Source organism: Gopherus flavomarginatus, chromosome 6 (assembly GCF_025201925.1).
Source record: "Gopherus flavomarginatus isolate rGopFla2 chromosome 6, rGopFla2.mat.asm, whole genome shotgun sequence".
In the NCBI taxonomy this organism is placed as follows: domain Eukaryota; kingdom Metazoa; phylum Chordata; order Testudines; family Testudinidae; genus Gopherus; species Gopherus flavomarginatus.
This window is the reverse complement of record NC_066622.1, coordinates 129,849,361-129,993,539: the sequence shown is the minus strand read 5'-3', so window position 1 is coordinate 129,993,539 and position 144,179 is coordinate 129,849,361. Positions and strand designations below refer to the sequence as shown.

General features: G+C 42.1%; 1 protein-coding gene across 4 annotated transcripts; it reads right to left on the bottom strand.

Moving 5' to 3' along the window:
- Positions 1 to 48,851: 48,851 nt before the first annotated feature.
- On the bottom strand, positions 48,852 to 99,623 carry GPAM (glycerol-3-phosphate acyltransferase, mitochondrial). Of its 4 annotated transcripts, none has more exons than XM_050958006.1 (21): positions 99,565 to 99,623; positions 96,754 to 96,882; positions 94,708 to 94,839; positions 93,196 to 93,269; positions 87,694 to 87,807; positions 82,436 to 82,579; positions 81,714 to 81,810; positions 72,520 to 72,656; positions 71,465 to 71,564; positions 68,263 to 68,475; positions 67,751 to 67,864; positions 66,186 to 66,271; positions 64,964 to 65,079; positions 63,678 to 63,748; positions 61,747 to 62,011; positions 60,896 to 61,038; positions 59,386 to 59,463; positions 54,130 to 54,270; positions 52,966 to 53,155; positions 52,764 to 52,822; positions 48,852 to 50,880 (listed from the first exon to the last, which is right to left on the bottom strand). In XM_050958006.1, the coding sequence occupies exons 2-21, from the start codon at positions 96,877 to 96,879 to the stop codon at positions 50,764 to 50,766; spliced, it is 2,517 nt and encodes an 838-aa protein (XP_050813963.1). In that variant the 5' UTR covers positions 96,880 to 96,882; positions 99,565 to 99,623; the 3' UTR covers positions 48,852 to 50,763. The 4 variants fall into 4 exon arrangements, with proteins under 4 accessions (XP_050813963.1, XP_050813962.1, XP_050813964.1 ...); XM_050958005.1 differs by having other exon boundaries at positions 99,480 to 99,573; XM_050958007.1 differs by having other exon boundaries at positions 54,130 to 54,267; positions 99,480 to 99,573.
- Positions 99,624 to 144,179: the final 44,556 nt, after the last annotated feature.

The window sequence follows — 144,179 nt, the reverse complement described above, 5'->3', positions numbered from 1 at the left end:
ACTTTCATCTTTATCTAAGGTGCTCTTCTTATTCTAGTTTTCATTCTTTTTGCTTTCCACAAAGTCCTAGAATACTCCTGAAACAGATGAACCACGTGTTCTGTGGTCAGACCATTTGACTAAATGCTCAAAATGTCCTAGTTAAAATCTCCTTTCATTTTGCTAGCTGCTCAAGCAGTTAGTTAGAAAATGGGGCATTTGACATTGACTGTTTAGAACTCTTAGTTCTCTTATCCACCTGAACATAAAGGATGGAAAGAAAGACAAAACAGACAGATAGATCCTAAAAAGGACTTGAATGAATAAGATTTTCCTTGGCATATCCCTATAGTTATCACTCATGCAAACAAATAAAACAAAATTAATTAAAAAAAAAAAAAGAAGACACCTTCCCAACCCATACCCTCCTCCAAGGGAAATAGTGCGGGGTTGTCAGCCCAATGGACTGAAAACTTCTAGAATAGATCTTCTCACCAGGATTAAACTGTGAAATATGTTGGAAAATTAAGTTTCTAATTAGAGTTATATTACAGAGTCTCTCGCCGGGGGATTATGAAGAGGATATAAACAGCACAGTCACGGTAAATAAGGAATTAGATCCTTTAGCTCAAATTATATGGGGCCACAATTCTTAAGGTGAAGGCTGAAGGTATAAATCTGACTAGTTATCTACCCATTTTTAACTAAAATTGAGAGAGAAAAGTCTCAGCTTCCTATAAAACTCCCCCTTGCATTCCTGGGGCTTGGTACTGCCATTTTTATACAGTGAGGGTTTGATCCTGCACCCATTGCAATGCATGGCAAAGCTCCCATGAGAGTGCCTTGATGGCACAGACTGTTCTAGAGCTCCACAGCTGGCAGTGAGGGCATACTGCTGACTCATATCCAGCCAGGGCTGCCCAGAGGATTCAGGGGGCCCATGGCAAAGCAATTTCAGGGGCCCCTTCCATTAAAAAAATGTTGCAATACTATAGAATACTATATTCTCATGGGGGCCTCTGCAGGGTCTGGGGCCTGGGGCAAATTGCCCCACTTGCCCCCCCCCGGGCAGGCCTGTATCCAGCTTCTCATCCATTGTAACCCCCAGGTCCTTTTCTGCAGAACTGCTGCTTAGCCAGTCGGTCCCCAGCCTGTAACAGTAACTGGGGCCACGTCCACACTACAGAGTAAAATCGAAATTAATAAAATCGATTTTATAAAACAGATTTTATAAAATTGATTTTATGCGTCCACACTAGGGCACATTACTTCGGTGGTGTGCGTCCATGGTCCCAGGCTACCATCGATTTCCGGAGCGGTGCACTCTGGGTAGCTCAGTAAAAGAATGGGACCAATAACTTCGATTTCCGTCCACACTAGCCCTAAATCGATTTAGTAATATCGATTTTAGGGTTACTCCTTTCATTGAGCTGGAGTACAGAAATCGATTTTTAAGACCTCTTAAAATCGATTTTAAGTGCCTTGTAGTGTGGACGGGTACAGCGTTAAATCGATTTAACGCTGTTTAAATCGATTTAACGCTGTAGTGTGGACCTGGCCTGGGATTCTTCCATCTTAAGTGCAGGACTCTGCACTTGTTCTTGTTGAACCTCATCCTCCAATTTGTCTGGGTCACTCTGGACTCTGTCCCTACCCTCCAGCCTATCCCCGTCTCCTCCCAATTAATGTCATCCGCGAACTTGCTGAGGGTGCAATTTATCCCATCATCCAGGTCATTAATGAAGATGTTGAACAAAACCAGCCTCAGGACTGAACCCTGGGGCACTTCGCTTGATACTGGCTGCCAACTAGACATCGAGCCGTTGCTCACTACTACTGCTAGTTCAGGGTATGAAGCACAATGGATGCTATAAGCCAAGAATTAAGAGGGAGAAATAGACACATAGGTTCTTGAGGGAGGCACCATTGGCATAAGAGCTGGAGTTTAAGGGGGCATTTTTAGCAGCCAAGAGGGACGGCATAGAAAAGAAACAATACCACGGGATCAATCACAATTAAGCACCAGATAGCATTTGGAGGGGTTAATTTCAAATAGCAAGCCACAGAGTAAACAAAATTCACTTTAAAAACACATTGAAAAGCTAATGCACTTGACAATTACTTTTTGTGTCTGCCCAATGAAAAGGAAAGTAGCAACAATCACTGGTAATGGTTTTATGAATTAAATACTCAGATCTAATAATTAGAGAAGCACCAGGGTTGTAGTTTACTTTTCTGTGACACTTAACTGTTAGCACCTCTATTTCTCAATTCCCCTTGCTTCTAATCTCCCAACAAATCATCAGGGAAGGTTCAAATAACACAATACTTAAGAAGGATCAGCTTTCTCTAAGGTGCCTGAGAAGCAACACAACAGCAGCTAGATATTTCCTTTGCTTTGGTCCTTTATGAAAGAATTTCCAAGCCCTGTGGATTTTGCTGGTTTTGCAGAAGTGCTTCACTTAAACTTTACTGAGCCTCTAATTCCAACAGCAGAGCAGGATTAAAGTTATTTTTTCCCCACGTGTGCGTGAAGGCGTTCCATAATGCATAAGTACAAATATAATTTGGGCTCAACTCACAAGAGGGACATAGGTGCTTACCTGCCACTTTAGATACCTAAATCCAACATTTAAGTGCCAAAAACTCAAAACTTTCTGCCAAATGTTTTCTGACCTACTCCAGTGAGTTTTTTGAACCCTTGGGAGTGGGCAGAAAGAGACTCTGTGCTGGAGATGTGGCAGTGGCAAGGCAAAGTGAGTTACGCCAACACAAAGGTTTTTTCCCCGACACCAAACAAAAACCTATCAGGTTTCTTCTGCCTCAAAATCGAATGCCCTTGAGTCAAATGTGCTACTGCTCATCTTGTTTCTCAATACACCACATTCCAAACAGTTCTCCATGGGAAAAGGTGGGAGAAAGGGATACAGGGCCAGACTTCATGCTGTTTACACAAAGGGAGGGCATCAGGGAGCTCATTATAGCTCTCATTATCTGCCTCAGCCCTGGCTTGGGTGCAAGTTGGCGTAGCCTGGGGGCTGCTCTAGTTTGCAGCAGCTGGCAACAATCCACCAAAGACTGTGGAACTCCATGCCAGGGATATTCCCAGCTAGGATTAGTTTGTCTACTTTATAGTGCAGAAGGAGAATCTTGTCCATAGCGTTAGAAAGTCTACAGCACAGTAAATCATGGCATTTCTTTTCACTGCTTCTACCAGTCTCAACACACATCCCTCCTCTGGTTTCTAATGCTGCTCCCATCCCTTTTTTAAAATTACTTTTCCTATTAACAGGAATAAGTTCTCCCGACACTTGCTGCAGGGTTTACCCTGGTAGCCCAATCTTAGCTCCACATGCTTCTTCCTTGTGAATCACTGACACTAAGAGAAGCGTTAAATGTTTCCGCTGCCTTTTCCAGCCAGAATTCATAGTTTATGTTCTGCACAGTTCTTTCTTTGCCTAATTAAAGAAACAGAAGCTCTACTGTACATTTTTATTGCTGTTTTCAGCTAAATAGCTTTCTGTATTCTGTCTATTACCTGGCGAAGGTGTGCTTCACTTAATAATTGTAAAACCAATTTGAAAATTAAAGTGAACTGACTAAAGCACTAACAAAACTCATTAACAGCAGTACAGTGACTTATAAATAAAAGCTTTTACATCTTATGTACTGAACTGGGATTTTTGCATTTCCTGTTTCTTCTTTATTTTTTTATATATATTTTTTATTTCTTATTGTTTAAGTTTTAAATAAAACTGAATGTTTCAAAATACATAAATGCATCTGATTGCCCTCCAATTTTAGGGGTTGAGGTAGGAGAGGCAACACTGGAATAACAAACTCACAGACACCCCCAGAATGTTGCATTTGGTCCCTGTTTGTATAATGGGTCATACTGTAAACAATGGATCCAAATACACTTGGATTTCGGGGCATTTGGTATCCAGATGAAGATTTGAATTTTGCAGCTTGAGCCCATTTCTCATAATGACGTCTCAAACCATAGTACATAATCAATCACAGAACAGTGGGGAGTTACTATGGTTCCATTTGTTGCACAGTTTTCACAAACAAATGCCTAGCATCATCTTTGGTTGCCTTTTTCCTGTCAGAGGCAGATTGGCTGCAGTGATCCATCCATTTGTCACCTGTAAACTTGACTACTGCAATAGCCTGTCTGCTGGGATACATTAAATCACAGCTCCAAATGACACAGCACACAGTGGTCCTTTTAAACAAGCAAAGGCAACGGGAATGTATCTCTGTGCTCTGTTAACTGCACCAGCTCCCAGGCCAGCGCTCGAGGCCAGCTTCTCACCTGGTTTAAATATCCCTAGTGCCACTGATTTTAATGGAATGATACTGATTTACACCAGTGGATAACCTGGCCCCAGTGTAGTCTTGATATCACATAACATCTCAGGCTACCTTTTGGGGATCACTATCTGCCACAACAGCTGTGTACATCATGGACACTGGAACTGACTGTGCATATCCATATGTTGAAACTCACAGATACTCGTATGTTAAACTAATCAATTTGTACAGTGAAATCAGGCTAACAAACCTGCAACTCAGCCCAGTTTTGCTGGAAGGTTTATGAACCTCTCAGTCATTCAGAACTGCAGATATGCCACTGAAATGGAAGGGGAGAGTCCACTGATGGGTCAGGTTTTGAAATCCCAAAACCAGGCTTAGTTTGATTCAGGGACACAGTTGTCTACATGCTTTCATGTTCAGCGGTGTGGGACATCTTGGATAAATCCAAACAGTGCAGACATCACTGGATTTAGAGATGTATCCCAAGTCACCTTTCTGACTCTGACCACTAGACTTATCTGGAGAATGGAATTTCCAGCTAATGGGAAAAATCTGTTTTGACATTTGCTTTCATCTCAAAATGGGACAAATTGAGATCCAGAAACATTTCCAGAATAAAAAGTTCAAAGACATTCAAGCTGGTAATGTCATAAACAAAACATTTCATCTTTCCTTTACAAAATTCCCATTTAAAAAAAAATCAAAAAGTTTAATTGTTTTTCCACACATACAAAAAAAATCTCGTTAGACTAAACTCAATATTTCAGCAGGGAAAGTATCTTGGTCAACAAAAATTTCTACCAGCTCTACATGTGACTGGGTTTATAATGAAACTTATATTTCCTTGAACCTGACACAAGAATTAACTAGCCTACTATGTCTTGTTCTAAAAAATATACTCGGATTATTAAAAATCACATTTAAGTTCACAGGAGACAGTGTGGTCTAGAGGAGACCTTAGTTTTACTTCTGGATTTGCCACTGATCTGCTATGTGACCTTGGGCAACTCTCTTTCCCTTTTTTGCCCCCCTTCTCATGTCTCATTTAGTTACACTGTAAGCTCCTCGGAGCAGGGCATCCAATGAGTTCATAAAGTGTCTAGCACAAAGGGACCTCAGTCTTGGTAAGGTTTCAGCATTGTTTTAATGCAAATTAATAACTATAGGTCTATCACATCTTACATGCATTTAACATGTGTGATTTCAGCTTTACACAGTCAGCAAAAACAAAAACAAAAAAAGAGAAAAATAATTTTAATATTGTACCTATAGTGCAGGCGCTTACGCTCACCATTCAACTCAACGTAATTTTGACTATACGTGGTTTTCACTCTAACCGTGGAACAGAACCCCCACGTAAGATGAGACTCGCCTGTATGTGCTCTAATAATGTGCTCTAATTAGGAAGATGTGCTATAGTTAAAGCTGTCCAAAGGTTCTAAATGAAGGGTTTGGACCAGATTAGTCCCTGGTGCAAGAATCACAGAAGTTAAGAAGCTGGTCTCCATCTTTAGGTTACCTAATTCAGCTTCCTAATGCCAATGGAATCAATTTCCATTGATGTCACTGAAACAACACCAGGGATGAATTTGGCTCATTTGTATCTACTAGCCAACTGCTCATTTCTCTTCTCCTTTCCCTGCCCAATATGTGCATTTAAAGCAAATCTAAAACCAATTCTTTGTGTCTCTTTCAATAGAATGTGAAATTGTTTTCAGAGGTAATTATCACATTGTGTATAAAGTAGGGATTAGCTGGTATCTGTATTATAGCAATTTGTACCACATACACAGCTCTCTCCCAGAAAACAAGCCTTAACAATTAGCAACAGGATTTGTTTTAGAAACTACCTGCATAAGACATTAAAATGGATTGTGCCAAAATGGATGATGAAGCCTAGAGCAGAGTACACCAATTAAATGAGTGGTGAGTCAAGTAATTAATCATATATATGAACAGACTGTCATTACGTTTAAGGCAGAGATTATCTTTCTTGGTTATGAAACAATATTTGGCCTATGGTTATAAAGATACACAGCACAATTCAGACCATACCCATGGCTTTCCCCTAGATGAAAAATAAATGGGAAGACAACTCAGAATTATAATAGCTTTTTATAGTTGCATAGAGGCGCCAAGATACTGTTTGTTTCTCCCCGCAAGCCCGACTCATGATCAAAAGCCACAAGATGGGCTAGAAACAGAGCAGAAGTTCTTTAAAGTCTAAGAAAGCTGCTCAAAGGACTGTATCTGATGCACGTATAACCTGGCCTGAAGGAACAATAAAATGTCGTGTCTGGAACTATTATTTTCTAACTCTGTCGGTGATAGTCCCAAGGTTCCCAAGGTGTTGCCAGTCATAACAATACAGTGTGACTCTACCCTTTGCTTGACAAAGGAAATGTTAAGGATGATAACGTAGCTGAAAAGCTGAAGACAAATGACCTTAAACTTTAGAAACACAGCAACTCTGAGACCTCGCTAATATAAATAAATGCTTGATGTGCTGGAATTTCATCATATGCTGTTTTTCAAACTATATCAATAGAGAAAGATAATTAACAGCAAATTAACCCGGCTAATAGTTCACAAAAGGAGGGAGTCTTCATTTTTCATTGTCTACACTCAATTAGTTCACCAGTTAACTGAATTATTGTTCATGAGGGTATTTGGACTGATTAGCTCTTGCAGTATATTCTGATCTGCTGGAATTAATGTGCATTAATTACAAGATCTTTAACATATGACATCATAGAATATTATATACACAATAGGTAGATTCTTGGAGATCCTCTTTGTAATATATTGTAGGTTGATTCTAATATTTTTCTGGGTATTTCAAGAAACACCCATCTGGGTACTTAAGCATCTCCCAAGTTTTTGTGGATTTATCCACCTAAGACCTGTTAAGTATTATCCAATCGTACAGATGAGGAGTTGAGACACAGATGTTGTCACCCAGGAAGTTTGTCCCAGAGCTATCAACTGAACCCAAGACCTGTTGTAGTGACTTAAACACAATCCCATCCTTCTTCTCTTATGCTGTAGACTTCGGTAACCTTTAAACCAAGTGTTTTCTTCAGAAAGGTTTGCGAAGTGCAACACCACCTGAGCCAAGCACAACAAAGTGCCTACTAGCTTAATTAGTGTTACCCAGGGTTCTTTCAACCCAAAGCTCTTGATAACTTTTACTCTACGTGAGGTGGTGTCAGGAAATAAATCAGGGGAGACATAGCCACCCAACCGATAGATGGCTGGCACAAACAATACAACATGAGAGTGCTTTCACTTAAAGCTAAACGTTACTTAGTCTCAAGCATTTACATATGTCCGCAACAAGTTAGTAAAACACCCCCAACCCTTGATAATTACCGAAGCTGAGTGTGGTTCTCGAGTGGCACAGCAGCAGCCCATGTGCTGGTGGGGAACACAAGATGCATCCAGAGGGAGAGTTCAGTCCCGAAGAGTCCCCCTACATCAAACTTTTTCCCCTTATTCATACATTAGTAATAGAATGCCATATCTCTTAAAGAAAACTTGTTAAGCAAGTAGTTTCAATGGTCAAGCAAGAGGTTCCTTCTGATTATTGATTAACCAGGTGTGGGGTTTTCCCAGAGTTTGCAGCCTTGAGGTGCCAGTAGATATTCCTGCTCTTCTAAAATGCATGTATCAGCAACTCAACACAATTCTTATCAGGAAGGGCGCGGGGTCAAGCTGCCCTTTCTGTGGCATCCAGAACTCCCTCCCCTCCTACCTTAGTCAAGCTGAGTTTGCTACATGGCCACTTTATGGCCTGCTGACTTGGCTGCTTTTCCAATAAGCCACAGTGGTTTCAGGCACTTTACTGGTTTGCCAAAATCTCCCCTACATTAGGAGGATGCCGAAGGACTGCAAAGTCTTGGCTATTTTAAGACAACACATCCAGTTTCCAGCTGGAAGATATTGCCAATTGGTTTTGTCAATTCTAATGTGTAGCCATCACTTGTCAGGTACAAAAACATTATCAGAGCTGGTAGACCTCTAGCTAGTGAGGATATACAGCCAGGGGACTAGAAGTTAGAATGCCTGGGTTAGTCCTTTCTCTGTCACTGTCTTAATGTGCAGCTGCAGGCAAGACACTTGACTTCTCTGTGTCTCCGTGTCCCAAATAACAACACAGGGATAGAAACACTTGAAGTCACGTTGTGAGGCCCAACTAAGGTTTACAAAGCACTTTGCTATCCTGAAATGAATGGTGCAAATGAAGTGCAGGGGTGGCTCCAGACCCCAGCAGGCCAAGCGCATGCTTGGGGTGGCATGCAGCGGGGGGCACTCTGCCAGTCGCCGGGAGGGCGGCAGGCGGCTCTGGTGGAGCATCTGCAGGTGTGCCTGTGGAGGGTCTGCCTGCAGGAGGTCCACCGGAGCTGTAGGACCGGCGACCAGCAGAGCGCTTCCCGCGGCATGCCGTCCTGCTTGGGGCGGCAAAATGTCTAGAGCCGCCCCTGATGAAGTGTCAAGTATTATTATGCTATTCATTCTTCTCTACTCTGAAATACACAAGAAAGTCACTGTTCTGAGATCTACAGAGGAAAAGTGCTATCTGGAGCTGGGTATTTTTATTAGAGAGGAATTGTTGTACAGTCCCTTGAAATGTGATTAGTCATCTCACATAATGTTTTGAAGGAGGAAAATCTAGCATTCTAGGATTGTTGTTATAAAGTTCTACAAAGGAATACTGTAGTCTGAACATTGAGTATGTTCCAATTGTAGGATAGGGGATATGTAGACTTTTCAGGATCAAGAGGTAAGTGTGCCTAAAAGTGTGCTGGTTTTTAAAGACAAGGTGACCATATTTAGGGCCTGTCAGTCATGGCACACTCTTATTTAAGTAATGGCTTATTCTTCTGTTTTTACTAACAGCACGTCAGATTTGTCAAATACAATAATGGAAACAATTTCACTTTTTAAACTTTATCTGAGAGAAGATCAGTCTGAAATCTGCAGAAACAATCTTTCATAAGAGATATAAAAGTCTTTCAAGAACAAATGCAAAATATACCTTTAGAGGTACCTATTAAATTGTGTTTCAGACTAGAGGGGAAAATCCACAATTTCTATAGGAAGTTTCTCAAGATTTGTTCTCCTCTTTTATCTCTGTGTTAGGCTGAGTGTTTTTGAACATGTCTATTTTTCCTGCTTTCTCCAGCAATAGGAAGTCAGATTAGAGACTATCTATTCAATTATTCCAGTAAAGCAATCATTTTAAATTAACAAGCATGGCCATTACTACATTAGAGGGCTTGGAGTATTTAATATTAATTGCTAGAGTCTTTTAGTCGATTATGCAACAGCAACAAGAAAATTGTAATAGGATGTCCAGATATTCCATATTGCAGCTGTCATTCAAAGTTTGGCATTAAATTATAGCCACTGCTTAGTACACTTTTTAATTGTCTCATTGTTGCTTCTGCTCCCTCATCTGTGTTATAGTCACCAATTATCTCTCATCTCATACTTATCTTATAATCTGTTTGGGGCAAGGACAGTCTTTTTTGATGTGAGTGAACTAGCATAACAGTGTCCCACATGCGACTGGGGCCTCCAGCTATGACCACAACACTATTAATGGACTTTACTCATGACACAAGTTCACCAAAGGAAACGTAGCCAGAGGGAGGAAAGTAGTTAGAACACCCCACCACCATCCCCCAAAATTAATGTATTGAGGTAGAAAGGGGAGTTTTACAAAGGAAAAGAAAAATATTTGTTAAACTTTTCTAATGTATTAATCAAAGATGTTAGTAACACGTGAAAGGACACTTTGGGTCAGATTCTCAGAGGTCTTGCATTCCCATAATTCGACCTGAAACTCCTCTTGATTTCAGTGGCTCAACAGGTCTGAAAATTCAGCCCTCCTCCCCCGCCCCCACACACACACACACTTAAAAAAAAAAGTGAAACACCTCCATCTATCATCTTCCTTCTTGCCACCTGACTTAGAGATCTTGAAACCCAATAGCTCCTGCCAGCACTTAACCAAGCCATGCCAGACCTCGGCCTTTGTGACAAATTTTGAGCAGTTTAGACAATTAGGATGGGATTTTCAAAACTATCTGAGGGATAATTAATTGGCAATTGAATGTCCAAATACCTTAGGTTACTTGAATGCTTTAGCCTTTGTTTCTGTTCTTAAAGTGTCTTTTTTAAAGGCTAGCTATTGGTAAGAGTAGCTGGCTGAACACTGCTGTCATCTCTCCAGAGAGCTGACACATCACAGGCAGCAGCTGTGCAAGATACCCAGTTAATGTGCCTCAGTTTGGACTCAGTGGGTCTATCAGCAGAAGTAAGAGTGCGAGTGTAGGCCCTCTGTTGAAGGTGATGATTGTAATGGACACATACTAATCAGGAACTGTACAGACACCACAAGTTGTGCTTATATAGGCTATTGGGAGGTGAAAGGCTCCGTATCCTATCACCAATTGCCAGGAGCTATCTGGCACAGGGCTCCTCAAACTTTTCCAAAGAGTACTCCACATTCAATAGAGTCTAATGAGCACCTCCACCCCACCACCACTCAGGATCTCCTAGACCTCTTCCCCTTGCGTTCTCTATCTCTTAATAGCCCCATTGCATCTATCACACTCACGAAAATGGACATGTAGAATAGAAAGTACTTTGTGTGTATTTAACTCCCTTTAAATGATATTGGTAGCTGCAAACAGCAAGGGGAAGGAACAAACACTATGCGAGCAACCAGCTGTCTTTGAACATCGCGTAGTATTTCCATTCTTGTCATTATGGATGATGTGTTAGATATGTGGCATCTTTATCTTTCCAAACCCCTCATCAGTATGGGGTTTCAGCAACAATACAAGTCTCCTGATAGCACAAGGATCTCTTCAAGCTAGTTCAGCCTGACAAGTAAAGAAAACAAAAAAAGAGCCAGATGACACACACACAGAGAATAGCCTTTGGAGTTCATGATAAGCCTCTAGGACATGATTAAAGATGTTCTGATGGGACTGGCTGTACTGACACAGAAAACTCCAGGATGCTTTGTTTATTTTCCCTGAAATTCACATGCTGCCAGCTCATTGAAGACATGGCAAAGCTGGAGCAAAGAAAGGGAGCAGGAGGCAACAGAAGTTGTTGGGTTTTTGACAAGTTCTCTTAAGTGTGATGTGCAAAATTCGCATTCCAGTCACTCTAAAATGGAGAACCTGCCTGCTGTGGAGTATGGCCGACCATAGCACTGCTACTGCTCCAGCATGGCATTGCCAGTAGTGATGCTTGCCTGAATGTCCTTCCCCTTGGCACCTCTCCTCAGCTCTCCACATGCCAGTGTGTGTTGGAGGTATGGCTCCGCCCTACAGCCAAGTCACACAAATTTAATCCCTTCCAGGGTAGCAAAAACATCCAAACTAAAAAGTCCCAACAAACAAAGAGGCCCTTCTGCCCTTCACGGGCTTCTCTCCAGCCCACTTTCTGGGCCCTGGGCCCGTCCCATTTCCAGGCCATCTGCGTAAGTCCTTCTGCCTCAAGGATAGGGTGCTAGGTCCCAGGTTGCCCCTGGAATACCATTCTCAGCCCCTTCTAGGCTCTATTCCCTGTTCTGTTACAAAGCACTGAGCCCCCAAGGCTGGTTCCTCTGAAGTACCCAGCATCCTTCAGATCCTAGCTCAGAGAACATACCTGCTGCCTGCTGATTTTACTCTCAGTCCTTTTATAAGGCCCAGGTATCCATGAATTTGTCACTGGCCTTAACTCCACCACCTCAAGTAAATGCAGGAGCCAGGTGTGTATGATAGGGAGAGCGAGAGAGATGGACACGTCTCAGGGATGGACCAGGACAGGAAGGCTCAGAACAAGGACACATTCATACTGTTGCTCCTTTGCAAAGCAGCAGCAGTTCATGCTCCCTGACATCTTCCTCTCTCAAATATCATGTGTCCTGGATGCCAGCAAGTGTGCTGTGACAGGCCACACTACCCATCCAGCAGAATAGAGCTGGTCCAAAAAGCAAAATAAAAAATTATTTGATGGAACAATTTTCCATTGGAAAATGCAGTCTTGTCAAAATCAAAATATTGTATTCTGTGTCTGGATGAGAAAAGGTCAAAAATAATTGTTTGGGGTTTCTCATTTAGTTTTAACTTGTTTTATTTAGACTTCTGGGGTATTAACATGTCAGTGTTGTTATAGCTAATTTTCAGAATCTCCATACTATAGGATATTTCAAAGTTTAAAAGTTTCCCTCTGATCCAGAATGGAAATACATGCATCACAATTTGCCGTAGAAAATAGACATTCCGTGCCGACCAACTCGAGAGTACTCCATGCTCCTTTGTGTCCATGATGCTCCAGCCTACATGATAGCAAGTGAGCCTGCCGTCTTTCTAGCCCTCTAAATTAGAACGCTGCCCTACTGCTTGTGCAGGAGTGAATGGGAAAGCGCCCTGGCCCCACTGCCCACATTAATGCACTCGTGTAGCACAAGGCAGGACCTGGCCTTAAGTCTGAGCAATTATACAATCTGACTTCCTAGAAGTCACATTATTTCACTAAGAGCACTGGAATGGGTTGCCTAGGGAGATGGTGGAATCTCCTTCCTTAGAGGGTTTTAAGGCCTGGCTTGACAAAGCCCTGGCTGGGATGATTTAGCTGGGGATTGGTCCTGCTTTGAGCAGGGGATTGGACTAGATGACCTCCTGAGGTCTCTTCCAACCCTAATCTTCTATGATTCTAAGTCAGCTGAATGCATCTGTTTGCATTATGCAAGGGACAGCAGCAGTTTTGCCTGGGAAGGTAAGGCATGCAGCACAAAGACCAAGGATTGCAGAGGAGGGTAAATCAATGGAGTTTATGGCACAGTACTATTTGCTGTTGAAGAGAGTGTATTTATGATTAAGGGAGGTGATTATATTCTAATTTAAAATCTCATCTAGCTAGCTTTTCTATTAGGTTTCTTCACTATACACTTGAGGGCTAAGAAGGACCTACTGTTAAGCCTGATTACTACACCATCTCTCCTGCTTTAATTTTGCACCTTCTGGGGAGGCGGGGGGAGGGGTAATTTAAAGGAAACACATGTCCCTGCACTCTCCCCGTGTCACTAATTCCCAAGTTCTCATTCAATAAGTCTGGAATTTTCCAAGCAGAGAACAGCCTGAGGACTTGGTGTTGCACATCCTGGGTAGTTTTATTTAAATATAAATTTCTCCTCAATCTACTGTCTTTAATAAAGCGGGTGCAGAAACTGCACAGCCACAAGAGTAATAAAACCCAAACATTCATCAGGACTGTTCCCTTCCCTTTGTGCCGTTCGTCATAATGTGATTTGAGCAACTGCCACCAGTGAGGAGAAAAAAAATACAGGGACAGATCCTCAGCTGGTGTATGTGGGCCCGGCCCTATTGAGTCCACTGGACCTGCACCTATTTACACCCGTGGAGGATCTGGTCCCCGGACTCTCTCAAGCAGTGCTACCCAGAAAGTATATAAAATGAGTTTTAATAATGAAACTGCAGTAAAGAGTGCCTTGAAGCCACGGATTTATTGGGTAGTGTTTAGAGCAAAGGCTTAGAATACAGAGAAACTATTTTGTGATGCTACTGGCTTTCAGGCTGTGCGCGAGGCTGGGGAGAGATGCTGGAAACAAACACAGGAGAATACGCTCGTGCACATTTAGAACCTGATTCAAAGTCCACTAAAGTCAACAAGGTTGATGTCCATAGGCTTTGGATCGGGCCCTTAATTTGATTTGATTTTTTAAGAAAATGGTTTTTCCACTGGAAAATGCTGATTTGTCAGAACAAAAAGTTTCCATAGAAGCATCTCACTTTGATGACACTTTTGTCAGGAAGGTTTCTCAGGTCCAGGATGGAGTTTTTGCCCAATTTTCAGACGGGACTTCAATCTCTATCTCCCACATCCCAGGTGAGGGCACTAACCAATTGGCTATTCTAACGAGGGTGAAGAAATAAGCCCTCTAACAATCATGAGAGGAGGGATTCAAAGACTGCAGGAGTGAGACAAACTCTACAAGGCTAAGCAGTTTAAGAACAGTGAGTCTGTGACAAATAGGAGGGCTTCGTTTGTTGCTGAGGTTCACTAAATCCTGAACAAAGCAATTTATGTCCCTGAATCTTCATTTCCCTCTGTTTCGTTTTGCCAGATAAAATGTCTCTAGAAATGAATCAACTGGTTGGCACAAACATAGATCAGAAATGTGCTTGTCAGAGATGGGCCCAAGCTGCTGCCTTCAGATGTTAATCCAAATGATTCAAAGAGTGCGGGGCTTGGGTGTGAGATTTCATTTTGGCCTACTGTAGGGGCAGGGATTAACCACAACGTTTGCATCAAGATCCAGAACTTCAGGAATGCTTGTTTGGGGAAAGGAGAGAAGGGCTGGATCCAGGGCCGGCTCTAGCCATTTTGCCGCCCCAAGCACGGCAGCATGCCGCGGGAGGCACTCTGCTGGTCGCCGGTCCCGCGACTCCAGTGGACCTCCCACAGGCAGACCCTCCACAGGCACGCCTGCAGATGCTCCACCGGAGCCGCAGGACCAGCAGACCCTCTGCAGGCACGCCTGCAGGAGGTCCACCGGAGCCGCCTGCCGCCCTCCCGGCAACCGGCAGAGCGCCCCCCGCGGCATGCCGCCCCAAGCACGCGCTTGGCGTGCTGAGGCCTGGAGCCGGCCCTTGCTGGATCACCAATACTCAGAGATGTGGTGGGAGCTCATGAGAATGGTGATATGTCTAGGGATCCCATTAAAGAGACAGAGAATTCATTTTTCTTCTGTTAATGTAGAACTTTCCAAAGAGCACTGTATTTAAGGAATGGTATTAACACAGGAGTAGACTCATACCCCATTCTCTGTCTCATGCATCTATAGAAAAAGATCTGTCTTGACTCCTATCCTGTTCCTGGATTTATGTCCAGGTTTGGAGATTCTCTAATACAGTATTTAAGCAATATTGCAAGAAAAGAAATCCCAACCCTTAAAAAATGCTTAACTACAGACTTATTCTGGAAACAGACCAGAATGATATCACTGTCCACTTATATAGCAGCTCAGAAGTGCTTGACTAGCCTCATACATCTCGTAGGGGTAGGCATTGACAGAGCAAAACTCAGGGAGGTTAAGGGATTTATGCAAAGACACATCAATCCAGCAGCTCAGGTCAGGTATAAAACCCATATGCTTGACTCCCTGTCCTGTGCAATGGATCACAGGGCCCTCTCTGCATAGGAAGTCAACTCCTAACTTTGATGTAGCATGAGACAGTGAAATAAGATAAGCTCTTCTAAGCCATTTTATTTTAGATCAGTATTAAAGTCAATGGGCCAAATTCATCCCTGGTATACCATCATAGGCTGCAATAGTCTTACACTATGGATAAATTTGGCCCAGTGAGTTTCTCCTCAAAGGCTATTACTATTAATATGAAGTGGTATGTGTGTTTATGCATAATTTTAAAATAATGAAACAGCTCTGGCAGTTCTGGGGGCAGAGAAGAAATGAAGCGAAACAGCAATTAAGGGGTACAAGAACAGCATATTTCTGAGGTTTTAAAAGAAGACAAATCTTTCCTAAAGCCAACAGCGGGTGATCATGCCACTTTACAAAAGCTACAGTACGACAGTGCTACATCGACAGGTCCCAAGGGGGCACTGTACAATGTGCCAAAAGGGGACTATGTGGGATTGTCTGCCCTTTGTATACATAAAGGCACCATGTTTCTCTGATCTGAATGCAGGGCACAACCATACTGTGGAATATTGTCACTCAGCATGAGATTTGCATGTTGATTTCTAACGTGCTTTTACGTAAAGGATTTGCACCGAGAACCACTTCTTAGCCTGGAACAAAACCCTTCCGTTTCCAAGAATCAAGTACAAGCATGGGACTCATCAGCTTGTACTAGCTTTAAAATTATTCCTGAAACATATTAGACACTATAGATTGTATATTACCCTATGGTCACCCTTTGTACTTTCCATACAGGGTGAATTCCCCTGTGCTACTAACCTCATATGGTTGGGCCTGTAATGCAGATGTGGTGCGCCAAGATTCAGCCATTATCTGATCACCAGGGGCCAGATTTTCAAATGGCCATAAACTGGCAAAAAAATTACAGCACCTGAACAATTCATTTTAATTTTCTGAGCTGCAGCCTCTGAACCACTTGTTTTCAGAACCAGGCAGGGAGTCCTGCAAGGACATCATGTATGTGTGTCTGCATCTGTCTCACACGTGTCAGTACTTCTGCTTCCAGGACCAGACAAAGGCTGGGTCAGAGGGTGCCTGAAAAGGAAAAATAATTCTTAAATTAATTTGACTATTTTCAAACTGACAGGTTGGGGCTAAAGTTGCATTTTGGACATTTTTGGGTCAGTTCTTATTTAACCCTTGGTTCTCTTTCATATCTGAAGATCATTAGATGCTCCAAGAAACCAGACTTGTGCCTGGCAGTCTGGGAAAGAATCCACAGACATTAAAAATGAACACACATAGGGCCAGATTGTGGGCCAGTTTACAGGCCAGTTTACATGGCTGCACAATCGAAATGTAAGCCAACCCTTTCCTTCCTGGAGTTGGCTGCCTGATGATCTGTAGAAACACTGGGGAAAGAGTCTGTAAGTGACTAGTCAGAGGTGGAGAATGGGAGAAGTTTTGTACCCTAACTTGCTGACTAACATAGCTATGCTGGTGTGAGGCCCAGACCCTCATCAGCTGCTAAGTTGCAATCAGGGGATGAGTAGAAGGGTCAGGAGTGAGCTGGGTTAGGATACCAGGAAGTCATGGTTAGGCCCAAGGTTACAGAGAACAGTCAAATTAAGTCAAAGACAAACCAGGCTCAGAAGCCAGAATCTAGGGTCTATCACAAGTAGGGTCTGGAGCAGAAGCAGGCTGTCTGTCTGTGTTGTTACTCAAACAGCTTCCCATCATGGCTTCCTGGTTTATATATGGATACCGACCAATCAGTTGGCTAATGAGGGCCCACCACTCAGGCCCTCCTGGGTGGTTCTTCCTGCCAAGCCTGGCTTCACAGCGTCCTCCCAGGGATGCCTAAGTCAGAAGTGTCAGAAGCCTAGCACCCCCATTGTCCCGGGTTCTTACAGCTGGGGGAGGAAGACAGTATGCCATGCCAGTTATAGGCCTGGTGCAGGATATTTCTCCTGTGCAGCCATAGAAAACCAAGAGTTAGATTTTTGACTCTCAGAGCAAAGCTGCTCCAAGGGCTGTGCATTGACTCACAGCCCATTGCTCAAGGACCACGAGAGAGCCCATAACAGTTAAAAAAACATGAAATATACCAATTGGTGTGGCCCACCTGTGGCAGGGAGAACAAAGCCTATGATCTTACCCTCCATAAATAAAGCTTGGAGAGTTGGAGGAAATATTCCACTGCAATCCACTTGGGAGCTATTGTGAGAGTTGGCTAGGAAGCCAAGGAATTATGCGAGACAGATGCATTCATCTGCAGTTCCTGACGCCCTTCAGTTACTATCTACAGTCTGAATTATAGGTATTTCTAATGTGCCTTTCACCACAGTGTTTTTTCTTTCCAAGTACTGTCAAAGCAAAAGTGCACATAATCAGGAGTGTTGATGCCATTACCGAGAAGCACTCGTTATAAAAATCTGTTTTCCACACTTACATAACTGATGCAGTTTGTTTCAAGTATAGTACACAGGCCTTTTAAATTACTTTGAAAATGTGCCATTCACTTTACAACATCTCCCCACTTGGAAATAAAAAGGATGAATCCATGCTTTTGTTTAGAGGGTACATTAGAATTTTTTCTTGATAACAGAAGAATTTTTATAGCATTTAAGGTGCCAGGATCTATGGAGTCCATCTGAAAGAGGTGGTGAAAATGCTACAAACCATACATACAAGCAGCTTGAGTTTCAGCACTGACTTCAGCTGAAGCTGGGGGATGTCAGCACTGCTGAAAATAGGTCAGACCAAAGTAATATTGTCATGTTTATTTTGCAAACAGAAAAATTAAGGGTTAAGTATTCAGAAGTGCCCACTAATTTATGTCCTCCATTTTTGAGAGCCAAACATGGGTCAACTTAGGGGCCCGATACTCAAAGGTGTTTAGCATCTATAGCGCATGTTGACTTCAGCTGGAGTTGTGGATAGTGAGCACTTCTGAAAATAAAGTCTAAATGTCTAAAGGTGGGCAACTTCAAAATTTAGAGGCCACTTTTGAAAATATGGATTTGCCCAAAGTCCTTCTCACTGCACCTTGCAGTTTTAGCAGCACTAGGAGCCAGAAAGCTAAGGGCTTGTTTACACAACATTTAAGCTATGGCCATGCAACTTTTAGCGACATGGCTGTACTGTTACGTGGCGCTAAAAGCCATTCAGCTAAAAGCTGCTGTTTGTTGGCAGGGGAGAGTTCTCCGGAGAGTTCTCCTGCTGACAAAAAACTTCCACCCCACAAGAGTGACAGCTGCTTTGTCGGCAGGAGAGCACTCCTGCCAACAAAGCACTGTTCACACTAGCGCTTTTCATTGGTAAAACTTTTGTCCTTTGGGGATGTGTTTTTAACACCCCTGAATTACAAAAGTTTTGCCGATGAAGTGCCAGTGTAGACATACCCTTAGTTCACAGCTAGTGCCAGTGTGAATCTATCCTGCATCAGCCTGCTACACTGTAGCTGTCCTTTCAGAGTGGTAGCCATGTTAGTTTGTATCAGCAAACACAAGGAGGAGTCCCTGTGGCACCTTAGAGACTAAGGGCTTGTCTACATCAGAAAGTTGCAGCGCTGGTGAGGGAGTTACAGCGCTGCAACTTCGGAGGTGTACACATCTGCAGGGCACCACCAGCGCTGCAACTCCCTGTTTGCAGCGCTGGCCGTACTCCCGTTTTGTCTCGGGTGTAGAGGATCCAGCGCTGGTGATCCAGCGCTGGTAATCAAGTATAGACGCTTACCAGCGCTTTTCTTGACCTCCGTGGAATAAGCAGGTATCCCAGCATACCTGAGGAAGCCTCTGGTAATCAAGCTGGTCTCCTTCCCCGGCTTGCTCTCGCGTTCCCCAAACCCCGAGCAAGCAGGTCTCCTTCCCTGAGGTTTGCTGGGTGGTTCCGGGAACGCGAGAGCAAACCGGGAAAGGAGACCAGCTTCGCCGCGGTTTGCTCTCGCGTTCCCCGAACCCCGAGCAAGCAGGTCTCCTTCCCTGAGGTTTGCTGGGTGGTTCCGGGAACGCGAGAGCAAACCGGGGAAGGAGACCAGCTTCGCCGCGGTTTGCTCTCGCGTTCCCGGAACCACCCAGCAAACCGCAGGGAAGGAGACCTGCTTGTTCGGGGGTTCGGGGAACGAGAGAGCAAACCGGGAAAGGAGACCAGCTTCACCGCGGTTTGCTCTCGCGTTCCCCGAACCACCCAGCAAACCCCAGGGAAGGAGACCTGCTTGTTCGGGGGTTCGGGGAACGAGAGAGCAAACCGGGAAAGGAGACCAGCTTCGCCGCGGTTTGCTCTCGCGTTCCCCGAACCCCCCTTGAAGCTGCCCAACAGCGCTGCAGTGTGGCCACATCTCACACCACTTGCAGCGCTGGTTGCTGTAAGTGTGGCCACTCTGCAGCGCTGGCCCTATACAGCTGTACTAATACAGCTGTAACAACCAGCGCTGCAAAATTTTAGATGTAGACATGGCCTAAGAAATTTATTTGGGCACAAGCTTTCATGGGCTAGAGCCCACTTCATCAGAAGCATGAAGTGAAAAATACAGGAGCAGATATAAATACATGAAAGAATGGGGGTTGCTTTACCAAGTGTGAGGTTAGTCTAACGAGATAAATCAATTAACAGCAGGATATCAAGGGAGGAAAAATAAGGTTTGAAGTGGTAAGAGAGTGGCCCATTACAGACAGTTGACAAGAAGGTCTGAGTAACAGTAGGGAGAAATTAGTAATGGGGAAATTAAGTTTGGTTTTGTATTGACCAAACCACTCCCAGTCTTTATTCAGGCCTAACCTGATGGTATCTAGTTTGCAAAATAATTCTAGTTCTGCAGTTTCATGTTGGAGTCTGCTTTTGAAGTTTTTTTGTTGGAGTATTGCGACTTTGAGGTCAGTAATTGAATGATCAGGGAGGGTGAAGTGTTCTCCAACTGGTTTTTGAATGCTATAACTCTAGACATCTGATTTATGTCCACTTATTCTTTTGCATAGAGACTGTCTGGTTTGGCCAATGTACATGTCAGAGGGGCATTGCTGGCACATGATGGCATATATCATATTGGTAGATGTGCAGGTGAATGAGCTTCTGATGATGTGGTTGATGTGATTAGGTCCTATGATGGTGTCCTCTGAATAGATATGTGGACAGAGTTGGCAACGGGATAGGTTTCTGGGTTAGTGTTTTTGTTGGGTGGTGTGTGGTTGCTGGGAAGTATTTGCTTCAGGTTGGGGGGTTGTCTGTAAGCAAGGACTGGCCTGTCTTCCAAGATCCATGAGAGTGAGGAATTGTCCTTCAGGATAGGTTGTAGATCCTTGATGATGCTCTGGAGAGGTTTTAATTGGGAGCTGAAGGTGATGGCTAGTGGCGTTCTGTTATTTTCTTTGTTGGGCCTGTCCTGTAGTAGGTGACTTCTGGGTACTCCTCTGGCTCTGTTAATCTGTTTCTTCATTTCACCAGGAGGGTATTCTATTTTGAAGAACACTTGATAGAGATTCTGTAGGTATTTGTCTCTGAGGGATCGGAGCAAATAGGGTTGTATCTTAGAGCTTGGCTATAGACAATGGATCATGTGATGTGATCTGAATGAAAGCTGGAGGCACGTAGGTAAGTATAGCAGTCAGTAGGTTTCCGGTATAGGGTGATGTTTTTGTGACTATTGCTTATTAGCATTGTAGTGTCTAGGAAGTAGACCTCTTATGTGGACTAGTCCAGGCTGCAGTTGATGGTGGGATGGAAATAATTGAAATCCTAGTGGAATTCCTCAAGGGCCTCCTTCCCCTGGGTCCAGATGATGAAGATATCATCAAGATAGCACAAGCAGAGTAGGGGTGTAAGGGGATGAGAGCTGAGGAAGCATTTTTCTAAGTCAGCCATAAAAATGGTGGCATACTGAGGGGCCATGTGGGTACCCATAGCAGTTCCACTGACTTGAAGGTATAAATTGTCCTGCTGAGGCACATTAATAGTTCATTAATGCACTTTTAGCTTGGCCTATTTGAAACAGTACGAGCTCAAAGCACATTAATGAACTGTTAATGTGCATCAAAAAAGTCCACAAGGACAGTTACACCATGGGAGACTAGAGTGGGGTAGAGTCATATCTCGACTTACCATGAACTAAATGTTTGTGTAGACAAGCTTCATAGCTCCATCCCCTTTCCACAGTGGGTGGCAATAGGAGCCAGCATTTCACAGAGCCCACTTGACATCTTCTAAAAGGGTGCAGAAAATTCTGCTCCTTCATGCATTCCCACGGCACACCTAGTAGCACTCTACCTTCACAATGCCTGTAACTCTGCCATTGACCTATCAGCTATAATAGCAATAAAACCAACAGGGTTCCATAGAAATTTCTATGGAAGTTACTCTAAAACCCCATAGAAGTTAACAGATGAATTTATGTCCTTTTTTTAAAAAACTATTCCACAGAATTTTAGAAAGGATGGAAGTTCTCTCAGATTGCATAGGATATTTAAAAAAACTATAGATATCAATTCTATATGACTTCTTTTTTTAAAATATTCCTCCACCTCTCTCCTCAACAACAGTGCTCAAATATTTTTCTTCTGCCTGGCAGTATTAGTGTTACGTAGACATCCCAGCTGTACGTCAAGAGACTCAGATTCATAGATTCCAAGGCCAGAAGGGACCACTGTGATCTTCTAGTCTGAGCTCCTGTGTAGCACAGGCCAAAATTCAATCCTAGAGCAGCTATTTCAGAAAAGCTGCATCTTTAAGCAAATCTTTTAAAGAACTAGCTCGCTGTTTCCCTACTTTATGTTTCATGCACATTCCTTAGCAATAAGAAATGCACCTGAAGTTACAATGGCATAAGATGGCAGAGACTCTATTCCAACAAATAGAAATGCATGCGTGGTGCTCTGAAAGGACCGACCGGCCTTTGTGCACCAGTATCTGCTCATAGTATTCTCCACAGGACTCGGTGTTCAGCTCTTGAAAGGCCTCTGCTTGAGGAAGAGCAGGCTCTTTAAGATATATGTTGCCATTTTCTCCTATGTTTTATTACCTGCCTAGAGCAAATGAAGGTGTCTGACCAAGCACACTTTACATGGTCTACAGCAACGCACCTCATCCATCTCATTTGTGGGATTATGCAGTAGGTACCATACCAGGAGAGGAAATAAATCAGAGTTGAGAAACAGAAGTGAAGTCATCTCAGGCTTAGGCACTCCCTTTGTTTTACTTTCAGCTTTATGGTGAATTTGACCATTTTCTACTTATCCCCAGGACAGGCAGCATGCGCTCTCCTCCATGCTGCCCAGCCATTGATCCTCAGCCTGTTTCACTGGGAGACCATTAATGGGTAAGACTAGTTCACACTGTCTTCTCTTTCCGTTTTTGATATCCTCATTGGCAGTCTTCGATGGAAGGTCAAATAGCGGCAGTTTTGCAATATGATCACCCATCTGCAAGGAACTGGACTGAGATTGTTTACTTATCCCACATATACCACCAAACAGTTATCTGATGGTAATGACTTGCAGCCGTTGACCTGTGACGTGACCTTGGGGTGAAAGCTCCATTTCCCTTCAAGCCCTAATCCCCTCAATTACTGTGTTATATGATTGATCAAACACACCTGCGCTGGCTTATGGCTTAAAGAACATAGAATCATAGGACTGGAAAGGACCTTGAGAGGTCATCTAGTCCAGGCCTCTGCATTCATGGCAGGATTAAGTATTATCTAGACCATTCCTGACAGGTGTCTGTCTAACCTGCTCTTAAAAATCTCCAATGATGGAGATTTCACAACCACTCTAGGCAATTTATTCCAGTGCTTAACCACCCTGACAGTTAAGAAGTTTTTCCTAATGTCCAACATAAACCTCCCTTGGTGCAATTTAAGCCCATTGCTTCTTGTCCTATCTTCAGAGGTTAAGAAAAACAATTTTTCCTCCCTCCTCCTTGCAACAACCTTTTACGTACTTGAAAACTGTTACCATGTTCCCCCTCAGTCTTTTCTTCTCCAGACTAAACAAACCCAATTTTTTCAATCTTCCTCATAGGTCATGTTTTCTAGACCTTTAATCATTTTTGTTGCTCTTCTCTGGATTCTCTCCAATTTATCCTCATCTTTCCTGAAATGGGGTGTCCAGAACTGGACACAGTACTCCAGCTGAGGCCTAATCAGTGCGGAGTAGAGTGGAAGAATTATTTCTCCTGTCTTGCTTACAACACTCCTGCTAATACATCCCAGAATGATGTTTGCTTTTTTTGCAGCAGCGTTACTGTTGACTTATATTTAGCTTGTGGTCCACTATGACCCCCAGATCCCTTTCTGCAGTTCTCCTTCCTAGGCAGTCATTTCCCATTTTGTATGTGTGCAACTGATTGTTCATTCCTAAGTGGAGTACTTTGCATTTGGCCTTACTGAATTTCATCCTATTTATTTCAGATTATTTCTCCAGTTTGTCCAGATCATTTTGAATTCTGATCCTATCCTTCAAAGCACTTGCAACCCCTTCCAGCTTGGTATCATCCACAAAGTTTATAAGCATACTCTGTATGCCATTATCTAAAGCACTGATGAAGATATTGAACAGAACTGGACCCAGAACTGATCCCTGTGGGACCCGACTTCTTGTGCCCTTCCAGCATGACTGTGAACCACTGATGACTACTCTCTTGGAAGGTTTTCCAACCAGTTTAGCACCCACCTTATAGTAGCTCCAGCTAAGTTGCATTTCCCGAGTTAGTTTATAACATTGGTGCAACTGGCTGCTTTCAGGAACATCAGAGCGTTACTCTGAAAACAGGCACCATCACGAAACATAAGGCATCTAGTTATGTTATAGTACGTACCCAGTGAAATACACAGGCTACCTTTCTGGGCTCCATTCCAATGCCTATATACCACTCTGCTCTGTAAATTAGTTGTGAATGTTTGGAGACACTATTTTAGGTGGCCACTAGGGGGAATATAGCAAGGAATAAGGGTCTGGGTAAATAGGATGGGGGCATGGCTCAGAGTGACACTCTGACCCTGAGGGGCCCCTAGTTACTGGCCCCGAGAGAACATCCAAGTCAGATGGTGGTCTCAGAATTTTGCCACTACCCCATTGGAAAACCCAGTCCTCTCTACACTGTTGTCCAATAAGATCTTTTGCCTGAGTTTACAATTGAAGTTCCAGCCCCTCTCCCTACTTGCACCCAGCTCCAATCACCATTGGGCTCATTGATTCACCTTAGTTCTACTGGTTTCTTTACAGGGAATTTATCTTCTTCCTGTGGAAGCACAGGCCTTTCATTCCAGGCCCTCTATCCCACCAGCTCCCTGGCTCAGAAAGTGTTGCCTAGCTCTTCTTCAAGACTCCATGGGAGCAGGCTAGAAGTATAGGATTTTGCAGCATTTCTCCTTCACCTTGGGAGGCAATCCACTGCCCCTAGTGAAATATACACACAGCAAGAGAGCAATACACGCACACACAAGATATAGGGAGAAAGAGCCCTGTACAACGTATGGTTCTTAAAGGTCCCATTCCACTTTTTGTAAGGCTAAGGGAGTAAATCCTGGTGCCACTCCAACCCAAGTATTGTCTGACCACTTAAATGCCTCCCCTTAGGTTTCAATTAGATGCTGTACTCTCATTCGCTGAACTAGAGTAGCTTAGTCCCGCTGTGCACCGTTAAACAGCTTCTGGTTCCACACCAGTGATGGAACTGATGTGAAGTGAAGTGCTAAACAGTGTCTGGTTCCACACCAGTGAAGTGATTCTATATTGGCCTAATTCACCGGAACCTCATGAGATTTTAATTAATATTTATACAGCATTTTAAGATGCTCCGTTAAAATGGATTCTGTTATAAAGCCTCCTCAACACAAGTGCAAAATCTTAAGGGTCAATGATGTTTCAAGTGAGTCCAAGACCCATGTCCTTCCCTTATTTTTTCCACAGTAATTCTGCCACCTGTGGGGTATCGGACAGTAACCAATGGCTTCATACTACTAGCACCATACACATTAGTACTGAGTGGGGAAATTCCAGCCAAGGACAACAGGGGACACCTCCTACTCTTACAAAAAGTGGATTTTTTTAAAAGGAATCTGAATGACACATGGAACTGAATTGCATGGAATTGAATTGCACCCCTCCATCCCTTTTAACAACACTGGATGCTAGCAAGGCAGTCAAACACTGCTCAGCTGATGTGGATGAGGCCTGTGCTTCTGAAGCCAGGAGAATTGGTCCTGGGAAGTTCCAAATGACCATGTTATGCATCACAGCGACAATAATGAAGACCTTTAGTAGTCACAGATTTGTTACAATTGGGAAATAAAGGCAATATATAAAAACAGCATTTTACACAGTGGGGAAACATGGGCACTAGCATGTATATATTTTTCAAGTCTCAGCTAGATTACAGAAAGAAAATACACACACAAAAAAGAGTGTGTGTGGTGGGGCGGGGGGAAAGGTGTCTGTTCATCTGTGCTAGGAAAAAGAAGAAATCCTCCAGAGCACAGATCTGATTAATGTGCAATGATTTAGCGGTATATGATATAATTCAGCAAACAGCCTGAGGCAGAAGGTGAGCACAGAAGCATGACACTGCTTTATTATCCTACCTCCCTCATATTCCGTAAAGACAAGGTTTTTCAAGTGTGATGCCAAGTTTCCCACAGCAGCCAGCTCCCTGTTGCACGGCTGTAATGAACCTTCTACCCACCATGTGGAGTAGAAAAAACTTCTACATTGCTGTTTTTTACAAGTGCATTTGGGAGATAAGAAAGCTGATCCCATTCGATAGTAAGTGCCACATCAAGTATTCCTACAGTCTCCATGTTCCTGAGTCAGTCCCAAACAAGTCTCAGAGTGGCAGCTGGGTTAGTCTGTATCGGCAAAGACAACGGGTTTTAGCCCACGAAAGCTTATACCCAAATAAATGTGTTAGTCTCTAAAGTCCCAGCACAGACTGCTCCACACTGAGCTGTCAGTGTGCCTCAGAGGATTGCTGGGAGAGGGCTCATAATTCTCAAGGCTCATTCAATACTGGGTTGCTCTCCTGGGATGACCAACAATGGTGCCATTAGGACTAATGCTTTCAAGAACTTCTATTTTCTTCGACAAGCTTTGGATCAAGCCCTTGGTGATGTGGACATCTGTCCAAACAAGAACAGGCTGCTAAGCTTTCAAGGAGCCAGTGACCTAGCCCGCACTCCTGCGAACACTGATATACATGCTTAGCTTTACTCCTGTAAGCAGCCCCACTGAAATTGAGACCCTAGAAGTTAAAGGCTCGTTAATTCATTGTCAGCACCCTGAGCCATCCAGTCCCTCATAGCTGAGAAATCTGGGCTATTATGTTGCAGCACGTAGCCCAATAGGACTTAAAAAGAAAATCTGTTCGCAAAACAGACTTTTCTCCCTCCTGCTGTCTGTGGAGAGCTAAAGTCATGTAGAGAGGTCACACTGACTTGTTTTTAGTCTTTAACCATTCTCACTCGGATTGATTTGAAAATCACCATCCTCAGCTCAATATTGAAATCAGCAAGAGACAGGCTCAAAGGAAGAAGCGTCCATGTGGCAGCTTGTGCATCCAGGTGACTGATCAGAACCCAGGCAGGTAAAGGAAACAAAAGGGCATTTGTGCTGCTCTAATGTTAACTGGGTCAGTGCTGCCTTGCTAAAGGCTACACCTTAAGTCATTTGGGATCTGAAATTAGTACAGCATCTGGCTGCCCACTGACTAGATGGCATCCCTCATAGGGAGCACATTGAACCTGTAGCTGCCAACCGATAACCTTAAAATCTGCCTCTTCCCCTGTGCAATGCTTCTGCAGATGTGATCAGCTCAGCTTCGCAAAACGCCAGCTCCCTCATTGAATGGGAGGGGTCTGGTGGCAGGACGTGGCTTTGGGAGTTCATTTGGATGAAGTTTGTTTTCCGTGCATTTACGGATGACTGTAGAGGAGCCAGTGCTCCAGTAGACACTTATTAAACATTTAAATAAACAAATTGGCTACTTGCACTAGGGAAAACACACACACCTGATGCTTCCCCTGACATCCCTACTGAAATGCCAATGTTTCAACTGAATGCTGGGGCCAAAAAGATAATCCAGCATCTACAGAGAATGACTGCAAGGTTAAGTTTTTCATTCTTCCACTTTCCCGTTCCTGTGGTACCTCCCCTTTCTTAAATATTTTACTTGGAGTTTGGAGGTTCACTAACATAATTCCTTAGGAAGTGGCCTAATACCCCTGCAATTTCCAGAACAAGGGGAAAAGATTAGGAGCCTTATCCAAAGCCCACTGAAGTCACCTGCCACCACATGGAATCCACAGCCCTGAGCTGGGCACCCAGCTTCCAGCTACAATGCATGGGGAGAGTTAGACATCTAAGGAAGAGATCCTCAGAAGTCAGCCAGCGGAGCGGGAAGCAGCCCAAGCTAATCAGCAGTGAAATGCCAAGAAGGGCAGCGAGCGCGGTGGGGAGAAAAAAGGGGTTTAGGCTCCTAGGTGGCTGAGCGGCCAGAGACAGGCACTTCCCTTCATTCAGGATCCTCAACCACAAAGCCTTCCTGGAGATCGGCACCGAAGAGCTGACCTGGCTTAGGCAGCCCGCACCCTAGGAGACAAAAGCATCTCTGCCTCCTGCTCATGCCTGGTAGCTCTCTTACACTTGCCTTTGTTTCCCTGTGCCTCCAGCTGTCTTTTGTACAGGTGCTGTGCTACTCCTTTCCCCCACCATTATCTAGGCGCAGGGTTGTGCTGGCCGCTGCTTTCTGCGGTTCCTATTGGCCAGGACCGGCGAACTGCAGCCACTGGGAGCTGAAGGGGGCGATGCCTGTGGGTGATCAACATAAACAAAATGTCTCGCAGCCCGCCAGCAGACTACCCTGATGGGCCATGTGCTGAAGGTTGACAACCTCTGACTGAAACTCTATTCTGAGAACTTAAGTGGTACATAGGCCATAGCTACCTATCGGAGCATTTTATTCTGCCACCCATCATGGTAGTAGCTGAATTCCTTCCTTGTACAATCAATAGCAACTGCAAAGTCTCCAGAGTTCTTGAGTCTCTCGGACTTCTCCCTTTCTGGGAACAAAATTCTTTGGGGGGCAAGGTTTGCGTTGGTCAGGAGTCAGGTGTAGAAAGGGTTGTCAGTGGCGCAAATATCTTTCTTACGGTGGAAAGACTTTGCCTGCCATCTGCACAGGAGTGAATTTAACTATGGGTGCCTAATTATAGGTATCCACATTTGGAAGCGTTAGCCTTACTCAGTCTTCAACTTGGCTAGCCACTCTTTAAGCTGCGTCTGACAATACCTATCAGTCTTATAGGAAACAGAAGTGCTGGGAAACTTACCTGCTGTTTGAAAGGGGATCCAAGTTCCTTAAATGAAAGGAATTATGGATGTTTAAAGTATCATTCTACTGGGAATAGCCTTTTTTCCCCCCTGGAGATTCAACAGAAGAAACAGGCTGTGACTGTTTAGAAAACCAGGAAGTAAAGCGTAAAGCGGTCACACATTATCGCAGCAAAGAGATACTGCTACTTGCAAAATTATTATTAGGATGCTGTTTAATGAAATAGCAGAATCTGGCCACATAGTCCAGCCATCTGCTCCTCCAGCACTTCATTAGAAAAACTCCTGTTACCTCCCAAAACTCTACTAGTCAGAGCAGGAACCTTTCTGCAGAGTTGCCTCATCCGCTCATTCATGCCTTTCTTGCTTCCGGGATGGATTACATTAAGCATTTACTATCAGCCATGCCTGGTTGCCTGCTAAACTGGATGCAGGTGGCATTCAGCATTGCCATCAGCCTTGTTAACAGGACTTGATTTACAGCTCATAATTTCCAAGTCTTGTTTACAGCCTCTGCCTTGGCTGCTTCTCACAGGGAGGGGAGAGAGAGAGAGAGAGAGAGAGAGAGAGAAGTGGTTTCCAGTGTTCTCACCGACTGGCGCAGAGCTAGCTGGCCTTGGTTTCGTTTACAGCACTGACCTTTGAACACCACAGGCCAAGCTTCTCAATCACCTATGCGTAGCTACTGCCTAGCAGCTGGCACTAATGCTTCTGCTAGTTATTCTCCCAAGCTCTGAAATACCATAGCATGCCAGGGCCCACAAGAGCAACAGAATCAGCAGCTGTGGAGTTATGCACTGCCCATACAGTAGCTGAAAGCAACCATTTCAGTTAGACATGAGCCCATGGAATTTGAATCCATGTCATTCAGGTTCTGACCTGATTTTTCTTTTAGCCTTAAGGCTGATGCAAATGTAACCTGTCCCCTTCCAGTGGCTAGCGCATGTCGAGAGCTTTACAAGTCTACTGCTGACCGGGGGCCTTTAACTCAAGCTCTAGAGGCTCATGCTCATTAAATACAAACATGCTGGGGTTGCCAGCCTCACCTTAAGTGACTTACTCAAGGGTCACGGTGGAAGGCTGTGGCGCAGCTGGGAATTGAACACATATTTCCTATGCCTTAACCACAAGAGCATTCTCATATATCCTGGCACCTCTGCATAATACTACAGAGCAAGAAAAATCCACAAGGTCCCTGACAGTGGAGATTTATTAGCCATGTTCTTCTGAGCTATGAGAAAGCTTTTTCAAGTTTCTTGGGTTTAATAGCTACTTGCAGAAGACTGGAATAAAGCTTGGCAGAGGGCATAAAAACTGAATTCCCTCCCTCCCCCCGTTTCTTCATCCAGCTCTCTGTTTTTAGAGTAGCAGCAGTGTTAGTCTGTATCCGCAAAAGGAACAGGAGTACGTGTGGCACCTTAAAGACTAACATTTGAGTGTAAGCTTTCATAGGCTACAGCCCACTTCATCAGATACATAGAATAGAACATACAGTAAGAACTGTATATACATACAGAGAACATGAAAGGGTAGAAGTTGCCATACCAACTCTAAGAAGCTAATTAATTAAGATGAGCTATCATCAGCAGGAGAAAAAAAAAACTTTTGTATTGATAATCAAGATGGCCCATTTCAGACAGTTGACAAGAAGGTGTGAGGATACTTAACATGGGGAAATAGATTCAATTTGCATTTTTGTGAGACTCGTGTCAAGAGACCATGAAGGCAGCTTTGGAAATCAAATGGTCTTTGTTTTATAATTTGATCTAATGCAAATAAAAATGATGTTTGTATCCTGCTGCTGTTTATTCTCTGGAGCTCTTTCAAACTGCTCCCCTAGCAACTTTACAAACAAGACACATGTTTTCTCCTTCCCAGCAAAATGCTGACTATTTCTTATGGTGGTAACTCCCACAGTGCACTAGATGCTTTTCAAATGAGGATGAAGACAGAGTCCTTGCCCCAAATGTGTACAGTTTAAAGCCCTGACCCTCCAATGAACCCCCCCGGGCAGCCTCCTGCCCACGCACAGAGCCCCACTGAAGTCGGTGCCACGGAATCCATGGCATAAAATAGATTTTAAGTCAGACAATTTCACTGTGGTTGTGAGCGTGCACCAGGGCCTGCCCATGCAGAGATCATTGCAGGACCAGGCTTGAACTCTTGCAGCGTGATACATCTCCAATCATCTTGAAATTTTCAATGCCACAAAAGGTTCCAGGCAATTCCCTTTCAGTAATTTTTGACCCTTGTCCGCAACCAGTGCATAGACATATTAGCTAAGGCTGTTGTGCCTTCTATAAGCAGGCAGTCCATTCAGCCACCGTTGGATATATCGCTGTCCAAGTGCCATTCTCTTTCTCCCTCCACTCCCTTGCATCTCGTCAGTAAGTGGCAGTGGGTAGTCACTGAAGCACCTGTCATGCTGAGCCATTCAGTTCTACTTGCCTTTGGTTCATCATTTCATTGGTTTCACAGGAAGAATCTTTTCTTTCCCCCTCACTCTGGGTTGGGATTTGAAGCACCTTTGCTGTGAATACACAATTGCCGGTTGGGTTTAATGCCACAGTTTGGTTTGCAGCATGCAGAGCTCTGTCTGTATTGCTGGAGAAAAGCACAGCAAGCCAGGCATTCGGTGGACCTATGCACTGAAAGCTGGAGCAGCACGTTCACAAGAAGTGGGGTCAGTTGCACGACGGCAGGGCTGAATAGAGCTGAGAAGGCTCTGATTCCAGACACGTAAAGAGCTGTTGACATTGAGAATAGAAAGAAGAGGGATAAAATCTGAGATATCAAAAGGGAATGTTTGTTGTAACAGGATTAGGGCTGCAGGAATAATTCTAGGAGGAATTAGCTGTTAAAAAGTTAATTTGAATGCATTATTATTGTAGCCACCCTGTCCCAGGGTATTAGAGAGACAAAGTGGGTGAGGTAATGTCTTTTTTATGGGACCAAATTCTGTTAGTGAGAGAGACAAGCTTTGAGCTTACACAGAGCTCTTCTCAATTTAAAAAGGTGCCCTCTAGTGGCTAACGTAATAGCCCTAAATTTCCCCCTGAGGAAAATCAGCTTAGTGCAAAGTGGCTTTATATTTCAGATGCAGAGGAAATTCAAATCCTTTTACAGTCATACTTGTATTAAAACTACTATTTCTCCTCCACAATCAATGGAATTGTCAAATCACTGATTGCCCATTATTTATTGAAAAAGAACAAAAATTCTGATCCCACACAATTTACAGTGCGGAAAAGTAGCCCTATTTGGTCATAAACATGCATGTGGTCAGGTTAGACAAGACAACCACCAACAGGGCTAATGTAGTCCCTTCCCAGTTCAGTAATCATATCTGGGTCTACGGACCCTGGAAGCAGAAGCCAAAGTTTCATGCGCTCTCTGACAAGGTTTTTCTAATACGAGTTGTATAATCATGGGTAAATAGAGAGTTTACTCATTTCTCATTTGGGGAATATGGAGATTAGTTTAACAGCTTTCTTTTATCTTTACCACTACATCACTGTCTATAATATACAGGGAACGGCCCTGAAAGATTCTGGCCTAGATCACTTCTATATCCCACCTCCCGATTCTGGGGCCAGCTTGAGACCGGTTGAGGCCTCAGTGATATTTAAAGCTGCTCTAAGTTATGCCTAGCTGCCTCAAGTGGGCATTTCAGCCTCTTTCTATTACCAGAACATAGCAGCACTCTGGTCTTTCCTCCTTCCCACACCTACTTACTGCAAAGAGAGACAAGATAGAGCCCTTGATGCTGACTTTACTCCACTGGAAGATTCCGCACCTCAAGGGGATCTCATGGCTCATCTTAGTCTGCTATGCACACTTGCATCAATAGGTGTGAGAAGAAACAACACAGTGGGATGCTCCAGGTTGCCTGAAGAACATAATTCACATTTGGAAAGTTCCTTCACAATGAGAGGGCCAGCACAAGGAAGCCCTTGTCTGTAATCGGTGCCCCTAGGCACTACACCAATATAAATAATGAGTTGTTTTTTCCCCCCAATGAAGTCTTGTAATTTACAGAAAACTTTGGAGATCCCAAAACTCCAAGAAGTCCCTGAATCCATGTGTGTCCAGAGCTTCTGCCATCTCCAACAATATGGTAATGTTTGGGTGAGGAGGTTTCATCTGAAAAGAATAAGACTGGGGATGTTGTCCTGAGTTGACAGCCCCTGTAAGGCAGCGTGTCCACCACAGAGCAAAACAGCAATGCTACGAGGCTTTCACCGATGCTGCAAAAGAACGTGCAAGGATTTAACCGATGTAACTCTGTGTGTGGTTTCGGTGGCATGGCTTTCACATGATCCAAAGGAAAAGCAAAGGACCAAAATGAGTCTAAGCTACAAAATTGAGATATTGGGTCTCAAACGCCTCACAGTTTGAGGGTGCTAAGATCCAGGCTTTGAGTGTGCGATTAATCCCTGAAACATTTATGTATATGGGGGCATGGAAAGAGAAAGAAGAAATGTCCCTAAGACAGCCAGCCTCTGTTTATATTACTTATTTCTTACCTCATGGAGCAGTCAGAATTCAAATCCATATTTGCAGGAGCTGAAGTTATGGTCTCTTCCTTTCCTGGAAGTTGGTATTTCAAGGTGTCATTGCTCAACCAGTTTGCATAAGGCAGCCTTTCGTGTTTCTAAAAATCGATAATGGCTACAGATAAAAATCAGCCCCAAACCATACGCTTTCCATGTTAAGCAAACGTTGTAGCTGGTTGTCGAGAACATAATAAATTGAGGGGGGGGTTATTTTTTTAAATGAGTGGCCTTCAGCTTAACACGTACTGCTACTATCCTTCCAGCTGATAGGACTGCAACTGTAGATGAAACTGCAGCGCCACCTAGTGGATGGAGCAAAATTAAGCGGCATTATTTGGAATTAATTTAATCATGAAAAAGAAAAAAATTTTCCTTTTGAGAAAGAGTTAGAGATGAAAGCCATTTAAAAAGTACACGGGCTGAATCTTCATCCCATTTCAGTCAATATGAATTTTTCCAGTGACTAAAATGGCATCAAGATTTGGCTCTTGCCTGTGTTTTAGATAGTGTAGGGAGGGGCTGTGTACAGCGCAGAGAAGAATTGGAGCTGCCAGCTGATAGAACCTGAGTGTGCGACCTGTACAAGTGCTGCCATGCGCTCTTCAATTATTACTTGTACTATAGGAGCACCTATGGGCCGCAACGGAGATTGGTGTCCCCGTATAATAGCGAGGGAGAGTCCCTGCCCTGAAGAGCTCATAGTCAAATAGACAAAACAGACAAAATGTGGGAGGAAGCAAGTGTTACTGAGTAAAAATTTAAAACCTGAGTGACATAAGAACCTAAGGGCCAGGCTATCAAAAGTATTCTGGTGCCTAAAGATACACACATTCTCCAGCTCTAGAGAGGATGTAAGGGGACAGACACATGATATGTGTTAGTCATGTTGCTTAATGCACTACTACAAGATGCTCAGAGACTATGGTGCTGAGGGCAGTATGATAACCTATACAGAACAGTAGCATTTTCAAAAGTGCCTAAGCAGGGTAGTTGTCTCACTTGCTTAGAAGCATTTGAAAATCCCTATCTACGTCTGTAGGTGCCTAAATACATTTGAAAATCTGGCCCTTAAGTACCTTTTGAAAATGATACTAAGGCACTTAAGAACTAAATCCCACCGGCTTATGAGGAGTCAAAGGCTCCTAACTGCCTGCCACTTTTGAAAATGGGCCTTAGGTGCTTTAGAGACTTGCACCCATGATCACCATTTTATAGATGGGGAATCAAGGCAATGAGATCAGGTGACTTGCCATAGTTCACACAAGGAGTCTGTGGTAGAACCAGGAATTGAACCTCATATCCTCTGAGTCCCAGCTGAGTGCCTCAGCCACAGGACCAGCCTTTCAGCCCCTTCTTACACTACACCTCTTCCAACAAGCCTACGAACTCTAGTTCTCCCCTCAGGGAGGCACATTCAACAGCCATTTAATAACAGCAGCAAAAATCACGGCACTAACAAGACATGTGCTGTGTATCTGTCATAAACAGATAGTTAAGGGTTAATAGAACAGAAGTACTTCATGTCTCTTTTGCCTGTAAAGGGTTAACAAGTTCAGTGAGCCTGGCTGTCACCTGACCAGAGGACCAATCAGGGGACAGGATACTTTCAAATCTTGAGGGAGGGAAGTTTTTGTGTGTGCTGTTAGTGTTTGGTTGTTCTCTCTGGGTTCTGAGAGTGACCAGATGTGCAACCAGGTTTCTCTCCAATCTCCCTGATATAGGTTCTTATAGATTCGAAATAGTAAGTACTAGGTGATAAGGCGAGTTAGGCTTATGTTTGTTTTCTTTATTTGCAAATGTGTATTTGGCTGGAAGGAGTTCAAATTTGTATTTTGCTGGAAGGATTTTAATTTGTACTTGTATACTTAGGCTGGGAGGGTATTCCCAGTGTCTATAGCTAAAAGACCCTGTACCTATTCCATTTTAAATGTACAAAGATTATTTTTACTGTTTTTCCTTCTTTAATTAAAAGCTTTTCTTGTTTAAGAACCTGATTGTTTGTTTTTTTTTTAATTCTGGTGAGACCTCAGGGGACTGGGTCTGGATTCACCAGGGAATTGGTGGGGAGAAAGGAGAGAAGGGGGAGAGAAAAATTAATTTTCTCTCTGTGTTAGGATTACTTTCTCTCTCAGGGAGAGTCTGGGAGGGGCAGAAAGAAGGAGGGGGGAAGGTGAATTTTCCTCTCTGTTTTAAGATTCAAGGAGTCTGAATCACAGTAATCTTCCAGGGTAACCAAGGGAGGGGAAGCCTGGGAGAGGCAGCAGTGAGGGAAAGGGTTTACTTTCCTTGTGTTAAGATCCAGAGGATCTGGGTCTTGGGGGTCCCCGGGCAAGGTTTTGGGGGGACTAGAGTGTACTAGGCACTGGAATTCCTGGTTGGTGGCAGCGCTACAAGTACTAAGCTGGTAATTAAGCTTAGGGGAATTCATGCTGGTACCCCATCTTTTGGACGCTAAGGTTCAGAGTGGGGGTTTATACCATGACAGTATCACTGCCCATGCATATTGCTTTTTGTTGCATCCCTGTATTTGTGTGTGGCCTGAATAGGTAATAAACCCCCAGAGGTAGGGACTATCTTTTTGCACGTCCAGGAAGCGCCAGCATTCTTGGCACCACGCCCTATAATAATATTGATAACTACTCTGGCAGTTATCCACTTGAGCTAGATTTCAACCATGTACCTAAACTGCAAAAGCCTCTGTATTCTGATGCGTGATGCCCATGCTGTACCTCAGCCTTTCAGCTCATTCCAAATGTATAGCATTGATTCGCTTTCTAGTTTATCCTGAGTTTTCAGTAGTGCAGAATGCACGAGGCTATTGGAACAGCAATGTCCAAACCCTGTTGCAGAGTTTTGATCAAATTCCTTAATAAAATAAAGAAGCAAGGCATTAATAAAAAATAAGGGAACCACAGAGTGCATTGCTCAGACTAATCTTTTAATGACTGGAATGGATGTACAAATTGCTCCAATTTCTAGCTAGCATTTATCTTTTGCTCTTAAATATTAATAGCCAATTTGTACTTAATTTACTTAGTACAGGACATGAACTACATGTGTCATTAGATGAAGAGTTCAACGTTGTTCAATTATATTGCCTCCTGAACCAGCAAAGGGAACATTTTATATAATCAATGCAAAATAAACTCAGCATTAACTCTTCAAATACTGAGTAGATGGGTGTATCCAGAAACAGTAGTTTATCCTCTAATCTAGCTATACATCTTTGTTTCAGATTTATTTACCTAATATTTTGGGGGGGGATTTTTATACCTAAATGAGGGCAAAATTAAAAAAAATAAAAATAAAAATGCCAAAGTGATTTAGGACTAGAACTGGTCAGAAACAAGCATTTCTGATCTGTGAAAAATTACAACATTCCAAAATTTGTTTTTGTTTGGAACAAAAAGCCAAAATTTTTGAAATTTTCCATGAAACCACAATTCTGAAAAATTTCAATTAGGAATGATCAAAATGTTGTTTCAAGAATGTCAAAATGTAATATAAAATATTAGCTATACTATCATGTAATATTAGACTATATATAGATTTTAACATTTATTTTATCATGTTCAAATATTTTAACTATAAAGTAAAAATTAAACATTTACCTCACTAAAACAAAAAGTTTCAACGTTATCAAAACAGGAAACTTGCAATGATTCATTTAGACTTTTTCCTGTAGAAAATGTTGTCAAAACTGACAAATTCCCATGAAATGTTTTAATTCCCATGATACTGCATTTTCCCAGGAAAAACTATCCTATCAATTTTTTTACTACCAGCTCTGCTGAAGAGCTTAAGTCTCATTTCCAAAAAGGATTTACATGCTTCTAAAAATGTTACTCTTAATATCCTAAGTACCTATGGTCACTTTTGAAAATGGGACTTAGGTTCCTCAGTCGCTTAGCTGCTTTTAAAAATTTTACCCCATGTCTCATCTAAGCAGGGACATATCTGATGGTTAAAGAATAGGACTGTGAATCAAGGTTGAAAGTCTGTACCCTTTGAAGTGAATGGCAAATCTCCCACTGACATCAGTGGGGCCACGACTTCACCTCAGGACTCTGGGATGTCTTAGATTTTAAGGCCAGACAGATCATGATAATTTAGCCCAACCTCCTACATGACACAGGCCACAGAACTTCATCCAGTGAGTCTTGCGGTGGTGGAAATTTGTCACCCTACTACAGGTCTGCTTGGTCCTAGTTTCTAAAGCTGGACCCGAACCCAACCATGGCACAGCTGAGTCAAACCTGACCCATGAGTGTTGAATCCTTTTCAGACCCAACCCAGACCTGACATTTCCCCCCCAAACAGGTATCAGCACTGCTGCAACTGCCTAGTCCTTCAGCCTTAGCCTCATAGGGGTTTCCCACAACCCATCTCTGGTCGCCTCCTGCCCATGGGGTAGATGGGGGAAGCAGCTATGTGCCCTATACTTGCTGGCTGCACTGTGTGTGGAATGAAGTGAAAGGCGTTGCAACTTGTCAGCACACTCACTGTACAGCACACAGTGCGCACAATGTGGCAGTGGGCAGGGGGCACTCAGTGGCTGCTGCACCTGACCCCGTGGGCATGAAGATGTGATCAGAGACAACTTTAACCAAGCTTGAGAGGGTTGGGCTGATTTCAGACTGACCCAAATCCTACACTTGTAGTCTGGTCCTGTTGCATTGCAAGGCTCTATTCCCCACTACATGAGTGAATACAGTCAAGTGCAGCTGAACTGTGAGATGTGGACTAGAAAAAACATTCTGTACCCTGGCATTCTGAATCCATTCCTTAGAAGTATTATTTAGTATTTCTATTGCATTAGCCACCTGAGGACTCCAGAGATTAGGAACCCATTGTACGAGACACTGCATGAATAGCACAGACAATCCCTGCTCCAGAAAGCTCTCAATGTAAGCTTTAGACAGTACATAACAGGTCAATAAACTAACAAGGAGGAGGCTGAATGAGGAGGGAAAAGGTAACAGAGATTGCAAAGATCAGCTGCCACAGCGCTCTCAATAGTCAAGAGCCACGATGCTATAGTCGCAACAAGAGAACTGCATTTTGAAACATTAGTGAACGTGCCAGATCATCTACCAATGACTATAAAGTTTAGGCAAGTCACTTCACTGCCCTGTGCCTCAACTTCCCCCTCCGTAGAATATTTATTTCAATATGTGCTTTAACAGCCATCAGTTTTTTGAGATACTCCAAAGGTGTCATGCAAGTATATATCATGCAATGTATCATATATCAGCATTACTTACTGTTATCTTTCTGATAACAAACACCTATGTAATTTTCAGACTCCTTTCCTCTATCCATTTGTTATATTTTAAAACTTAACATTTTATTCAGGAAAAAAAAACTACTACTAGATTGGTCTGGATCTTTCCACAAAAGAAAAGCATATACATAGAGTATGAATGCCATTTCAGTTAGAATCGGTCAAAAAATTTCAATTTTATTTTTGGAAATAATTTTGAATGAAATTATTTTGTTTAAATTTTTCATAGAACATACTGATATTTTAAAATGAAAAATTCAAAATGAAAAACATTTGCTTCATAGTGAAATTTTTGTTTTGGTTTAGTTTTTAAAAATTACCATTAATTTAGTTTCTTTAGATCTGACTAAACCCTCGATTGTGAAATTTGGAGTTTTAAAACCTGAAACAAAAATTTTCTTTTCCTTTCAAAAATATTTGCCAGAAATTAAATAAAAACGTTATTTCACCGGCTTTTCTAAAACTGCATTTTTGACAGAAAAATATTTAGATTTAAAAAAGTAATCGACCAGCCTTGATTTCAATGAAGTGAGTTTAGGTCCCCAAATTGCAATGCTAAATTGTTGGGTAACTAAAGCAAAGAGCTGCAACAGAGAGACAAGTATGTAACTACAACGAGGAGCAGTTGGATAAATTATCATGACGATGCTAAGAGACTAACCCTATGGCAAGAAGGAAGAGAGGATTTAGCTGTGGGAACTGGAGGCTATAAATGGCAGGACAGAATGAAAACAGCAGAGTTCCTGATGATTAACTGTAATTAAGAGGGAATCAACATTGAAAAGGGCTTTTAAAGACTTCTGACTGGTAGTCCCCATCCTGCAAAGTAACATAGGAAGCCTGATTCCAGAAAGTGCCTAAGTACATTGCTACAATAATGAGGCATCAGCTAAACTTAGGGAAACACATACTAATATATCCAGAAGGTGAGGCTGCAAAAACTTTCCACAGACAACCAGAAGCAAACTGCTTAGCTGAAAGAAAAAAACTCTCACCCAATGGCTTAGCAGCCCTTTTTCATTCCCATATGAATCCTGCACACACAAAGGCAGGAGAGTTAGCTCGGATGTGGCTAGCATTACTCTTCTTTTTTATTTATTTATTTTTAAATAATTGGAGATATACCTATCTCCTAGAACTGGAAAGGACCTTGAAAGGTCATTGAGTCCAGCCCCTTGCCTTCACTAGCAGGACCAAGTACTGATTTTTGCCCCAGATCCCTAAGTAGTCCCCTGAACTCACAACCCTGGGTTTAGCAGGCCAATGCTCAAACCACTGAGCTATCCCTCCCCCTATTTTTCTGTTTGGGTGACTAGAAAAGGGATGAGAGGTGAATGTGCGGGGAATAAGGGTGAGTCCTGTTACTTAGAAAAACTAATTTGAACCTGACAAGCATGACAGAGATGGGTCAATCACCAATAAAATCGATGCAGTTGAGGCTCAACTGCTGCTTAACGATTTTTTGCCGAATACTATTTTATTGTAGCAGCACCAGTCACGGATCAGGGGCCAGATTTTCAAAGGTAATTAGATGCCTAAAGATGCAGGCAGATGCAAGGTGGGACTTTTAAATATACCTAACTCCAAATGGAACTTTGAAAATCCCACTAGGCACCTATCTGCATCTTTAACCACCTAAATACCTTTAGAAATCTGGCCCCAGGACCCTATTGTTCTAAGCACACTATGAACACAAAGGCAGTCCCTGCCTCCAAAGACCTGACTGTTAGATACTAGTGCAATATACACCCTCACTCCTCTGTGTAAGACTAAGGATACACCTATACCTTAAATGCTACAGCAGCACAGGGACAGGAGAGATTCTCCCGTCAGAGTAGATAATCCATCTCCCCACGAAGCAGTAGTTGGGTCAACGGAAGAATTCTGCATCCACCTGGCACTATCTACACCAGCGGGTAGCTCAGCATAGATACAGCTCTCAGAGATGTGGATTTTTCACACCCCTGAAGATCTAGCTATACCAGTGTAAACTCCTAGTGTAGACCAGGCCTCAAATCCAAAAATAGGAGGAAGAACATTTCAAAGCACTCACACCCACTACATCTGGCATATACTGCATTAACAAGCCAGCTGAAAAAAGGTTTATTTCTAAATTAGGAAGCAATGATCATTAAAAAATATCTTTAAACTTCACACATGCATCAGAGAAAGCATGTGCGCCTTTAAATGTCATGTCCCGATCTCCAGCTATGCCTTGAAATGGATTCTCTCCTTATTCTTGCACTTTATAAATACAGCTATTTTTGTTTCATTTTCATCCTTCCCTGTTTTCTGAACAATTAAGAGAGATTCAACCCCTTCCACCTCAAAGGATGAATTTAATAATTCACTTACAAATGTCTATTGGCTGTCTATTCTTCAAAGCAGGGACAAACCTGGCTACAGAATTTAGCCATACAGCTCCCACTAATTTTGATGAGATTTGCATAGCTAAATCCACTCTTTCACCAGGTTTGAAAATCTTACCCATTGTCTTTTTATGATCTATAAATTACCTAGAAGACTTTTGGGTACTGTTAATAAATCAAATGGCATAGCTGGTATTTCCCCCACCTCTTAAAAGCATTCTGCTCTTTATAGGTGGAAAGCACTAAACGTGATTACATACCTGGGAGTATAAAAAGTCTAAGGTGGTGTGGAAGAGGATGATATTTTTTTCAGTTCCTGAAACTGGGATTTATCCCTATATTTATGGCTTGGATTGAGAGATGTTACTCACCTTCCATCAGCGAGAATTCTTATCGATGGAAAGGAGCCCTGGAGCTTCACTTTAAACAGGTGGCATGAGGTCATTCCTTTTCTTTCATTCTTTATGCTTGCTACAGAATAGCTGAATGCCTGACTCAAAGAATTTATGCTAATAGGTAAATAAATGGTATTAGATGGGAAAATACTGATCCCTGTATGCAGATGACCCAAGTAACTAATACATCAGCTTTTGGGACTCTCTGTGGCTTCATTCTAAAAGAGGGACTGCCTAAAGGTTTTTCTAAAGAGGACATGCCTGACCATTCAACTTCTAGCAAATATTTTGGAATGCACATCCAGCCAACCCTCAAACCTTCATAAACCACCCTTCTCTGGCGAAACATCTACAAAAAGTTTATTGAACAATCTCAGCTTATCCTGATATTCTAGACTTGGTATCATTTAAAATGAATGTTCTCCCCTGTTTAAATGATCTTGATCAGGGCCTTCCAAGAATGGCTTTTGAGCAATCTTAAGAGACTGCAAAATAACTTATCGCAATTGGCTTGAGAAGAGAAGAGAAGGGAGAGAAAAATACCAGTGGAACTGTTACATTTAAAAAAAAAAAAAAAAAAAAAAAAAAAAAAAAAAAAGAAGCAGCTAGTGAGAGTTTTAACTTTCCTGACTTGTTTGTTTGGCTGCATATTGTTTTGGTACAAGAATTAAAAAACACTGGATCATTATGGAGCAGGTCTACACTATTAGACTATATTCCTATTTAGCATAGTCAAATTACATTAGATCTAAATTTACAAATCCATGGGAATTACACTATCCGGCTGAAAGCAACTAAAATTCTCAAATATGCTCCTACTTTCTCCCTTCTGCCACACTTCTTTATTTCCTGCAGGTGGATATATTTCCTAGTTTGAGAATTGGGATACCTTTGGTCTCCATGCGGTTCATATGAATTCCTGACTAAGTGGGGATGGATCCAGCTCGAACATAGGAAACAAAATGTAGGATGCTGAAGTAGCACAATTCCAACTTCGTGATTTTCTTATAAATAATGACACCTGGGTGCACAGACAAAGAGGCTGAAGTCTTGAGACAAAACAATCATGAAAGCAATGACAGACTTGCAAAAAAGTTCATCTTGTGTTAAAAAAAACCAAAAAACAAAACACAAAAAAACCCACTCTCCTTGGCATTTTGAAAACACTGCAGATTGACAAATATTTTATGTATAGGGACAGACAGATTGCAAGGTCTTTGGGTAAGGGACTGTCTCTTTGTCATGGTTTTGTACAGTGCCTAGAATAAGGGGGCCCTGGCCTCTAGGTGCTACCTCCATACAAATAATAAACTACTTTATCAAGCATCTTAATATGGAATAGCAAAGAACTTGTCTTATCAAAACTATATAAAATGGAAATCAATGCTGCAGATTTTATGATCCAGTTGGCACCTTTCAATATATGATAGGGCTGTTCAGTTCAGATCAGATCTCATTGGAACAAACAGCCATAGCAGCCTGACCCTCCTAGACTCTCTCATACAAATCCATCTGTATATTGCTTTACTGCATGTAGCCAATGAGCATCCTTGTAGACAGGTGAACCCTTTCATGTACTTTATACTGCTCACCAGCAGGCTTATCATTGCAGCCCAATTGTATAACCTTCTTATTCCCACTCTGGGTACCACATGATGGAGAACACATGAAGAAAGTGATCAAATATCTGGACACTCAGCTACTTTTCTTACAGAATCTGACACCCAAGCAGCAAAATCATCTCAGTTATTGCTCTTCGCTCCTATGTCACATAGGAGACTAACGGGGTGACGACTCACCCTGTGGCACCTCCTGCTGGTCATCCAGGGAATTAGCTCTCCAGCCTTTGGAGCGCCTTCTGCAGGCCCAAGTCTCACCTGTCGCTGGCCCCGTGTCCCTCTCGGACCCTGGTGCCCTTTCCCTTGGGTGCTCCCCCTGGCAGTACCCCTTCAGCTCTTTGGGTCTCCCCTCCCAGGGGAGCCCCCAACCCTCACCTCAGTCTTGTGCTACTGCCAGTCACCATCCAGCCCCTATTCACCGGGGTGGACTGCAGTATAAAAAGCCACTCATCACAGGCAAGGGAGGGATTGGACCTGCTGCCTGTGCCTACCCTTGGGCTGCCCCTTTGCAACCCCAGTACCTTTCCAGCCTTTATCAAGGCCTGCAGCCTGGGGAGTTTCCAGGCTGGAGCTCCCCGGCTCCTCTGGCCTTCCCCCAGCCCTGCTCCTCTCAGGTACCCTGCTCAGCTCCCAGCAGCCAGGCCCGCCTCTCTCAGCAAGCTAGAGAGAGACTCTCTCTGAGCCCCTGGCCAACAGCCCTTATAAGGGCCAGCTGAGCCCCAGCTGTGGCTGTTTCCCCATTCAGCCAAGGCTTGCCGCTTACCCCAGCAGCAGCCCTCTCGCAGCCTCAGCCCCTTCCCTGGGTGGTATAACCCCTTCAGGGCCAGAGCAGGTGACCACCTCACTACAGAGACCATATGAAAAAGGGTAAGGCACTGAGCTAGCTATCACTAACCTTGGCAGGTATCTGCATCTGCAAAATGCTACCGCTTTTTAATGCATTTGATAAAAATATGCTATCAGTATAAGTGCTATAATTATTTATGCAAATTACTTGTAGCAATTATACCATTAGCATTTGCTTGAAATCACGCATTGTATGATTATCTACACTCTGCTTTTCTTTCTGTAACTTTCAGGAAAAAGGGACTTAGCTGACCATCTAGTTCAACCGCCTGCATAATGGAGGCCACAGAATGTCACTACTAATTCGTGCAAGGGAGAGGATTATTCTTCTCAAGACAGAAATTTCTCTCTTCTTGGGGAAGTTACATGTCTTTTCTGGTGAGCTGCCCCATCCCTGAAATAGGAATAGTACTTTGCCTAGTAAGCGAGAGGCCTAATTAATGTTTGTAAAGCAATTTGAAGAAAAGTCCTCTCCAAGTATCATTCAGGTCAATGAGTGAGATAGGGATCTTTAACCTATTAAAAGCCAAGGGCTACTGAAACAAGGTTTTGTATACCAGAGAACACCACAGGACTCAAATCAAAAAATCCTTTTAAATCAGCATGACAAGATTTTATTACAAGCAAAACTGAATTTATGCTTAATTCAGAGATAAATGGTTTAATCCAACATCTTGGGCTTTAAAAGATTGGGAAGATGCAAGACATTTAAACAGAGAATAACCTTTATATAAGGTTATTACCAATAAACATTGTGTTTTATACAATGCCATTAACAATAATTGCATTTTAGTTTCCCACCTAAGCCTATCATTCCCAATTAATTTCTTCTGCACCTCGCCTGCATGTGAGTGTGTACCTAGAGGCCTCTTACAAAATCAGGTGTGGATAAAAGTTCAATGTTTTGCACTCAGAGTGAAACAAACACCCTTTGAGTAAAAATCTGCTTGGTAAGTATATTACATTAAAGTTCTATTCAGGCTTATTCGTGTATTAGCAGGGTGCTGGCAGTATTACCATAAAACACAACATAAAATATTAGTTTGTAAAACAATTTGCAATTATCCCTATATAAAAGGCTGATCAGTAGGATCAGAACTGTGAGTCTAAACACAAAAGTGATGTCTACCTTGGCTAGCTTACCCAAGCTAGGTTGAATCCAGCTAACGTGGGTAACAATAGCAATAAAAACAGGGCCATGAGCGCTTCAGGGCAGACTAGCAAGTTGAGTACATATCCAGGGTCCACACCAAGCTTATTCTATCTGTGCTGCTGTGTCTTCACTGCTATTGGTATCTGCATTAGCTAGATTCATGCCAGTTTAAGTAAACTAGCCCATGCAGAATTTTTACTATGTAGACATACTCTCAGACCAGTTTGGAGTGTGGCAGGAGAAAGCAACAGACTCAACCTGTGTAGAAGTGCAGTGGCCAGTTTTGGTCAAGCAAGCAGAACTTACAGCCTCCAAAAGGGAGCAACAGAAGTGTGAAACAGACTTTGTGCACAGGGGAGAAAGAGACAAAATGAAAGCACTCTGCTCTGGGACACAATATGCAGCAGCAACTCAAGAGGATGCATAGCCCACCCTGCAGCCTCTGAGACCATTCAGCTCCTGTACACACCCCCACTATAGAAGAAAGAGGCCCCCTCATCTATGATCCAACTCAGCAACCATCAACCCTTCTCCCACTGCTCCAACATGAGTCCCAACCCCAACCTGACATGTCCTGTTCTAACCCACATTCCACAATCCTTGGTAGAAAATGGTGGGTCATGGGATGATTGATTTTTAAAGGTCATGGACAAAAAAAAAAAAAAAAAAAAAAAAGGTTGAACTAACTTTAGGTAAAAGTTTTATTCTTATTTTAAGACACTTCATCCATCCTTACAGAGCAACTGGCTACCTTCAACATAATATGATGTAAGTACATTTACAGCAAAAAGCCAAGGTGAGCGCATGTATATTAGAAAAGACCTCAGATGGCTCCGATGTTTAAACATAGATTATTTATGGGTAAGGCTACATTTAGGTCCCGGAGGTTATGGAATCTATGACTTTCAGAGACCTCCCCATGACATTTTCAGCTTCCGCCCCTGGGGTCTCGGGACTTGAGCAGGCAGCCAATGGGGCCCTGGCAAGGTTCCCCCTGCATGGTTCCAGTGACAGGGGACAGCCTCCTCAGGGGGCCCCTCCCTCAGGGTTCCAGCAATGGGTGACAGCCTCATGAGGGGGACGGACCCCACAGCTCCCAGCCATCATGGTGGCAGAAGAAACCATGGAGCTGCAGGAGCAAAAGTCATGGACAGGTCACAGCTTCCGTGAATTTTTGTTTATTGCCTGTGACTTTTACTAAAAATAACCATGACAAAATCATAGTCGTATGTCTGGGTATGACAAAATATGCAGGCATATGCCCACCACTCAGATGAAAACAGGCTGACCATAAAACTCCTCAGTCCACAAGGCCCATGCAAGAGTAACAGAATGGCTTTTGGGTCTATTGCGCAGTGCCTCAACATTTGATAATACAAATTATTCATGGAATTTGTGTAAAGGGTCATTTAGTCTGTCTCTCTGCCAACATGGGGTTGCTCCCAACAGAACACAGTGCTTTGGTCCAGCCTAGTTTTACATATCTTATTGGTTTCTCATTATTCCTTGTACCATCCTACATTATTCTCCTCATCATACAAATATAGGAATGGTTACACTAGAACAGACATTGGTCTATCTAGCCTAATACCTCATTTTGATGATTGCTAGTGCCTGCTGTTTCAGAGGAAGAAATCCTGCAGTAGGCAGTTAGGGAATAATCAGTGCCCAGGATGAGGATTAGTAATTTATATTAGGAATCTCCCTAGTCCCCCATCCAAACAAAGTGCTAAATTCATTCATTTCCATTAACTCACAATATTTATAAAAGCAGACTTCTATATATTTAACTTAAGAAAATATTTGGTGGGGAAAGAAGTTAGAGAGAATTGTTTATTTTACCACTTTTTTAAATCTACAAAAAAGTTGTTCAGTGTCAAGAAGCACTTTAATTTGTTTATTAAAATAAAACTACAGCATGTCTCTGTGCTTCTTACGACAGATAGTGTTACATGTAACAGGCAAAGAAATGTGTTCGTTTCAAAGTAGTATAGGCAGGACTCACAAATACAGACACACAGTAGCTATATTTTACAGCACCTTGCAAGAGAAACAAGGTGGGTAAATAAAATAATAATTGGAGATATACTAATCTCCTAGAACTGGAAGGGACCCAAAAGGTCATTGAGTCCAGCCCCCTGCCTTCCTTAGCAGGACCAAGTATTGATTTTTGCCCCAGATCCCTAAGTGGCCCCCTCAAGGACTGAACTCACAACCCTGGGTTTAGCAGGCCAAAATGCTCAAACCCCTGAGCTATCCCTGCCTCCCTCCTGAATTGGGTGAGGTAATCTCTTTTACTGGACCAACTTCTGTTGGTGAGAGAGACAAGTTTTGAGTTACACAGAGTTCTTCTTCAGTCTGGGAAATGTACTCAATGTCACAGCTAAATACAAGATTGAACAGATACAATATGTGCTAACTACTTGTGCTAATCTAAGAGATCATTCAAGGTGAAGTGGCCAGTTAACACCTCTAGTCATAAGACAAAAGGGGGGAGGGAATTATTGGGTTACGGATCGTTGTAATAAACCATAAATCTAGTGTATTTATTAAGACAATGATTTGTAGCATCTACAACACTACACCAACAGAATTTGGTCCAGTCAAAGATATTACTTCACCCAATTTACCTCTCTAATATCCCGGGACTGACACTGCATAGCATCTTGCAAGATCATTTTTGTTTTAAATAGTACGATTCTGATACTCCCTTACAGAGCGAACAATTAGTTAATACTCAAATGCACTTTGGAGCTAAAGTTATTAGAATAATGCCCATACTATCAAAGACAAAAGATGTATGCTTAATATGCAGTCATTGGTAGGGATTAAACACGCTAATAAACATACAGACCCTGGAAAAAAAAGGGGGGGGGAGAGGAGGGAGGAGCTCTACACTTCAATCAACAAATAAAGTTCACAGAACATTATGTGGAAAGATTTATCATCATGTTTATACTTCATTGATCGACCCTAATCCTGCAAAGACTTAAGCACCTGAGTAACTATGCTCATCTGAGTAAAGTGATATGTGTGAGTAAGTCTTTAAAGTATTGTAGCATTTAACGTCCAAATGCTTATTTATATTGATAAAAAAATATGAACTCGGAATCCTTTCTATATATCAGCCAAGGAGGCTGGAAAGCTTAAAGACTCCAGAGGCCCATATCCAGTGTAAAAATTCTGTAGTGTTACGGACAGTCAAGTTTTTAATCTATGAATTATCTTCAGGGAAAAGCATAACCATTGCATCCCCTAACTACACATGCCTATAGACAAACATACACACATCCACTGCAGAAAGCAAAAACTTCCTGTGTCAGCACATTCATAATACATCATTTCCCCTTATGCTGAGGTTTTCAAATTGCAGTTTTTTAAGAGCATATTCCCCCTCTGTTTACTGTAGGTATTACTGTTATCTCACAGGCATGTTATCTCACCCACTCACCATTTTAATAATCGAATCCAGAAATCATCTTTAATTGTGACACTTAACAGTTACATCTTGGTGACCACACTGGTCCCTACATCCCATATTTATCTAAATTAGGCAGAACATTTTCATTAAAATTAGCCAAGTTTCAACTGCTTCATATTACTCTCCCCCACCCCCATTTAGTGAGCACACAGTCTTCAGTATAGTATACACTTCAGATTTACTGAAGTGCAGTAAACTGTGAGAAGTTATTTATTTACAAGCACCTCGTCTGTTTGACTTTAAATGGAAGCCAACAGCAATCTTAACAACTGCTAAGCAGAGACTATATCTAGTTAACAAATAGTGCATATTAACTAGGGTGAGATGAACCAGTACTATAAGCAGCTTTCCTAGGAAGGCGTATATTTCAGCCACTATCCTGACGAACAAAGTAGACATACATAAAAACAAAAGCAATTTTATGGTCAGCTTTTCTCTCTAAATCAATGTAACTTTGGTTCAGAATTTCTTCTTGTAAAATGTGTTACAGAACCTGTTTTGTGACAGAAAACATGCATAACAGTACCTTTCACAAAAGAGAAGTGATAATACTAACAAACCATACTCTGAAATTTTCAATATTAGTAGCATTTAATCAGTAGATTTATATAACTTTTTAATTAATGAATGTGCAGTAAAAACAAAGTTACTCCTAAAGTGGATTCAAACTGCATGCAGCACTTCTATGTTGGAGTGACTGTGCAATGCCTTTGTCATTCAAGTGAGCTTTTCCCATTATTACAGATAATTAAATTAAACCACAAATTTTGTAACCATAGTGCTTGTTTTACCTGCAAGGGCAGGACGGAGGAGTTAAATGAAACACTACACTGATTGAAATGTTTGATTTCTCTTGTGAAAAAAACAAAAAAAAAAAGGAATCCAAAAGACAACACACATTTCACCAACAAACCAGCTCCACATGCCATAGATTTATTGCTTCAGCTAGTATCAGCTGAGAGAGACTGCACTGCAGAATTATGGCTTGCAGTCCGATCTGCACTCAAGGGGAGTCAAAGTGAAGTCCACGAGGCCCCACGTGGGCACCGAGGACCAATCCTAAGGATAATAGTGAAAGATCAGGGCCCTATTATTTATTTATTTATTTATTTATTTTTAAGATAGAACCCCCAATATTAATTTAAAATTCCCAATTGGAACAAAACCAAAGATGAAACATTACCACATTTTTCTGTTTCCAGAGGTCAAAGCAATTTAAAACTGCTCACTTTGTAACTCAGCAACAGAAAACAGAACGGGAACATACTTTTCTTCAGTTTAAAAGGGATCAGAGAGTTCAGTTCCACAAGATTGCCGTGTTATTGCTGAAAATTTTAGAGCCAAAATTAAAGTAACTTCACAAAATAAAATGCCTACCAACAGGTAACAGCACTAGGGGAAAAAAACCTTCTGGTTTGCTAGCTACCCTTAAATTCTCTGTTTAAAACAAAAGACTGTCACTGTATTAACTAAACAACTTTTTTTATTATATACAAAATTTAAGTGGTTAGAATACATTCATGTTTCAGACAAACTAATTCCCTATTTCTAGTAAAGGTAAGGGACAGCAAGCCCTAATAAAATTGTGCTATCACATTCTACCGTGACAATAGTGTTTAGTGCAATTTATCATTCCATTATCCAGTCCCAATAGTCAATTGATTGTTATTCTCATTAAGATTTTGGCATTTATTCTAGGTGCTAACAATTATGAAAAACTATGACTTTTCCCATAAAGTATGCACTGTCCATGCATATCTTTATAAACCATTTATTTTAAACAATAAACCAGAAAATTTGTCATCCCCTTCCTGTCTGAAGTAACAGCTTTCACGTGTTCCTTTTTTTTTTTTTGTCATAAGCAGTATTTCCACTAAATTCAAGATCTCAGGACTAGCTATAAATCACTATCTGCATTTGTGCCTCTGTCACAGTCATTAGTCTTTAAAAGTAATTATGTAAAATATAACAGATAAAATGTCAGTTTTCATTTTAAATCTAGATTTAATTAATTTTTTTTTAACTGCAAACATGACTGATCGCTTGCATCCACAGTGTCACCTGCTGTATTACTGTATCATCACAGGATTGAGACCATCAGAAATCCATAAATGCATACATAAGAAGGCACTGTCTTCCAGTGGTTCAAGTGAGATAAGGCCTTATACTCTGAAGGACTAGCAAATGCCCTCAGGCATTGACACAAATCTCAGAACCTGTCTTCGTCTCCCTGGCAAAAGGTACTAAACGTGATCTACAGTACAATGAAGCTCAGGATGAATTCCAGTAGTTTTTGCCGGTTGCGCTGAGGTAGGAAAGTACTGCTCAGTTCCAAAAAAGTCTCTCTCTTTTGTTTTGTCTCCTTGAAAACCTAAAGGGAAGGATGAAGACATGCTCTTCATTAACATCTTCAAGCAGAGTCATTTATTTGTAATGAATGATGTACAGCAGTTTACGATCTAGTCTAAGACCTTGGGCCTAAAACAAACATTCGAGCATTGAAATCATGCGGTTGTTGAAAGTTTTAACAGGTGGAAGTCAAAAGGCTAGAGTTAGTAATCTCTAGAATCCCTTCTTCACTCTAGTACATTACACCATAAGGATATTATTCCATGCAAACCCTTAAGAGAATTCTGTTTGCTGTGAATTCATGCATGCGATAAAGAACAAATGACTGCTTACTAGAACCAACTGTAAAGATTTTTTTTTCTTTCTAGCACCATCATGGATGACACTCCTTTTAGATATCTTAAGAATCCAGGTATTGTTGGGATTTTAAGTAGCATGGAGGAGGAAAGAGTGATTATTCCAGAGATATAAGCTATAATTTGGAAGAGAGGTCTGAAAAGACCAATCTTTTGTGGGGAGATTCTTTACAGGCTTATTCTTAAGCGCAGAAACATTAACATTTGTTAATGGAAACAGAAGTGCTCAAAATGATGAGATGATTCAACAGCAAATGACAAATGGTCAGCTTTTAGTTAACACAACAGAATTACTTGTATCCATCTGCATACATCATATGTATTAAAAAGTATGCCGTGTATGATAATCAGACAAATAACAGGAAACAATGTGATTAAAGAAGAAAAAATCCCTCAAACTGTGCAGTGTTTAGTTTCAAAAACAAAAATCAGAATTAAATATTATGAGCAGATGCAAGTAACAGATGTCAGCTAGCTCCAGTACCCTAGCAGCACGGTATATTAGAATAAATATGCTGCATTTGATAAATGCATTCATAAGGCAGCATCCCAAAGGGCATTTAACAAACTGTGGAAATTTTCCTTCATTCTAATAGCCAGCTTAGTACTTAGAAAGTCATGGCCAAAGAACTGAAGGGCATTCAGTAACCCCTATCCAGAAATATTCTTTGCTTTGTACCTTTCAACATAAAAAAGGCAATATTCAATATGATCTTAATGTCATACAGCTTTAAAAAAATTGAGAGGTACAATTAAAAAAAAACAAAACTATGAAGGTGCTAGTGATAGTATGGAAACTCCAACTTCATCCAGTTACATCAGGGAGCATTTCTATCTTCATGGTATCTCCTGACATTTCAGGTTCACTGGGATGCTGCTGCAACTGCTGTCTGGAATAGAGTTATTTAGGAATGGCAGAAGAACTCGCTCAGTCACTGTGACAGTCCTGGAGAGTCTGCATCTGGAAGTGTCTTTCTGTGCATTCAGGATTTGGATGGAATGTTAATTTTATGGCTGTTAGTGCAGGCAAAATCTGCTGGAGGGCTTGGAAAGTGATGGAAAATAATGAGCCAAAATCTGAGGACTAATATTTCTGTAAGTTTTTAATACTATGGGGAAGTGCTTAATTATTATTGTGCTATGTATGTCAGTAAATAGACATACAAATAGACAGATTGCCTTCCATCCTTCCCCCTGAGCACACAGAGGAGTGGTATCATCACAGTCCAATACAGAAGTACTGGACCTATAAAGACAGAAAGGGCTGGCATCCTGCCATACTTGTCAATTTCTCTTAGCAGTAGAAAGTACAAAAGCAGAAGTGTAAAGTTACACTTCCTCTGCAGCTCTAAACTTCAAAAGACAGGTAAACACTTACAAAGCACAAGAGGAAGACATATGCAGAAGCATTTTCTTGAAAAACATTAGCAAAGGCTGATATTGCACAGCACTCATGCACTACCCAAAGTTTTCCTTTGAGTCACTCACATTAAAAGGGCCCCAACGGTTTCATCTGAAGAGGAGAAACCTTTCATTACAAAACACTTACCCCAATATCCTTAAAGACCTTCACCGCATTTTTCACAAGACAATAGGTGGCACTCTCAGCTGTGGGGGGCAGGGGGAGGGAAATAAAACAAACAAGCATTTCAGGTCAAATATAAGACACTGGTACTTGGAAAAATGAGAGTTATGCATCAGTAATTGAAATATTGGCTCTGTTTTATCCAGAGTCACACTGCTTGACGTACCATACACTGCAACACTCTTCTCTGTCCTGGTTATTAGATACTTGTGTAACTTATGAAGGTATTCAGTTTCTGACACAGGACCACTGAAATTGTGCATAAAGATGGCAGCTGAGCTGTAGGCCTCGAGTAAAGGCCCCAGTAACCTTTGCAGGAAGGTGATGTACTGCTGGTGTTCTTGGGATTGGTTCACCTAAGTTAGGATAGCAGAAATGAGTGTAAATGAAGCTTGCATAAGGGAAAGACAGCCAACTACACAGTAAAAGCCAAAACACTGGATACAGACAATCACTCAGGAGAACAGGAGGAGGGGAACGAATTACAACAGTGCATTATTATAGCAAAGCAAAAAGTGGTCTGATGTATGAAAAACTGCTCTACAAAAATCACACTTTCACTAGCTTTTTCCCCAGGATATTAACAGCATAGCATGTTTTCACCACTTTAAAAGGTCATGTTTCTTTGCAATAAATAGCACAATAGCAGTTCATTCTTTCACAGAGATGAGCATCAGTTTCCAAATGAGTATTTAACAAACCCAAAACAAGTGTCATCACAAAAACAAGCAAACAAAGAAACCAAACAAACCAACGACAAAACTGGCAATTTGCTTTCCAAGAAGAAACAATATAATTGAACTTCTAGCAAGGAAACTATAGGCTGACCACAGAAGGGGACTATGTAGTAGCTTTTTGCATCAAGAAATCGTATCTTCTGGCATGTCTTGGGTCACAAATTAAAAATGTACACACATGCACAAATATAAAACACTGTACACAAAGAACAATACACCACATTTGACTCAGAAAAATATGCACTAGCAGTATATGCCCACCTTTGGTACATTGTGTTATTAATAATACAGTACAAATTTTAGGACCCTGTAGGATACTAAAGCGTGTAGTAGTTTTCACCATAGTGGCCATTCCACCCCAGTTATGTAGACTTTGCCAGCAGACTATCTGAAGTTTCCTCACAGAGCTGGTCTTTTTCAGGGGGGGAAAAAAAGGATGATTTACTGATTGAAGCAGACTATTGCAGACTTTAATGCTGGGAATGATCAGAAAAAGAAATCTTATTATTTTCCCCAACTGAACTTGTAAACTAAGATTTACTTAACTTTAACATAATAGGCCTGACTATTACTGTTAGCCTTGTATACAGTACCTTCAGGTAGCAATCCCTCTGTTCTTCTCCGAAGTCACTGTCTTCATCCTCCTCATCACTTCTCCAAGACAAGGGTTCAGGAAGCTTTTTACTCCACTGTTGCTCTGTAAGGCTAGGGCTAACATCCTCCTGATCATCCTGCTTAAATCAGAAAGGGAGGTGGGGGGAGAGAGAAAAAGGTAACTATTCAGAGAAACAAATCCAGGTGACAACTGCACTATATTTTAATCTCAGGTGACCTGATATCACAGTTTAGTGATTTACCAGTACTTAACACACTGGGGCTCACAATGAGAATGAGCTAGCCAAGACCCAATCCACACAAGACTGAAGTAAGTGGACAGAAACAAAATCAGAAGAATTGGTAAAAGTTGTTTCTTCTCCCTTGACTGGGGAAGTTTTCCCATCACATGAAAGAGAGGGGCTGAAGTTGGGGAGTCTTGTTGGATCCTCACTCAAGACCGAAACTTCAGGAGGCAGCAGAGGTCAACAGAACATTTTCTTCACCTGTGTTTCACTAGGAGGTAGGACTTTATATTTTGGATGTGGATTTCACTGCAGTGATCTATAATTTTACCAACTCAAGGATGGATTACTCAATTCGCTTTACATGCTGCTATACTTGAAGACCAATTGAAAATTTCAAGGTAGTACAGAATTCAGCAGCAGCTTTGTTAAGTGCTACTTACCTCTTGTAATCACGTACTTGTTGTATTTGTCTCCATACTCTCTGCGTTGGTTGAAAATTCAAAGAGTTGGTTTTAATCTAAAAAGTTCTAAATGATTTGTTCTGAATCCCTGAGATACCACTTCTCTCCTAGTGTAGTATCAGATCAGCTGAGCTACCTTATTTAACAGCGCTCAGTTTAACTTGGGAGGGGACTACTGGCAATGCATTTACAGAGAAGTGTCACTCACTCAAACTCACTTCCCCACTTGCGGTAAGAAGCTCTGAGTCTGACCATCAGAACATGATGCAAAATATATGTTTCCTCAGGCTTTTGAGAGGGGCATATGTTAGCGAGAGTGTCAACGAGGTAGCGTTTATTCTGCCATCATGAAGGGCTTAGGAGAGTTCATTTGTCTCTGGTTTATTTTCTTGTAAAATTTGTTAATGTTTGCAATATGCATGTGTCCATGGGGAAAGGATAGAGGCATGTTTAGAAATCTAAACATGACGAAGAAAGCACACATAAAAGTTGTATATATGCTAAATCAGCTACCATAAGAAGGACACTGAAGTTTACAGTTAGATAATTTCTGACAACATAGGTTTCATCTGGAAGTGCTGCAGCATAATTCCATGTTCTACTTCCTCTTGTTTCCAGGCCTGTATCACTCTGAATATCTTACATTTTCAGTAAGAGGAATGTACCATTCTCCAATGAGTATTTTATCCGCTCTGGGGAGGTCATCCTGGTTGAATAAGGGGGTTTATTTTTATATTCCTGTTATTTTTTTTCAAGTTCTCTTTTTAGCTGAAATGAACTGCAGTGGCTGAGGTTTCAACATATTGAACCCTTAACTGAGTTGGCTACATGTGTGGAAACATTAATTTACTTAGTTGGGGTTAGGTAGCATTTGGCTAGAGGTTGACTCTTGTTTGTCACAGACAGGGAAATACCTACCTACAACAGGAAAGGTATTCAGTTTCTTTTCAGACTAGAAAGAGAGAAGGAAGCAACAAAACCTGGCCATGACACTTAGAGTCTATTATTGCCACTGGGCTTGGCACTTTACAAAGACCTGTGCAAATACCTAGGGGCTTGTGTGAGATCAATATAATGAAGACGGAGACTATGGTCTTACGAAATGAATTAAAAGCATGAGAGTGCGCTAAGATCAGACCAAGTTAACTAGTACGGAAAGAGTTTCAAGGCAAGCCTGGGGGTGGTCAGGATCAGATAGCGTAGAAGTATTTGTAGGAGGAATTCATCTAGTATACCGAGAAACCCATCTCACCAAAAAGGAATTCTACCAAGCTGACACTCCCTATGCAGGTGCGTAAAGAACTACCCTGCAACAGAGAAGCAACAAGGCTCTATACATTATATTATACCTTCTTAGACAGTGATTTACTATTATCCCATGGAGACTGAGATGTGCCAGAAATGCTCTAACAGATCAATGTATTCAGGTAGGAGCCATTTTGGAGAAATGTTCCAAAAGGGACAAACTGTTGGTAAAAATATATCTTCAGAAGGATTATAATCAGCCAGAGAGAGGGTTTATATTACAAAAACTTCCTCAAATCTTGGTGAAAATAATCAAGGATGTGACAGCTTAGGATTCTGAAAAATTACTGTGTTAAAATTCAAAGAAGGGGCTTACAAAGAAGTCAAGTGGCAATTCTGTTCAGTAATCAGGCAGGTAGCAGGGTAGCATGGCTGAGGAGTTGAAGTAAAATATGACTCACTCAGACAAACCCATCCTTAACTAGGAAAGATTATTTAAAAAGGGGACAGACACAAATTGACATCTGACATCAGCTTTACTAGTCCGATGAACAAAATCACTGTAGCAGTAATAGAGTAAATTAGAAATTATTACATGTCCTCAGAAGCATGAAGCCCTAGAAATTTCAAATAGATGCTCAAAAGTAAAAGGGGGCTTGAGTCTCACTGACTCACAATCACACATGGGTAAGAAACACAGCAGAGAATTGCTTCAAGATCTCATGAATGCGAAGCAGCTGGACTAACACTCTACAAGAATTCTTATGCTGAGAGATGTGATTAAAATAAGATTAATCCTATTCCGGCCTGGCAGGATTCAAACACTAGTGTTCACCTTCATGCCATCCATGACAGAGACAGACGGGTCTTTGTAGAAAATGAAGTAATATCTGTCCAATCTTACTGTAATTGAGGATTTTATTTTAAATCAAGGAACAAAGTAAATGATAAAGGAAAAACGGACTAAAGAGATACAACGTGTTAGGAGAGTTTCAGCTCATAATGTTCAATAGGAGAGGACAGTGGAGTCAAAGGGAAAAATAGAAACCATGAAAAGCTAAGGACGGCAAATTAAAGTTCAACTAACATGGCAGTCAGATAGACCTAAATGTACAGGCATCAGCAGTAAGAAATAAACTGGAAAAAATAAAAATAAAAACAAGTTGACGCAGAAGCCAGAGACAACTGACAGGCGTCTGCTGATCACAGATATATGTTTCTCATAGGCTAAATTGGAAAAGTACCAAGACAATATACCCCAACTGTCCTAAACAGGGAAATGGTGATTATTCCCCACAGTTTGCCACTAATAATGTATACTTCTTAACTGTATTAAACATGAAGTCACTAGTTGTTCTTTCGCCTGGTATATAGAAGATCTCCACACTGTATAATGGACTTGCTGTGTCTCTCAGGGAAAAAACAGATTAGATAGTCCTCTGGATTACACAGAGAAACGAGTTAGAAGGATGCAAAGTGCAGCAAATGGGATTGATAGGATAGACAGCATCCAAAAAAAAGAGAAAACATTAATATATATACACAACTGACATGAGCAGTGGTACAGCCTGGAGACAATACTTGAAATAAATCTTGCAGAAAGTGATGGTGAGATTGTACTGGGAAAACTGTAGACTATCTAAGAGATTAGGAAATAATCCTGTTAGTCTGAACTGAATGGGCAAACGGACTAAAGTAGAACAACCCAACCTAATAGGTCTGGTCATGGAAAGTACCTGAAAATGAGCAAGGTATCTAAAATTTCAGCTAAGGCAGTAACCGAATTGTGCAAGCCTGTGCAGAAGAAATAGGAAATAACAGTATCATTTGATTTCTTAGTATCAGAGGACAGGATGGTGTTCTGTTTGTCTGGCATTCAGATACCACAATGGAGTGGCCTAATATAAGAACAAAGACAGATCATGTCTTGGTACTTATGAGTGTCATAACTGTAAGAAAGTTTTACACAGAAAATAGATATGGAAAAAAAAAACACTCTGAGAAATTAGTTACAAGACAATCAAGTCAAGAGAAGACAGACAAGCATTATATATGACCTGTAAGCCACTTCTACCCCAGTTATTGATGGTAATGACAGGGTGGGAGACAGACGATATAGGTTTATAACAAAGCTCCTAAAACAAGACACATGCTTTGAGAGGCAAAGACATAACAGACATTTATGCCATTATACACACCTATTTTTTTTCCTGGAGCCTGGAACATTAAGTAAATAAGAATAGGATTCAGAGCACAAGAAATGCTGCATGTAGAGACTGCATTGTAATACATGATTATATGCCAACATTTTATGTATAAATGTAGGTAACAGATCCAGAAAACAAGAGAGTTTTAGAGCCAGGAAAATCTGTCTCCAGAAAACAGGTGAAGTGAATTCTATCTACGAAACTACACATCAAAAGGGGAACTTGGGATATCACAAGTGGTGCAATGGAGTGGAGCTGAACAAGGGTCATCAAAGCACGGATGTGGATCTAGTTTCACTTCAAACAGGAGAACTAAAAGAAGGAAGCAGCCAAGTATATTTAACCGTCATATTTTTTCTGCTACTTTATAATTGATAATTGTCATGGAGCTGTGACATGATTCTGACATGGAAAAAATGCAACATGATACATTAATCTTTTTACTCACCTACCAAAAAAATATTGTGTTAGGAGATTCCCTGATGGACACAAATCTGGAAGACAGAAATTATTGCCTCCATTCTTAGTCCAGCCCTGCTGCATTTGCTCCAGCACCATAGAACATGGGAAGTAAAGATACCTTGACACTGCAATTCCCCAATCCCTGAGACCACCACGAGATCCTGGTGCAAACTACAGCTGCCTTATGGTTGTATCACCTGCGGATTCCCACATATCACAGGAATCTCCAGTTACCTCTGGTCCCTTTGAGCTGCTGTACCAGAGCAAAGGGACCATACGGGAGCTAAAGATGAGCTGTAAACTGAAATTTACAAGGACTTCAATATTAAACTATATCACCACAGCCCACTTTAAGAGTTGGTGTAATCATCATAAGCAGCACTAGCTTTATTAAGATCCTGGTATCATATATGTTGCCATCCATAACATCAGAAAGTGATTCTGCCAAAATACCTTGCGCTTTAAAATAAAAGAATAAAGACATTTCAGTTTAGGATTTCCTTAGTCATTTTGCACTTCAAGTGAGAAAGTGCCAGTTTAGATACTTGGAATAAGGCATATAGCTAGAGAGAAGCAAAGGATTCTATGACTGCAGGAAAAGTGGAGAACAAAAAAAAATTTAATCATCTTACCTCTGCCACCAAAAGAATGCCATATTGTATAAACCTTTCGACTGCCTCATGGCAAACTTGGTATAACATCTGACAAGGCTTAATAAAAATAAAAAGGAGTTAAAAAGTTAATCCTTTATAAATTCTTTTTCCCTAGTCAACCAGAATATTCTTTTAGACACAACACTGTCCTTTTTAAGCAAGTTCCTCAATTCTTATCAACACTCCCACTCCATTAGTGCCTGCTTTATTCTTTTCTCGCACTCACGTACACTTAAAAAAAAAAAATCCATGAACGAGATGTTTAAAATTAGACTGGACAAAGCATTTGAGATGTGGAAAATCTTTCACTGGCAAGGAGCTGGACCATGTGACCTAACAGGACTTGTATATCTTATTACTATTATTTTGTTAACATGACTAAATGCTGGTCACTGAGCAGTTTGGAACAAAAACTTCATTAATATAAAAGCTGCAAGACTTATTCCATAAGTTCTCCTAAAATTTAAAGAAACTCCTTGAAGAAGCTTAGAATCAAAACTGCCCTACTTCTCAGAGGTTATAATCTGGTGGGGAATGTCCACCAGACTAAGAAAAAACAAAATCATTAACCTCAAAGGCAGAATAAGGAGCATAAATGCATCATTCAAATAACAAGAAAGGAAGAGGGGGCTGGGAAACTGCAGCAAAGTTTCCCAATATCAGAACTGAATCGATAAGAGGACATGTATTTCTAAGATTCTAATTGGACAACAAAAACAATCAGTGTATTTATAAAGTTAAAACCGCAGTATTTGCCACCGTTCCTTTATTGGTTTATGTTTGAATAAGGCACGTCAAGTCATGGGTAAGATGTCTGATAAATGTGCAGTATGACGACTGAGGTATTCTATAACTTGGGAAAATGCCTTTAAAATCTGGAGAGCTGATTTCGATTTGATTCCAGTCACATGTGCGAAGAGTCTGGTAGTCTCGATTTCACAGTTTAAGTTTGTTTAGAACAAAGTCACTGTATAATCTGGCAGGCAGTCTCTTCGCAGGAGAGGCCTAGTACTAGAATAGCAGAAGTATTCCAAGCTCATTGCCAGTACTATCAGTTTCTCACTTGCATGAGCAACAGGTATTCATTACACACGTAGCAAACATCTAAATCATATCATGAGCACCATGTTGATTGATGTCGTCTCCCCTGGCTCAGAAAATCTCAGCTAATGAATTGACTTTTCAAGCTCACATCATTCATGTTATTTGTCTAGAAATGGTTTCAAGGGAGCTAGACTAATTCAACTACGTAATTGAGAAGTAGAGACATTTTGTTGAAGCAAATTAAAACTATGGTATTTCCCTCTTTACATGGGAGTCCCACTCTCAGCCATGCTATGGATGGAATAAGTAAATATATTAAGACCGAAGAACTACATTAGAAATAGAGTGCAGTTAAACAAAAAATCCATTCTATTTAGAACAATGAACAGACACTAACAGAACGGAGTTGGAGCTATGGACACGCACTATGATAAACTTCACTTACCAAGGATATAGCACCTTCATTGGAAAGCAGGTGGCACAAGCTGGCGGCTTTGCGGACCAGTTGTTCTTGGCTAATCAGGTTGGGAGAAACGCCATTGATGCCATTTCTATACCTTTTACTCTGCACTGCATGAAGACTGCAGGCTAGCGCAGAAATGTGAATACAAGGGTGGTTAGTTTTCCTACAGAGCTTTTTAATAGGAGAATTATACAAGCTTAAAAACTGACAGCTATTACACATATAACTGAAACCTATCAATTAACAAAAGCAAAATCATTTCATATACATGAACTACAATGGTGCATAACTGAAGGAAACGGATTTTAAAAGATAACAAAGCTACTAAAAAATAAAAGATTATACCACCGTGTGTAAAAGTTACATAATGAAACTCTGAACTGTGTTTCATTAACAAGAATTAAAAATAGTCAACATATACCCTACCCCGGAACAAAAGACAGAAGAGGAAGTCACTACCGCATTAGTGATCAGTTAACATAAAACTAAAGCAAAACCTTATTAAAATTTTCAAGATAGGAACATCTGCCATGCTGGATCAGATCACTTGTCCATAAAGCTAGGTCTCTCTTTCTGGCAGTGGCCAATACATGGAGATTGTCAAGAAGAATGAAAAAAACCACACTGCATTCATTCAACTATTTGTTTAATGGTGAATACGGGGTAAAGGCAAGATGGCATAATTTTCTGACCCCAGATAACTTAATTGTTTGGAAATTGATTCTTTCTGTGTAGATGGTTGTATTTCATATATTACTTTTGGGGGAGAAAGGATTTAAAAAAAAAATAAAACCTCCATACAAACAAATCTCCTGCTAAAAACTAGTACATACCAATAATGGCCTCTTTGATGAAGACATGCAGCACACCATTGCTGTAGAAGTTGAGTTCAAAGACAGCAGGAATAGTTGTGCTGGGAGTGATGAAGAACTCATTGTTTTGGCTGGTGTTTGTGATATTTACACAGTTCCCCAACAGGTGGATGGCATGCATGACAACATCTTCAGAATTTCCTGAAAATCCCAAGTCAAAGTCACGGGCCAAGACCTCCTCCTTCATAGAGAAGAAGTCTTCCACCAGCTTGGAAAGGTCAATTCCCTGAAGAAGCAGAGTCACAAGATTAAATAATGTAACCCTAACTCAAGACAAAATTTTAAGAGGACAAGTTAAACTTATTTGCAATCTCCAAACACAGTAAGTCAGTCAAATGCATAATTAATTTGTAATAAACCAAAGCACCACTTATCACACGAACAAATCTTTTCTTCCAAAATAGACTTGGGCAAAGTAATCCATGACTGTGCCACCTCCAGCTGGACTGCTGCAAATGCTTTACATGGGGCTATACCTCAAAACCACCCAGAAACTACAGCTAGTGCAAGATGTGACTGCTTTGTTTGCTAAGTAGTGCATCTCACAACCTATAAAGCCCTAGCAGGGTCAGAACTTGTGTACTTTGGAAATCTCATCTCCCCCACCTGCCATTGTATCATATGATCATCTGAGATATTTTTGCTAACAGACCTATTGTTTAATTGATAGGAGGTTTGAGGAAGAACATTTTCTCAACTCTGGAACTTGCCTCCCTTCTCAGTTTACCATAAGTCATATTTGCTGAGCTTCAGATCCTGTTGCAAAGCACATCTGTTCTCCCAGATTCTCTCTATAGGAAAGGAGAATGACGGGATTGAACTGGAAAGTGATAGTACCCTAGTTTGGGGAGAGTTTATATTTTGACCATTTCTTCTAATTTGTATGTTTTATTTTAATTTCTGAACAAGTACCTAGAGCTCTGGATTGGTGCGGTGGTGAGGGATTTTAAATAAAATGGAAAAAAGAGAGTGTAGCAATGAATAATTGTATCTTTCTTTAGGAGCCACACATTAAAATTCAGTTACACATTAGTATCATTCCATCACAAATTATGACTGAAAATTTTATTTGAAAATAAACATAATAATTCAGCAATTTGTCCAGCTACAACTGATTTGAAATAACTGAGATAAAAAACAAAAACAAAAAAGCCACCCAGTAGCAATAAAAAAGAACAAATTTTTTGCTTTTAAAAATCACCAGTTAGTCCTGAAATTAACATGAGATGATGGTTTTTATTTTATTTTTTTTAACTTTAGGAAAAGGTTCCTTTTCCTTCAATGATAACTAGGATTGGAAAGATTTGATTTCTATTGGGAAATGTCAGTAAACAGATTTCATCGTACATATGCAAGCTGGCAAAAATATTTCCACTGATAATCAAAATTTACGGATAGGCAAGGAAAGAAAAATGCTGCTTGAGAACTTCTTGGAGTTTGATTTAAGAATATTTACTTTGTATATTTTGACATGTAATGTTGACAATTTGTGTTTTAATAGTTATAACATTTTACCTTTTTGAATCTCAGCATTTGTCATTAAATAATTAGTCTTATCCCGCCCTCCATTAACACACATTATAATTTTCCACAACTGTGAAAATTTTGATAAAAACCTAAAAAATGCTTTTAAAGGCCATCAATATTATCTGTCAAAATTATAAAAAAATAAAAATTGAATTCTACCAAGCTTAATGATAACTGAAATCAAAATAGCACAATATCTTTAAGTACCCACCATTAACTGGAACACCTATTATAATAAGCTAGCTGAAATCTCTTTCAAATATTATTTCAATGTAATATTGAAGTGCACACTTTTCTCATCACTGGAATTTTGCAATTCTGCATGAAGGTACCATATGGCTATTTCAGCTACAACATAGACTTACCTTCCTGTGTCGGTAGAGCAGCAAACAGGCAACTATGTGTGTTGACATCACAGCACATGACTTGTTAGCAGCTAGAAACAAACAAATCAAAGCTATGCTGACCTATTAAGCATCTGAAATGCTTAACAAGTCATTAATATGGCATAAAATGACAATAGCATGAATCAACTAAATTATAATTACACATTTCTATAGGGCTTTACATTTTCAACAAGCTGTAGTGTACCTTAAGGGACTAATCAAAGAGCAAGAAGCCAGGAACTCTAGAGTTCCTACCTACCCTGTCACTAACTTGACATGTGGCCTTTGGCAATTCACTCCAACTCTCAATACCTCATTTTCTTCATGTGTAACATGGGGTGATTACACATACCTAGCTAGCGAAAGTGCTGAGATGATTACTCAATGTCTTGTAGTACTTCAGAAATGTAAGACCATTAACTGACCAAAGTGGTTTTAATTAATAAGCATGAGTGAAGAGGTCAGTCTCAAACATTTGCTAAAATATATAACTACGTACCATTATTTATAGCTATATTTTTGTTCACGTATCAGATCTGGTGCCTAAACTGCATATTATAGAACCTACAAAACCAGACAATGGCTCTAAAAGCAGATAAACAGACTCAAGTAATTCTTTAAACACACAGGCCACGTCCACACTACGGGGGTGAAATCGATCTTAGATACGCAGCTTCAGCTACGTGAATAACGTAGCTGAAGTCGAATATCTAAGATCGGATTACTCACCCGTCCACACCGCGCAGGATCGATGTTCGCGGCTCTCCCTGTCGATTCCGGAACTCCGTTGGGGTTGATGGAGTTCCGGAATCGATATAAGCGCGCTCGGGGATAGATATATCTCGTCTAGATTAGACGCGATATATCGATCCCCGAGCAATCGATTTTAACCCGCCGATACGGCGGGTAGTCTGGACATGGCCTCAGTGATTTCAATAGCTCTACCACTGGGGGCAATTTCCTACTTATTGCCAAAAGGAATGTAAATGCACACCAGTTGACTCAAACACTTACAGCAAGTCAGCAGCATCCCAGGATACAGACCTAAAGAACTACATGTATCAAAGCAAATGAAATAAGAATGTCACAGAGAGACAATTTCATTTAAAAAGGGATGAGATTTTAAGTGTTTAAGCAAACAAAATTCTTACCTGAAAAGAAATCACCCTCAGCTTAGTAAAAATGCTATCAAATGGTAAATTAGTTAATGCAGTCAGAGGACCAAGACATACAGTTAATACACATCTGATTGATTCTATACTTACTGAACAATATATGCTCAGCCAAGTTGGCTATCAACTGTCTTCTAAAGGGCTCATTGGATAAATCCCTGGAATTGCCCAGTGCAGCCTCTGTACCTTCATCTACAACATCATTAGGCCTGAAGATAGCATAAAAATAATGTATGGTGTGTAAACATTCAAGTCTTGTCAAACTCTAACCTACATTATCATCATTTACATATATTAAATGAACTATAATGCACAAATAAAATCAGACATTCTAACAAGGATACAAAAACGTCTTTAAGCAGTACAAGTCCCACGAAGTTCTCATTAACTACTTTTCTCAACATATTCCAGACTCTTTCTTCATGTTATAACACATATTCCTATACCTTCTAAGAAAAGCAACACAGAGTATTCACTTTGTTCTTTGGCTATTCAGACTTCTCCATTACATCAGACATATCCCACAACCCTTTCCTTTAATGATAAGAGCAACAAAAAACATACTCTGCAAACCTTTTTAGAATAGAGTTTTCAGTCCAGCTCTTTTGCATATCAAAGCAAGGGTATGGCATGGCATGACAATGCTTTAAAGACAAATGACTTACTCAACTCCTCTTTACAGGAATCAATTAGTACCATACAGGCTTAGACAAGCCATGCACATTACTCAAATTAAATACAAAATAGTCTAAAATTCAGGAATATCTCCACAACACAGTTTCACATTTTGAGCAAAAGTAATTAACAGATGGGAGCTCACTGACAATAGCCCTGTCAATCACTGTATAGTGCTGAATCATTAGTGAGTGAATGAATATGTGCCTTTCATCTTAGAGTAATTAGAAAGAATATCTGGATTATGAGAGAGAGTTAAAAAAGGATCTGTTTTAAAATGTGTCATTTTCTTTCCTTGTACAACACTCTTATAGAATTTAAAATTTATTTAAACTAATAAATTTCACTTGAAATATTTTAAAACTATAGAGAATTTAAGAGAGAATAATAATATTCCTATAGTTTATTTGAACAGGTGTTCTACAGCAGGGATATATTCTTCAATGTCTTAGAATTGTATAGGATAGTTTAAAAATCCTAGAGTAAAATTTTTGTGTTTGTGTTCTATTTTATAGGATTTTTCCATAAAGGTTACATGGGAAACAATTTAATTATTTGTAAGGACATAACTATCAGACACTACTGTAAATATACATTAATCTAAAAATACTACCAAAAAGGTTCCAGAAAAACATCCTACCGTGAAGAAAGTATAGCTGGTAACAGAGCTTGCTCCAAAGATAGCATGGCAGGCATAGGTTTTTGACTTTGGCTGTCTAGGTATTCCTGTAAATATAAAAAACTTATTTGTACATTTTCCCATTAATTGTAGCATCCAACAGCTAATTTTGCTATCTTATTTGTACCAATAAATAAATAAATAAAAGCAACCATGAAAAAGTAAGTACAAAAAAATAAAGGTGAGACAGTGGGAAGATGACTACAGTTTCTTCACTGGTACGTTGGTGGTTCTGTCTGGAGTTGGCATCAGGTAGAGGAGAAGCTTTCCCTCTGAACAGAATTCTTAGTTTGGGGAAAATACTGCAATTAAAAACAAAAACAAAAACACAAGGGAAAGATTCCCTTGCACCACTTTGGCAGAAACTGCCTTGGGGATAGCTCCTGCACCATTAAAGTGAATGGGAGTTTTTCCATTGATTTGAATGGGAGCAATATCAAGTCCCCAATGGAGGAGCAGTATATGGATGACATTAACAGTCTTATACTGCCCTCCTCACAGACTCTAGCATACAGGGCATCTCCACAGATGAACACCACTACAGAAATTCTGGCAGTGACAAACTACAGGCAACAATGGGGAGACTACTGCAAATTAGACTTTCCAGAATCCAGGCAGCAGGAAGGTATCTTAAAAACCACCTTTGCCCTCATCCTCTTGGCTGTATCTTCTGTGCTGTGTTTCTCAGGAGGTACAGCACATGACTGGACCTCAAGAATTCTACGCTTTTAACAAATAACTAAAACTTTTGTCTTTAAAGGTTACCACTTAAGTTACTCTGATTTCAGGACATTATGTTCTTCTGGTTCCTATAAAGACTGGTTCAGCAAAAACATTTACCTTCAAGCAAAGCTACTTAAATAAATTAGGGTAAATTTTCACAGACAGCTCTCTACTCAGCTTACACCACATGCTCACAAATGCCTTACAGTAGTATATGTATATTACATCAACATCATTCCCATTATCAAACTCAATCTCAGCAAAAAGATATCCAATAATTTGACCGTGTCTACTTTCTATAAACCCAGGTTGAGTGGCAATGTTGGGGATGCCAAAATTAGCTTTGTTTTTCAAACTGAAATTCTGTACATTTTAATACATATTGCTGAATAGGACCTAAAAATAAAAAAACTATTTGACAGTCAACTACCGTACAGGAAATATACTTCCTCATTTTTTTTTTGTACAGAAATACACAATTGATCAGATGCCTCATTGGGAATTTTTACTTTCCTCTATTATTGATCACTCCTGGAAGAAAGATACTGGCTCTATGTCCAATGACCCAGTCTGGTCTGACATTATGTTATAACACTCACATCTGTACTGGACTTCACACCACGGATGGACACCCTATGAATCCTCTTGTGAGTATCAAATAGTGATTTTTTGGAAAAACAGCTTCATTGCATTGATAGGCTGAAAACTACTTCTGTGCCAACAGTTTAGTTGTGGTTTCCTGCATTTTAAAGCAGCTAAGAATTCATGAGAACTTAAAGTGTTTTTATGGATAGGAAACTTACTTTTAAGGAAAATGGTTGTGCAAAGTCTACTCTGACACATCCGTAATTCTTCCGCAGCATTCTGAAGACTCCTCTGGCTACGCTCCAAAGGCTTTCGTTCTTCTTAGGCTTCCCCTGCAAAACATTGAAAAGCAAAACCAATATTTGTTTGCAATCAAAAGTTTGTTGATATTTAATGGAAGCATAACCACAGTTACAATAAATCCAAGTCTTTTGACATGAAGCTTTACATGTCAAAGAGTAGAGCCATGACAAAAGCCTAGGGAATCATACGGCTTTTTATTATTTGTATTTGTTAAGTGATGAATTTGTATCCAGTGATATACAAGACTCAAATGTCAAGATAGCTTTCTAGGTCAAAGACTTTCATGATTCATATTACTGCATTTTTAAATCTGACACAAGAAGTTTAAGCACTCATGGCATAGCAGCGCTTGCACAAAAATTAGATACATTTTTACTTAAACAGAAAATCCCCTAGGCAAGACAATAAGTCTTCAGTTGCTCCTTACCAGCTGTTCATTGTTATAGTGACCTTCAATGATTCGATCATAGGAGATTCCCACAGGTACAATTAGTATGTCAGGGGTGGCATTTGTGAAGAGAGCATCTACCACCACAGATAAGAGACCTGCTCTGGCACAGGATGTTTTTCCACTCCGAGAACGTGTGCCTTCCAGGAATATCTCTAAGAACTGCTGCTGTCTAAGCAACTCCTCTATGTGCTAAAGGAATAGTGAGTAAAAGAAAAAAAAATGATACAGACATATCCACATAGAAATGCATTGTTTCACATCAGCAATAGAATCCTCTTTACAAAACTGGAGCCGAGATAAATACAAATCTGCATGAACAATCAAGAACAACAACAGGAAATAAGTGTTTTACACAACCAAATTCTGATCCCAATTACACTAATGTATATCCAAAGAAATGCCATGGACTTTAAAATGTCACACCAGCTGCAAAACCGAAAAGAAGCAACCTAATAATAATTAAATATTTTAAAGACAACTAAATTATTCTCTTCTCTGGATTTCCCAGTATGGCCCATCTTCTAAATTGCAAATACATCTTTCTTTTTGTATCTTGAATAGTGCCAACACAACATCAACACATACATAAACAAACAAAATTTCAACAAAATCAGCAGGGGTTACTCTCAGGAGTTCCCAAACTTTTGTATATGTATGGCAGGGTAGCATGAGAGCTTGTACCAAAGCTCTCATGCTACCCTGCCATACATATGTACCAAAATGCTTTAAAAAATATATTTTGGTTTCAAATAAAAAAAAAGTCACTCCATGCACTGTAATACATCCTACAATGGCTGAGAAACAAACACTCTCCTGGACACTTTCAGCAATTTTGATGAGTAACACTGTACGACCTGTCATCATAGCAGCTTTATTTAGCAGTGTGTTGAATGCTGTGGGAACTGTACTCTGATGTGGTGCACAGCTGGGTAGCTTTTTGCTGGGCCTAGCCTTCAGCTTGCACCAAACCACACAGCTCAAGCTACTGGGGAGATTTTGCAAAGTTCCATATCTCAATGCCAGAGCTTCTCGCATCTGAAAAGACACCTGAGTGCAGAGCTGCTGCAAAACCTACAATTGCAAGGAGCGTGAGATAAAAAGGCCCTCACGCAGGGAGCTGCTGCAGGAGGTAGAGAGGGAAGGATTGTTGGCCAGATGCAGTAGATAAAAGCCTGGCTACATAACTAAGGAGAGCTGCCTGTCTGTTCAGCAGGACAGCAGCCAGCTGGCTATAATTTGAGCCTCCTCTCAGCAGGGGGAGCCACTGTGCAGCATGCCCAGCATTTTGCTGAGGAGCAAGATGCTTCGTGGGGCTCAAGCCCCTCCAATTCCAACCAAGACTCCCCACATCTCTCTATATCTGCTCTCTGAGCCCTCTGCCCTTTTGCACACGTGCACCCTTCTTTGTAATGGCGCTTCTCATTCTCTCCCAGAGCTTCTCAAAATATTTCATATTTTTCTTGATTTAAATTTTGTAAGACAGGAAGCAAAGTGAATTCTGGCTATTGTTCAATAATAATCTCAATAAAATTAGCAGGAATTTAAGTTAAAAAGAGTCAATCCACTGAGTGTAGTTAATGGCATATCATAGCATATCAAGACAGCATTTATGACATTTAATTGTTTAACATGAAAGAAATAACGGCTGCCTCATTGTGTTTCTTTTTGATGCACTGTCTAAAAACTTTAACATCCTTTGTAAACATTTCAATTACAGCTGGTTGGGAAAATGCTGATTTGACAAAACCATAACTTCATGGAAACGCAGCAGTATCAATTCAACTTTCACCAGGAAGGTTTTCCATCATGAAGCTTCTGATCAATATGAGAGACCCAAGAATAGCACAATCTAGTATTAGGGCACTCTGCTTTTTAGACTAGGAACTTGAATTTAGGTTTTCCAGATCCCAAATGTGTGGTCTAACCGTAGGGCTACTGGCTATTCCAGAGTGGTCTCTTTTCACACTACCAATTTTTGAACTGTCTTGATTTCATGCCACATCAGAATATAAACAAATGGCAAAACCTCAACATTTTTCACAAAATGGAATTCTTGTTTTCATGCCAGCCCTAACTGTGACCATTTTAGGATTCTTTACAGATATATTTTACCATAGAGTTTAGAAATACTTAAAGTAAACCTACTGAGGCCTAAAACAAATGTGCAAAAAAAAAAAAAAAAAAAAAGTGTGCATGTGGTACTTCAAACACCAATTAAGTACATGAACAAATACAATTTGGGAACTGCTGCTCTAGATTTACCTTCGTATCAGAAAGGCCACTCCTCCTATTGGCCTGTCCCTGGGATAACTCCAACCCCTGCATGACAGAGGATGCTGACAGCAGTGGAGAAAGCACCTTGGTGTCAGGCTGGAGAACCTAGAGTAGTTAGGCCAGTCACTATTTGGAGGCTTGTGGCTTAGCCACCTCTGCTGTTGGAGGTTGGCCTATAGAAGCTCTCACTTCCTGCTGGGCTCCTTTGCGTGACTGGCCAAAGGAGGAAGTGAGGCAGGAATGGGGCAATAGAGGAAAGTTGAGCTGAGGAAGGCAGGGAAGAAGCTGTGCGGCTAAGTGGGGTTAGTAGAGCACCACTCTTCATTCTGCAAAGCCTGGGGAGGTGTGGTTGGCTGCTGGGAGGTAGAATCCTGTGCCTGCCTCTTGGCTTCCCAGGAGTGGCTACTTGCAGCCCAGGAGAAGAAGGGAGGTTCTGGGTGAAAGGAAAACAAGCAAAGCTGAGTCCAAGTGGAGAATGGTGGCTCCTTTATGGCCAACCTGGGGGCATGACTGATGGTTTTAGAGGTGGAGGCTGGGCTGGCTGTGAGCAATTAAGTGAAATCAGACACTGTCCCAGTAGGCCTAATTTTAGTGTTAATTTACACTGAGGGCAATCTCATATCCCCGTTAGAGACTCACACAGGGGAAAAATTTGATCATGAACACCCTCGACTCTCATGCACTTCATAGGTTCAGGACGTCACTCAGCACAGCAGTTACATTTTGTCTCTAATGTAACAAAACACATACACATACATACACATGCTAAAATCAAAATAAACAATTTAACTTTCTCATCAGGCAATGCTGTTCAAATTAATGAAGTTACAGAGAATAAACTTACATTTTCCCGTCTCTGTGACGATTCAAATTGTATATTTGCAAATTAAAAAAAGATACATACCACATACAGCAAAGCTCTATAAAGGACATCTTTACGTCCATTAGGGTTCTCATCCAACCTCCTCCGAATGAAAAAGCCTCCCAGCTTGTGGATCAATGTGCTACAAATCAACAAATGATTCTATTCACTGATTTTAGTCAAATATGAGAAGAGTGGAATGTATATATCAGCCAACAGCTTCAGGAAAAAATTAGATGAGGCAGAACAATGTGCATCTCTCAGCCATTCTCCCTCAAATGAAAGAGAGGAAGAATGTTCTAGTGGTTAGGGCACTAGTCTAGGAACCCAGGTTCAATTCCCTGTTCTGCCAAACTCCCTGTGTGACCCTGTAAAATGGGATTAAGAGCACTGCTCTCCCTCACAGGGATGTTGGGAGGATAAATACATTACAAACTCTATGGTGCTCAAATTCAATAGTGATGGGAGCCATATAAATACCGAAGATAGATAGATAGGGAGTGCTCTGCGACAATTCTAGTCCCCACATTACTACCAAATGTCAAAAGCTTATGTGAGTGTTCTCAGTCTTTCAACACTTGACTTACAATAACTTACAAAGATGAGAGCTGCAGTATTTAACTTAAATAGCCCTGAGTGTTCAAAGTTCTATGTTGCCTGCCACTAACTGAATACACAATTTCCACCAAATCCCAATGAGTCTCCATAAATGAAGGGGAACAAATGCTCTTAAACTTGAGCTATCCCCCATTTGATCAGGATTTCTTCATACACCCCTTCCTCAGAGTGACTCAGTAACTAAGTCTCAACACAATATTGTTCCTTTTCCAATTTCCTTAACAAAGAACATCTCTAAAGGTTTTTGCAAGACTCTCTCTTGAATAAGACCAAATAAAACCAAAGTAAAGCTAGATAGGACCGAAGTAAAATCCAAGGTATGACCACAATGACTAAATTCCCTTATGACAAATCCTAAACAATTTGAGGCAGATCCTCAGCAAGCGTGGAGCTATGACAATATACACCAACTGAGCATATGTCCCTTTGGCTTTACTTTTGAGAGCAAGTTAAAGTTTAGCTCAACATATTATCCTTACCTGAAGATGGGGATGTTGAGATTATTCCCTGCAGCAATGTATGGTGCTTTGATGTTATGGCAAAAAAGAACAAATGTGAGGAGCAGATAGTCGATGTGAGATTTGTGAACAGGCAAGAAGACAAGAGGCAAATTCATCTATTTGGGGGAGGGAGAAAAAAGATGAAACAAAATTAATGGGATACTCTGGAGCAAAGAGAAGATTACTCACCTTGGGCAGTAACTGAGGTTCTTCAAGACGAGTGTCCCTGTGAGTGTTCCACTCCAGGTGCGGCTGCATCCCTGAGCCTTTGCTCAAAGAGTTTTACAGCAGTGCCCATATGGGTCGTGCACACACGGTGCTTGCCTTGTGCACTGTTGTCCGTTGAAGTGTCGCGTCTGCAACACAGACTTCTCAGTTCCATCTGCACCTCAAAGCCTGTATCCAGCTCTGAAGTAGAGGGAGAAGGGTGCATAGTGGAGCACTCAAAGGGACACTCATCTCAAAGAACCTCAGTTACTGCACAAAGAGAGTAACCTTCTCTTCTTCAAGAGGTGTCCCTGGGGGTGCTCTATTCCAGGTGACAGTAAAGCAGTGCACTTTAGGATGGATGGGGCTTTAGAATAGGAAATAAAACAATGGAAAGTACTGCTCGGCCAAGCTGAGTCTCTGTTTTACGGCCTTGCATGATAGCATAATGTTTGGCAAAAGTGTTTGGATGCCCAGGTGGCAGCCTTGCAAATGTCTATCAATGGGACATGTTTAGAAACGCCGTGGACATTGACAGGGACCTCGTGGAATGCACCCTGATGGTTGCTGAAAGCTGAGCGCCTTTTAGCTGATAGCATAGTCGAACGCATACGGATATCAATTTAGAGAGCCTCTGTGGGGATATTGGCGCTCCCTTGGACCGTTCTGCTATGGATACGAAGAGTTTAGGAGTAGCCCGAAATGGTTTAGTTCTGTTCAAATAAAAGGCCCTTCTAACATCCAGCATGTGCATAGTTGCCTCGAACGAATTTGCGTGTAGTTTGGGGAAGAAAGTTGGGAGCTGCAGAGGTTCATTAATTTGGAAAGACGAGTGCACCTTGGCTAAGAATTTGGGATAAGTGTGTGACGTTTCACTCTATATGATTTTATGAAAATATGCTAATGAGTTTAAATATAATGTAACTGAAATATACTTCATGCAAAAACTCTCTTGTAAGGTATTAAAGCTTATAATCTACAGTGTATGGTCATCCTATTTGTATAAATGTACCACTCTTGTATCTGAAACTAGAAATATGTAATATAACTCTGAGCGCCTATTGTAATTATGTAACGTGTGAGCTATTAATGGTGGTTTGGAATCTTGATGACTCCCATTAACCAGGATAATTGTCTTTAGATGGCTCTGTTTTACTGGTAAGTCTTTCTGTATGTGTGTGCGCTGGCAAGTGGGTAATGAAGTCTTAAAGTGACATGTGAGCATGTCACCTGAACTGGAATCCATCTTTAACCTGGTGCTTTTCCATTGAGAAGGGTGGGTGGGAACCCAGAGGGACAAAGGAGTCCCACCTTATGCAAAGGATGTATAAATGGGTGAAAGAAAACAGAGGAGGCAGCCATCATGAGGAATCCCCAAGCTACCACCTAAGCTGGAACAAGGGCTGTACCAAGGGAAAGGACTGTGCCCAGACTAGGATGGTGTCCAGTCTGTGAAAGAAACTTATTGAAACATCTCTCAGGGTGAGATTTTATCTGTATTAGGCTTAGATTTGTGTGTATTATTTTATTTCACTTGGTAATTCACTTTGTTCTGTTTGCTACTACTTGGAACCATTTAAATCCTTCTTTCTATATTTAATAAAATCACTTTTTACTTGTTAATTAACTCCGAGTATGTATTAATACCTGGGGGGGAGAGGGCAAACAGCTGTGCATATGTCTTTATCAGTGTTATAGAGGACAAATAATTTATGAGTTTACCCTGTATAAGCTTTATACAGGGTAAAATGAATTTATTTGGGGTTTAGACCCCATTGGGAGTTGGGTATCTGAGTGTTAAAGACAAGAATATTTCTGTAGATTGCTTTCAGTTAAGTCTGCAGTTTTGGGGCACACGGTTCACACTCTGGGTCTCTCTGTTGGAGCAGACTGGCGTGTCTGGCTCAACAAGACAGGATGCTGGATTCCCAGGCTAGCAGGGAAAGCAGGAGCAGAAGTAGTCTTGGCACATCAGCTGGCATTTCCCAAGGGGGTTTCTGTGATCCAACCCATCACAGGGCGCGTAACATAACTTTGTCCTTAAGAAAAAATAGTATAAAGGGGTTGGCCATAAGCACCTCTATCTCCCCCACACGTCTCATGGATGTGATGACAACCAGAAAGGAAACTTTCATGGATAGGTGTAAGAAGGAGCAAGTTGCCAAAGGTTCAAACAGTTGACAAGTCAGGGTAGTTAGGACGAGATTTAAGTCCCAAGGTACAGTAGGTGGCCTCATGTCCGGACAGAGGGTGTGGATGCCTTTAAGGAATTGTTTGGTGATAGGGTGAGCAAAGATTGACTCGTCATCAATCTTTTGGTGGAAAGCAGTATTCGTCGCTAAGTGAACCTTCAGTGAGCTAATGGAAAGGCTCAGCTGGTTAAGTTCTAAGAGAGAGTCTAGTATCAGGAGAGGAGCAGATGCAGCATATATGCTTGTTTTGTGGTGCACTATGTCATGAATCTCTTCCACTTGTGTATGTAAGTGGAGCATGTGGAGAGTCTTCTACTGTGGAGGAACCTGTTGAACCTGTTCTGAGCAGATTAGCTCATCATGAGAAAGCCATAAAGCAGCCACGCCTTGAGCTGTAGCATTTGCAAGTTGGGGTGCTGCAGTTGTCCCTCCCGCTGTGTAAGTAGGTCTGGGTGGAGGGGAAGAGTGATCGAGGGCTGTGCTGACATGCCTGTCAAGAAGGGGTACCACGGCTGTCTCGGACATGCAGGGGCTATTAGAGAGATGGGCAAACTTTTTAGCCCGAGGGCCACAGCTGGGTATGGAAATTGTATGGCGGGCCATGAATGCTCACGGAACTGGAGGTTAGGGTATGGGAGGGGGTGAGGGCTCTGGATAGGGGTGCAGGCTCTGGGGTGGGGCTCCAGACTGGGACCGAGGGATTTGGAGGGCAGGAGGGGGATCAGGGCTGGGGCAGGGGGTTGGGGCGCCAAAGTCAGGAGTGCAGGCTCTGGGTGGTACTTACTCCAAGCAGCTCCTGGAAGCAGCGGCATGCCCCCCCTCTGGCTCCTACATGGAGGCGCAGCCAGGCGATGTTGCCCCGTCTGCAGGTGCCGCACCTGCAGCTCCCATTGGCCGTGGTTCCTGGCCAATGGGAGCTGTGGGGGCGGTGCTTGAGGCAGGGGCACCCTTGGCTGCCCCTACACATAAGAGCCGGATGGGGAGACATGCTGCTGCTTCCGGGAGCCAAGCAGAGCCATGGCACATGCAGAACGGGGCTGGCCCCCAACCCCACTCCCTGACCGGAACACAGGAGCAGGGCAAGTCCCCGACCCCACTCCCCGGCGAGAGCTCGAGGGCCGGATTAAAATGTCTGAAGGGCTGGATGAGGCTATTAGGATAACTCTGGCTTTGTCGGTCCTTATTTTCTGTATGACCCTGGGGAGCAGTGGTATCAGTGGAAGCGCATATAGAAGGTCTGCGATCCACTTGATTGAGAATGCATCTCCCCACGAGTGTTTCCCCAGGACCGCTCTGGAACAGAATAGGGGACACGTGCTGCTGCTGGCTGTGGCAAAAATGTCTATACGTGGGTGACCCCACTGTTGGAATACATGTTGAAGTACTGGCTTGCTCTGTTCCCATTCATGGTCCTGAGGAAACCATCTGCTGAGTTCATCTGTCATGGTGTTCTCACAGCCAGGTAGATTTGCAGTGGAAATGTCGATATTGTGATGGATGCATAGATTCCAGAGCTTGATAGCCTCAATGCAGAGTGAATGGGATCTGCCCCGCCCCCGCCTGTTTATATGAAACATACAAACGATGTTGTTGGTCATCACTCTACGTGTTGGTTTTGTATGAACGGTAGGAAGTGGAGACAGGCACTGCGCACAGCGTGAAGTTCCAGGAGATGTGTGTGTAACCCGGTCTCTGTTGTGGACCATAGCCCCTGAGCTATGCGATGTTGCATGTGTGCTCCCTCCCCCACGAGGAAGGCATTTGTTGTGAGCAATTGTGACAGAGGGTCCTGTGTAAACAGGATCCCCGAGCACAGGTAGTGTGGGTGAGTCCACCAGGTTAATGATTTCTTGATCTTATGGGGCACTGTTAAGAGAATGTTCATATTGTGCTTGTTTGGTTTGTACACTGTTGATAGCCATCCCTGCAGGCAGCGCATGTGCTAACATGCATGTTTGACCACAAGTGTGCACTCTGCCATTTGGCCCAAAAGTTGTATGCATTCGTGGGCTGGGGTTTGTGGGCTGCTGCGCACTGTGGCTATGATTGTTTGTATGGAGTCGAATCTCCTTTGCAAGAGCGATGCCCTCACTGTTGTGGAATCGAGATAAGTGACGAAGAATACCAACTGTTGGGTAGGTTCTATCGTTGATTTCTGTGTGTTTATTTGTAGGCTGAGGCTGTGGAAACAGCTTATTGCTATTTGCATGGAGTGAATGGCTTCCAGTCGAGTGAGTGCCTTGAGAAGACAATTGTCCAGGTAAGGGAATATAATTACTCCTTGCTTCCTCAGATGCACTGTTGTCACTGCGAGAATCTTGGAAAAGACATGAGGTGCTGCTGACAGGCCAAAGGGTAGCACCTTGTATTGGTAGTGGTACATACCTAACTTAAATCTGAGAAACCGCCTGTGAGCAGGGTATATCACCACATGAAAATAGGCATTTTGGAGGTCGAGGGCTGAAAACCAGTCTCCGTTCCAGCGCTGGTATTATAGTTGTTAGAGTGACCATCCGAAACCTTTGCTTCCTTACAGACTTGTTTAATCACCTGAGGTCAAAGATGGGTCATCGTCCCTGCTTTTCTTTTGTGTTAAAAAGTAGTGGGAATAAAATCCTTCTCCCTTGTGTTGTTCGGGGACCAACTCCACTGCCTCCAATTGGAGGAAATGTTCTACCTCTTGGCACAACAGTAGTTCAGAGAGGGGTCTCTGAACGGGTGGGAAGGGGTATGGAAAGGAAAGGGATGTATAGCCCAAGTGGATGACTTCTAGGGTCGGTGGTAATAGCTGCCCACTTGATGCAGAAAGGGTGTAAACAGTCTCCAAAGAGTTGGATGATAGTATCATGCATTGGAACTGGCAAGAGGGCTTCTAGGCCTTCAACCAAAGCTTAAAATTTGTTTATTGGAGGAAGGAGGCTGAGACGCCATTGCTGGTGGTGGGCAATGACCTTGAGGCCTTTGTCTTTGCCTCTGGTGCTGTTTGTATGGTCTCTGATGAGTATAAGAACCATATCTGGGGCATTGGTATGGTTGATACCTGTACTGTCTTGTCCTTGTAGCAGGGGTATGGATGCCAAAGGACCAGAGTGTGGCTCACGAGTCCTTCATAGTGTGAAGAACTTCATCAGTCTTAGCAGCAAACAGCGTCTCTCCATCAGATGGGAGGTCCTCCACTGTATTCTGTATTTCGCAGGGGAATGTGGAAGATGTGACCTGTGACGCCCTCCTCATGACTAGGGCTATGGATCTGGCTGCAGCGTCAGCAGCATCTAACAATGGTTTGGCCTTTGGAGACTAACGACTTGAACTGTTATCTCTTCGCAGCCGGAATGCCATCAATTAAATCGTTAAACTTAGCATAGTTCTTATGGTCATACTTGGTCGAATTGTTAGACACTTTATATTGGAGCATAGAGGAAGCACAGACTTTTTGTCCGAAGAGGTCTTGCTGTCCTTGTCCCAAATGTTGTTGCTTGCCCCTTTTGTTGGCCACCTCTACCCCCAGAAGATTAGGAATTGGATGTGTAATAAAAATTTGGATCTTAGATGGGATGTAGTATTTTCAATCAACCCTTTTACAGATAGGCGGGATTGTGGCTAGTGTTTGCCAAACTGTTTTTGCCAGCTGCTACGGCTCCGCGCCCTCAGCCCCCCGCGGGTAGACCCCTACCGCGCCGAGGACAAGACCCTGGCCCGCTTCGTGCCCCGCTTCAACTTCTCCGCCCGCGACCTGCTGCGTCGCCCTTGATGTTGAAATCCAGGCAGCGCATTTTCAATCAACCCTTTTACAGATAGGCGGGATTGTGGCTAGCATTTGCCAAACTGTTTTTGCCAGATCCATGATAGCAGCGTTGACGGGCAGTGCTATTTTAGAGGACGAGGAAGTTTGTAAGATGTCGGTTAACTCATGCTGACTTTCCGACACCTCCTCAAAGACGATCTTAAGTTTGTCGGACACTCTTTTAAACAGGTCCTGAAACTGGGAAAAATCACCTGCTGTCATTAGGTGGTGGAGGCATTATAGCTTCATCAGGAGAAGAGGAGGAATTAGTGGGTGGCAAGGTGTCCAGTGTAGTATCTACTGCCTTCTCTGCCTTGGGGTCTCCCTGTATGTCCTCCTCTGCTCTGTATGAAGGTGAAGGCAGGGATTTAGATGCTTCCCTATGAGGGCTAGGGTCTCTGCTGTGGCGTCTTCTATATGACCACCAAGGGCTCCAATAAGGCCACTGGCCTGGATAGAGCATGGGAGGTCCCATCCATGGATGTCCATACCAGGCAGGCATGTCACGGTCATAGGATGATCGAGATCTGGGTGGTATAGCAGTCATGGGTGTTCTGACAAGGGAAGAGTGGTGAGGGGAGAATATCCCTTCAGCCTCGTCACCCTCATCACTGGAGAATCACAATGGAATTGGAGATAGGTGCTGATGTGGAACTGATGGTCTCGGGGAAATGTCGGTACCAAAGAGAGGAGACAGTGGAGTGGATGAGACAAGCAAATCCCTATGATACAGAAAATGGCGTGGCACTGATGGTGTGGGTGCCGTGAGAAGTGTTGTTATCTGCACCATCAGTATGGAGGGCTGCGTGGGTGCCAGTTACGCTGATGTTGGCACTGTGGTTCTGGAGGTTTTAGGTTGCAGCGCCGAGGCTGGAGCAGTCACCAGTGCCGTCTCCGTCAGAGGCGCTGACGGTGCTGTGGTGGAGGCTGACAGCTTGGAGCCATTAGCCTCGGTACCAGGGCGGACGGTGCTGATAGAAGCCATCTTGCTGATGGTGCTAGAAGTGCTGTCAACACTGATGAGAGTGATCTCATTGGTGACTGTTTTATACTGGTCTGCACTCTATGAGACAATGTAGAAAGTGTTTTTTTTGCTGGTCCCGTCTATTTTGGGGACCTAGGTAGTGAAGGAGCCAGTGAGCTGTTGTCCTGGGTCAGAGGCCAGTCTCAAGAACTTCTCCATGAGTTTCAGCCTCAGGTCTCTGTCTCTTCGTGCCCTGGCTTTAAGTTTGCTGCAATGGGCACACTTCCAGGGAACATGAGATTCACCCAGACAGCGGACACATTGTCTCTATGTTGCCTCTCTACATGAGGTACACCGTTTGAAACCCGGTGAGCCTGGCATAACAGTGGCTAGTATCTAACTATGGGTTGAAAGAAAAAAAAATTGGGGGGAATGTGAGAGGGGGCGGGCGTGAAGGGGAATAAAGAAAAATGAAACGTGGCACTAAAATACCAATGGTATAAACTGGCTAACACTAAATAACTATTTACTAATCTGATTAAAAACCAGATATGAACAGGACTGCGGAGTTCTGTCTCAGGTCGGAGGAGTTCGGGTCGTGCACACAACACTTCAACAGACAACAGCATGTGAGGCAGGCACTGTGCATGCACGACCCATACGGGCACTGCTGTAAAACTCTCCAAGCGAAGGCACTGGGACGCACCTACACTTGGAGTAGGGCACCCATAGGGACACCTCTCGAAGAAGAATTTTGTTACTTGGTAAAGAAATTTTAGAAGACACCTTAGATTAGTAAAACTGAAGGAATTTCAGTTTACACGTCTCCACTAATTTGCTTTGGCAGTGAGAACAGACTAGGCAATTGCACTAGTAATGTTTGAACTGTAGGCACTGCAGGGAGCAGTAGAACAACATTAGCAGGTTCTTCAGACTTACAGTATCAATGCAAGTATAAGACAATTGTTTGAGATGTGCCAAAATTATCCACTGTCATTGTAAACAGGTTGTTGACTTGTTTTGTAAAAAGGTAACAATTTTATCTATAGCAATTTTCCCAGGCATTATACTCCAAAATGCTAACAGGCTAACTGATTACATAAGGAAAAAAACTGCAATTTTATTGTCACTGCATACTATCTATGCAAATTGCACAATGTCTCCAAATACTCTCAGTAAAGTTCCTTAGAAATCAATGGTGCCTCTCTCTCACTTCAGCGCAATTATTTATTACTTGATAGTTTATTGGTCATACAGCACCTTTCTGTGGTAAATTCTGCATGAAAGGTGTAGAAATTTCAGGATATTTATATTGTGAAATGGGAGCAGTAAGGAGACTGGTAGAATTTGAAAGGATGCTTATAATAAATTTAAATAAATAAGCAAGCAGTAGGTGAGGCAGTTTGCAGACAAGTATGAAGACCAGGTTATTCCGTGAAGTCTAAATATATGTATAAAAAGTTTAGTAATTTATTACCCTGCAGCTGTATCAGCCTGGGGGAGGAAAAGGAAAAGGAAAACATTCTACAATGGGTCACATCAGACATTACACTCAAAAATGATCCTGAAATTTGAGACAAAACCAGAACTTGGCTTGGTCTTTTAGAGTGCCGAGAACACACAGTGGAAAGAGCACAATATCTATAGTACACCTCTACCCCGATATAACGCGAGCCAATAGAACACGAATTCAGATATAACACGGTAAAGCAGTGCTCTTGGGGGGAGGGGGGGGGCTGCGCACTCCGGCAGTTCAATGCAAGTTCAATATAATGCTGTTTCATCTATAAGGTGGTAAGATTTTTTGGGTCCCAAGGACAGCGTTATATCGGGGTAGAGGGGTATCTAGGATTACCTAATAAAGATGGGTCTGCTGGACAGACTAGGATCTGAACTGGGGCCTGATTCTGATCTCATTTAAACTGGTATAACTTCATTAACTTCAATGGAGTCACTCCTGATTTACACCAGTGAAAGTAACATCAGAAGTTTCCCCATGTCTTAAGAGTTTATGTAATTTTCTTACCTTGGTGGCTGCTTTGACCATCTCCAATTGGCCTTTGTGGATCTGAATGTTCCAAAAGAAGCTGTTAAATAATTTCAGTAATACCCAACCAGTCAACCTAAGGGTGAAAAATATTAAACTCAAGAGAAGTTTAAGTTTCATTCAAAGTGGCCTTCCTGTTGTATTGCTTTTATAACCAATACTGTCACACAGAAATGTAGAGTTTGCAAAACCAGCCGGTCAGTGGAGCTGTTGTGGGCATAATCAGGGAGAATTCCTTCCTAACATCTCTAGTGATCAGCTTGCACACTGAAGCAGAAATTTGATCATTCCTACCTTAAGATTCATAACTAAAGAAAAATATCGTTAAATGGACTATTGACCGTAAGTTACTGCAGCAAGATGCTTAAGCTGATTTAGGGAAAACAATAGATGGTACCTTTGGGCTGACAGCAAGCAGCTTAATTCAGGGAAAAAAAGTATATTTATTTAATTTTATCATACTATTTGCAACTTGGAAAGCCCACAGATTCTTCGTGTTCAAATATGAGAGTATGATTACGCTTCATTTTTAAGGCTAAAACCTAACCCTCGTGTTTTGGGGTGGGATTAGGGGCAGCATTAAAATAGGAATCTTTAGGCAGGAAGTGACTGCTGTGCTCATGTATAAGGGCAAAGACTGGGGATCCTTCCCCTGATGCTAGGCAAGCATAACCATAGTTTGGTGAACTATTTTTTATTACCTGATCAAAGCAGGTGAGATGTTTGCTACCATTTCTTGGAGAATCCTCCTAGCTTTTTTCTTCACTTTGCTGATGGCCTTGAGATCCGTCTGAATACCTGCAGCGCTTAATACAGAAGCCTCCTCTACAATGGCTTTCTGCACTCTGGTTTTAAAAATAAAACACAAGACAGTTCTGTAACAAATGAGTTCAGCTTATTGATGGTTGCTAGAAGGAATGAACTAGGGCAATTCTATGGTATAACTATCGCAGTAAGTTGGAAGATGAAAGAAAATGTACATCAACATGCTTTGTGTTTCATTTCCATAAACTGAACTTCAATGGTCATCTAAGTATTTGATTAAAATATTTAGAAAATGGAATGGGCCAATCCACAGGTAAATTGGTATCAGTTGGTCAATGATTTGCAGAAACATATTAAAAGTTATAAATACAGAGACAAATATCACTGGCTATCAAAGTTAACCCTTGACAGAGTATGGCAAGGGCTGGCCTTTAATAAGTTTCTCCATTCTAATAACACATCTATAGAATATAAAATTTTAAAAGCAAGGGTCTGAGAGCTCTCAGATCAATGGCTGATCAAAGCATTCCTTAAATTTGTGCAAGTATTCCTGGATATTACGAAAGTCGGCTCAGAAAATGAGTGAATTAGGAATTCAACTATAAACACTAGCTCAAAAAGCTACTACAGAATGAGAGCATAGACTATAGATCTACCTCTTGAAAGAAGGAGTAAGGCCTATTATGATTGTCTCTTGCTTTGCGCAGAGATTTTTTTTTTAAATAATTTTTTTTTTAAATAAATAGAAAGATGATGTTTCTATTTTGCTTTTTTACTGCTTTAGCAAACTCCACTTATCTTAACTGAAAGATTTATGCAGGTAATAGTTTCTATAGCATGTGTCATGTTAGGTTCCCAAAGCGCTTCACAAATATTAACCAAACTTCACAAAATCAGTGAAATAGGTACACTTTAATGGGGGGAAATGAAGCAAGAAATAAAAAACTAAGTGAGCTTCTATACTTGTCCAAGATCACACAGCAAATCTGTGGCAACAGAACGCTAATCACCCAACAAACTGTCTTGTACTTAAAATATATTTCTCAGGTACAGCCCAACCCTGGAAAGTGCTGAGCACTCCCACTGATTTCGGGGGGAGTAAAACATGCTAAGTTTTTTGCAGAATTGGACTGAAAGAGTGTATGTGCTGCAGAGTTTCTTTTGCTTCTTTTTAATCCAGTTATAGTACTAGAGGGGAACAAATCCTGAGTTAACAATTAGCTTGATATTTCATTTGGAGTATATTATCGGAGACCAAAGAGAATTCTCTTAAAGATCCTTCCCAAAATATAGAACAAATTCCATGAAAGAAGTTCTTGGGGATTAGAATACAACGAATGCTTCCCCTTTTACAAGCCTTCATTCCAGTTACACTAAGAATATCTGACACATTATGAACTTTGATCTAGATTGCGCCAGACCGTTATGTGAAATGCCACCTTCCTATTATTTTTAAAATTTTCAACTTATGATCATCTCAGTTGATCATTCATTATTAGCTGGAAAGCTATAGATAGGGCCCTACCAATTTAATGGCTGTAAAAAACGCACCACAGACCATGAAATAAGCCCTTTCCCGTGAAATCCGATCTCCTCCTGATGCTAGGATCCCACAGCCAACAAGATTCCTAGCTCTGGCTGGGCTGGGGAGGGACAGGACTTGGCCATCTCCTGCACAGCTGCTCTGGGGGTCCTAGCATCAGACCCACCTCAGGTGCCTCTCCCTGCTGCAGGACGCTCTGGGACAGAGCTGGGTCCAATCTTCCCTGTGCTGCTGGGAGCGCCCCAGCAGGGGACTCCTAGCTGCTAGTCCGGGCAGGGCTGGGGCAGGACAGCACTTGTTCTTTCCCTACACAACTGTTCTTGGGTATCTCTCCCAGCTGCAGAGAGCTCCACACCTCCTCTACCCCACTTGCTTCCTGTCCCCCTCCCTTTGCAGCTGCAAATCACACACACGGCTAAACTCACTGATTGGAAGAAATGGACATTGGGGAAGTTTTGTATAGTAATCTCAATTGACTGCCTATAAAAAGCCATGTGCAATTACTGTAATCAACTGTCCAAAGAAAAACAAAAACCTCAAAAGTGATTACTGCAGCAAATTCTGTGAAAGGATTTGGAAGTCAAATTTTACATGCTGATGGTGACAAACTATTTTGTACAAGCTGCAATGTTTCGTTGGATCACACACGCTAGGCAATGGTTCAGCACCACAGACTTGGAAACCCATCAAAGCAGAAAGAGGGCTGCAGATAGAGCATTGCTGGTAAACAAAAAGTTAACAAAACAGAAAACACATTTCTTCTCTTTTTAAGAAGGTGACAGAGAACTCCAAGACCTGACATTTAGGTAGAATGGAACTCGTGGATGCATTTGCAAGTGCTAATATGCCACTGGATAAACATGATCGCTCAAAGTTGCATGTGTTCGTTCAACTGAATGTACAAATGCCGGTTGCTTACAAAGTGCAAATAAGCTATGACAGGACTACCATCAAAAGGTTTTTGCTCCACATTTTGAGGAGATAAAATCTCAGATTGACTCATGAGAGTCTTTTGCACTTATTTTGGATGAGTCCACAGATGAGCAAGACAACTAGGTACTGCATGTTTGGTTTGATTTTATTTCTGACAAGGCCAAAGATATACTGACAGGAAAGCTAACAACAATGCTTGCCGACTGCATGTATTTGGATGCTTTGAACTACACTAGTTTCCCAAGCGATAATTAAAACTGTCTTAAAATACTTTGTCAAAGTTTACACTGTATCTGCTTTCTTTCTCTCTCTCTCTCTATATATAGATACACACACACACACACACACACACGGAGATATACCTATCTCCTAGAACTGGAAGGGACCCCAAAAGGTCAGAGTCCAGCCCCCTGCCTTCACTAGCAGGACCAAGTACTGATTTTGCCTCAGATGTCTAAGTGGCCCCCTCAAGGACTGAACTCACAACCCTGGGTTAAGCAGACCAACACTCAAACCACTGAGCTATCTCTACCCCTAATGCAACTTACATGATGAAATCTTTCAAATTAGTTCTCCAAGGTCTAATGCCAAATGCTGCCCATATTAGATGTAATGTACATATAATTTCTCTTGTCCACGAGCTGCAAGTTTGGTAAAGCTGAGAAACTGGTCAGCTACATTAAAAAAATTTTCAAACACTGCCCTGGCTGCAAACTTTGATACAGGCAGCACATTGCAAACACGACTGAAATGACTGAAATTGAGGAACAACAAATTGCACTGCCCCAAGAGCCAGTAATGACGTGTTGGAACTCCTGGTTTTGGGCTGTACAAAATCATACAGCTCACCTGAAGTACTCTTCTGAGTTAGTCTCAAAAGAGCTGACACTGACACCGAAAATACAGGTTTTAACAGAACTGTCAACCCTTCTAAAAGATGCTCAGCTGAATGAGGAAGTTCAGTTCATTGCCAAGAATGCCATAGGACTCATGAACTTAATCACTTGGTTTGAATATCAACATGTCACAATCCACCAAGTAATGGATGTACTGTTCTGGGCTAAAGCACAGGCAAACGAAAATTACTCTGACAATGCTGAGTTAAATGCCAGTGCTCAGCAGGTGTTTTCTAGCATGGCAAAGCAGCTCAGACAATAACTACTGCTATGGGGAAGAGTCAAGTGATGCAGCAAAAATGCCTTAAAAGTTTCAATAACCTGCAGCAGAGTTCCTAAAAGCAGTGTATATTTTTTACCATGCACAAACACACCTGTTGTTGGTGGATTTAACCTTACTTAATGCTTTGATAAGAATTGTAAGCTGGAGATGCCTGTTCACAAAACTATTGTGAAAGACCTGAACTGTAGTTTGCCTGTGCTACAGTTTTGGAACTCAGTAGAAGGCAGAATCCCCCATCTTGCAAGGCAGGCTCGGCACTGTCTGACAATTCCAACAAACTCCAGGGATGCAGAGAGAGCAGTGCAGGCAGGTGTTCAGCAGAGAGACAGGGAATGAAGAAAGACACAGTTGCTGGATGCTCCATGATGACATTCAATAAATGACATTTGAAACCAGAACATGTGTGTGTGGTGTGTGTGTGTGTGAGAGAGAGAGATCTTAAGGCTGTGGTTCTCAAGTTTGAGGCTACCAGTTGAGATCACTACCATACTAAAGTGTCTCAGATGCCCACATCTACCAATCAGGAAGCTGAGTCCTGAGTGTTATTTGCTGCTGTAAAGTGTCAAATCAATAAATCCTGTCAAGTTCATGTGTCCTTTCTTTTACTTAAACAAGCTAATAATTGCATCTGGAAGGGGGTGTGTGCAGCCTGTACAGTAATCCCTCCCTCTATGGAGCAATGCGGGCAAAAAGTGAAAGGGGGTGTTGCAGAGCTTTCTGCAGGCAGGAGAGGCACCAAGAACAGCCATGCAGAGGAAGAGCAAGTCTTAGCAGCTAGGAGTCCCTGGCTATGCCGCTCCCAGCAGCATGGGAGAGATCAGACCCACCTCCACCTCTGGGAACCTTCTGCGGCTACAGGAAGCTCCACGGTTGCTGCCTTCAGAGTCCAGCTCGGAAGACAGCACAGAAGTGAGGGTGGCAATCCCATGAGCCCCCTACAACAGGTTTGTGACACAAACCCCAATCCCCTTTTGGGTCCAGACCCCCACAGTTACAACACCATGAAATTTCAGATTTAAACATCTGAAAATGTAAACTTCACCAATTTTCAAATCCTATGGCCATGAAATTGACCATAATGGACTGTGAATTTGGTAGGGCCCTAGTTATATAGATCTACTATGAACCTGGTACCAAAAGCAGCAAAGGACTCCATAATAGTTTATTATACTCAGGGCTTGTCCACACAGGATGTTAATGTGAACCTATAGCACACCAGCTTGCTATGCACTCATGTCCCATGCAGACAATCCCTTAATATTAAGTTTATTGTATCTGTACCAGCAGTCACTCCAAGGATATAGAGGCTGAAATGTAAAAACCCCACCCTCCCATAACTATTCTATATAAAAGTTACCTGGCTTAAATTTGAGGAATGGGCTGTAATACAGATACTGTTCCTTCTATTATTCTAAATATTCTAGCTTTCTGAATTTGCTGTGTTGTCATTCTGTCACAATCTTTGATTAAAGGTAATATTATGCATGAAACTGGAAATAGACACAAAAACACAATGTTGGCTTATTTAGCACATCTTACCTGCTGCTGTTCAACACATTTTCTGTCACATTGCTGGCAAACATACTCTTATGCACATCTCGTTCTTGCACAAAAAAAACATAACAGAGCCGTCTTGCCAGCCACCCTCTGTACCTACAACATAAGAAAGTTAATCATCAAAATGGGTCCCCAAAACACTGTCAACTTGTAAAAGAATAATTTTCTTGTCAAACATTCACATACATCCAATAAAATGTTACAAAAGTAGGTAAAATTCTTTGAATAGCTACCAAATAGCTTCTGTATTTTCTAATACATCAGAAAATTAACAGTGTTAGGGACAAAATATATACATATTACAAGCTACGTGGGATGAAACCCAAACCAAAGCAACAAACTTATGGGACGTTGGCATCACAACATATTCGCACAATCATAAAAAAATTGCTACAGAAGAACATATCTGCTGGTATTCTCCTTGGTTACATCTCAGAACTTACATATATTTCGGCTGTCTGCCCAATTCACACAGAGCCAAGTTTTAAACAAATCAGTGACCTTGCTGTGAGCAGCATAAATCCAACTAACATTTGTCAGCTTTTTATAAAAAGATCCAGGCTGAGATTTTTCAAAGCTGCCTGAGTCAGGTGTCAATCCTCAATGGAATTCAACAGAATTTGGGCACTTAACTCCCATAAGTGCCTTTGAAAATCCTAGCCGGAATTGTCCAAGCGATAACACAACATACAATTTGGATACATCCAAATTGCAGCTGAAGATGTGACTCCAGCACAGGTAGGTCTGCTCCATTACAGGCCCACCAAAGAGTCTTGGTACGAATTCAGACTGCAGGTCCGCACCAGGGTCCATGGTGCTGCAACCTCACCACTACCATTATCACACTAGCTAGAGTAAAACTAGCACAGATATGTCTATCCATCCTGCAATTAAACCTTCACATGTGTAGACAAACCTCCTGTTTCTCTTTTCTGCTCTCAAAAATTTTCAAAGGCCTCTTCTTACATTTTATGCACCTTGGCCCTGATCCTGCCACAACTTATACACATGATAATTACATGCACTGGAAGTCCCAACAAATAGTCATTTGGGCTCCTCACACGTGCAAGCATTTGCAGGATAGTCATTATTTTAGCCCTTCTGATCCTCTTCTCTCCTCCTCCATGCTCCTAATTCCTTTCCCTTCATACAGATCAAAAAATCTCTCCTCCCTAGAACAGCTACCATATATTAACACTACATGCAAATAACCCCCAAGTGCTGAGAATCCACAGTTCCTATCATCAGCAGCTGCTCAGCACTTTTGCATATCAGGCTCCAGGTAGCTCAAGTCTGGCACCAAAAAAATTGAGAAACACACAGTTAGCGGACAGTTAAGTAGATTGCCCAGCAACACATAAGCAGAAGAAGGGACAGAATCCAGTCTCTAAGGCGGCATTCAACTTTCTTAACCACAAAATCATCCTCTCTCTTCCTGAAATTCCCTGACTCATTCAGCCTGATCTTGGAGGCTGGGATCTTCCAAACAGTCACATTCACTACACAGCCCTCATCCACTCCATGGACACCTTCTTTCCTCTGAAGTGAATGAGACAAGGATCTTGCATTCATATAATTAAAGACTGTATCATACTAATGAGGTACAAGAGGCAGAATTAAAGTTCATGGGCAACCTAACCTAGCATTCCCTAACTCAGAAGCAATCATCTTTACAACTTAATAATGTTCTTTCACACAGACATGGATATAATGTCCTAAAAGTGGGGGTCTGATTTTCGTTGTTGTGGGTTTTCTTAAATAAAGAAAAATGGTAAAAACAAATTAAATTATGTGCAGCTGTAATAATCCTACCCCTTCATGCACTGTCGGCAGGATATGAAGCTTTCACCTTCAGCAGTGCAGCACAACTTGAGCTACAAGGGTGACTGAACTAGGTGGCAGCAGGAGAAGGCTGTTATCCTGGTGGATTCAGGAAACCTAAAGGTCCCTGCCACCTCCTCCTATAATATTTAACAAGGTATTTTGTTTTGTTTTAATGTACATGCAATGTAAACAGGCATATAACAGCAAAGAATCCTGTGACACCTTACAGACTAACAGACGTTTTGGAGCATGAGCTTTCGTGGGTGAATACCCACTTCGTCAGATGCATGTAGTGGAAATTTCCAGGGGCAGGTATATATATGCAGGCAAGCTAGAGATAATGAGGTAGTTCAATCAGGGAGGATGAGGCCCTGTTCTAGCAGCTGAGGTATGAAAACCAAGGGAGGAGAAACTGGTTTTGTAACTGGCAAGCCATTCAAAGTCTTCGTTTAATCCTGAGCTGATGGTGTCAAATTTGCAGATGAACTGAAGCTCAGCAGTTTCTCTTTGATATATATATAGACATATAACAATTATAGGAATTTGCAAACAGTTATTTTGGAGATAAAAGCCTTGCTAAACTGTGGACAAGGAAGAAAAGAAAATAGGTTAAAGGGTTTTTTTATATCTTTTAAAGCACTTTTTCTCAGTTGTTTCGTAACCCCATTTTCATTGCTTTTCCTTTTTAAAAAAAAATTCCGAGGGATTTTTCAATTCATCTTAGGCTTGGCAAGATGAACAATTGATTGGTCAAATAATGTCAACTGACCACATATTTCACCATAGTCAAATATTGTCAAATATTCCACCAAGAAAGCCCTGATCAGCAGCCTACATTTCTGATTGCATCATGGTGCCATTCTGTAATTTCGTAGAACTTCATTTCATTGAGTTATTTTTACTCAGAAAAATATGAAACAAGTAACTTTCTTAAAAAATTAGGCATAGAGTGTGTGGGTATATATATAATGCTAAGCCTACCGTAGACCATAAAGTCTTACTCTTTTGTCTTACTGTTCTAATAAATTAGCACTTTAAAATATTTGACCATTTTTTACCTTATTTGACAATATTTGACCAGTCAATTGACCAATTATTTTTGGACCAGTCATATGCCCAATCCTAATTAATTTTAAGGGGAAAGTTGAGAAGGGAAACTTATTGCTATCAAACAGCTTAGTAATTGCGAGTATGTCAACAGATCAGAACAGAAATATTACAAAAGCCTGTCAAATATTGGCACATTCACTATGAGGCTTAGAAATAAATAATCATACAAATCTCTGCTCTTTAAATAGGCAGTAACGGCTATCAGACAGTAGAGGAATACATAGGGATAAACTGTATATTATGTAAATTAGATACCTGCAACCAACTAGAGCATGTCACAGACTCACAGATCGTGCCCACTCTTGGCCCTGTGCGGTCCGTGGGGGGGTGCCCCTTTTAGTGAGACAGCCCTTCTCGGGGGTCCACTCTCTCTTGGGGTCAGGCCCCTCCACCTCGTGGAGCCGCACCTCTCTGAGCCTTAGCACGTCTGTCTCTGCCGTGGGCCCCCGCCAGGAGTCCATGCACTCTGGACCCTCTGGGTCTCTTCACCCCCGAAAGGGGCTGATGCAACCCTGTTCTCTAGACCAGAGTGACTCTCAGCCAGCATAAAACAGGAGGGTTTATTGAGAGTTGAACACAGCACAGGAAACTCTCAGGGCCTCAGGCCTGGCCTCTCACAATAACAGTATATCCCAGTCTCCCTGCATCCAGGTTGACTCTGCCTGCTTCCCCTCGCCAGCCCCAAGCCCCCTTGCTTCCCAGCTGGGCCTCTGATATCCCTGGCCTCAAGCCCCGCCTCTGTCCATTGTTTTCTCTCCAGGTAAACAGGGTGGGATGGCCTGAGTCCCATCTCCTCTCAGCTCTCCTCTGGCTGGAACCGGCTGGTCAGGTCACCGGGGTCCTCTCTCTGCAGCCCATTGTCCTCCCACTGGCCAGAACCGATTGTGTCTCCTGGGCTGGGGTCCGGAGTCCCTCTCCGGTCCTCTGTAACAACAAACTCCCTCTCCCCTCACCTCGTTAAACCAGTAACACCCAGGGACATTGAGTCCCACTCCCTGTGCATGCAAACCCTGGAAAAGACAGAAAACCCCAAGAAAAACCCCCCACTTCGTCACAGAGCACAAGGATTTTCTGTGGGAAAAACTGTAGTTAGGAATCAGTAACTGTCTGGCATCCTTCGAATCAGATTGGCTGAGATTTCCATTTCAATAGAATACGAAATTCAAAGGAAATGCTACACTGTCAAAAAGAAGAGAGGCTGAAATAAAATGATAAAGGAATAAGTTGTTACTGGATGGTATTCATTCAAGAGTTTCAAAGGAACTTAAAGTGGTAGGCTGAACTACAAACATTCATTAAAATCAGTGAATACAGTCACTGTTCACTAGCAGTTAGAAAAATCAATTTTTTTATTCTGAAAATGAGCAAATGTGGTATGAAAGTTATTGAGAGATTAAATATGGGACCTCAAAAAATCATTTACATGTTCGCAACTACACTGTGAGTTAAACACGTTTTGTTGTTTACGGAAAAATGGTTCAATGAATCAATTGGTTTTGCATTCCTGTATTACAGAACCCTGAGCTATCAAGACCACACAAGGATTTGATCTATTTTTTTTTATTTTAAATGGAATTTCAGATTTTTTCAGTTTTCTAGACCACTGATTACGCACACAAAATAATCAATTATATCAATAGACAATAGTCTCCAATATTAACCTCCAGGCCTTCCCTCTCTCTCAAGCACAACACAACACTGTCTTTCTTTCACTTCAGACATTTTGGCTCATTTCCTCGTCTACTAGCCTGTCCCTGTTTGTTCTGAATCTACAATTAATACTACAGAATCTTAATTATGATATCAGGAGAATCAACTTTGCAGGCAGGCAGGCCACAGAAACATTTTCGTTTACTTCAAAATGAGAGTATCATTCCATTTTTATAGTTTTGTCTTAGGATAACAAAAATGCATTATCCAGTTAAATACCTGAAACACATGTATCAAAGAGATGTACTTTGCTATCATGGTAGGACAGGCTCAACCTATAACTGCTATTATCCTATGTATACCAACAGTGGCCAAAGTGTAGGCTGTGGGCAAAATTGTTTGGCAAATCCAACAATGCAGCATTCAGTCACCCAGTCAACCCAACGATGCAACAGCCACTTTCACCTTTAATCTATTGCTGCTCTCATCTTTAATACACGGATGCATGCCCAGCCATTCGGATCAATATCTGTGGGGCATGCACGCTGTGACTCACACCCCAATGCCTTAAGGTCAAAGGAAACTGAAATCTGCTTTACTTTATGCAAACTAGGGGCCATCTTCACACTCCTTGTATGCAGCCAATGTAGCTAGACAAATTTGAGACTGCTCTGAAGTATACAACCAGTTTACACACACAGTCTGTAGTTAACAGCATGCCAAGAGAGACTACAGGTTTTATTGTTGCTATAAATTCACAGAGATTCAAGCATACCAAGAAAGCATTCTATGCCTCAGGAGGAGGTTAAATCTTTCTTGGTGATTTCTCTGCCAAGAGATCCACTAAGTTAGAAAGACAAAGAAAATGTAATTAATTACGCTGGAAATAGTTTAACTTACCTTGTGTGTGTTTCATTGATATAGATGACATTGCGCAGGCCCAAAGAAGGGATATTAGCATTGAAAAGTTTATCCTACCAAAACAAAAGGAGAGAAAAGAAATAATTGGAAGGCTTCTCTCTTACATAAGAATGGTCGTTCCTTTACATTAACAATAATGTAAATTGTTTTTCTCTCTTCAAATATGAAGATAAAGTGCCAGAGGCGTTATGTGACTTGTTCTTGACTACAGAATAAATCAGTACTAAAGCTGGGATTTAAACTCCAGAGGCCCTATCTCCCAGACCTTTGCCCAGGCCACATTTGGTTCATCCACGATACTTTACTGCACCAAGAAAACTCAACAGTGCCTCCCCCTTGGAAGTGGATGAGGATCAGGAAATGTAATGAGCATGGGTATAAGTAACCCTCACTTTTTACTGAAAAAACACTGTGGTAACACTGAAAATCAGTGAAAACCACAGAAAAACAAAAGAAAGGTTAGTTTAACCCAAACTGGTTTAACCAGTCTAATCTCTTAAATGGGGAAGCAATGGGTGATATAGAATACCAGAAAATAGGAGTTAACAGAAGCAAAAGTGTTCTTTTGTCACTGAAGTCAACAAATACTACTTATTAAAGACAAATATAAGTTACTGGCCTCACTATAGGGATAGCTGGATAAAATTTAAGGATCTTTGATATAGAGGAGGTCAGACTAGAATCAGATAATCTAATGGTCCCTTCTGGCCTTAAATACTGTGAATCTATGAAATATAATCAAATAAAGATAAAGTACATATCTGACAAGTAAAAATGTGCCATTTCAGACAATCACACCTTCAAAGGAAGCTCATTCACTATAGTTAAAAAGTCTGGCTGAACACTTTAAAGTCATCTTGCAGACCATCTGTTACTTGAGCATCTTGATACTGCTCCCAATTGACAAAACATCACAAAAACTACTCTAACTGGCACTTCTTGTTGCCATGGTTAAGCAGACAAGCCAAGAATTGTCTGGGTCTGAAAACACTACTGTCTTCTCAAACCTGGATGTGGTTCCTTCACATCAATGGAGAAGCATATTGGAGAATACAAGAAGCTTTCAAGACCAATGGCCAAACTGTAATCATTTTATGGATATAGACGAGACATTAAAATTTCATTTTTGGAGATTAATATCTTTCATGAGTATTAAATTTACATCAACAACATATATTTTAAATAATCTTGTACAGCAAATGAGTTTTTCACCAAACTCTCAAACAGAACTTAGTGCAGGGAATTCTGCCCTGGAAGTCATACAAGACATCACAAAAGGTCTTTTTCATCTCCAAATGTTATGATAATGTTTTGGGAAAGGTAATCTTCACTATCAAGCAAACAAAAGAGAAGTAACCATCAGCCTGCCTGTGCAGATTAACAACATTGTGACCTTAATTTTGAAAGTGAGGAAACTATTGAAACGCCATACATTGTAATCATGTTTCTAGTTCTTATTGTCAAACATAATCCAGTTCATAATCTTCTTACCCGGCTTTGAGGAGTACACATGTGGCAACAGCGCCCCACAAATGGCCTTTTTCTGCTCAGTAGTGTCTCCTTCCATTTTTTCCATTTTAAAGTCGCAGATTGGAAGACAGTAGGCCTCGAATTGCACTCTCCCTAGGAAAACGACACCACACCTCAGTGTGAAGACGCACAAAAAAATGACACAATTATCCACTATTGAGAATTTAAAGATTTTAAGGCTACCACCAGGCACCACTTGTTTTTTTTAAACCTAAGGCCAATAGAAGTGTTTCCATAATTGTTTCTAAAATTCCAACTAATACAAACAAAAAACCCTATATTCTGCTGCAATGTTTACATCCCTAACACTGCATTATGGCATTGATGCTTGCAAAGCTGAAAATGAAACTGACATTAAGCTAACTAGAAACAGATGAGAAATTAACCAGTGTATTTTCATGTTCAGAAATGACAGAAGTGTAAAAAGTTAACAAAGTATAGTGAACAGTAAATCAGATTTCATTTTAATAATTTAGGGATGTTCATAAGGTAAGCAAGGAAATTTGAATTTTAATTACTTGCCGGACAATGTCCTTGTAAAATTGTAAGATGACTGACTATATAAGAACTTCAACTCTACAGTCCTTATAGGTTATGTTTCAACAACCACATGCAAGGTAATATGCAAAAATAACTACTGTACTAAAGCCTACTTCCTCACGCTGATTTTTAAAGATTCCCAAGTACAGGAAATCAATAACAAGAAAGCTGTAGTTTTCTTTTTTATGATTAACTGGAAAAACAATACCATGGCATTCTTAACTACAGTAGCGACATGGTTAAACATGCATAATTCCCACTGAAATCAATGGGAATATTACTTGCCTGTGGGTGCTGGCCTGTGGGTGCATTGTACTCAATGGAATTACAAAATCATCTGATATAACATTGATATAAAGGGCAGCCATATAACCCAAAACAGAAAAAAACAAAATAAGCCTAAATATGTTAAAAATGACACATGAAAGGGGAGCAAAGCAGACTGCAGCCAGTACCTTCAAAGCGGCATAAATGTTAGAAATCCTCAAGATGGGTTATCATACACTCAGCTAGAAAACCACATCATTCAGAAACAACCAGAAAGTCAAAAGCAAGGCAGAAGTTCATACTAAAAATTGAAATGTTCAACAGGTAATAGCATGAATTGACTAATGTTCCTACCCTAAAGAAATTTTTTCAGAAACGAAATAAGCATCAAAATGATGTCCCTTCACCAACCCCATCTATTACCAACATCACCACCAAACTGTCACCATCCATGCTCAAAACGTTGATGTCAAAACCCTCACATTTAGGCCCTTGCTAAATGTTACTACTTTTTCTATCAAATTCCCTTCCTTTCCATCTTGTGCATGCCATTATCCCTATTATCATGATCTTGTCTCAACTGCTGCAGCCTGCCCCCTACCCCCATCCTCTCTCTCAACTCTGACCATTTTCCAACTCTTCTTCCGTATCAAGTTCCAAGTTCAAACTCCTCATCTTTAGAGAACTGCACAATTCCCCCCGCCTACATTGCTACATCATGTTCTCCTACACCCATATTGCTCCTTATGCTCCTCCCAACCTACTCTGTTCGCTGCCCACTTTGTATATTTCAAATCCTGAATCCTCTTCCACAACATCCTGTACAACTGCAATAGCCTCCCTATTAATGTCCACCAAGCTCCCTCCAGCTCTTCTAAGAAACCATTTCAAGAGCTATATCAAATTATTAATAAATATACCATGAGGCTCTAAGGACATTAACACCATTTCTTTCTACGCTTGACAAAATGAAGGCGTTCTACTGCCTAGCAATACCGGTCTCTGCCACAGCATTATACCCTTGGTTCATCACCAACGTCTAAGCCAAGTACTGGAAGAAATTGTGTAATGTATATAGGAGATAAAATTCTTATCCTCACTTCTCAAGAAAAGAAAAGAAAAAAGAAAAGAAAATTCCATTTTATACTTTAAGGAAAAATACAGTAAATCTTGAGGACTGACGTCCATATTTTTACTTACCCATTCTTCACTAGAGTGCTTACATCTAGTGACAGCATATTCTACAGAAGAGGACAAATAGGAAACATCTATTGTTCCAAGGGACAAAGCAGCCTCATCCATGACACAGGACAAATTTAAGACCATGGGCTAAAAGGTAAAAAGTGTATTTTTGTGAAGGGTAATTAACAATTTTAAATAATTAATCATAAATTGGCTTCCTGTATCAATGCATCTCTCGCAAAATTCCTGGTTGACTCTCTCGGGTTTTGGTACAAGCAGCTGCACCAATACAGTAAATGGACAAAATAGCGTGCTCAGTATGTCTAGATGAAGAGATCAATTAACACCTTGCCCACATTGCCTTGTACTAACCCAAAGGATACCTTTGCTCTAGAAGTTACTCACACTCCTCTTATACTATACAACATTCCTCTTTTATCAGTTGTCTCTGGAGGACACCTTTCTTCCATAAAGTCTTTCAAAAATGTTTTCTCCTTGCACCATCAGCCAGTGTATTCCATGTGTCTGAGCTAGACTACGTGTCCAAACTAGATTTAAAACTCCTTGGGGCAAGGTTCATACTATATGTGCATGTATAATTCCAAATTCATTACTGGCACGCAATAAACAATATTAAAAATCCAACACAAGTCCATGTTGCATGGAAGAAGCCTGCATTACGATAATACTTTTTAAATAGAATATTTCTTCATCAATATAATAAATTCAGTTAATATCATCCCATGAAAGATTAATAAGCCAATAAATCAAAAGCATTAAAAGAAGTGTTACAATGAGCACTTGCACAAGACAGACATTTTGAAATCAAGTAGTAGTATTCACTACAAATTGTGAGTTATATTTCATAAAATAATACTGGATATATTGAATATAAATGTATAAGAGTGGCTGATTCTTTCATTTATTACCACAGAGAAATATTTTAAAGCCCAGATTCTGCAAATACATATAGGAGTACTCTCCACTGAACTCAATGGGCTTATTCTTGTCTATAAATGTTTGCAGGCTCAAAGACTAAAATCACTAATCCAAAATTTTACTTCATTTAATCTCCATCCCAGGCAATCAACCAGCCTCAGCACAGGGAAATGGACTAGATGAAGTCTGGCGGTCCCCTTAAGCCCTACATTTCTATGATTCTAAACAACCAGTCAACCCCTGGACCCATCCTGCAAGCATTCCACACACAAAATTTTCAACTTCCTGTAAAATGCCCAAATTTAAAATTTTCATTGATTAGACCCTTTGGCCCCAATCCTGAAAAGATTTATTCACATGCTTAACTTTACACAGTGTGAGTACAAGAAGTCACATGTGAATAAATCATTGCAGGTTCAGGGCCTTTATTTGACTTTTGCTTTACTAGGTCTTAAGCACACTAATACTCTAAGTAGCCCATAAATACAAATACGATGTTCATACATATTCAGAAAGATATGCTCCCTAATTCACTTCTGGGTCACCTTAACCACATTTGTGTGAACACACAGCCACTTGAAGTCAAACACTGGATATAAAAAGCAATGGAAATTTCATACATAAATCTACAGAGAAAAAAAAAATTCTTCCAGCACCTAAACCCCATTGAACACCTTATGCCTTGAACCAGCTCAAATAAATGTGTCAATCTAACGTGAATTAGCATGGCATAAAAATACACAGCAGACTCAGATGACCTCTCAAAAATAAAAGTACAAATGCTGAGCATAAGTATGTGGTGTAACGTCCCTGAGCAATAAGGGGGCACATTGCCAAGGGGACTGCACTGAGCTCACACAGAGGCAATGTCAGAGGAAGAGCAGACCATATTGGCAATGAAACTGCATTGTCCTACTCAAGCTCAGGTGGAGTTGGGCAACAGCTATGACAGAATCACAAGGTGCAATAAAGGTTTGTGGCTCCATTAGTCTGGAATGGAGTGAGCAAAAAGGTGCATGAGAGGGCAGAGAGAAGCCAATCTTAATAACGCTCCTAGCATCTAATTCCAATCTTAGATACAGAGTACAACTTAAATCTACAGCTCACTGAACGCTTCATCCCATTCCAGCCCTACAGGAAAGGCAGAAGCAACCCATAGCCGCCCCCCTCCAATACACACTAACTTCCCCTGCACCCTACACACTATACCCCCCAGCATGCATCCCCCACACCCACTACACACACACGATCCCCCGTGCCCCCACTCACGCTATTCCCTTGTGCCGCACCACCCCCACCCATGCTACTCCCTCTGTACCCGTCCGCCATCCTCCCTGGGACCCCCACACTAGGCCCCCTGTGCCGCCTCCACCCATCCCTCCGCCCTCCCCACACGCTATACCCCCATGCCTCTACCCCCACACCCACTACACACTATCACCCGTGCCCCCACCCATGCTACTCCCTCTGTACCCTTCCGCCATCCTCCCTGGGACCCCCACACTAGGCCCCCTGTGCCGCCTCCACCCATCCCTCCGCCCTCCCCACACGCTACCCCCACACCCACTACACACTATCACCCGTGCCCCCACCCATGCTATTCCCTTGTGTCACACTGCCCCCCACCTCTGCAAGCCCCCCACACTATTCCCTTGTGCCATCCCCCCACCAGTCCCTCTGCACCCTGCCCCCAACTACCTCCACCATCCTCCCTCGGATCCCCACACTACTCTCTCTCCGCCCCCCGTTATTACCACGTGCAGCCCCCCGCCCTCCCCCGCCGGTTAAGAAATCTTCCCCCTCACCCTGCACCGGGGCCCCGCACACAGGGCCCGCCCTGCAGCTCGCCGGCGGGCACCGACTCCGGCTCCCAGCACCCGCGCGACTCACGGGTCTGGGCCCCGGCTCATGCGCACGCACCCGGCAGCGGCCGCGCCAGAGACGGTCACAGCCTGGCACGAGGACTCGCGGCGGCGCGGGCCTGACGCGATTTCTGAGCGCCCGTCTCCATGGTGCGGAGCGCACGCCGGCCCCGCCCCCTTCGGCTCCGCCGGAAGCAGCTCAGTCCCCCCCCCCGCAGCATTAACCCCCCCCCGAGACACCCACCTCTAACCCCGCCCCCCCAGCGCCTCCCTGCAGCATCAACACCCCCACACAGAGACACCCACCTCTAACCCCGCCCCCCAGAGCCTCCCTGCAGCATTAACCCCCCCGAGACACCCACCTCTAACCCCGCCCCCCAGCGCCTCCCTGCAGCATTAACCCCCCCCCGAGACACCCACCTCTAACCCCGCCCCCCAGCGCCTCCCTGCAGCATTAACCCCCCCGAGACACCCACCTCTAACCCCGCCCCCCAGCGCCTCCCTGCAGCATTAACCCCCCCCGAGACACCCACCTCTAACCCCGCCCCCAGCCCCTCCCTGCAGCATCAACACCCCCACACAGAGACACCCACCTCTAACCCCGCCCCCCCCGCCCCCCAGAGCCTCCCTGCAGCATTAACCCGCCCCAGACACCCACCTCTAACCCCGCCCCCCAGCGCCTCCCTGCAGCATTAACCCCCCCCCCGACACCCACCTCTAACCCCGCCCCCCAGGCATTCCAGCCCCTCCCTGCAACATTAACCCCCCCCCCGAGACACCCACCTCTAACCCCGCCCGCCAGGCACCCCAGTCCCTCCCTGCAGCATCAACACGCCCCCCCCGAGACACCCACCTCTAACCCCACCCAGCCGCTCCCTGCAGCATCAACACCTCCCCCACAAGAGACACCCACCTCTAACCCCACCTCAGCCCCTCCCTGCAGCATCAACACCCCCCCCCCACAGAGACACCCACCTCTAACCCCGCCCACCAGGCACCACAGCCCCTCCCTGCAGCATCAACCCCCCCACAGAGACACACACCTCTAGCCCCGCCCCCCAGCCCCTCCCTGCAGCATCAACACCTCCCACATAGAGACACCCACCTCTAATCCCGCCCCCCAGGCACCCGCAGCCCCTCCCTGCAGCATCCACCCCCCCTCAACAGGGACACCCACCTCTAACTCTGCCCCCAGCCCCATCCTTGCAGCATCAACCCCCGCACACACAGAGACACCCCACCTCTAACTGTGCCCCCCAGGCAGACCCAGGATCTCCAGCCCCACACTGACCCCCACCTGTCACTGCACTTCCAACCCCCCCAGCCTCACACTAAGCCCACCTGTCTCTGTACTTCCAACCCCCGCAGCCCCTCCAACCCCGCATTGACCCCGCCTGTCTCTGCACCTCCAACCCCCAAGCCACACACTGACCCCTGCCTGTCACTGCACCTGCACCCCACAACACACGCCTAAGCCCCCTCCAATCCTTCAGCCCCACACTGACCCCTGCCTGTCACTGCACTTCCAATCCCCCCAGCACCTCTAACCTCCCCACCCCAACACCTTCAACCCTCCAGTCCTGCATTGAACCCGCCTGTCACTGCACCTCCACCCCACAACAGATGCCTCAGGCCCCTCCAATCCTTCAGCCCCGCATTGACCCCTGCCTATCACTGCACTTCCAATCCCACCCCACACACGCCAACATCTCCAGTCCTCCAGCCCTGCATTGACTCCTGCCCCGTCACTGCACCTCCACCACCCTACACTCACCTCAGTTCCTCCAATCCTCCAGCTCCGCGTTGACCCCTCACTGCACCTCCAATCTCACATACACACACCAGCATCTCCAAGACCCCATTCCAGCCCAAATTCCAGCACTCCCCATTCCAACACTAATCCACACACACACACGTTTATTAGTAGTAGTTTTACAGTACTGGCTTGAGGCCTAACCAAGATCAGGGCCAGCTCCATCATACTTGGCTTGATACAAATATATAGTAAGAGACAATTTATGGCCCAATTTTCACAGATGTGGAGCACTCAGAGCTCCCACTGATTTGCTTAATACTTTTGAAAATAAGGCCATTCATGACTCACTAGCTATAATAGACAATTATTGATGAGGTAACAGATTAAAAATAATCACTTAATGTGTTCAGTCTTTTAGAGAAAAATGCATTGGGAATGATTGTGTTTTTAATAGAATGGCATAACTGCTTACTGATGATTTTATGTATTTGAGCAACCATGAGAAATCTGGTATCACCTGGATGGAGTAATATCACCCATGTGCTAATTTTAATCACAAATTATTACTTGAGGCAGTGATGTAATTGTTTAATCCCTAAAGCAAATATTGCTGAAACATTTGCTGATTTATGGTAATTTTGCTTCTAAATCAGAATTGCATGAAAAAAGTATGTGATATGATGTTTATATTTGTTTATAATGATTTAATAGTCCTGAAAGCTGGATTTATATTGAAAATGGAACGATCACATGAAATTCAAGGCAAATGGCAGAGAGGAGAAAGAACTCGGGTTTAGTGAATGTTTATTGAGGTTGCTAAACACAAATAGATCCTGTACTGGTAATTCTTTCTGGATTTGTAGGTCCTGGATTAGAGACACAGCCTCCCTTTGTCCTAGTCTGAGCTAAGTATCCATGGAAGAGATTGCTACTAAAGGTTGGAGTCTCCACTGCCTTGGACTGTGCAAAGTGGGTATAAAGTGCTACCAATCAGAATAACAGCGTTTTTCACCCACTTTGCACAGGTTTAAAAAAGTACACAGTGCAAGAGAATCAGATCCTGGTTGTTTGTGATAGCTTCCAAAAAGTAGTCCTAAATTTCTTGTCAGATTTACTATAACAAAAATATCCACGGATAATACCAGCACCTGCATACTTGACTAGCCTTGCCCTCTCACAGCTGGAAGCCTGCAGGAGAATATCAATGTTGTGTTACAGTTTATACCTAATGGATAATCTCCTTTAGCTCATGTGACAAAGGTTCTACTTTTGGATCCAAGTTTCCCTTAATTTAAGGCTCAGCAAGAAGTTGTTGTTTTTTTTCCAGGCTCTTGCAATGTTGTCTATACAGAAGACTGAAGCAAAAGAAAACCTGTATTTCAAGTTGCAAATACATAATTTGAAGACTATAATCTGGCGAAATTTAAGAACATAAGAATGGCTATACTGGGTCACACCAAAGGTCCATCCAGCCTAGTATCCTGTCTACTGACAGTGACCAATGCCAGGTGTCCCAGAGGGAGTGAACCTAACAAGTAAGGATCAAGTGATCTCTCTCCTACCATCCATATCCAGCCTCTGACAAACAGAGTCTAGGGACACCATTCCTTACCCATACTGGCTAATAGCTATTAATGGACTTAACCTCCATGAATTTATCTAGTTCTCTTTTAAACCCTGGTATAGTCCTAGCTTTCACAACCTCCTCAGGCTAGGAGTTCCACAGGTTGACTGTGCACTGTGTGAAGAACTTCCTTTTATTTGTTTTAAACCTGCAGCCCATTAATTTCGTTTGGTGGCCCGTAGTTCCTTTATTATGGGAACAAGTAAATAACTTTTCCTTATTCACTTTCTCCACATCACTCATGATTTTATATACCTCTATCATATCCCCCCTTAGTCTCCTCTTTTCCAAGCTGAAAAGTCTGAGCCTCTTTAATCTCTCCTCATACGGGACCTGTTCCAAACCCCTAATCATTTTAGTTGCCCTTCTCTGAACCTTTTCAAATGCCAGTATATCTTTTTTGAGATGAGCAGACCATATCTGTACGCAGTATTCAAGATGTGGGCATACCATGGATTTATATAAGGGCAATAAGATATTCTCCATTTTATTCTCTGTCCCTTTTTTAATGATACCTAACATCCTGTTTGCTTTTTAGACTGCCGCTGCACACTGCATGGACATCTTCAGAGAACTATCCATGATGACTCCAAGATCTTTTTCCTGATTAGCTGTAGCTAAATTAGCCCCCATCATATTGTACTTATAGTTGGGGTTATTTTTTCCAATGTACATTACTTTACATTTATCCACATTAAATTTCATTTTGCCATTTTGTTGCTCAATCAGTTAGTTTTGTGGGATCTTTTTGAAGTTCTTCAAGTCAGCTTTGGTCTTAAGTATCTTGAGCAATTTAGTATCATCTGCAAACTTTGCCACCTCACTGTTTACTTCTTTCTCCAGATCATTTATGAATAAGTTGAATAGGATTGGTCCTAAGATGGACCCTTGGGGAACACCACTAGTTACCCTTCTCCGTTCTGAAAATTTACCATTTATTCCTACCCTTTGTTCCCCGTCTTTTAACCAGTTCTCAATCCATGAAAGGATCTTCCTTCTTATCCCATGACAACTTAATTTACGTAAGAGCCTTTGGTGAGGGACCTTGTCAAAGGCTTTCTGGAAATCTAAGTACACTAATCTAATCTAAGTAACAACTTGTTACAGAAAAAGGAAGCGTCTGTGTCCATAAAAACATGTGATCTCGCCAAGGATAAGTCTGTAGGAGGAAATGTTTATGACCTTCAAGAGATCAAAATAATATTATGGAGAGTGAAAGTTCCCCAACCCTAATTAGGAGACTATGTTTCCCATAGTGAATTAGCATATTGAATCTTCCCCCCACCCCCATCTATCCCTACAGCCAGTTCTTCCATTATTAAACTGCCAATATTTTCAAAAGTGACTAGTGATTTTGGGTGTCTCTGTTTTTGGGTGAACTACTTGAGACACACTGAAGAAGCCTAATTTTCAGAAAGTGCTGAGCACTCACTCTATGAAGCTCAGGTTCCTGGAAGATATTTCAAAAGTTGGGCATCCAAAAATCGGGCACCCAAAATCATTAATCATTTTGCAAATGCAAGCCGGTAAGACTTGGCTGTATACCAACTTGGCTGAACTTGGCTATGTACCAACTTTTTGATGGGAGGATTTCAGCAAAAATGGGACAATGGATTGAATTTTGCTTCACTTATAACCACTTAAGTCAAAATTTCGTGATGAATACTGGTCACGTGTCACCTGAAGCACGTTGCTCGTACGCTAAGAAGAATGAAACTACTGTGGACTTACATTTATATAACTGACAGAGTCAAGCTCAAGTGGCCCTCTTAATTATGAGAAAATCTGGTTTTGATTTCAGTTGCTACAGAGACAGGTTAACATCCTCCAGGTTACACTTATACTACTACTTCCTCCTTGACTTCTGTGGAATGGCACAGGACATACAGTAAGTGAGAGAAGAATTTCTCCTTTGATTCTGTGGACCATATTCAGAGTTGAGTTTAAGTGAATCTAAAGGAGTTTATGATGCTGTAATGTGCAGCATCTCCCTTCCCACTCAAAATGTTTTACACTTGTTTAAACTCCCTTAAACAATCCTGGATTCAGACTACGCTAGATGCTAACTGATCCTTTAGATTAACATACACACATGCATTTACCAATTTATACATCGCCTCTGAATTTAGACCAGTAAAGCTAATTCCAAGGGTGTCTAAATTGTAACTTATATACTGGGGGGCCAGATGAGAGGGTGTATCAGGAAGAGCAACATATCTGGGAGGAATTTAAGAATAAAATAAGGTCACCCCACTTTCCTGCTGCACACCTTTCTGCCAACCCCGTGGCATGTAAATTACACCAGCGTAAACTTCCTTGGACTCACTATATGGCTTCTTATCAGGATCAGCATGTCTTAATAATATGAGGTGATGTTCATACCTAAGCCCTTATTTTAATGATAAACACAGGTAGAAGCTTGCTCTTCCTAGTGGTGAACAGATATTGCAGGAGAATTAAATTCTGTTAAACCAATGCCAGAAATCAATCATCATTTTTAATTAGTGGTGAGAGCCTGTTACAACCTGTCTTAAATTACAGTGCTGTAATTAAAATTGCTTTTATTTAATGCTAGTATTTGCAGTAACCAGAGAAGAATACAAATAAATGTTTCAGAGATGGTACTGCATTAGTCAAAAATAGTTTGTCTGAATTGATACCTATATAGGTTTTGTAAAGGGGAAAAAAGAGAGAGACTGAGATTCTGGCAAAATAGTCCTGAATTATAAAAGGCTGACATATTGGGCCAAACTCAGATACATACATGCAAGTCACATTGTAATCAATGGGAGTTGTCTGCATCCAATGGGCAGAACTTGTACTTAGAACTCCTAAGACTGACATCTCACAATATATCATTTATTTCTACAATGCCCTTAGTTTACATAGTTGAAGGCACAGACATCCAAGGTCTCTCCTCAAAGAGTTTACAATCTAAGGGCCCTATTCTTCCACTCTTCCTCATGTTGAATAGTAACTTGCTTCTCAAGTAATATTGTTGATTTTAATGGAACTACATGCAGAGTGGGGAACCCATAAATGTTCCCCACTAAAGCTGGCAGAATAGGTCCCTAAATCAGAGAGGAGTTAGAAAAAATGGCTCAACAACTGGATTATGTTGAAACAAAGAATCAGAGTTTACCTTATTTCTGAACATCTAAGCTATTTGAATATCCCATTTTCTAAGAATTAATTTTTTTATCCACATTAACTTATCTAAGCATTTCTAAACTTCATAGCATTTAACTGTTTTAACTGTAATTTCTTGGTATGTAGATTACACTAGCTAGCAGCCTTAATTTAGTTTAGTACACAATTCCACCAGTTACAAGTACATAACTGCTTTTCTTATTATTATTTTCATTTCACACAGCATTCACTGATATGACATGAGGCTGGAGACTGCTTTCAGTTTCACTCATGTAAACCTGGAGAAACTTTACTGTCTTCAACAGTGTTATTCTAAATTTACTCAGAGCAGAGTCGGCTCCAAGTTTTCTGCCGCCCCAAGTGGCGGGAAAAAAAAAAAAGCTGATTGGCGGCGGCTCAATCGTGCCACTCCATTTTTCGGCGGCGGGTCCTTCACTGCCTCTCTTCCTCTTTGGTGGCACTTCAGCGGCAGCACAAATAGGAAGAGAGAGACTGAGGGACCCGCCTCCAAATTCCCGCTGAAGACCCAGACGTGCTGCTCGAATAGCGGATGGAGTGCCCCCCCTTTGTATTGGCTGCCCCAAGAACCTGCTTCCTTAGCTGGTGCTTTAAGCCGGCCCTGACTCAGAGATTGCAATCTCACTCATGAAGTGTAACAAATGTGCTAATTTGCATTACGTTATGGGTGTTTTTATGAAGAATTGTCATGCATTAAAAAAAACAATTTTGTAGACCCTGGAGATGATTCTTCTCTTACTTCCATTTTTTAGACCAGTATAACTCCCCTGACTTCAACAAAATTATACCTGATTTACAACAATGTAAGTAATAGGAGAATCAGGACTACAGTCCTCTCAGCTTTAGTGGCTTTGTCATCATTTTTATGCTAAGTTTAGTGTGTGTTCACAGTCTAGGTTATGGGGGAAATGGCTAATCTATTTTGTCTCATTGAGAAAGAACAGTAGGTGGAAACTTTGCTTCAAGGTCTCAGAAAAAAAAACTTAAAAAAATAGTCAAGTGTAGTTTACTCTGTGCAATAGCTCTTATTCCAAAGGGAGACTCAAGGTGCATTTGTGATATGATTTTAAAACTATTTCTCCTACTTTTTGATAACATTACTGCATTATTTGTTCATTGTAAAAGGAACACAAAGGTAATCCAGTCACTCATCTGAAAGAGTGCTGGAACCAGTCCTTTGGAAAAACTGAGCCTGAGCAAAACCTTTTTGTACAGCAGGATACCCTTGTTTTAAACTTCAATTTTTTGAATAGTAAAATCTCTTCAGTAATCAGTGTCTGCCATGTATGTGTTGTTGCTATGGTCTCAAACCAATGGGGAAAGTTTTGGAATGCCCTTAAAGGCATCAACTTTCAGGGCTGCATCAGTTCCAAAAATTCAAATATAGTTGTCTTTTGACACCGTAAAACAGAAACTCTATCCCACTTCTATTGAAATCAATGGCAGTAGGAGCAAGCTGAAGGTTTGCCAATTTTTTTTCTTCTTAAATGAATGTATTTTCTATGCCACTGAGTCCAGGGAAATACTTTGCATATGATGACAAACTGGCAATCCCCTTGCTTTATATGAATATTATATTTTGAACAATGCTTTGTTACATAGCAGTTTTCAAAGGAAAATAAAGCTGGCAAGATGAGTATATTTTTTAATCCTTTTAACAATTCTTGATTACTCCCAACTTTATAATTTTAAGATTACGTTAAGCATTAAAACGTCCACAACATCATCTTATTGAGAGAGAAATACTGCCTATACACATTATCTTCTTCTGCCTGGCTTTTATCAATTCTCATGATGTCGCTTTTTGAGACATGTACAAAAGAGAGCAAAGTATCCTGTTTAAATAGACACTTTCAAACCAGGGAGCGATACAAAAATTTGGAAACCAAAAACTGTGTGATTAGGGAGTAAAGATACATACAAAGAGCCATTGTTTTCAGTAACTCAACTTGACCTGAGAGTATGAACAATAAAGGAGATGCAATTTGGCAGTGGCAAGCTTCAATGCCAGTGTTATTACTTTTTGCATATAATGTATGAGGAACATTAGAAAATGTCGAGGCCATGAAATTGACAGATAAGGCTGTAGGCAGTAATGGTTCAGCTATCCCCTATGTCTCATTTTAAGACAGATGATCCCCTTGCATCTATTTCACCTCCCATATCCTGAAAACTAATACAAAATATATTACAAGTATAGTGACTCTCTCCTGTGTAACATAACACATTGAGGTTTTTTTCCCCTTCCAACTATCATCTTTGTTACTGAAATCTTGACACAATAAAGCTCATTTTAGCCATCAAATCTACTTCTAGCTTTTCCCCTTTATTTGTTACTCGCTTTACATTAGCACAAAAAGGCTTTTGTTCTAATCAAAAGCATTACTGGATTAAAACCAGTAGAACTGATACAACAGTATGACAAGCTGTTAAACTTGCAACCACAGCACCATCTGTACATGAAGCAGTTAGAGCAAAAGCATTTAAAAATGCCTCCACTTTCCATATGAATTTCTTAGTATGTTTTAAATGAGTGCCAGTGATCTTGAAACACTTAAAACAACATTCTTCTCTCCAACAGACTAGATGTAGCACTGACTGCAAAAAATGCAAAATTCCCTAAAGAAAACCTCCCTGCCTCATGCCTTTGCCCTGATGTAGAGAGGCAACTTACTAGGGACAAGAAGGGGGGCATTTAGCATATTTAATTCAGCCCTTGGCCTTCTTGGCTGAAACCACCAGCAAAGATGTCAGTGTTACTTGTGACTTTTTAAAAAAAATCTGAAAAACTGTTTAAAAGAGAGTGAGCTAAGAATACCAACTCCTTGCATACTGGCCATTGGATAGCTTTGGGTAGGTAAAGAATCATATTCATTGTTCCCTTATACGCCAATCTGTAAATCAGTTAAAGAGCAGTACGTGTTAGGAGGCTGTGGTGTATTATGGAGAAGACTGGTTTTGTGTCAGTGTTCAGAGATGTCTCAGGTTCCACTGACTTCTTTGTTTTCATCTTCAGGGCCCCTTGCCTAGTATTTGTTGCCAAGGCCTCCTGCAGGGGGAAGTGCAAAGATCCATTTCTTCCTGTTCCAATTGCCTGGCCTCCTGCCAAGAAATGAAGAGCTGCTTTCCTTCTCTCTGTGGATACCCTTATTGGGAATAGAAGAGGAGGAAGCATGAGACATAGAAGCTGTGCAGATCATTCTGGAAACAAAAAATCACGATGAGTCACAAATCCATGATTTTATCAACATTTGCCATGCTTCTTGTGCAAACCCTAATCCTCATGCCTAGCACAACCCCTGATTTAAGTGATAATCTAATAGCTATAAATCCTCTGTGACCAATTTTGAATTCATACATCTATTCTCAATTAACGTAGCTCTGCAACATTTGTCTTATGTAATGTATTTAATTGAAGTCATTACATAAACCATTTATTATTTGTAACCTGGACAAGGTAGCTCAAAGACACTGCAATATATGTAACATTATGTTACAGACATTCAGGATAAAGAATCAAATATGCAAGATCACACAAACTCTGCTAAGAACAGAAAAGTCAAGCCACTAGACAGAATCTTGACTAACAGCTGCAAGTAGCAACAAAGAAGCAGTAGGGCTGGAACTAGGGGTGCTGCCCCACCCTCTGGCTTGAAGTAATAATAACATACACCAGATACATGGTTTCCATCATCAGCACCCCTAGCAAGAAGTGACTTTCAAATACCAAGAAACAGAAAAGGTGTTTTTTGCTAAATGCCTTTCATGATATGCTTCAGATTACAGCCAGTGATACCATAGACGATCCCTTCAATGCAGATTGATTCTTCCAAAACTAATTAATATTTCTTATCAAAGATAATGCCTCAATGAGAACATGCGTAAATCAGCAGGAGAAACTTATCTCCTTACAATTCTTAATTTGCAATCATCCTCCTCCATTAAGTTTACAGTGACACATAATTTCTCTATCAGTCCCTTTCATATTGTCCTTTCAGCTTGATCAAAAATATTAAGCAGCCTCACAGACAGTAGCTTTTTATTTTAAACTTTATGACCTTAACAGCATGTTGATATTAAACTTTTCACTAACACGTACATACACAATACAATGGCATATCTGTACTGACTAATTCCAACCTTTTGATCTAAAACATCATTATCATTAAACAGATAAATATCCATGATACACAAGTATATTTAACACCCAGTCCTGCTTCATGTATATTCTTAAGTTATGCAATTGCGTAAGGGTTTATGGGATCAGGGTCTTGGATTGCAACTTTCTTGAAACTAATATGGATTTATAAAGTATTTTATTACTCTGAAGGGAAAGCTCAGGAAAATTCACTTGCCTTATATGCCTTTACTGAGTATTACTAAAGACATGATAAAAATTGTCATTAATTATAACTTAACTCATTCATTACATTCAACACAAATATTAACGTAAATCTGTGTGCCTAAATTTAGGCACCTATATCCATGTGAATAGACCTAAAAAAGTGGCCTAATTTTCAGAGATGTTGAAAAGTCAGATTTCCCATTTATTTCAAAGTAGTGAAAATTTTGGACTCTTTTCTAGAGAAACAATATTCATTTTACATGAAATGGGATAATATAAGTTACCTCAAAAAATCTATTATTTATAAACACTGCACGGTGACATAATTTTTATTGATCAGATTCTGATCTCATTTATACTAGTATAAATTGGAATGGCTCCACTGATTTCAATGGAATCTTTTCAAATTCATAGGTGAGTGAGATCAAAACCTCGCCTTCCAGCCTTTAAAAGAAAAAACACTGAAGTCTAGCGACAAATATTGCACCATACAGAATAAGACAAGTATTTCTTTTGGAAGGATGCTCAGATTACTACAGTTAGATCACACACCACATTTAGAAGAGAGACAATTATTTCAACATCACAGTTAATAAACTAGGTTGGTGAGTATTTAATTATATTTATGCTTTTTCAAGTCATGCAAGATATTTTAAAACCAATCAAAATATTTTTTCTTCTTTGAGAAAGAGTTTTTTTTCCCCTCAGACATATTAGATGAAATTCCATAGCAAGAGTGACAGGCAAAATAGCAGCAAAAGTTGTAGTATTAGGTGAAACAAAGCAGGCAGAGAAGCTCGGAATGCAACAAAATGCTAAACAAAGACAAATCTGACTATTTCAAATCATTGTGCTCCTTTTCAAGGCAGCAGCAGTCGTGGGAAAGGAAAGCCTCTGATTTTTTCACAGCCTGATCAGAGTCTGACTATCCAACTTTGCTTCTAATCATCTCGTCTATTTTTAGAAAAGCTTTCATTCCCCACTTTTATGACTCTCTCCTCCAAGTTTCAGACACTGAAGTCACTTGAGTCACTGATTTAGTAGGTTTCAGAGTGGTAGCTGTGTTAGTCTGTATCAGCAAAAACAATGAGGAGTCCTTGTGGCACCTCAGAGACAAACAAATTTGTTTGGGCATAAGTTCCATGGGCTAAAACCCACTTCATCAGATGCGTGGAGTGGAAAATACAATAGGCAGGTATAAATACACAGCACATGAAAAGATGGGAGTTGCCTTACCAAATGGGGGGGGCAATGCTAACAAGCCAATTCAATTAAAGTGGAAGTGGCCTATTCTGAGCAGTTGACAAAAAGGAGTGACTACCAAGGGAGGGAAAAATCACTTCTGTAGTGCTAATGAGGCCGATGTAATCAAGGTGGCCCATTTCAAACAGTTGACAAGAAGGTGTGAGTATCAGCCGAGGGAGATTTACTTTTTGTAGTGACCCATCCACTCCCAGTCTTTATTTAGGCCTAATTTGATGATGTCCGGTTTGCAAGTAATTCCAGTTCTGCAGTTTCATGCTGGAGTCTGTTTTGGAAGCTTTCTTGTTGAAGAATTGCCACTTTTAAGTCTGTTACTGAGTATCCAGGGAGATTGAAATGTTCTCCTACTGGTTTTTGAATGTTATAATTCTTGATGTCTGATTTGTGTCCATTTCTTCTTTTGCGTAGAGACTGTCCGGTTTGGCCAATGTACATGGCAGAGGGGCATTGCTGGCACATGATGGCGTATATCATGTTGGTAGATGTGCAGGTGAATGAGACATTGATCTTGCAATTGATTTTGCAATCTTGATTAGCTGGTGGGTCAGGATGCAAATAGACTAACATTATGAAGCACTAAATACATAATGACCAGAGAGATAAGCTGAGCATCTACCTCCTCCTGCCTGAACAGAGCCAGTCTGAAGCACATCACCTCCTGGTGATCTGCCTTTAATGTCAAAGCTTTCAGAACAAAATTTCCAGTGTAAATACATAGCTTCTTAAATGTTATCCATGCAACAGTTTGCCATTATTGTGACAACCACTGGGCCACTGGCTCTCAATATAGCCACCATTTGGTGAATTATTGTCCATAAACTTTACCCAGACAGTCCTGTAAAATTCCATGCTGCCCTGTGCCTTCTGCCAATTGGCACAAATAAGTTCCTGGGTTACACCTCTAAAGTGGAGAAATACTTACTTTCTAGGGTGTGGTCATGCCTAATTAATTGTTGTTGGTAAAAGCCTTCAGGATAGTTGGATGAAAGTCTTTATAAAAGAGAGGTATGCAATACAGTGACAAATGTTTAATAAAACCCACCCCATCATCATTAAAGGATATTGCTACTCAGGATGATAGGGAACATTACCCAAAAGACATGAGCAGGGTTGGGTTGCTTTAAACTAATCATACATTTTCACTTGTTTGGCAATTCAAAGCCACGAATTTTGTGTGTAACACCTTTTCTCCTACAGCTGTGGGTGCTTCAGATAAATTCTAGACTTATTTCTATTAATCCAGCATCTTTCCTTCAGGCATTATACCTTAGTGCATTCCAACTAGTTAACTGATGCCAACATGTGCTCAATACTTGATGGATACAGTAGGCTATAATTTGGTTTAGTTTTGGACAAAATTTTAACCCCCTCTCACCGCCCGCCACTCTCTTCTATAGCCTTTTAATGAGAGATCCAGCACTACTACTGGTATCCAGACATTATTCTGTCACAGGACACAGTAAAGATACTGAAGGGAAAAGGAAATATGCTGTATGTAAACTCTAGATACTAAAGGCATTTAAAAAGGATGAACATACCAGCTCCAAGTCCATTATTACCTAGGACTTTTCTGTCCTTATCTGTTTGGTTTAATTAAGCACAACAATATCACAAAAACAGCAAAAAATCCTGTAGCACCTTATAGACTAACAGATGTTTTGGAGCATGAGCTTTCGTCACATGCATGTAGTGGAAATTTCCAGGGGCAGGTATATATACGCAAACAAGCTATAGATAATGAGGTTAGTTCAATCAAGTAGGATGAGGCCCTGTTCTAGCAGTTGAGGTCTGAAAACCAAGGGAGGAGAAACTTGTTTTGTAGTTGGCATGCCAGTCACAGGCTTTGTTTAATCCTGAGCTGATGGTGTCAAATTTGCAGATAAACTGAAGCTCAGCAGTTTCTCTTTGAAGTCTGGTCCTGAAGTTTTTTTGCTGCAGGATGGCCACCTTAAGATCTGCTATCGTGTGGCCAGGGAGGTTGAAGTGTTCTCCTACAGGTTTTGGTATATTGCCATTCCTAATATCTGATTTGTGTCCATTTATCCTTTTCCATAGAGACTGTCCATTTGGCCGATGTACATAGCAGAGGGGCATTGCTGGCATGTGAGGGTGTATATTACATTGGTGGACGTGCAAGTGAATGAACCGGTGATGGTGTGGCTGATCTGGTTAGGTCCTGTGATGGTGTCGCTGGTGTAGATATGTGGGCGGAGTTGGCATCGAGGTTTGTTGCATGGATTGGTTCCTGAGCTAGGGTTACTATGGTGCGGTGTGCAGTTACTGGTGAGGATATGTTTCAGGTTGGCAGGTTGCTGGCAGGTTGTTTCAGGTTGACAGGTTGTTGGCAGGTTGTTGGCAGGTTGTTGGCAGGTTGTCTGTGGGCGAGGACTGTTCATGATGACTACCAAAAGGAGGCCGCCAGACAACTCTCCAATACCAAATTCTATAGGCCACTTTCCTCAGATCCCACTGAGGAATACACTAAGAAACTGCACCATCTACTCAGGACACTCCCTACATTAACACCAGAACAAATCAAAATACCCTTAGAGCCCTGACCAGGGTTATTCTATCTTCTACCCAAGATCCACAAACCTGGAAATCCTGGACATCCCATCATCTCGGGCATTGGCACTCTCGCTGAAGGACTGTCTGGATATGTGGACTCTCTACTCAGACCCTATGCCATCAGCACTCCCAGCTATCTCCGTGACACCACTGATTTCCTGAGGAAACTACAATGCATTGGTGACCTTCCAGAAAACACCATCCTAGCACCCATGGATGTAGAGGCTCTCTACACAAACGTATCCCTGATGATGCCACAGCACAACTGGCTGCTGAGCTCTGTGCCTTTATCCTCACACACAACTATTTCAAATTTGATGACAATATATATCTCCAAATCAGTGGCACCGCTATGGGCACCCGCATGGCCCCACAATATGCCAATATTTTTATGGCCGACCTGGAACAACACTTCCTCAGCTCTCGTCCACTCAGGCCCCTTCTTTATCTACGCTACATTGATGACATCTTCATCATCTGGACTTATGGGAAGGAGACTCTGGAAAAATTCCACCACTATTTCAACAGCTTCCATCCCACCATCAACCTCAGCCTGGACCAATCTACACGGGACATCCAATTCCTAGACACCACAGTGCAAATAAGTGATGGTCACATTAACACCACCCTATACTGAAAACCTACCGACCGCTATGCCTAGCTTCATGCCTCCAGCTTCGATCTCGGACACATCACACAATCCATTGTCTACAGCCAAGCGCTGAGGTACAACCGCATCTGCTCTAACCCCTCAGACAGAGACCAACACCTACAAAATCTCCACCAAACATTCTCAAAACTACAGTACCCGCACGAGGAAATAAGGAAACAGATCAACAGAGCCAGACGTGTACCCAGAAGCCTCCTACTGCAAGACAAACCCAAGAAAGAAACCAACAGGACTCCACTGGCCATCACATATAGTCCCCAGCTAAAACCCCTCCAACGCATCATCAGGGATCTAAAACCCATCCTGGACAATGATCCCACACTTTCACAGGCCTTGGGTGGCAGGCCAGTCCTCGCCCACAGACAACCTGCCAACCTGAAACATATTCTCACCAGTAACTGCACACCACACCATAGTAACTCTAGCTCAGGAACCAATCCATGCAACAAACCTCAATGCCAGTTCTGCCCACATATCTACACCAGGGACACCATCACAGGACCTAACCAGATCAGCCACACCATCACCGGTTCATTCACCTGTACGTCCACCAATGTAATATACGCCATCATATGCCAGCAATGCCCCTCTGCTATGTACATCGGCCAAACTGGACAGTCTCTACGGAAAAGGATAAATGGATACAAATCAGATATTAGGAATGGCAATATACAAAAACCTGTAGGAGAACACTTCAACCTCCCTGGCCACACTATTGCAGATCTTAAGGTGACCATCCTGCAGCAAAAAAACTTCAGGACCAGACTTCAAAGAGAAACTGCTGAGCTTCAGTTCATCTGCAAATTTGACACCATTAGCCCAGGATTAAACAAAGCCTGTGACTGGCATGCCAACTACAAAACCAGTTTCTCCTCCCTTGGTTTTCACACCTCAACTGCTAGAATAGGGCCTCATCCTCCCTAATTGAACTAACCTCATTATCTCTAGCGTGCTTGCATATATATATATACTTGCCTCTGGAAATTTCCACTACATGCATGTGACGAAGTGGGTATTCACCCACGAAAGCTCATGCTCCAAAACATCTGTTAGTCTATAAGGTGCCACAGGATTCTTTGCTGCTTTTACAGATCCAGACTAACACGGCTACCCCTCTGATACATAACAATATCACACTGTGTTTTGCTGTCCTGTGCCAAATAGCCTGTCATCTCTGCATATCCCTCCTTGCATCAGCAGCTGACCTGAGCACTTCCTTTTATAGGCCTTTTCTTCCTGTTGCCTGGTTTGCAAGCAAACAATATTGTCATTATTGTAGCAGCATCCCTTGTAGCAACATAATTAAGGTTGTCTCACTGTGTCAAAGATACTATTTGAAGTGATGTAGAACTTCCAATGTACATAAGGTCACAAGATTTGGATTGGAGCTGACTGAAAACATTTCTAGAAAACTTCACATAGAATTTTTGACCAACTGGTATGGTAATGGGGACCTCATAGTCTCATGATTTTTTCCAGCATTCAAAATTTCACACTGAAATACCATGGCAGCCATTACCACACTGGTGAATTCTGAAACATCACTGTATCGTCATCCCAGTCTAATCAGGACTGAGGCTATGTCTATACCTGGAGCTGGAGGTGTAATGGCTTATGTAGCAGTCGGCAGCAGCACAAAGCATCTGACCTGAGTATGTACCCATGGGGTCTGGATGAGTTTGTACTCGAGACAGCTAGATCATACGGCTGCTCATCACTGCCCATGCTACCTCAATGACACTACCATTTTTATCACACTAGCTCTCATCAAGCTAGTGTGAGTACCTTCTTCAAACTGGGAGTGAGACCCTGAGCACCAGGTGTAGTCATAGCCTAAGGGTACATCTACACTACCCGCCCGGATCAGCGAGTAGCGATCGATCTATCGGGGATCAATTTATTGCGTGTAGTGTAGACGCAATAAATTGATCCCTGATTGCTCTCCCATCGACTGCTGAACTCCAACAGTGTAAGAGGTGGAAGCAAAGTCAACAGAGGAGCCATGGCCATCAATCCAGTGCCACGAGGATGCGAAGTAAGTAATTTTAATTCGATCTAAGATACGTTGACTTCAGCTACGCTATTCTCATAGCTGAAGTTGCATATCTTAGATCGATTCCAGCCCCCCCAGAGTATACCAGGAGTCTGTCAAGCAGTCCTGGGTTGTATGCCCATAACAGGTATTTTACTGTTTTGGTTCAGTTTTCTTAATACTTTTCCTGACCCATTTACAGTGAGGAACATTGTCTGACAACTTATTTATGTCACTTATGAGGAACACATTTCTTTATAGCTATGAATGATATTATGTGAACAATAAATTATAGTGTCTTTCCAAAATGTGTGACACCGATGAGGTTGTTTAAAGTGAAGGGATTGTTTACTAAAATATCTGGGTGTAACCCAGAAGGAATGGCAATGTCTTGCAAGCAAATTATGTGAATCTGGTTCTTTTGGAAAACTGACAAAAAATTCTCTTTAACAGCAGATCAGCAGTATGAATTCCACGGCTCTCCAGCATGATGATGGTCCTTAGCTCTGTAGGGATAAATCATGGACCTCAAAGCACCTGCAGAAGATTGAAGTGTTCACCAGGAAGGCCGAACCCTCTAATGTACCCTGGGTAGAGCATGCCATGTGAAAGCTTGGCTTCTACAAGTTGACACCATCAGTTCATCCCTGTCTGCAGCTTACTCCAAACTCTCCTCTGAGGCAATGTGAATGCATAGAAATGAATGCTGAAAACTACTGATTTTCCCACTTCTCTTCTACAGTTCTGCACCATTTACACACAACTATATCCCCGTGCCCCAAGGAGCTCCAGCCATGCATAGTTTATATGGAAGATTTTCCAAAGGGTTGGAGAAAAGATAGATATAACTCCACTTAAGGCAGCCTCTTTTTCCATGGATAGATTTGTAAACAGTGGGTTTTCCTACTCATGCTATCAGCTTTTGAAAAAAAAGTCAGCATTGCACATGTGCAGTACAATATTTCCACTAAATTCAGTTACCGTGCAGGACTGCTTACTGCAGAATAATATAATTTACTCAGAGAAGTGAGAGAAGTCTCACTGCCATTAAAAAGACTTGCTGCATGAGAAGTAAGAATTATTCATGTAAGTAATGGTGCAGGACTGGGAATTAGCTATATAAGTGTAGTTTTGCAATGCTAGAGTTTTAATACTGGAGCTAAATAGCTATGTATATTTTGACTACACAGCTGTAGAAGTAGAATGTTCAAGCATTTATAACTTTTTAATTTGTAAATGGTAATTTTCAAAACTTAGCTTAGCAAAAGAAACTAACAAACAAAAAACCAGTGCTCATTAAGGCCTAATTACTGTAGTGTATAGGATATCCTTTTAAAGAGCCTGTGAGTCCACAGTTGGCCTCCCAGTCTTTTGTATGTTTACAAACAGCTAACAAACATGGTTATTTGGAACCCAGCTGTGTCCATGAGGTTTCCTCACTCAGTGTTGTGTAGAAAGCAAAGACCCAACATAGCCATTTTTTAAGTTATCAGATTTTAAAACCCAACAGAACCTAAGTATTATTCATATGATGCAATTTCTACTAACCAGTGGAAATCTGACTCTATGACCTCAAAAGCCAAGCTACAAACAATCTGTGGCCTCAATTTAGGCATGCTAAGCACTTAAGCATATATCATGGTTAAGTGCTTAGCTGAATAAGGTTGGATTTAAGCACATGCTTGAAAGTAAACATATGCTTATATCCTTTGCTGAATTGGGGCCTATAAAAGGGGGAAATATCTTGCTATATGACACACTTTATAGGACATACAACCAGGGCACACTGAGTAAGCAGAAAATGAAACAACAAATTTGCCCTAACAATGCTCTCTGTAGTACTCATCTAAGCATAATTGTGTTTTCCCTTGTTTTATAATTTTTACTCTTGTTACAATATTATCACTGGGAGGTGTTTGTTATTTGGGACAGTTACTGACTGGTACAGCGGGAGAGGAAAAAGTTAATGGATTTTCAAGGAGAACTAGTAGAGCAATAGATAACTGCCTGGATTCCAGGCTATGGGCACAGACACGATGGTAATTCCGTACCGTTCAACAAATTTTGGACTTATGATGAACTGTGAATTCATAATGTAACCCTTCTGCCCCTCTGAGTTGGCAGCAACAAGGGCCGGGTTCAGTATCCAGGGGTTCCGTTTCAATAACACAATGTATAACCAGCTTGAGCCCCCACCCAGTGACCTGGAACACTTACACACCACACCCCCCTGGGCGCCTCTAGGAGGCAATACTTCCCCTCTCTCAAGCACGGAGTCTGAGTGTAGCAAAATCCTTTTAATAAAGGAAGGAAACAATGCGGCATCCCATTGGAGAAACACCACAAACAGGCTTATAACACAAACCATAAGCAAAAACCCACCTCCAAGTACTTTTGGCAATGTGCTTTCCCCCTTAGGGTCTTAAGCCCAATCACCCCAACATCCAACAACCCGAAAGTCTCTGGTCAGTGCCACCCCAGAATTCAAAAGTTTATCTGCAGAGTTTTACTCTCCCAGCCTGGGTGGAAATGGGAGGGGAAGTCCACACAAGGTGTTAAGGGGCATCTTACGTGGGCCAGGGCCAACTGCTCTGCCTCTCCATGGAGTTCTGCTGCAGCCTTCACCACGACCAGCTCCACTACACCAGCTGTGCCGCTCCTCCAGCCATCCCTGCAAACCGCTTCACTCCACTCATTGTTCCATAGGATGCTCCAACATGCTGCAAACTGCTCTGCTCTGCCAGCCACTTAGCAATAGGTCTTCAGGCTCCCCCACTCGTTAACACAGCACTCAGTGATCTCAGCTCAGCTCTTCCAGTGATTTCAGCTCTTAGAATGGGAGCCCTGGTGCTGGTGCACCATTGGCACAACATGAATTCAGCTCAGCAGTCTCTAGATGGACTCCTAGTGGAATCAAAATTAGCTGTACTCTTTAACAGTGGAGAGAGGAGACCATGCAATTGGTGTTCCAGGCCCTCAAAAGGGGCCCATACCATCGGGTACACACACACCAATCCCCAACCTCTCTCAATTCACTGGGTTTTGGAACCCATGTCCCTTGTCTAGCAAGTGTCACTTAATTTATATTGAGACATCTCTGTCATAAAGCAGTCTCGTAGTTCCTCATTCACATAATCAGGTGGCAACACTTTATTTATCCTGCCCCAATAACAAAGAAATTGGAGATCCCAGAGCTGTCAAAATAACCATCCCAGGCTGCCTTGGGCTATGCTGGGCATGCCATGCAAATATCTGAGAATTCGCACTTTCTGAAATTCTTTCCACACTTCCCATAATTCACCACCAGATGTCAGGGTAGAGCTCATCCTGACTTTGCTTACATCAATGACCTATGAGTTAGAAGGCGGTGTTAGAAATATGCCTGTGGAATTCCATAGTGTGGAGTTCCATAAAAGATTTTAAATAACATGAGACTGGGATGGACGCCTGGCTCCAAAACAAGGTTAGTTAAAATCTTTACGCTATATCACAACATATTCCAACATGCCTCAAATGTAATAGAGATCGTCCGACAAGTACTGAGAAATCAAGTAAAAGCTGATTGGTAAATTGTATATTATTGTGTGAATTCAGGTATCATCATGGAATAGCTACCATAGCTAGCATAATAAAAGCAAATGAGTTAAGGGTTTGTACAGATCCAGGAGATTTGAATGAAGTCCTCAAATATTTGCACTACCCCATGAGAACAGCTGAGGAGGTCATGTCTAAACCTCAAGATACCAAAGTATTTGCACCTCTGGATTCAAGCCAAGGCTTGTGAGAGCTCTGACTCAATACAGAGAGTGCAACACTCTACAGGGGAAATCCTGACTTTATTGAAGTCGGTGGCAAAAGTCCCACTGACTTCAACTAGGCCAGGTTTTCACCCTACACTAACTCCCCTTTTTGTCAATATATGCTTAAGTATCTTCCTTTCAGGATGGCCTCAGCACTTGAGGTGGACCTAAGCATCAAATCCTGGATCTTCGGAGACCTGGCTGGGGTGGATATAATTATAGATGATCTGCTGATTTGTGATGAAAATGATAAACAACACAATTAGGAGTTGTGTTATGTTCTGTGACATCAAATGAAAGGACCTGACACTGAATGGAATCAAAAGACCAGATCGATCTGAATGAAATTAGTTATGTGGGGACACACTTAGAGTAGGTCTACGCTTACTGTGGATTGACATTGCAGCAATTTATCCACCGGGGGTTGATTTAGCGGGTCCAGTGAAGACCCGCTAAATCGACCGCAGATCGCTCACCTGTCAATTCCAGCACTCCATCAGAATAAGAAGCATAAGCTAAGTTGACCGGAGAGTTTCTCCCATTGACCCAGCGCGGTGTAACCACAACAGTAAGTCGACCTAAGCTACGTCGACTCCAGCTAGTGAATAACGTAGCTGGAGTTGTGTAACTTAGGTCGACTTAACCCCGTAGTGTAGAGCTGTCCTCAGTGATATCAGAGTTCAAGTGAACACACCAAGAAACAAAAACAGAACGAGCTCATAAGCAAATGATAAATGGAAATGCCCTGAAATAAGGAAGCTTTACTAACGCATCTCAGCAAATTCATTCCTAATTTATCCCAAGTGCACCACTTAGAGAATTATTTATTGTTTTATTACAGTAATGCCTAAAGGACTCAACTGAGCTCAAGTCTCTTAGTGCTAGGAGCTGCACAAATACTTAGTAAAGAGCTCCTAATCTAAACAGATAAGACAGACAGAGGGTGAGAAGGAAAACTGAGGATCAGAATGCTGACGTGACTTTCCTGTGCACAGCTGGTGATCAGCACAGCTAGGAATAAAACCTGAATCTCATTACTCCCAGGCCCGTGCTATTACCCATTACCCTACACTCCCTGTCTAGAAGACTACTTGAAGATATTCCAGTCCCATTGTGCACAGGTAAGGGGAAAAAGAAAAGTCTTGGAGAATTAAAAAAAGTTTTGTCACAGCACCACCTTTACTGACATATTTTTAAATTAACAAAGAGACTAAGATCTCAGCTGATGCCAGATCACATGAGTTGCTGGCTGTCCTTCTGCAAAATGATCTGATGATGGCATAAGCTTCTGCTTCATTGATTGAATAATAACAGAAGAAGGATAAAGAAAAGATAGTAATGGAATCTGATTGCAAATGGTTTTGTGAATGATTTTATGGGCAGAAAACAGTAGAAGCAGAGATCATAAAACTTTGGAAGCTACGTTACTAGAAACCTTTGTGCAAATCACTGGGTAACTTTCATACGATAACATTGATATTGCAAAAGCACTTGTTAAAAACAATATACAGGCCTGGAAAGAAATTTGTTATAGCAGGGATGCTTTCAAAGATGCCTATAAATAGTGAATGCGAGATGCTGCAGAACAGGAGGATGCCGTCAATTGGCACACTTGGCCTACAGCGCCCCCTTCTGCCTTGGTGTTGCTTTATAGCACCCTGCTTCAGTTCCCTTTTTTGTGTTCCTTTAATAAACTACACCCAGACTTTATTTTTGTCCAATAATGCCCCTCCTGTTTCTCTAGGGTGACTAGCTGTCCCAATTTTATAGAGACAGTCCTGATTTTTGGGTCTTTTTCTTCTAGAAGCTCCTATTACCCCCCCCCCCCACACACACACACACACCTGTCCTGATTTTTCACACGTGCTGTCTGGTCATCCTATAGACTCATAGACTCATAGACTTTAGGGTCAGAAGGGACCAACATGATCATCTAGTCTGACCTCCTGCACAAAGCAGGCCACAGAACCCTATCCATTCACTTCTATAACAAACCCCTAACCTATGTCCGAGTTATTGAAGTCTTCAAATTGTGGTTTGAAGACCTCAAGCTGCAGAGAATCCACCAGCAAGTGACCCATGCCCCACGCTGCAGAGGAAGGCGAAAAACCTCCAGGGCCTCTGCCAATCTGCCCCGGAGGAAAATTCCTTCCCGACCCCAAATATGGCAATCAGCTAAACCCTGAGCATGTGGGCAAGACTCACCAGCCAGCACTCAGGAAAGAATTCTCTGCAGTAACTCAGATCCCATCCCATCCAACATCCCATCACAGACCACTGGGCATACTTATCTGCTGATAATCAAAGATCAATTGCCAAAATTAAGCTATCCCATCATATAATCCCTTCCATAAACTTATCAAGCTTAGTCTTAAAGCCAGATATGTCTTTTGCCCCCACTACTCCCCCTGGAAGGCTGTTCCAGAACTTCACTCCTCTAATGGTTAGAAACCTTCGTCTAATTTCAAGTCTAAACTTCCTAGTGTCCAGTTTATACCCATTTGTTCTTGTATCTACATTGGTACTAAGCTTAAATAATTCCTCTCCCTCCCTAATATTAATCCCTCTGATATATTTATAAAGAGCAAGCATATCCCCCCTCAGCCTTCTTTTGGCTAGGCTAAACAAGCCAAGCTCTTTGAGTCTCCTTTCATAAGGCAGGTTTTCCATTCCTCAGATCATCCTAGTAGCCCGTCTCTGAACCTGTTCCAGTTTGAATTCATCCTTCTTAAACATGGGAGACCAGAACTGCACACAGTATTCCAGATGAGGTCTCACCAGTGCCTTATATAACGGTACTAACACCTCCTTATCTTTGCTGGAAATACCTCGCCTGATGCATCCTAAAACTGCATTCGCTTTTTTAACGGCCATATCACATGTTTCTCCCAGAGTCTAATTTATTGGTATAAAACACAAAACAAAGCTCAGTCCCTGTCCTCTCTTCTCCCACCTCAAGTCTGCTCTCTGCGGCTCTTCTCTGCCTTGGCAGGCCACCCTCAGGAAGTTTTTCCTACTTCCCTGGAGTCTGCTTTTCCTGGCCCTCAGCCTTCTTCGGCCCTCTCTCTTTCACACCCAAATCTCTTCCCTTACCTCGCTCACCTGAGAGAGAAGTCCACAGGTAGCAACTTCTTGAATCCTGCAGGGATCTTTCTCAGTGTCTGCACCTTTCTGCTGTATTCCCTCTTTCATAAGGCCCAGGTGCCTCCCCTTAAGTCTCAATTGGACAGCATGTAATCAGTCCAGCTTCTTCTTAAAGGAGCTAGTCATTCTGTGATAGATGTATAAACAACGCAAAGATTACCCCATTCCCGAAACAACATTGGCCCAAGCTCAACTGAGAAACACAGAATGACTTAACCTTACAAGAGCTTGAAAGACTAGCTCATGATGAAACTAATGTAAAAGCACAGATACCTCCAACCACCAAATCCTGTTGGGATTATCAAGATGAAATTGCTGCATGTGATGGAAACATGTCATAATATCACACAGCCTGAGCTCAGAAATGCAACGCATAATCCACAGTGGGTATTGGGATGTGTAAGAACAGATCTCAAGATGTCCTGTTCTACCCAGTTTTCAATGTTGTCAGCAAATATAATGCAGCCAAGGGTGATAATCTGCAATAAATACTGGAAACAGAATGTTTAAGAAACACTGACATCAAGATTCCTGATCACTCTTGGAAGGAATGAGGTTTTGGAAGGAATGAGGGGCTCCAGGAGCAGGATTACTTTCTATCCTGTAACAAATTGCCCAGCAGACCTGCTATGTTCTCATCCTGCAAAGAGTTAATGCAATTTAGCATTACTAAGCAGCTGTTGCGGGAACCCAACTATAGCAGCATGGGTCCGAAGCAATGGAACTATGGAGCAATGTTACTAGGGTAAGGGTCTAGGCAAGAAGCCTATTTCAGCAAAGAGTGAAAGGCCTCCCTGATTCCCCCCTACCGAATTCTACAGAGCAAACAAGCTGGTAAGCAGAACACTCAGGGTATGTCTACACTACGGGATTATTCCAACTTTACAGAAACCGGTTTTTTAAAACAGATTGTATAAAGTCGAGTGCATGCGGCCACACTAAGCACATTAATTCGGCAGTGTGCATCCATGTACTGATGCTAGCGTCGATTTCCTGAGCGTTGCACTGTGGGTAGCTATCCCGTACCTATCCCACGGTTCCCGCAGTCTCCCCCGCACATTGGAATGCTAGATTGAGATCCCAGTGCCTGATGGGGCAAAAAACATTGCCGCTGGTGCTTCTGGGTACAGCCTCACCCCTCCTTCCGTGAAAGCAGCAGCAGCCAACTGTTTCGTGCCTTTTTTCCTGGGTGAACTGTGCAGGCGCCATTCCATGGCAAGCATGGACCCTGCTGAGCTCAAGACAGCAATCATGGACGTTTTAAACACTTCGCTCATTCTCGTGCAGTCAATGCTGAACCAGGACCTGCAAAGCCAGGCGTGGAGGCGGCGGCCACGGCAGAGCGGCAACGAGAGTGATGAGGACGTGGACACAGAATTCTGTCAAACTGCGGGCCACTGCGCTTTGGAGATCCTGCTAGTAATGGGGCAGGTTCTAGCCATTGAATGCCGATTTTGGGCTCGGGAAACAAGCACAGACTGGTGGGATTGCATAGTGTTGCAGGTGTGGGACGATTCCCAGTGGCTGCAAAATTTTCACATGTGTAAGGGCACTTTCATGGAACTTTGTGACTTGCTTTCCCCTGTCCTGAAATGCCAGAATACCATGATGAGAGCAGCCCTCACAGCTGAGAAGCAAGTGGCAATAGCCCTCTGGAAGCTTGCAACACCAGACAGCTACCGGTCAGTCGGGAATCAATTTGGAGTGGGCAAATCTACAGTGGGAGCTGCTGTGATTAAAGTAGCCAAAGCAATCACTAAGCTGCTGCTACGAAAGATTGTGACTCTGGGAAATGTGCAGGTCATAGTGGATGGCTTTGCTGCAATGGGATTCCCTAACTGAGGTGGGGCAATAGATGGAACTCATATCCCTATCTTGGCACCGGAGCACCAGGGCACCCAGTACATAAACTGCAAGGGGTACTTTTCCATGGTCTGCAAGCACTGGTGGATCACAAGGGACGTTTCACCAACATCCACGTGGGATGGCCAGGGAGGGTTCATGACACTCGCGTCTTCAGGAACACTACTCTGTTTAAACGGCTCCAGCAAGGAAAGGAGTTCTGTTAGCATGGAATCCTCTCCTCATACAGCGATCAGATCAATACCTCCCGTGCAGTCCATGTGGAGCTCTTTTTCGATTCTCAGGAGACTGCATTGTTACCTGATGAGCTCTGTGGGTTTACCTGTGCTGATGATCTCTCCACGCTGGCCAAACAGGAAATGAAATTCAAAGTTCGCGGGGCTTTTTCTGTCTACCTGGCCAGTGCATCCGACTCCAGATTGCTGTCCAGAGCGGTCAAAATGGTGCACTGTGGGATAGCTCCCGGAGGCCAATACCATCGAATTGCGGCCACACTAACTCTAATTTTAAATGACAATACCGATTTGAGCGCTACTCCCCTCGTCGGGGAGGAGTACAGAAATCGGTTTAAAGAGTCCTTTATATCGATATAAAGGGCTTCGTCGTATGGGGGGGTGCAGGGTTAAATCAGTATAATGTTGCTAAATTCAGTTTAAACGCATAGTGTAGACCAGGCCTTAGAGAAGGGAATCAGCGTGGCTAAATCTGAGACTACACACTTGTCAGTAGATGCATTGTGCAGCTGTGTAAAACTCTGAAAAGACACCCAGTTAAATGGTGTGGATCAAATGGAGGCATTACCTGTCATATTTTGTTTGTTTTTTGAATTGCCTGTAACAGTATTATAATTACACTGTTGTTTTTATAAGTGGTTATAGAACGAGTTTCATAGAAATGACTTACACTTCAAACTTGAAACAAGGGCACTGGTACCTCCTAATGAGGACACGTCACTGGGTAAGTTTGTAAACAGGAAGGGAAAAAAAAGGAGGGGAGGATTATAACCAATTAAATATTTCATTTATAGCTTGCACCGTATTAAGTCTATTATTTTTGAGGTGCGTAGTCTCTGATGGGGACCTACGGTGATGTAATTGTGATGGTTCTCAGGGTACCCAGGACTGTGAGTCACCTTATTACTCCCTGCTTTCACTGTGAGGGAGATTTGTTTGCTTAGCTGGGTGTCAGCTCCTTAACACCCCTCGCTTGGTTAGCCACTCAAGCACCCCCTTCTGGGTAATGGGCTTACTTTGCTTTGCAGGTTAACAATAGGTGCACTCCGGTCCCCGAGTACCTTTCCCTGTGATATCCAGCCCCGACATGGACTACTCACAGAACTACTAGGTCTGCTGTTCTCAGAGGAATAGTATATACACCAGCTTGTAAGATTCAGTTCAGGACCAGCATTTTGCTTAGAAACAGCACAGCTATATTTATAATGAAACCAAGAATAAGTTTATTATCAAAGGCTAGAGATCCAGGAGATAGTGAGTAAGGATATTGAAAACAAATGGTTACACATAAAACAACCATCATGTGCTTTCTTGAGACTAAACTTAACTATCAGGTTAGCCATCTGTCTAAAGAAGTTTATCTCACCCGAAGTCCTTTGCAGCATTTTCACCCAAGGTTGGCTGAGATCCTGTTTCAATACTGTAAACGCATTGTCTGTTTACTTCCTAGGTGCGTAACGAGAGGGTGTCCGAGGTGCATAATGAGAGGGTGTCATCTTTTTCTCCTACATACACCCCCAAAGTTGTCTGCACTCAAAGACAGGTAAACACCTGCACATTGTTTTTTCTGTGTACCGCTTCCCCATCGGTTTCACATCTCTTCACTGACTTCATATTGACATAGGCACCCTTTGTGCTACCATACAATGCTTAATTTATATCTAGATAGTCAGAGAGGTGAATAATCATCTTGTCTGACAGAAAATCTCTTTTTTCACCTCTGCTGGCGAGTCATACCTTGATACAGACTCTAAGCACATATTTTCAGTGTATATACACATAACTCCTTACATAATATCAGCACATACGTTTCACAATGATATTAATGACCCGTATGACCCCAGCTTTAATTTAAGACCTCTCTTTACATTATTTGATGACCCAGAATCAGGACAATCCCATAATGTCCTTGCCAGTTGGCATTATGGAGTTCTTGGGTCACAGTATTAAATTCCACTGTGCAACTCTGTAGCAGTGCAACATGATTAGACCCTCCCCAGAGATAGAATTCTAACACTGCAATGTTGATTCACCTCTCTATAATTAGAAGTTCAAATAAGAGATGTTCTCATATGCAAATACAAACTACACGCACACGTTTATTCTTGTTTGTATATACACGCATACAAGACTTTGAATGAGGGCCCACATCCCTAAATATTTGTTCTCTGGGCCAAATTTTACCACTCTTTCAAATGAAACAACTCCATTGATGTTTGCCAGCAGTCAGCGGGGCCTCCTGTGTTATTTCTTCTTTCCTATTCATGTGTATCCTTTCATTTCCTTCTCCTTTCACTATTTTTCAAAAACAGAGAAAACTCCATGCAAAGAACTAGATCAATTATCTCAGAGATACGGCTTCCCTTGGCACCAAGTCAGGAAGATGACAGAAAGCTTTCTGTCATACAAGACTAGCAGAGTGGTGACATTAGATGCAGCCGGCATCTCATGGTCTTAGAAGCTCTGCATAGCAAAATAAAGGGCAAAAACTCCCAGAACAGAGAAAATTAGTCAGAAGTGCTTGTGCTGCCTCTCATCATCGCATAGGTTAGGCTCTGCCAAACAGGAAACCAGTGTGTGACTTGTGCAACTTGTGACTTATTACTGTGAGACTTGTGTGACCAATCTCAATTTTGAAAAATTTCCTTCTGGATTCTGAAAAATGTTGCAACATTGAAAACAAAGCTTTTCTTCTAGAACATTTTTATCCAGCTCTGATAAGGATGCCCCTTCATGGTGGGAGTGTAACTTAAAGCAGGGAGCTGAGGCAGCTTTATTTTGCACTTCTCCATTAGTCACGTAGTGACTATTTATGCCACCACTAGATAGCTTTAGCAGATCTTGCCCCTTGACAAGCCCCTGGATTGGCCACTCTGCCTTTTCCAGCCACGCTCTCCACCCCTTCCTTACCAATCCTGCTGAGTGACCATAGGACATAGACTCCTTCTGCTGAAGTTTCAGACTGGCACATCTTGAACTACTTTGGCACAGAGGTCTTTTTTCTAACTAACGCTCAAAATGCTACTTGACACAATGATTTGCATCACTAATCAATGTAGCGTAGAGACCTTGTGCCAAACTCTGCTCTGAATTTCACTGCTGCACTCCAGATTTACACAAACAGAATTTGGTTCCCTAATTCTACATTGCCTGCCTTTGGACTGTTTGATTTTTCAATTTTAACCTTGTATGAAAGATGGGTTTTTTGCACGCAATAGAAATAAATAATGTCAGATAAGAATTAAACAGGAAATATCTTAAAAACCTCAGCCGGCAACTCAAATCAAATCTGAATTAAACTTGGCTTTCAGATTAAACAAAGGGTTTTTTTTAAGTTTGATTAATTACTTTTTTCCCTTACCCACCACCACCACCCTCACACAGGGTACGTCTACACTACAGGATTATTCCGATTTTACATAAACCGGTTTTGTAAAACAGATTGTATAAAGTCGAATGCACGCGGCCACACAAAGCACAATAATTCGGTGGTGTGCGTCCATGTATCGAGGCTATCGTCAATTTCTGGAGCGTTGCACTGTGGGTAGCTATCCCGTAGCTATCCCATAGTTCCCGCAGTCGCCCCCCGCCCATTGGAATTCTGGGTTGAGATCCCAATGAATGATAGTGCAAAAACAGTGTCATGGGTGATTCTGGGTAAATGTCGTCACTCATTCCTTCCTCTGTGAAAGCAACGGCAGACAATCATTTCGCACTCTTTTTCCCTGGATTGCCCTGGGAGACGCCATAGCATGGCAACCATGGAGCCCATTTTGCCTTTTGTCACTGTCACCATATGTGTACTGGATGCCACTGACAGAGGCGGTACTGCAGCGCTACACAGCAGCATTCATTTGCCTTTGCAAGGTAGCAGAGATGGTTATCAGTTGTTCTGTACCGTCTGCTGTGCCATTGTAAATTGGCAATGAGATGATGGTTATCAGTCGTCCTGTACTGTCTGCTGCTGTCATGGGTGCTCCTGGCTGACCTTCGCTGAGGTCGGCTGGGGGCGCAAATACAAAAATGGGAATGACCCCCCCAGGTCATTTCCTCCTTATGTTGTATCTAAAAATAGAGTCAGTCCTGCCTAGAATCTAGGGCTACATCTACATTACAGGATAAATTCGAATTAGCTTAAACCGATTTTATAAAACAGATATTATAAAGTCGATTGTGCGCGTCCACACTAGGCACATTAATTCGGTGGTGTGCATCCATGGTCCGAGGCTAGCGTCGATTTCTGGAACGGAGCACTGTGGGTAGCTACTGTAAAATAATGAGGCCAATAACGTCGATTTGCATCCACACTAACCCTAATCCGATACAGTAATATCGATTTTAGCGCTACTCCTCTCGTTTTGTAGGAGTACAGAAATTGATTTAAAGAGCCCTTTAAATCGATATAAAGAGCAGTGTAGTGTGGACGGGTGCAGCGTTAAATTGATTTAATGCTGTTAAAATCGGTTTAACAGTGTATTGTAGACCAGGCCTAGGGCAAGTGTACTAGAGAACCAGTGTATCAGAGAACCAGAGAGCACAGCCGCTCCGTGTCAGATCCCACAGAAATGATGAGCTGCATGCCATTCTAGAGGGAGTCCGTGCAACAACTCCACCCGTTGCTTCCCTCCTCCCCCAACCCTTCTGGGCTACCATTGCAGGGTCCCCCCATTTGTGTGATGAAGTAATAAAGAATGCAGGAATAAGCAACACTGACTTTTTAGTGAGATAAAATGAGGGGGAGGCAGCCTCCAGCTGCTATGATAGTCCAGGCAGTACAGAATCTTTTCTTTAGACATGAAAAGGGGGGGGGGCTGATGGAGTTCAGCCCCCAATTGCTATGATGAGGAAGGTTACCAGCCATTCTGTACCATCTACTGGGAATGACCGGGAGTCATTCCTATTTTTACCCAGGTGCTCCCGGCTAACGTCACCTGAGGCCAGCCAGGAGCACTCACGGGCTGATGATGAGGACGGTTACCAGTCCTACTGCACTGTACCATCTGCCACCAGGGAAGGGAGGGGAGATAATGCTGCTGTTCATTGCCCCAGCACCATGTCTACCAACAGCATGCAGTAGACATACGGTGACATTGAAAAAAGTCAACAAACAATTTTTTCCCTTTTCTTTCACGGGGTGGGAAGGGGGAGTAAATTGACGAGATATACCCTGAACCACTTCGGACAACGTGTTTGACCCTACAGGCATTGGGAGCTCAGCCAAGAATGCAAATGCTTTTCGGAGACTGTGGGGACTGTGGGATAGCTGGAGTCCTCAGTCCCACCCCCCTTCCTCCATGAGCGTCCATTTGATTCTTTGGCTTTCCGTTAGGCTTGTCACACAGCACTGTGCAGTGGACTCTGCATCATAGCCTGGAGATTTTTTTCAAATGCTTTGGCATTTCGTCTTCTGTAACGGAGCTCTAATAGAATCGATTTGTCTCCCCATACAGCGATCAGATCCAGTATCTCCCGTACGATCCATGCTGGAGCTCTTTTTGGATTTGGGACTGCATCGCCACCCGTGCTGATCAGAGCTCCACGCTGGGCAAACAGGAAATGCAATCCAAAAGTTCGCAGGGCTTTTCCTGTCTACCTGGCCAGTGCATCCAAGTTCAGATTGCTATCCAGAGCAGTCACAGTGGTGCACTGTGGGATACCACCGGGAGGCCAATACCGTCAATTTGCAGCCACACTAACCCTAATCCGATATGGTAATACCAATTTCAGTGCTACTCCTCTCGTTGGGGAGGAGTACAGAAACCGATTTATAGAGCTCTTTATATCTATTTAAAGGGCCTCGTTGTGTGGACGTGTGCAGCATTAAATCGGTTTAAAGCTGCTAAAATCGGTATAAACACGTAGTGTAGACCAGGCCACACACTAATCACTGTAACATGATTGTGCCCCTAATGTTCCAGCTGAAACGCTGCAAGAAGAGCTTGTCTTGTGGAATTTCTGGCCAAGACCAGAAGCAGGAAGAACCAGAAAAATCTCACAAGAAAGCTTGTTTTCAGAAGATTTCTAGCTCTTTTCCGTAGATCCAAGAAGTTCAGACAGTTCAGCTAACCATCTGGGGCTATTAATTCCTAGTATATCTTCTACATCAATGGGTTACCAAAGGAATGAATCTTGGCAGATAAAGTTCTTGAGTGCTTTTCTGAATCAAGTTTCAAATCTTTATCCAGTTTCAGCCATCATTAATTTCAAGCCTTCCAAACAACAGAACCATCAGCATCTTTGTGAGTAAAACACTAACAACACTTCTAATGTAATATTAAGTCCAATCTTGCATATCTTGTGCATCTAAAACTTTCATTAATTTCAGCTAGAGCATGGAATTGGGCTAATTGCTTACTAAAAAATTCCACATATGTACATGTAACACGTACACACACATACCCCACTCCCTCCCCCCACACACACACAATGGCAAGAAGAAGCAGCAGCAAAAACACACTGGAAAAATTTCCTACAAATCAAAGGAACTCCTTGCAATCTTCATTTATACATAGATATAAGAAATTCATTCCAATTAAGAAGCACTGGAGAGAAGGGAAAAGCAAAATAAAAAAAGAGGGGAAGAATTGGTATCTGGAATCTACAGTCCTCTTTGTGCAATTACATGTTAATTTAAATATCTCCCTTTGTAAATTGTTCTTTTATTTCCAGCATTTTCTTCCATTTCTCTCAAAAATATATCATTCAATCTATCAAAAGAAAGCGATCTTTTTAAAGAGGTGGATTTAGATTCCATCACCTATACAGCTGCGCATGCATATTCATACATAGAGCAGCTAATACAATCCACTTTTTGTTTGATTGTGATAATTCCTTTCCCCAGTTGAAATCAAGTGAGATATTTTCATTGCACATGTAATATCAAAGTATTGCATCTCTGGACATAAATAATACTATTACTCCAATACCTTTATAACTATGGCCTGGTCCACACTACAGCGTTAAATCGATTTAAACAGTGTTAAATCGATTTAACGCTGTACCCGTCCACACTACAAGGCACTTTAAATCGATTTTAAGGGCTCTTAAAATCGATTTCTGTACTCCTCCCCAACGAGAGGAGTAACCCTAAAATCGATATTACTGTATCGATTTAGGGTTAGTGTGGACGGAAATCAAAGTTATTGGTCTCATTCTTTTACTGAGCTACCCAGAGTGCACCGCTCAGGAAATCGATGGTAGCCTAGGACCATGGACGCACACCACCGAATTAATGTGCCCTAGTGTGGACGCGTAAAATCGATTTTATAAAACCAGTTTTATATAACCGGTTTTAATAATTTCAGGTATATGCTGTAGTGTAGACGTGGCCTGAGATTACTGAAAATAATACCTATACACCTGATACTACCATGGCTATACACTGAAACCAGCCACTGACACTACAGAAAGGTTGGATGATAATTATATAGTTAGCCTGGACTTTTTTTTCCAAAACCACATTTTAAAAAATATCACAACAACAAAATCATCTGCTCACATACAGTATCCTTTATAAGCGTGTCACTGGGTACTTCATACTAAAAGATGATTAAAGCCCCAGTCCTGCAAACAGTACATATGTGTTTAACTTGTACCTGGGGCTGCTCACATGCTTAAAGTTAAGTGTTTGCATAAGTGTTTGCAAGACTGGATTTTAGGGATTTAATCCTACTCCTGTTGGAGTCAATGGCTAAAGTCTCTTTACCTGCAATAGCAGCAAAGAATCCTGTGGCACCTTATAGACTAACAGACGTTTTGGAGCATGAGCTTTTGTGGGTGACAAAGTGGGCATTCACCCACAAAAGCTCATGCTCCAAAACATCTGTTAGTCTATAAGGTATCACAGGATTCTTTGCTGCTTTTACAGATCCAGACTAACATAGCTATCCCTCTGATACTTTACCTGCAATGGAAACGAAGTCAATCCCTAAAACAGTAAGCAGAAAATCCCGCCTTCATTTTCATACCATGCATCCCCATTAAAGTTAATGAAGGTATGAGAGTCAAGGCAGAATTTAGCCATAAACATTTTTAAAACCATCAAAAGGAACAACAGACACATGACTACAGTTTAGTTTTGATAGCCAATGACAAGTGCTGCTGAAAATTGATAGATTGGCAGATAGGTAAGCTGTTACAGCCTGGGCACAAAGAATACAAATGGCAAGTAAGTTGCCACATAATTAAAAGCTCTTTCCCCCTTGATGGTTTAAATTGTAGCATATATCAACAATATGATATGTCAAATTTTCCTCAGTGGTTGGCAGTGAATATAGTCTCAGACCCAGACAGCCATAACCATGAATTGACCTTAGGGTTAGGTAACAAAATACTGAAGTCAATACAGGATTTTCTGGGGTGACAACGTTGGGATCTTAAAAGTGGGTTGATGTGTTCAATCATCTGATTACTGATAAAAATGCAGGCTGCTGGGGTCTGCCCACATGGTAAGACGTACAAAGAAACAGAGGAGGGGTATTATGAAAAAGGAGAAGTGTTTCTCAAGGATTTCTTGTTAAATAAAGGTCTTAACTTGATGTCTGGAAACAGTAGCAATATATTCTAGTTGCAAAATAGGAGAGCAAATCCTTTAACAATTATCTCCTTGTGACATCCAAACACTTTGTGGTGTTCTGTACTGCAGTTATTGGGCTCAGGGAAATATAAATAAAAGGAATCACCAGTTTAGATGGTCCATTTGAAAAGTTGATCAGAAGCTGCCAGCAGAGAGCCAGATTCTGCCATCCCTACACTGAGTAGTGGCTTGTTCATGGAGTAGTCCCACTGAAATGAACTCAAGAAGTAAGGTACTACATAACGGGACTAAGAGCTGCAGAAATCAGGCTTATATTTGGATGTAATTTTGTGAAATTGCCTGCCCATGCTTTAGCAGACATCTTGTAAGCAGCTAGAGGAGAAATCTCAGCATGAACATTAATAGAAGCAGGAGACTGTTATGCAGATGACGCCCCAAACTACAAAATAAAGAATCCGGTCCCAAAAAATAGCATAGTAACATGTAAATACACACAACTACCCTAATCCTCATCCCAGAAGCATGCTTGTGCAGGCTCAGATATGAATTGGCCCTCAGCACTGTTGCTGAAACCAGATTTCAGTAGAACTGAAATCAAGCAAAAGATGTAGCTGGGAGCCCCCAAAAAGACTGTAGGCCAGATCTTAGCTGGTGTAAATCAGCATAGCTCCCCTATGTGCCAAAAGCATACTCTGCTTGCTAGCAGAACAGTCTGAATGATATTCACTAGTTACTCCATCCATTGTCACAGGGCTGGCTTTAGGAAGTGTGGGGCCCAATTCAAACAGTTTCGATGGGGCCCCGACAGACATGACTAAAAAAAAAAAACCAAACCAAAACAACAACAATACAAACCTGTAAAAAAACATGTGGGGCTTGTATTCACCAGGCGGTGCTCTGAGTCTTCGGCAGCGGGTCCTTCACTCACTCCAGGTCTTTGGCGGCACTGAAGGACTCACCACCGAAGTGGCTCCGAAGACTCAGAGCAAGTGAAGGACCCGCCGCCGAAGTGCCGCTGGAGACCCGAAGCGCCGCCAGGTAAGTAAAAATTAAAAAGGCACCTCTAGCCAGGGAAGGGATTCTCACTGAGTGCGGAGCCCTCTTAGGCGCGGGGCCTGATTCGGGGGAATTGGTGGAATTGACCTAAAGCCGGCCCTGCATTGTCAGATATTTTCTCCACACTATAAACCAGTTGCATTAATGGTCAAACACCATTCACCACATAAAAAAATCCCATAATACTTTCTGTCAACACTCATCCTGCCGCACTTCTCCCTACATTTCCATGCACATGCACTCTGCAGCGTTCCCCTCCCACCTAAACTCCACCATCCCCCGCTGTCACACACCAGCTCATCCCGGCCCTCCACTTTCCCCTCCATGCCCATACACAATGTCCCCCACCTTCCTGCCCTCCCTGTTGAGCTGATGATGGTAGAGGGAATTTTTGAAAGGAAACATTTAGGATTAATGAGATGGAAAGTTTATCTATCAGCAGTGGCCAAGAAAACATTTTTTTTCCCTAGAGAATTCCATGAAGAAATGCCTTCTTTAAATTCAGATATTTTTAAATTGGTTTCCATCCTGAAATGGTGAGGATGAGAAGCTTGATGCCTGAAATCCGGGTCAGATATTCAAGGCGGTGGAATAGTATATTCAGCACGGGCAAGAAATTGATTTAGTGGCAGCATGTGGATTGATTTGAAGGGAGATGAGAGAGGAGGAATGTGCAGTACTGATAAGAGAACATTTGGCAGGAGCAGGGGGAATGGAGAGAGAGGGCATGAGAGGTTTCAAGTATTAAATAACTAGAGCTGTCAGGAACTTGTGTCATTCAATTCCCCGCATGGTCAACCTGCTTACTCAAAAAAACCACCACTCCACCTTTTTCTTTGGTATGACCGGAGTTTATTGGGACGTATAATAAAGTGGGGTCTGTGGGATCTGGTCCAGTGTTTGTTTGCTCCAACCAACATGATGCAACACTAAATAATAATCTGGAAGGATCACTTTGTGGCTAAGGCATTTAGGGGCATGAGATCTATTCCTATCTTTACCACAGATTTCCTATGACCTTTGGCAAGTCACTTAAAGAAACTGAATCACAGAAAGACTATCTGTAAAATGGGTTCATAATATTTATCTAAAGGACAGTCCGTGTTTTGAGGCTGCATTAATTCATGTTTGTACAGTGCTTTGAGAGTCTTAGATGAAACATGCTGTATACATGCAAAATAATATAATATGCAAAGCTAAAATCTGTCCACCTCCAGATTCAAACCATCAAAACACAAAATAAAAATAATTAGCTCTGAGGTGCAAGTGTAACCCACACACCTCCTAGGTGTGGCGTTCTGTCCCATCTAGTGGAGTAGAGAGAGAGAGAGAGAGAGAGAGTCTGTACAGACACCCTGGTCTCCAAAGCCCGTACACAATCTCTGAGGGCCAGGAGCTCCTTGCACCTAATGCACACATATGCCACCCATGCGTAGGGCAGGTATGTAACCCACACACCTCCTGGGTGTGGTGTTCTGTCTCATCAAGTGGCACTGAGACCACTTAGAGAGTGAGATTAATGAGTCTGCTCTACAGCCTTAGCTAATAGCCATTTAGCTCCAGAACCCAGGTTCAATCCCACCCACTGACGACCAAGGTCTGTCGGTGTTACACAAGCACTGTAGTTCCCCAAATCTCCAGTTATTTTTTCCAGGCAACTTCAGGTAGGAGCCATTAGAGAGTTGAAACTGTCTTAAATTCTCAAAACTGATTAGTGATTTTGGTTGCCTCCATTTTTTGGGTGCCCAGACTGAGACAACTTAATGGGTCTGAGCACTTCTGAAAATCAGACCCCTTTACTTATTTCTCAAGTTGGGCACCCTAAATCACTAGTCACTTTTGAAAATGTAACTCAATGGATTTTACTCACCTAGCCCTATCACCTGTTGCAATGAGAGGATCATGTGGAAAATGCAGTGGTAGTACTATAGTCAAAAGTATATGCCACTCTCATAGCCACAGAAATCCCCCATCCTCACAATTTAAAACTCATACTCCCTGCTCCTTCTACCAGCTGTTATGCAATTTGCCCTTGGGCCTTGAGACTAATTGGAGACAGGAGAAGTAGAGCAGTCTTTGGATGGTTGCCTCTCTCCGTTCCTTTTCTCTGCTGAAATTAAAAAGCAAGCATCTGGAATCAGCCGTTTGCAGTGTTGCTATAGACTGTCCCACGATACTGGAGAGACAAGATGGGTGAAGTAATATCTTTTATGGGATCAACTTCTGTCAGGGAAAGAGACTATCTTTCGAGCTCACACACAGAGCTGTTCTGCAAACTAAACTTGGTTTCTCCTCCATACAACTCAGTTGGAATGGAGAGTTTGCAGGGAAAGTGTTCTCATAGCAAGGGTCTCAGAAACTGTAGTATTGGGAAATCTCACTTTTCCCTCCAAAGCTGAACTATTAAGCTGCAAGTGTTAAGGCAGGAAATTATTCTTCCATCCCCACATACTTCAGCTCCCAGTTCCTGCAGACTGCCTTTTCAGCCGTGGAAGGTGAAGCACTTCTGTGAGGCTCTCCCAGGCACCAGACATGGTGAGAGTATCTGGCCTTACGGGAGTCGACTCCTTGTGGGAGAGGCACCTCTTGAAGCAGGGAGAGCCATGCCCCTGAGTGAGAGGCTATTATCCTAGCAGTAAGGAATGCAGAAAAAGGTCTTCTTTACTCTTCTTCCTTTTCTTTTCTTTTCTAACTGAAAAAATTTAGAGCAGGCGTGGCCAAACTGTGGCTCCGGAGCCACATGCAGTTCTTCAGAAGTTAATATGCGGCTCATTGTAGAGGCACTGACTCCATAAGGAGTAGCTCTTCCCCTTACTTCTCCCCTGATTCCCAAGCTGAGCAGAGTTCAGCCCTAGGGGTCTTGTCTACAGTAGCCTGGCAGACTTAGACATGGGCAGTAAACATGTCAGAAGCTGTAGTGCCAGCAGGGCTGTCAAAGTCTGATACAGCTTTGGCTGTTACGGCCACTAATGCAGCTGCATGAGCTGTGAGTTACGACTATGAAGTTTGCTGGCATAGACACAGGCACGGGGGGGAAAGGTGGGTGGGGGAGCATGAGGGGTGTTTGCATGTCACCATCACTTGTCTCCATATCTTCTGCAGTCTGCACACCTTCATACCAGGCAACAGAGGGGACCATGGGCTCCTTAAGAAACTGAGATGGTTTAGTCATAGATTGCAGTAGCTCAAGCGCAGAGTCCAATTAACTCTAATAACGAAACATTTCTAAAGTTCGCTCCGGGGCAGATTTTAAGAGGAACCCTGGGGGCAAAAATAGGAGCCACTAATCCCCTGAATTGACCATGTGCTCAAATCCATCACTACAAGCATTTCAGATTCAATTAAACTTTATAATGTTCCTATATTGTTCAAATCTTCACTGGTGACTCAATACGAAGATACCTGTCTAGCTTTCCCTTTAGCTATTAGTTTTCACAGTGCTACCAGCTGCACTGAATTATATGTTTCTGTGTTAATTATTTCAGATACCTGGGTCCAGATTCTAAACTGACTGCAGTGGAATTACTCTGGATCTACAACAACGTAATTGAGGTTAGAATCTTATCTGCAGCATTACGTACTCTCTGTTACAATCCTTAAACTCCATGGATCCCTTGAAGATTAATCAGCTTCTGTACCACTTAGGAATTTTAATGAGAGAAGAGAACTTTGATAAATGTCAGAGAAGGTAAAATGTTATCTCCTTGAGGCAAGGAGCGATAAGAAATGGTTTTGATGTGCCATAACTGGAGAAAAAAACCCCGCTTAGATGATCACAATGTTCCCTTGCTCTCTTGGATTAAAATTACATTCTTTCTGCCGCCAAAATGCCAGATCACATACTCTCTGCAGTTACATCTCTGACACTGTGAAACAAAGCAAAAAGAGAGTAAATGCTTACATTCAAATATAATACATACACATTTTCTTTTTTCTCTTTTTAATATAACCTGGTTACACATGTGGGGACACGTCCTGTGCTGGTCTTGCAGGAGGAACAGTGCCAATTGCAGCTCAGATGAGGGAAGGGCAAAGGTAGCTATAAACTACCTGGCACCACCCCAATTTTGGGCTGACCTGGGGCTCCCCAAGGATGACCTTTGGGCTGGGCTGCAGCCCAGAATCTCTGTTGCATGTTTCAGAACTTCTCCCAATTAATCTCTCCCATCCTACAAGCATATTCCCTACTCTAGTAAATACCCATGATGCTGTCGCTAGGACAAATTGGAGGACTGCGAACTGATAGTGGTTGGGACCTACTTTAAACTAAAGGAAGCGTCTGCGTCCCTCAAAGATGGTGATGTGAAAGCATGCATCCTTCAGATTAAGGGCAGCGTACCAGTCTCCCAGATCCAGGGAGGGGATGATAGAGGCCAGGGAGACCATGAGGAACTTCAGTTTCACTGGGAAGTGGTTCAAATCTTGCAGGTTGCAGACCGCCCTTGGCCTTTGGGATTAAAAAGAAACAGGAATTGAACCCCTTGTTCCCGTACTCTGGAGGAATGACCTCCACCGCACCTTGCTGCAATAACCCCTCTACCTCCTGCACGAGCAGACTCTTGTGAGAAGGGTCCCTGAAGAGAGATGGGGGGGAGGAGTGGGAAGGAGGGGTTGTCATAAACAGATAGCTAAGGGTTAATGTCTCTTTCACCTGAAGCACCTGACCAGAGGACCAATCAGGAAACTGGATTTTTTCAACTTTGGGTGGAGGGAATTGTGTGTCTTTGTCTTTTGTCTGCCTGCCTGCTTTCTCTGAGCTTTGGAGAAGTAGCTCTACTTTCTAATTTTCTGTTTCTAAGTGTAAGGACAAAAAGATCAAATAGTAAGTTCTATGGTTTCTTTTCTTTGGTATTTGCATGAATATAAGTGCTGGAGTGCTTTGATTTGTATTCTTTTTGAATAAGGCTGTTGATTCAATATTCTTTTAAGCAATTGACCCTGTGTTGTATCATCTTAATACAGAGAGCACATTTGTATGTATTTTTCTTTCTTTTTATATAAAGCTTTCTTTTAAGACCTGTTGAAGTTTTCTTTACTTCAGGGAAATTGAGTCTGTACTCACCAGGGAATTGGTGGGAGGAAGAAATCGGGGAGATCTGTGTGTTGGATTGCTAGCCTGATTTTGCATTCCCTCTGGGGGAATAGGAAAGTACTTTTTGTTTCCAGGATTGGGAACAGAGAGGGGGGAGTCTCTGTGTAGTTTCACAGAGCTTGTGTCTGTGTATCTCTCCAGGAGCACCTGGAGGGGGGAAGGGAAAAAGGATTATTTCCCTTTGTTGTGAGACTCAAGGGATTTGGGTCTTGGGGTCCCCAGGGAAGGTTTTTCAGGGGGACCAGAGTGCCCCAAAACACTCTAATTTTTTGGGTGGTGGCAGCAGGTACCAGGTCCAAGCTGGTAACTAAGCTTGGAGGTTTTCATACTAACCCCCATATTTTGGACGCTAAGGTCCAAAACTGGGACTAAGGTTATGATAGGGGTAGAAAGCAACTGAAGGGTGTTGGTGTGGGAAAATTCACAGATGTAGGGGATTGGGACTTTGAGATGAAGGGGTGTTGAGCCTGGCATGAATGGCAGAACCACGGGGCAGGGGGAATTAGATCTTTTATGTCTGTGAGTGGCCTTGTTAAAATTGCCTTCAGAAACCCTAGTCCCATCTATCAGCAAACACGGGATTTCACCCTTTAGCTCACTTCACTAATCTGACTGCATAAGCCTCAAATTCACATTGTTTACCTTTCACAGCCAATCATTTTGGACTTTTTTCAAAACCAATTACATTTGTATCCTCACACTTAAAATGCACAGCCCCTGCACAACAAAACAGAGCCTGAATTATTTATTGCAAGTTTAGGGCCCAATCCAGTGCCAGCTGAAGTCAATAGGAATTAATTGACCATTGGATCAGTCCCCACGTGATCTCGTACAGCTTCATGCAAAGCCATCTTTTGTTTGCATTGGTGTTGTACAAACACAGACTGCAGAAAGATGGTCCCTGCCCACAAACCATACAGGCTAAAGGACAAGGAAGGAATACAGCATACATGCAAAGCAAAAGCTATTTATATTTCTAATGACCACCGTAAAATATGATGCAGGATCTCAAAAGAAAGAGCACCAGCACTTAAAAGCCACTTAATAACTCTTCATAATACATTTATCAGGCCCTCGACAATAAGAGTCTGTCTCCATTTGGGATGTTATCAACCTGCTGAAAATCACAAACATTTAAAAATTAGGCCGACAGAAGGCTAATGGTTACAGTGTATTAAGAAAAGTAGGTCCTAGAATGAACTAGTCGGATTATGTGGCTTGGAAAACAAGTACACTGATTCTAATCAGCAACGGCTATTGATAAAAGTGCAAAGGTTCGCGTTTACATTTTATATGGGCTATGATTTGAGAGGACAGCACTATAGATACTGATGGAAGATTGTTTGATAACAGTGAGTAACTGGATTTTAACTGGAAGTATTAGGGAGAACAGATGAAGGTCTGAATGTAACAGGGAGATTTTACACTTCTATAGCACAGCATGGGCAAACCCAAACTTTCATAAATAATGATTTTTGGAGCCTAATTTATGAGTGGCTTAAAAATCATGAGATTTTTTAAAAGAATGCATTTGGAGTCCTGTTTATTTGCCTTCCAGCTTTTGAACCTTTAGGTTTCTTGTTTTCATATGCAAGAGCTAGAAACTTACTTTTTAAAAACAAAAATAAAAGCTGAGATTCTGTTGTAGTCACAGGATGCCGAGTCCTACAGGCTACAAGGAAAAACATAACATTTTGCAAAACTCACAATAAATTGGTGAGAGTTTAACTGGATTAGGCCTTGAGTTACCCCTTCAGCAGCAAGGCCCAATTATTGAAGGACAACTTTGTTTAATCTTGGAATTCAGACCATTTTGTGAGAGTCTCCTTCAGCACTCAGTGACCAGTCGAAGTCCCCAAACAGCAGCATACACTGGTCAGAGGCTCCTGTGAGGGACCAGTCCAAGCGCCCCCCACACTACTTTGAAACAGAGAGCTCTCAGCTTACATTGTTTACATAGCTAATCACACACCCACCAATAAAATATTAAAACAAATTCAGAACTAAGTATCAGCAATATGAACCCACTTCTAAGACCCTCCTCCAAGGCCCTCAGGCTTGCAGTCCACCCGCCAGCTCCACACACACACACACACACACAAAGCAGATGTGCATGGCTATACCCACAGCATCATACCAGTGGGTCAACTTGAGGCACAAAAAGCTCAAAGGTGACATTTTCATACTTAGGTGGCAAAAGTTCGGCATCTAAATCTAGACAGAGGCACTGAAATACATGTGCCCTGGCTGTCAGAGATGCTAAATAGGCATGGCTCCCACTCAGGTCACTAAGTCCAGGTCTATATCACCATATCCAAGATCGGAGGCTAGCCACCACTGGCTCACACATGGGGGTGGGGAAGGTGGCTGTCTCCAGAGTGCCCCCTTTGAAGCAGCGGTGGCCTGCCAGCATCTCTGCCTCAGTTTCCCTTTAGTCAGTCTTCAGCCTATTCTTGTTTTAGTGGCAACTTGCTGCCATAGACATGACTTGGCCTTCCTGCCAAGCTGCTAACAAAAGACCACCCATTCCAGGGTGTCCAAGTTCAAACCAAATTCAGTGCAAAGTCTTCATCCCACTCTCCAACTGGGCCTAGCCCCACCTCTCCAAGGGGTCTGTCTTCTCTGTCCTCGAGGCTCAGCTTTCACCCTTCCCAGGTTCCTTTCACCTCTCCCCTCAGTCCTGCCTGGGCTCCTTTGGGTTGCCCCCTGTGCTTTCCTGAACAGCCACTCCTCAGCCTTCCTGCCTGGAATCTTCTACAGGCCTCTGTCTGCCTTGCAATATCCTCTGGCTCCCCAGAGTCTTCTGCGCTCCTCTTCAGCCAGCTCCCTCCTACTGGGCTTCCTTCCTCTGAAGTCTGACCCTGTCCAGGCATAGCCAGCAGGGCTAATTGAATAGAGCTGACTGGCCCCAAGGCTTCCTGGCCTTAATGGCTCAGGCTATCCTGTTACAGTGTCCAATGGAACAAGGTGCACTGTGGTTTTCTCCTCCCTGCCCACTCAGATCAAAGCAGCCCTATTGTGTGCCCATATTCCCACCAGCAACAGTCCTGCTGACAGCTGCCTACCTAGGTTATACTTGCTGGGAGAACAAAGTCTTCAGAAGAGAAAGCATAATTCTCCACCAGGTCCTGGTGTACATCCCCAAAAGCACAGACCAAGTCCAGCTATATTCCATCCCAGAATGTTCCTTCCTCTGTTGCCTCATGGGGTTTTCTGGAAGCCTGAATCAGAGCAGACATATCTGTGCCTTGCCCCCCTTTCACATGATCAGCAGCTAGAGTAGCTCCCTCCTTTTCTATTTCTTATTCTATAGCATGGGTGTCTTGGTGGATTAGGATAATGCACAGATTGCATAATGAACTGGGATGTTGTCTTCAGCAGCTCAGCTCTTAAAAATAAACTCGGCTCATAAACTGGGAATATGTGAAAGAGTTCTTGTTTAGATCTGCTGGAAGGTGTATATTCACATGCGTTAGCCCATGCCCTCTGAAAG

Bases quoted from the DNA above. Each gene is read 5' to 3' on its own strand.
- GPAM (XM_050958006.1), bottom strand. From the start codon at position 96,879: ATGGTCTTAAATTTGTCCTGTGTCATGGATGAGGCTGCTTTGTCCCTT. The intron at 87,808-93,195 runs GTAAGTTAAACT...CTTATGTTGTAG, and splicing joins ATCAATGAAACACACACAAG to GTACAGAGGGTGGCTGGCAA. The intron at 53,156-54,129 runs GTACTGTATACA...ATCCTAACTTAG, and splicing joins AGAGGGATTGCTACCTGAAG to GTGAACCAATCCCAAGAACA.